At 29.9% G+C, this 144,179-nt stretch overlaps 11 protein-coding genes and 1 long non-coding RNA gene across 16 annotated transcripts in view; 6 read left to right on the top strand and 6 right to left on the bottom strand.

Moving 5' to 3' along the window:
- LOC123305888 (proliferating cell nuclear antigen) overlaps positions 1 to 3,357 on the bottom strand; it is a 4,432-nt gene extending 1,075 nt beyond the window's left edge. The window contains exons 1-3 of the mRNA XM_044887728.1: positions 3,010 to 3,357; positions 2,642 to 2,807; positions 906 to 1,190 (exon numbers count right to left, since the gene is read on the bottom strand). Of these exons, the coding sequence (XP_044743663.1) occupies positions 906 to 1,190; positions 2,642 to 2,807; positions 3,010 to 3,230 (672 nt within the window). The 5' untranslated portion in view covers positions 3,231 to 3,357. The remainder of the gene's footprint in view (positions 1 to 905; positions 1,191 to 2,641; positions 2,808 to 3,009) is intronic.
- A 6,609-nt stretch (positions 3,358 to 9,966) lies between these two features.
- Positions 9,967 to 22,867, bottom strand: LOC123305883 (spermine synthase). 2 transcript variants are annotated; one of them, XM_044887724.1, is made up of 7 exons: positions 22,393 to 22,867; positions 20,758 to 20,869; positions 13,648 to 13,770; positions 13,500 to 13,586; positions 12,185 to 12,342; positions 11,004 to 11,195; positions 9,967 to 10,183 (listed from the first exon to the last, which is right to left on the bottom strand). In XM_044887724.1, exons 1-7 carry the CDS (start codon positions 22,672 to 22,674, stop codon positions 10,028 to 10,030), a joined length of 1,110 nt encoding a protein of 369 aa, XP_044743659.1. In that variant the 5' UTR covers positions 22,675 to 22,867; the 3' UTR covers positions 9,967 to 10,027. The 2 variants fall into 2 exon arrangements, with proteins under 2 accessions (XP_044743659.1, XP_044743658.1); XM_044887723.1 differs by lacking the exon at positions 20,758 to 20,869 and adding an exon at positions 19,132 to 19,243.
- Positions 22,868 to 26,061: 3,194 nt separating this feature from the next.
- LOC123290789 lies at positions 26,062 to 27,954 on the bottom strand. Its single transcript, XM_044871117.1, has 3 exons — positions 27,584 to 27,954; positions 27,304 to 27,328; positions 26,062 to 26,132 (listed from the first exon to the last, which is right to left on the bottom strand). Exons 1-3 carry the CDS (start codon positions 27,899 to 27,901, stop codon positions 26,062 to 26,064), a joined length of 414 nt encoding a protein of 137 aa, XP_044727052.1. The 5' UTR covers positions 27,902 to 27,954.
- Positions 27,955 to 29,734: 1,780 nt separating this feature from the next.
- On the top strand, positions 29,735 to 42,714 carry LOC123305871 (ribosome biogenesis protein BMS1 homolog). Its single transcript, XM_044887706.1, has 10 exons — positions 29,735 to 29,904; positions 29,960 to 30,620; positions 32,380 to 32,570; positions 34,160 to 35,367; positions 36,830 to 37,270; positions 38,345 to 38,460; positions 39,972 to 40,474; positions 41,833 to 42,008; positions 42,189 to 42,341; positions 42,408 to 42,714. Exons 1-10 carry the CDS (start codon positions 29,847 to 29,849, stop codon positions 42,633 to 42,635), a joined length of 3,735 nt encoding a protein of 1,244 aa, XP_044743641.1. The 5' UTR covers positions 29,735 to 29,846; the 3' UTR covers positions 42,636 to 42,714.
- A 601-nt stretch (positions 42,715 to 43,315) lies between these two features.
- On the top strand, positions 43,316 to 48,093 carry LOC123305897. The gene is made up of 3 exons (XR_006536871.1): positions 43,316 to 43,376; positions 46,918 to 47,449; positions 47,672 to 48,093. It is a non-coding gene; the product is annotated as an uncharacterized LOC123305897 (long non-coding RNA).
- On the top strand, positions 43,387 to 45,935 carry LOC123305881 (putative nuclease HARBI1). The gene is made up of 2 exons (XM_044887721.1): positions 43,387 to 43,970; positions 45,132 to 45,935. The coding sequence occupies exons 1-2, from the start codon at positions 43,506 to 43,508 to the stop codon at positions 45,918 to 45,920; spliced, it is 1,254 nt and encodes a 417-aa protein (XP_044743656.1). The 5' UTR covers positions 43,387 to 43,505; the 3' UTR covers positions 45,921 to 45,935.
- LOC123305885 lies at positions 44,157 to 46,432 on the bottom strand. The gene is made up of 2 exons (XM_044887726.1): positions 46,079 to 46,432; positions 44,157 to 44,913 (listed from the first exon to the last, which is right to left on the bottom strand). Exons 1-2 carry the CDS (start codon positions 46,430 to 46,432, stop codon positions 44,278 to 44,280), a joined length of 990 nt encoding a protein of 329 aa, XP_044743661.1. The 3' UTR covers positions 44,157 to 44,277.
- Positions 48,094 to 49,701: 1,608 nt separating the features above from the next.
- Positions 49,702 to 54,308, bottom strand: LOC123305887 (40S ribosomal protein S4). The gene is made up of 5 exons (XM_044887727.1): positions 54,167 to 54,308; positions 53,673 to 53,931; positions 53,492 to 53,589; positions 51,359 to 51,660; positions 49,702 to 49,897 (listed from the first exon to the last, which is right to left on the bottom strand). Exons 1-5 carry the CDS (start codon positions 54,167 to 54,169, stop codon positions 49,774 to 49,776), a joined length of 786 nt encoding a protein of 261 aa, XP_044743662.1. The 5' UTR covers positions 54,170 to 54,308; the 3' UTR covers positions 49,702 to 49,773.
- Positions 54,309 to 55,525: 1,217 nt separating this feature from the next.
- Positions 55,526 to 64,146, top strand: LOC123290786. Its single transcript, XM_044871114.1, has 8 exons — positions 55,526 to 55,782; positions 56,064 to 56,275; positions 58,213 to 58,304; positions 58,921 to 59,111; positions 59,943 to 60,254; positions 61,104 to 61,708; positions 62,354 to 62,704; positions 63,845 to 64,146. Exons 1-8 carry the CDS (start codon positions 55,526 to 55,528, stop codon positions 64,144 to 64,146), a joined length of 2,322 nt encoding a protein of 773 aa, XP_044727049.1.
- Positions 64,147 to 75,294: 11,148 nt separating this feature from the next.
- On the bottom strand, positions 75,295 to 83,220 carry LOC123305878 (histone-lysine N-methyltransferase PRDM9-like). 3 transcript variants are annotated; one of them, XR_006536868.1, is made up of 4 exons: positions 78,666 to 79,917; positions 76,961 to 77,132; positions 75,378 to 75,676; positions 75,295 to 75,312 (listed from the first exon to the last, which is right to left on the bottom strand). XR_006536868.1 is itself a non-coding variant. In XM_044887717.1 (4 exons), the coding sequence occupies exons 2-4, from the start codon at positions 79,893 to 79,895 to the stop codon at positions 75,453 to 75,455; spliced, it is 1,626 nt and encodes a 541-aa protein (XP_044743652.1). In that variant the 5' UTR covers positions 79,896 to 79,909; positions 83,188 to 83,220; the 3' UTR covers positions 75,338 to 75,452. The 3 variants fall into 3 exon arrangements, 2 of the variants coding, with proteins under 2 accessions (XP_044743652.1, XP_044743651.1); XM_044887717.1 differs by lacking the exon at positions 75,295 to 75,312 and adding an exon at positions 83,188 to 83,220 and having other exon boundaries at positions 75,338 to 75,676; positions 78,666 to 79,909; XM_044887716.1 differs by lacking the exon at positions 75,295 to 75,312 and having other exon boundaries at positions 75,338 to 75,676.
- Positions 83,221 to 84,132: 912 nt separating this feature from the next.
- Positions 84,133 to 90,046, top strand: LOC123290784 (rap1 GTPase-GDP dissociation stimulator 1; the record flags this gene model as incomplete). Its single annotated transcript, XM_044871108.1, has 6 exons — positions 84,133 to 84,142; positions 84,258 to 85,034; positions 86,346 to 86,492; positions 87,228 to 87,410; positions 88,638 to 88,850; positions 89,637 to 90,046. Coding segments are annotated over exons 1-6 (1,740 nt in total), but the record flags the coding sequence as incomplete, so codon positions are not given.
- An 8,468-nt stretch (positions 90,047 to 98,514) lies between these two features.
- Positions 98,515 to 123,630, top strand: LOC123305870 (protein transport protein Sec24A). 2 transcript variants are annotated; one of them, XM_044887704.1, is made up of 16 exons: positions 98,515 to 98,666; positions 104,743 to 105,712; positions 108,548 to 110,072; positions 111,472 to 111,574; positions 111,640 to 111,766; positions 113,721 to 113,830; positions 114,449 to 114,680; positions 114,827 to 115,210; positions 115,887 to 116,040; positions 116,591 to 116,766; positions 117,643 to 117,753; positions 117,830 to 118,011; positions 119,315 to 119,520; positions 119,873 to 120,109; positions 120,792 to 120,915; positions 123,431 to 123,630. In XM_044887704.1, the coding sequence occupies exons 2-15, from the start codon at positions 104,773 to 104,775 to the stop codon at positions 120,901 to 120,903; spliced, it is 4,599 nt and encodes a 1,532-aa protein (XP_044743639.1). In that variant the 5' UTR covers positions 98,515 to 98,666; positions 104,743 to 104,772; the 3' UTR covers positions 120,904 to 120,915; positions 123,431 to 123,630. The 2 variants fall into 2 exon arrangements, with proteins under 2 accessions (XP_044743639.1, XP_044743640.1); XM_044887705.1 differs by lacking the exon at positions 123,431 to 123,630 and adding an exon at positions 121,527 to 121,564.
- The last annotated feature ends 20,549 nt before the right edge of the window (positions 123,631 to 144,179 follow it).

The following is a 144,179-nucleotide window of genomic DNA, read 5'->3' as shown; positions in this document are numbered from 1 at the left end:
ATTTTAAAATATAATTTTTTTGCTCATTCAATCAAATAATAAAGTATCCATCTTGAAAATCGTTAGAGATAGAACAAAAATTTAAATTTGAAAATTATTCCTTATAAACAAAATTAACAAATTTTATTTGAATCATTCTTTCGTAAACATCACTGTTTACTCGTGAGCGCGCAACTTAAGAAAAAACTTTGGTGTCCATTTTCTCAAAAACTATTAAAAAAAAGTGGGTTGAGTTAACTTCAACCATTGGTTTTGTGAAACAATCTAGAAAAGCAAAAAAAAAAAAAAAAAAAAACATTCCAGAAAACTTCCTTTACAAAATTTTCGAAAGTGTTTTCTAAAATTTTTTGCTCATTTAATCAAGAGAGAAAAAAACCATTTTGTAAACCGTTAGAGATAGAACAAAAGTTTAAACGTAAAAGTTAATAAAAATAATAAAAAACTTTTGTTTGAAATATTATTAACTAAACATCCTTTTTTGCCCGTTAGAACGTCTCCAAAATACTTTCAAAAATTTCGAAATTTTTGCTAGTATTTTCTGATTTTTTTTTATTTTTGCTTTTCTAGAATGTTTCACAAAACTACTAGTTGAAGTTAACCTGAAAAAAATCAACACACTTTTTTAGTTTTGGAGAAAATGGACACCAAAGTTTTTTCCAAAATTGCGCCCTCACGGATAAACAGCGATGTTTGCGAAAGAATGATCGAAATAAAGGTCTTTTAAAGCAAGTGTCCCTTCCATTTAAGTTACAACATCTATTTGGGACTAAATGTCTCTCTCTTACGTAGTAACATGTTTTGTTATTAAAAAAAATTAACCAATTCACAATTTTTACTCAAATGTTCTAAATTAAGTACAAATAAAATCATTTAGTTAAAATTAAATTATATATAGTTTTTCTTACCTGCGGAGAAAGGGAAGTTGCCTTAGTGAAGTAATTTAAGTATTTACAAGCAAATGTTAAAGTGACAGGTTCTTGCATTTCGATAATTACTGCTTCTTCTTCTTTGTCAACTGATACAGTTTGTGCTAATTTAATATTTGCATTACCAATGTCACCAGTTGCACTGAATTTTACTCCTTCTTTTGTGCATCCAATAACAACACTTTCACCAAATTGTGATAAATCACGGCATATTCTTGCAAATTCAGCACTAGGTAATCGAATTACGCAAGCATAATCAATATCCTAATAATAATCCAACAATTAAAAACATACATTTAACAAGGAGACGAATAAACCAAAAACAGATCGTAAATTTTGAAGCCTGTGAAGTAACAGTAAACGGATTCCATACGGATGATCAATGGTTCAGTTGGTAAATGTTAACTTAACTCACTTTTGGTAAAATTAATTATATTACATGGGGTGTAAGCCATCGCAAGATAAACAAAAGGGCAAAAAACTCGTGCTTATTCGACCCCTTTAAAGGTATGGCCAACCCGTAGATCACAGGGTGAACGTAAGAACCAAGCAGCCATTTTTACCAAAACTTGATTTAAGTAAACATTTACCGTTCAATTACATAAAATAACGGAAATGGTATTCAAAATTTGTGAGAGGATAAAATTTTATCGGTTAAACTTTTTTATTATAGGGTTTACGAAAAATAGTTATTCTTTATAAAAATCTCGGCTTTCGAAAATATTAACATTCAGCTATTCACTTTTGACATCGAATATGCAGAGTTCAGCGTAAAAATTTGGGGGGGGGGGTTGGCTACCAAAAACTCCACATTTTACACCCACGGATTGACAAAACAGTGTCATCACATCAAATTTTATCAAAATTACACATTCTAAAGTTATGGAAGAAAAACGATTTCAAAATAGCAAATTCAAGAGCGTATATCTCCAAAACGGAGCAACTTTTACTAGGGCAAGTTAAGCTAAATAACTTATTTTAAGCTAAGCTATATGTGGTATTTTTAAAGACCTTTTAGGGGTTTGTAAAGACCTTATATAACCAGAATTGTAATTCCGTTTCAAAGAGTGCTATTTGTAGCTTGTCAAATGCGGAGGTGATATTGGAAAACGATAAAATGGATTTTTCCACCTTATCATTTAACGAGGCCCCAAGCCTCATTTTCAGTTCGAAACTTTCATAAAACAATGAGATATTTGTGTCTCTTTCTTATATTTTACAACAAACGATGAGCTATTAAATTTTCCCGATTTTTCCACGCATTACGTCTGAGGAGAAAAGGCACTATTTATGTTTTTAAAGACTTAACGTTTTATCTCTTAATTTTATACAAAAGATTCTGTTCATAAAATATAAAATTTACGGATGGAAATTTTTTATTATTTTCGTACAGACCCCGTTGTACAGTTCCATTGGATAGGTCTTTAAAACTGGAATAAATTTTCCGGTGATTTTTTTAGGCGAATATTACGTCAGATATACAGTTTTCTAGGCTTGTTGCCTATTCATTTCAAAACTTTGAACCCATTGACACTCTGGATTTTCCACCTCAAATGACTTCTTATATCTTAATCGTTATATCTTAGATAAAATAAAAAATATTTTCCCCATTTTTCGCTGGGTATACTAACTTTTAAAACTAATCACTACGTATATATATACAGGCTTCATATTTTAAGATCAGATTTAGAACAAAAAGTGATGTAAATATTTACCGGAATTCCAAGGTGTTCTTGGTCGAGATTCATTAATTTCATATCATAATCAGAAACTTTTTCTCCACTAGGTGATTCAAACATAAAACTAATTGTATCAGCGTTATCTTGTGCTTTCATCGTTACAATATCGTCATTACTAGCGCACTTTAAAATTTTACTCATGCTGGAAAAGAAAATATTATTAATAAATAATTCCAATTAATTTTCTAAGGATGGAATTAAAATAAACATAATACGATAAATTAAAATTGTATTTCTTTTTATATGTTCCTTAAAAAAATGTTGCCTGAAGAGAAAATGGAGGAAACGATTCATTCATCATCCGGACGAAAAATAATAAATTAACAAACAAAAATTCTATTTACCTTGCCAAATTCATTCCCATAGATAAATTTCGATCACATCGGTACTTATCAAATCCATCAGCACGTAAATTTAATGAAACTAAACTAACGTGGGAATTATCCATAGCCTGTAAAGATATTCCCGAATCTGTACAATCGAATGTAGCTTCTGTTAGAAGATCTCGAATAGCTTCTAATACTTTTTTAAGTACAGAGCTTTGTGTTAAACGTGCTTCAAACATTTTTAGATTATTTTAAATTATTAATATGAACAAAATAAACACAACACCAAATTTAAAAACGACTTGCACCCGCCTTGGTTCAGTAATCGAATAACTCTGTCAAAACGCGCGAAAAATAATGAATAATTATTTCAGGCGTTTTAATAAATTTACTAACCAAGTTTGGATCAATTGGTAAAACGATTAAAAACTGTGTAATTCAAACGAAGACAGCTTTATACCAACAAACTTCATGATCCAATTTTTGTAAAGTTGAAGTTTGTAATTGAGTGGGAAGTGTTCTCATTGGCTGTTTTCCAAAAACAGATGGTAGTGGTTATTTCACAATTTTTTTTATACAAGGTTTAAAATTTTTTTTGAACTCTCGTTTAAAAAAAAAAATTGCGAAAATCAACAGTAAATATTAAAAAATTTTATATAAAAATGGTTTTGATTTATTTATATATAAGAATAAAATTGTATGTTTCAAAATTTAAGCGGGAAAAAATAGCTTTGTTCCAATTTACCGATGTATTTCGAATTATGCATCAGTACACTTCGGAATAAAAATGACAAACAATTAAAACATGTTTTAAGTGCTTGACAAAAGTCAAGCAATAAAAATAAAGTGTCGCATTTTTAAAAACAATAGCTTAACTGTTGTATTATTTTTTCTGACCTTAACCGCTTAATTGATAACGGTGAGTCAGATCGAAAAACATTCATAGTTTTTTTTTTTTGGACCGATGATTTAGGACTACTTTTATATCAGGGGCTGGGCGAGCGAATATTTTTTGGTGTATTAAATTCAAAATTTAACTCACTATTGTTTATTTATTATACACAACCGAAGTATTAATTATATATAATTATTACGCTAATTATCTACTAATAAAAGCTCAACCTTGGTCAATTTGTACATTTTAAAATTTTTAACACCCGGAAAGATGATGTTCCATTTACGTATTACACCAACTATCTACCGACAAAATCCCAATCTTGGTCAATTTTTACATTAAAAAATTTTTTTTTCAATGTCTAACACCTAGGAAGACGATGTTTGCAACTTTAATTTAATGGAAGACTATGATTTTCCTTTTACTTATTATGCCAACTAGTTTATCTATTGACAAAAGCTCAACCTTGGTCAATTTGTACATTATTTGTAGAATTATTTTTGGAATGTCTACCACCTGGGAAGACGCATTTTAAAACATATTTCGAATGGAAGACTTACATTTTCTCAATTCTTTGACTTGAATTAATCGTTAAAAATAAGTTTTGCCTTCTTTCCCCGCGGCCGGACTGGTTTATTTTCCCGCAACGCGTACGGTTTGAAAAACCAATAGCTTATTCATGTATTGGGCCAGTACTATCGATAAGATGTATTGGGCCAGTGTTCTCAACCTTGCTAAAATAATGACATAAAATCTGTCACCAGCTCCCCTACCATAAAATGCGTACCAAAGTTCTAAACAAATTTGTTTTGACCACTCGCTTGTTTATTTATCTTGAAAATGAGATGTAAAAATTTGCGTACGACCTTTTTGGACCAAGATATTCGCTTTCTAAGCAAAATTGGCACTTCTGAATTTAAAATCCTGTATCTTTTGAAATAATCATCGCACTGAAATTTTTTATGTATCGTTGGAAAACTTAAACTGCTTTCGTTTAAGTCCTGGTTTATTGTTTTGTAAAAACTTTTATCACTCTCCCACTTTTCGCTTTTAAAATATGTCAAAAACAGAATTGAACCGTGAAAATTTCGGCTTTTTTTCATATTTTGGTGAGTATAAACCTAAAGGGCTCTTTTTGGATAGTACCTCTTCAGGATTTTTTCAAAACTAGATTAGATTTCCTACAATATGAGACTAGAATAGTTTCTGTAGACCTAATAGTTTTCGAGATAAAGCCTTTCAAAGTGAATAATTTTTTCAAACAATTTTTTGGAATATTCTGTCTTTCTGAATGAATTTTTACCCTGACCCTTCGTAACCGCTCGTAAATCTGAAACAAGCCGAAATTTTAATACAGAACGACAGATATTGCAAAAAGTTGTGAAGTTCGAAAAAATCATAAAGTTTGAAAGGCTTTACCTCGGAAACTAATAGGTCTACATAGACAATTCTAGTCTCATATTGTAGCAAATTTAGTGAACTTTAAAAACCTCTTGAAATAGGTACTATCAAAAACTAGTCCTTTTGGGTTGTAATCGTCAAAATATGAAAAAAAGATAAAATTTTCACGGTTTCTTCGATTTTTGACAAAGTTGCGTTCGGTGCTCGAGGTCACAAACTTGGATTATTCATTGAGCCAACATCATAAACAACCAAAAAATCAGAAATACCAGATTTGACGCAAGCTCTGATGTATAAAGTTATCATTTATAGGAAATCACTTTTAGAAGAAATAACACAAATGCCATTCATTTCATCAATTTAAATGGAAAACGAGTTCCGCTTGTTATAATTTTCTTTATAGGAAAATATTTGTGATTCTTTTAACTAATGAATATGAATATTAGTTTTCCAAATGAATCCTACGAAAGTTACCCTTGCGATGCAAACTTTAACAGCTCAAATCTATATAAATTTAACACCGTAAGGGGTATTAAAAATTTACCTGCTTATAAAGGACATAAATGAGAATTTTTCCGGTCAATTTAAACATCCGAAGGTGCAAAGAAAAAAAACTGGAAAATCGAAAAACTTCAATGTTTTTATTAAACCCCCTGTAAAATCGAAAAAAACCAACACCCCCAAAAATATTCACCAATCGACATGAAATAAATTCAAATTAACAAAAAATTTTTTTACCGACATCGCAACGCATATAAACCCTCCCCCCTCCCCGAAAATCTCAGAGTTGCAAATTCGCGTCGAATGACAAAAACCGCATCTTTCTAGCAATTCTAGCAGTCCCTTAGAATTTGTATAGATCAGTCAGTGAGTGAACTTCAATTATGGCGCTCGTCGCCCTTTATCTCAAAAACATTTGAGCGCATGAACAAATGTTTCAAATAAAATCTGTTACAAATTTTATAAATAATAAATGGTAACATCATGGGAGCAATAGAAACCGAGATAATCGCAAAAAACCGATTTTTTTAACTTTGACCTTAAATAACTTACCGACGCTGACATGAGATTGTATGATATTTTTAGAACGGCAAAATGAAACTATATACAAACATTCAGCTTATTATCTTGACCCCTAGTAAGACTGGGCTAAAATGTTTCAAATATTTAAGAAAAACAAATGTGATTTATTATTATGATAAAGTTTTTATTATCGTGTAGTAGTAATACATTATTTCAATTTAATACTTGAAAAATATGAGTTTGAATTAACTTAAAACTATTTTTATCAAAATTAACAAATAATCACAAAAATAACAAAATAACAATTAATAGCGTAACTGTAAGTGACTTACTTGCGGTTGACTAAATTCTTTAATTCTATTTAATCACAAAATTCAAAACATTCCTGGATCTGTACCTGGATACCTTTTAGAAGAGTTCGTTTACAATGGAAGATAATTACATGGTGATTTTAGGAGATTCTTTATTATAGTACAGGCAAAGATGTAACATATTAAGGAAAATGAAGTAAACCGCTCACTTTTTACTAAAACCTTGTGGTTATTACTTTTATTATCTACAACTTTAAATTGGTACATTGGTCAAATCACCTCAGCATCTCTTTGTGCGAGCCCTTCCCATACAAAGGACCCCGTACGGTTGGATAGGAAAATGGATTCCTGAGAAACTTTTTTAAACCGCCCAAAAAGTTCTTCGCAAAATTTTTTAAAGAATAGTTTTCTAGCTACAGGCGATTAAAGCTACACATATATTATATTTAGAGTATATGACTACCGTGTGTGGTACGTGTGTGTGTGTGTGTGTATAGTGTGTATAGTATAGTTGTATTAAATGTAGTGTCTTGTTAGTTGGTAGTCATATACTATAACCATAATATATGTAGATCTTTGATCACTTGTAGCTCGAAAACTACCTTCTGCTTTTGGGCGGAATCTTTTGTCTTTTCTCCCTATTTTTATAAGTCTTCGTTAACCATTTTTGCGCGCCGTTGAATGCTGCCATTCTCGTACAAATTTATCTTTTTCTCTTTTAATAATTCCCCGGCGCCCCTAGGCAATTGCTTACTCTATCTAATGGTTAATTCTGCCCTGAATCGGAGGCCAATAAAACTTTAATGTTAGGTTGGAATGAATAAAATTTTTCTTTTTAAATATTCAGATTTTAATAATATGCTAAAAATTGTATAGATTATACACATTTTTGCAAAGACACCAAAAATTTGCTGAGACTGAGCCATTTTAAAGATTAATTTAAAAAAATCTGTATCACGGTTATAGCACTTTTTTTCAAAAATTTAATATATCCAGATATTCAGTTGCGCAAAACCTAGCCCGTTTTTTCGACGCTATTATTAGACTAGGAGCGAATGTTTTTATGAAGACCTAAGAAGTTAAACTATTTTTTAACATAAAGTGTAGAATATATATTCTGATTGAAAATATTTCTATCTCTGATTGTGACGTCATACTTTCCTAGTCTATTAAATTTCACTACAAACGCATTTATACTTAATATTTCATAAATTAGGAAGCCTTTTTGCCTATACAACTAAAATTGCCTAAAAATATTTCAATGGTAAATTAAATAAAATTGTTCAATGAAAATATAATAATAATCTAGAAGTCTAATCACTTTTCAGCACAGCAGTCAGTCATAAGCAAGAAAAACACGAAAATTTGAAACAGGAATTATTCTAAGTGTTTATAACCAAAGAATTTAAATATTTTTTTTTTGGTTCCGAATAAAAAATAATTAATTTTAGAGCAAAAGTGATAAACGCACTTAAAAAAAATTAAATTTTCTCGAAATTTCAAACAAAATGATTGGATCTGAATGAAATATACAGCTTGTCTACTCAAGTTGGCTCTATATGGAAACCTTTTTTTTTATAAGGTTTACGAAAAGTTTTTCTTTATAAAAATCTCTGCTTTTGAAAATATTAACATTCAGCTATTCACTTGTGACATCGAATGTACAGGGTGGCCACAAATCGAAAAAGATCGATAGGAATGTTAATGGCTATTTAGAAATGTAAACCATTTAGAACAGATAATAAAGTTAACGGTTCAAGAAGTCACTCTCAAGATATGTAGGAGTATATTTAAAGAATTTTGTAACAATACAATTACATGTATGGAACAAGAAGGTGGATAAACTGAGACAAAAACGAACTGAACAAGAAATTATTAATACGAACTTTTAAGACCGAGTTATTTAGCGACAAAGCAGAGTAGACACTTTTCACATTAAATTACTGTGTCGCCTAAAATAATGACCTTATAGAAATAAATCTGAACTCCCATAATTTTTTGTATTTTTTATCATTGTTAGTAAATGTTTTGTTGAAAAAGTGATTTTTTAGATTTATTGTTGTTTTTTTTGTAGCAATTTTTATTTGACAGTGAATAAATTAGTCACGAAAGCTCGTACGAGGTTGAATAGTAACGAGTTTTAAAAAGAAATTAACAAGCTATCGAGTATTTTTAGTCCCCGAACTAAAAAAGGGATGTTATAAGTTTGATCGCTATGCGTAGCGCTTAAATGGATGAACCAATTTTTATTTTTTGGTTTTGTTTGAAAGGTAATTTAATGGAGTGAGTGTTTTTATCTATGTTTCAAGTGCGAATTTAGGGTTCCGTACCCGAAAAAATTAAAAATTGGCGATGATTTTCCAATTTGGCACAGTTTGGAAAAGGATTTAAGGAAAAAGGCAATTTAATGGAGAATGTTCTTAAATATGTTTCAAATGCGAGTTTAGGGTGCCGTAGCCGTAAAATTTGTCGGGTTTTTTTTTTAAATTTTGTAAATTTCACTGTTATAAGATTTTTTATAAGAAAAACTTTAAGAACCCCGTACACCCCTTCAAAGTTCATAAACAACTAGAAAATTTTTTCCCACAATTTGAACCGTCGGCCCTTTTGAATGGTTCAGGTTTATTTCTGTAAGGTCATTATTTGAGGAGTTACGACAGTTTTAAGTGAAAAGTGTCCATTTTGCTTTGTCGGTGAATAACTCGTTCTTAGAAATTGGTATAAAAATCAATATAAGCGAATTTTAAAAACAGAAATAAATAAGTTTGATATTACTCAATTTTTTGTATAAATACTTATGCACCCCGTGTATGTTTTTAAAATTTATATCAAATTAATAAATAAATTTTATCAGCGTTTCAGACCCGCACATAAAATATTAAGGAATGATACAAATCTTTGACATATTGATTATATTTCATTCAGATTCAATCATTTTCGCGGAAATATACCGGTTTGAAATTTCACGAAAATTTATGATTTTTTAAATGCGGGGCAGTATATTTAATATTTTATTTAGAATTAAACTAAAATCATGTTTATGGTAATTTTTTTCGAGGTTTTTCCTGTTTTGTTTCTTTTATTTTTCTTCCGCTGATTGTGATTTCGAAGGACTGATGAAAAGTGATCGAACTCTTATATTACACTTTTATTTGTTAAATAAACGTAAATGAGATAGTAAATGTGATAGTAAGTAGTAATTTATATTAAACATTGAATACTATCTAACAATAAGTACTAAAGTACGATAAATACATGGTAATCTAGTAGGTTTGTAGGTGATTCTAAAAAGTATTTTTAAACATTGAACAATAGTAACAATTAGTGAAGGAATACATTGAAAAATACTGCACAAATATCGATTTTTAATATTGACAATTTGAGATTTTGCTATTCTTTGAAAATGTTAGGGTTTCGAATCAAAACAAATTTGATAAAATACCCAGTCTTCCATAAACGACGGAATAAATGCTGTACATTTTTCAAACTTAACTGGCGGCCTTAACTTGGCTAATTGATTTTCATACATAATTAATGATTCGGGTGAATTTACACCATTTCCCTAGAAAAAAAAACAAATTTTCTTTTATCCTGTAAAATCCATTGCTTTTAGGGTTAAACTGGTAAATATTCATCGATAAAAGGATGTTTACCACATTTTTTTTATTAATATTAGGTCTAGGGACAGGGTAAATTTTATCAATTCATTTTGTTAAGGACAGAAATTTGAGACGTTAATAGCATTTAATATTTCTGCGACCAAGTGTAGTTTTAGTAAATCATTTAAAAAAGCTGAAAATTCCATAGAAGGGGGGGGGGGGAGCTTTCGCCTCAAGATAATGTTAAAAATGCAGCGTCTGTCTCAAGTTTGAACTGATTTCAGAAAGGGTAAAACCGGTTTTAATAGACAAATATTCCAAAAAAATATAGTCGATGTGAGATCATTCGCAATGGTAGTGGGAATTGAGGGTTTAGCTAGCCCGCAATGCTAAATATGTCGGTTCAATCTAATCAGGAAACCGATTTTAGAATGAAAATTTGTTCACATGAAGAATTAATTCTGAAAATCACAAAAATCATATCGTCCGCAATATAGGTGGGAGAATTTACTCAGTCCGCAATCAGAAAAATTATGGTTTATAGTTTTTTGTGATTGAGAATTTTTACTCGGCTGCGCGATGCGCAGTCGGGTGTTCTTGTCGAGTGTTCCTATGTGGCACACTAGAGACCAAACGCACTAGAGACCAAAAAAAAAAATGAATATAGGATTCTTTTTTTGCCATTTGACAACGGAAACTAAAAATCACATTACCAATATTTTTTGAGGTTTCATTTGTTTACAACTATAAGCAAAGTATTTATTATTAATGATTAAAGCTTACATGTGTCATAAATTTTCCAGTTGGTTTAAGTACTTTGAAGGATTTATCTAATATAGTCATAATAAAATTCCATATTTCACCACTTGGAGTGTCAGATATTGGAATATCTGTTAAATCACCAAACACATAATCAAATTTTCGCCCTTCTTCGATATATTTATCAATAGACTTCATACAATCACCAATAATAATCTAAAAGATAAAATTTATTAAAACACAAAACTTCAGAAATGATTATTGAAAGCATTTTAGGGTTGCAATATCAAAAAATTTGAAAACATTAATTTAGACATGTCGTCCTGTAGGAGTATGTCGCCGTCTTAAGTAGATAAAATGACTGCAAGCATCTAGGTATGTCAAATAATGTTGGCAATCATATTATAATTTATAGTAGACATATTTTAATTTTATTAATTTTTCTATCTTAAAAATGTCCTTACTATAGTTGCTATAATCTACAATAATTTAATTTACTTGCCATAATCTACACGAATTATATGCACAGGGCTATTCACGTTAAACGACACGAAAGATTGTGACTAACCTCCTTGATTTTAAGAAAATTTTCATTCCGGGATAGATAGGCTTATTGGCTGTACTTTTTAAAATTACACGAAAAACACGAAAATTATCAAAGTTGTATTTTTTTTTTTTAAATGGAACAGTTTGTATATTATTTTATTTTCAAGTTCTACGGTGAAAATAAAAGTAAGTTTCATCAGTGTTTACCTTACTTAAAATTCATGATTTTCTGAAAATTTAGTAGCAATTTTAACGTATACGTATTAAGTATTATTTCCGTTTTCCAAACCAAATTCAACTTGAAGTCTAGTAATCAATTGAGTTTTATGTCGCAACTGTGAATAATTGAATGGCGTATACAGGTTGTGCCGAAATTATGACTAAAGTTAAATAGAACACTCTTTTTTTTTAAGTCAACAGCAGATGTAAAATGCAATTCTTTATCAAATAGCATCAACTTTCCTATACCTAACTGTTAACGTTTTCATGGAAAACGCACATTTTCTGAATGCGAATCGATTTTAACATATTTAATATTCAGTATGAAAACCTATTTCTCCTTTCCCCCTTCCTTTCATTTTCTTTATCTCTTTTTTTATGACATGTTCTGTATAATATTTTTATTGTTTAAAAAAGAATGAATAAATTGAATTGAATACCTCATAATTAGTATCTCTACGTTTTTCTAAAACATTTCCACAAATTGACTTCATATACTCATTACATGCTTTTAAAACCACTTCGTCAATTTCTAACATAGTCACCATTTTTGGTTTTTCTTTTAATAATTCATACAATAAAGCACCATCTCCACCACCTTTAAAATTTAATTTTTTTGATTTTTTAAATTTAAAATTAACTTATGAACAAATGTTATAATATCTAAAACTGCCATAAACTAATATTTTACGAGATATTTGAAAAAAAAAAACTATTAACGCGACCTTTGACCTCGAATAATTTTTTTAGCGCACATGATTTTTCAATGGACTTTTCATAGACGATTTCTTGCATCCAAATAAAGATAGTCCAGGTGAAAAAACTTCATTTGGATTTTTTTAAGCAGATCGGAAACTATATTTTCCCTAAAACTCTAGGCATTCGGTTCAGTAACAATTGAGGGAAGCGTAATGTATGCACGATTTTACGTGTATCTTATTTAATATCATTTAAACTATGAATTTCAAGTTTTTTTCTTCTAAATAGTCGCTCTTTAACTTCTAAAAATAGAATTTGAATAGCTATTCAAATTCTACATGTAAAGATATAAGTAAAATCGAGCATACATTACGCCCTCCTTAATTGTCACTGAACCTAATACCTTGAGTTTAGGGAAATATATTTAGAAAATAATAGTATGTGGTTACTAACGACCAATATTAATATTTCTATTCGCTCCGTGCGTGAGTTTCGTTTCCATGACAACGATACACTACTTTAATTATAGAATTGTATGGATGCATATATAATTGTATGGATTGCATTGAAAACTTACATTTAAAATTTAATATTCTTGTTTCACAAATTTAAATAAATAATTATGATAATTTACATTTGAAAAATAATATTTGTACAATTTGATTTCTTACTTTCACAATTTTTAATGCATTAAGTTTAATTAATTAGTGTTTTTCAATCATTTTAATTTGACAGTTTCTATATCATTAACATGTAAAGAATTGCAAATTAGTCATAACAGCCCCCTTTATCTCCAAAATTTTTCACTTAAAGCGCTGGCATCGATTTTATTATCCCTACCATGACTACGCACACAACGAATATGTAATATTCTTCAAGTCTATGGTACTGCATCTATATGATACATTATTTTACAAGTCTAAGGTAATTTAAGAATATTCACTTATTTTGAGTTTAAAATTACTTGTATAAACTGACAGTTTATTTAAAATCTTCCTTCGAACCAATAACGTATTGATAATACGTTAAATATATAAATTTAGTTATTTTGCTTACCCAATATTATAATTTCTTTATTTTCATAGTTTTCTATTCCTCTTCGCATTAGGGTTTCAGTATATATGAGATCTCTTTCAGAAATATCTAGAAGCATAATAGATTTTATAAGATATATTTGATGTAAATATATTTTTAAATGTATTACTTTGTAATTCATCAAGAACCAACATGTTTCCAAGACTTTTGGAATGTACAATTTGAACTCGTTGAAATGGTGATCGTTCTTCAAATAACAACTTGTCGATATCATATTCTAATAAACGTTCATCTAAAAAATAAAAAATTATTTTTACCTTAATTCACACAATAAATATACAGAGCGTTCATTTCAAATGAATCAAGCATTTATTTTACCAGGGGTACATTATTGAAAAAGACATTTTTTACAAAAATTGTTGTCTATGTGGAAAGAAGTACACTCGCCTTTAAAAAGGTGACACATTTTAGAAAAATTAAAATTTTTCTGAAACTTCAAACGGTTTATATCTGAGAAAAAAAGTCGAATTCAGGCTACTACAAAAACCTAAAAATGACGTGAGAGCTTTTTTCAGCGTTAAATTAAAATTATAAATAATGGAGATAGACTTCCGAGAGTGATCAGAATTTTTCATTGGAAATTTCCTCCTCTTTAAGAATGTATTTTTTAAATTTCATAAATTTTAATATTTTATGAAATATTGACGAAAAACTACATACTTTTTTTTTTCCATTTTTAATTGTTTATAACTTTTGCAATTTTTTATGTGCTAAAAAACGCCTGCGGCACATTTTTCTAGACATCCTTCCGAAATCAACGAGCTATCGCACATATTTTTAAGAGCAGAATCTCTATTTTTCATCATTTTCAACTTATCGACTAGACTATATTACCGATATCAGTTTTTTCATTAGCGACCCTGATGCAAAAATATTTTTCCGAATAAGAAGAAAGAATAAGTCTTATAAACTCTAAAAAAAGTCTTAGGAACTCTGAATAACTCTTTCAGACTTAATAAGTTTGGATAACTCTGAATTAGACAGTCCAAAAACGTTGAGAAATTCGGAGTTATTCAGAGTTTCTAAAACTTATTAAGACTTAACTTTTAAGACTCTTTAAATATTTTTTCCAGCAGGGCAGGTTTCAAGGTAAAATGAAGAACAACAAAATTTTTAATTATATAATTTCATATTTCAAGCAGATTCGTTTTGTTTGGAAAAAATAAGAAACTTTTGTTTAAGATATTAGTTCTATCTAAGAATGCGTCACTAAATTTTTTTTTTGAAAAATATTTATTTTTAAAAGTTATAACTGTAATATACAATATACAATATGTCCTAAAAGTCCTCAACCACCATTTAATAAGTTAATGTTTAAGGGGAAGCCATGACAGCCGCCAACCAACTTCGAAGCTGCAGACAGTGGCACTGTAAGACGAAGAAAGATCTTGCGATTATAATGATCAGGTTGGAGACTGTGATTCCACTTGTAGAAATGGTACAGAATTCCACTGTTCCGATTTACCGTTTTAATCGCAAGGAATGGGATAGAAATGTACCTAAGTTTTCACCCCCTTCCGGACCATATCTTTACACGGATGGGTCAAGGGCCGGAGATCTATTTGGGAGTTAATGGACCTAGAATAAAGAAATCGGTTCGTCTTGATCAATATGCGACGGTTGATAGGTGTCCAGATCTGTAACACGAAAGTTTGCATTGGGGTACATATCATAATGACAAAATGTCCTCCAAGTTCAATTTAAAATCAACTCGTTTTCGTTACTGATAAGAGATAGAGGACCATTTTAAAATAGAAATTTTTTTATTTTGGATAAGATTAAGAAAAATTTCACTTTGACATTAAAAAAAAAAACATTCAAACTCTCGTATCTGATGATCAAACTTAATTTCAAAATTATTATGGGTCTGTAGCCAAGCGTAGTTTTAATGAGTCGTTCCAGAAAGGCTGAAAATTTCATAGTTGTTAGCCAACATTGCCTTCTATACCGTAAGCTTTTTCCCCGTTTTCAACAGATATTCCTATCTCTTTGAATTAAATTTTTTCTGATTGCGGACTGATTAAACTTTCCCATCTACAATGCTTCCCCATCTTCAAAAGAAAGTTTCAAGTGGATAGATTTGCATTTGCAGCCATTCTGAAATCAGTTTCCGGATTGAAACGACATATATAGCGTTGCGGATAAGCTAAATCGCCTCCCCGTCCAAAGCCATTGCGGACAATCTGGGCCAAAGCCCCCCAGAACGCGAAATACGCTTACGATTGAGGACGTGGTATTGGCTCACTAAAACTACGCTTGGCCGCAGACCTTTTAGTTTTCTTATAAAGAATAACTTTCATATTTTAATTGCTCTTCTATTTTTTACAGGTAATAAGAACGAGTTGACCTTTAACTGACCTTTAATTTCAAGATCCAATTCAAGGTGCCTATGAGATGCTTCCCTTTGATATGAACAACTTCTGCTTGGAACCTTTTCCTGTATCTGAGTTCCCTTACCACTTAATGATTTTTATTTTTCATTGATCTTATTCAAGATAAATTAGATCCATGAATACCATATAATGATATTACTTTGGATAATTTAACTATTACCCTCAGAATGTGGACAAGACAAGATATTTAGGTTGTTTTATTTTTATCTTCATAATTCATCTTTATATGTAAGGACAAGCCTTTACATAATTGCTTCCAATACCGAGAATCAAACCAGAGTTCCCGCCTTCTGGATGAGAGCCAGGTATCGGAACCAATAATTGTGAAAGGAAGGCTTTACAATCCGATAAAAGGTGGCTAAAGACTTCAATCACATATTGAACATATATACGGAGTGTTTTTTTTTAACTAGACATGTGATTAAAAGTCGAAAATTCAAGAAAAATACTTCAAGAAAACTATGGGGTTCATTGGCCCGCAATTTCACGCAATCATCATTCTGCTTTATAACCGATAAGAGATACAAGAAAACTTTAAATTAGAAAGTTAATCCTAATTTAAAAGGTAACAATTTTTATTTGAATCATTTTTTCGAAAACTGCATTTTTTAATACTGAAACTGACTGCAAAGTCGTACCCAAAATTATATCTTACTTTTTTACAAAAATTGCAAAAACAAATTTATAATAGCGTAGATTTCTTTAGACAGAAATTGAAACTATCTAAGCTATTCAGTTTGAAAAAAAAAAAAAAATGCTTCAAACAAAAGCTTTGAACTTTTTTGTGTGAAGCATTTTTTTTTCTCAATAAAACATATTTTCTAGTTTCAACCATATATCAAATTAAAAAAACACCACGTATAAGCTAAAACTTTACATTTTATTACTCATAGAACAAGATAATTTCAAAATGACTAAATTTTGGTTTTTTTTTTTTATTGAGATTAGGAAGGTATGAAATACGTCTGGCAGAGCAATTTTAAAAACTATTATAAGACAATTTTGTTAAAATCAATTTTCATATCTTTTAGCAAGATAAAGTATAATTTGCAGGCAGTTTTGCCGGCCCTAATACCGCGCCAGTTACTATTCTAATAGTTTAAAAAAAATTTCAAATTATTTAAGGTATTTCCAGCATGAAAGCACTTGTCGACCGATTTGGTCTATTTTTTTAACAGACTCAGAATAATGTTTTCTGTGAGATCTCGGAGTTGCATAATTTTTGGTCGTTTAGATCGCGAGATAATCAGTTGCAAAGTTCGCGGTTTCGAGGGTCAAAGAATATAAAAATCACTGTTTTCCCAGTTATTATTTACGATATTAAAAAATTATCTCGATAGAATTCTAACAAAAAAATAGGAGAATTAAAAGGAAAATGTTTTTAGAATACATAAAAAAAATAGCATCACGTTGTTTTGTTTGAGTATTACTTGAGAAAATTTCTGAAGCTTTGGGATTTAATAGTAAGCCCTATCCTTAGTCTGTGAACAAAAATTCATTAAAATCTGTCGAAAAGTGGGTTTTACCATAGAAACTGCAAATATAATGCTGGAAATACCTTATGTAAGGCTATAATTTTAATATGATTTTGTTTTGAAAATCAAAGAATGTAATTTTAATTTCCAGATACTAATTCGTTTGCCTTCTAGGGGGTAGAGATAAGGAGGATAATCTATGTTTATAAAAAGTGTCCATCAAAAAGCAGCAAATGAATGACGCCACGTTAGCAAGTGATATAATAGCTGCAGTAGCAAAGCGTAAATTTTAAAATAAGTGCTGAAAGTAGTAAGAGTAAAATAAAGGTTTAAACAAGTTGTTAGAGTAGGGTAGAGAAGTTCACATTAAACACCCTTTTGCTACGCTAGCGTTATTTTAGCGGGTTTTTGAGTTATAATTTGTTGCTTACGGCTGGATACTTTTTTAATTTGTCTTTCATACAAGATAGTTCTCTTTATTTCTACATTCTCATCCGATCTCAGACGCAATATGTACTTCATCCCTAATTTCAATAAGAAATGTCCGAAATTCACCCTTCTTAAAATTAATTTACGAAAATAAGTTGTCAGTTCTTGTACCAATAAAACTAATATCTTAATACTAAAATAATGATCATAAAAATTATAACTATAAAAATTAAACTAACTCTACTCTGCTAAAGTGTGCAAAATTACTAGGTGATCAATCTACAATATAAAATTTATATAAATTTTACTTATTTACCAGTGTTTTCAACTCATTGTCTTCAATATTTAGTTTTATTATTTAATTTTGGAGAAGCTACAGTATTAAATGCATACACAATTCGAAAAAATTTATATTTTAATATTAGTTTATATACTGACTAACTGATCTCTAAAACTTCGTGATTTAATAAGTTTTTAAGTTTGAGGCAGAAAGTTTTTTTTCAATTCCGCTACCATTAACCCCCTGCTCTAGCATTCTATGTAGAGGTTTTAACCTTTATCTTTGTCAAATGGACATATTATTACTAAATTTGTAGAGCTGATTGAAATTGGTAAAAGTTCAGTTAAGCGACTTTTCTTAAAAACGATTCTAGGACGTCAGGGAAAAAACCAAATGACGTAAATTTTTACGTAAATTATGAATTCGGTTGCGGAGATAGTGAACGCTTAAAATATTTCTTTAATTAAGGAAAATAGTTTCAATTATCACACGGTGAACGCAAGGGACAAAGTACCCGCAGACCCGTGCTAACTCGACCCAATTAAAGGCGTAGGCAACCCGTAGATCACAGGGTGTATTGACTTGCGGTTTTTTGCATTGGCTTCAGGAAATTATCCTAAAAAAGTCTATATGGTTTAAAATGAAACTTTTTAGTTTTAACCTCCGTGCCATTGGATTGAAGAAATTTTTAATAAGGTCAAAATGCTAAACTAATCTGAAATTTAAGATATTTTTATTAATAAACTCCTTTATGCACCTCCCCCTCCCTTTCGCAGTCTGAAATACTCTCAAAATCAAAAGAATCATTTTTTTTTTTAAATTAATACATTTAATGACGTTTAAGGGAGTTTTTGGGGCGGCTGATTTTAAATTTTACGTAAAAATGTTAAATTTGTTAACCCACCCTCTCTTTAAGTCCACATAAATAGATTAACTAATATTAAAATATAACTTTTCGTAATACTTGTACATATCTAAGACGCGAGTTCTCCAACTAAAATTAATAATAAACTTACCTGCTGTTGGATAATATCTCATAAACGTTCCCCGTTTAATTGGGATGAATGATTCACTTCGTTTCAAATCTTCAATGTCCTCTAATATCTGACGTTCAAGTTCTCGTACTCGCTATAAACACAAAATTCATGCAAACAAAAAAGGAAGAAGCCACATATTACAAAAAAAAAGAAAGGATTATTGAATTGTTTCAGTTTTCAAACATTTAAAATAAATTATAACGGTTTTCAGATCTTGTATACCGATAATAAATTTCATAAATATTTTATTATCGAAAATATTTCTCATTCAAATGTTATTTTAGACAACTTTGGTGGCAATTAGTCAAATCATATTTTTATTTACAATATTTCATAACAATCCACCTGTTTCTTAATGTCACTTTAATCAGTCATTTAGTAAGAAAAAATTGGAAATTATCCAAGTCCAAAAAATTAAAGCCTATTATACAATTGAAGTCGTTTGTAAGATGTATAATTGTAGACGCATGTGCAATATGGGACATTTTAACCCCCCGACCGAAAAAAGGGGTGTTATAAGTTTGACCGCTATGTGTGTGTCTGTCTGTGGCATCGTAGCGCCTAAACGGATAATCCGATTTGGATTTTTTTTGTTTCGTTTGAAAGGTAATATAATTTTTTTTAATTTCGTGGGGGGTTTGAAATTTTGTAAATTTCACTTGTTGACATATATTTTTAACCCCCGAACCAAAAAAGAGTTGTTATAAGTTTGACCGCTATGTGTGTTGGTTTTTCTTTCTATGTGTCTGTGTATTTGTCTATGGCATCGTAGCACCTAAACGGATGAACCGAATTGGATTTTTTTTCGTTTGAAAGATAATTTAATGAGGATTGTTCTTAGCCATGTTTCAAGTGCGAGTTTAGGGTTCCATAACCGAAAAAACTCAAAAATAGGCCTTGATCGTCAAAATCGGTTCTGTTTGGAGAAGGCTCTAAGGAAGAAGGTAATTTAATGAAGAGTGTTCTTAGATACGTTTCAAGTTCAAGTTTAGGGTTCCGTACCCGATACCGGGCGTTTAAAATTTTTTTAAATTGCACTTTTATGTTTTTACAATAGTTTCTACAATGAAAGCTGATGGAAAAAGTTTGTCTGAGTGTCTTCAACAAAATCATATTCATGCGAACTTGGCTGCCTTCCCCCATGGGGTACTATAACGCCCTTTGAAATTTAAACATATGTTTGACGACACTAACCGCCCTAACTGTAACCAAAAAAGTCGGACTTCCCTCCAAGAATGCGATTTAAAAATATAGGATGATTGTACTATATATTTAATCGATGTCGAGAATTGGTGGCCTAAAATAATAAATTTAAACATAAAAAAAATATTTATCTTCTATACACATTAAAAATAGCTTATAGATAAAAATTGGAAAATCTTTCGATTACAATTTACAACATTACATCATGCTTTGTTGTATTATGTAAATATAAATATAAATATAATAAACTAAACATTCCATGGAAGAGTAAACCAAAACGGCATTTAAAAAAACGAACAATGTGAAAATGTTGATGCATTCAAACAAAAGGTGATTTTTATAAACATTTGATCTAAATAAAACATTTAAAATAGAATTAAATTCTTCATGAAAGCTGCTAACCTGAACTCGACAAATACACATCGAATTTGGCACCACGTTTTATTGGTGGAAATAATTTATGGCGATAACTGTCTAAAGATACTCGTAATTTTTGTTCTAAAGACTTGGAACACTGTAAAAATTATATAAATACTACTATATTCTATACCAAAATCAGACTAAAATTACATAAATCATATTATTTCATTTACGAATATTTCGATATTTTCTTTTTTTTAAATTATGCCAGAAACAAATTTGTTTAAGTTTCCTCACATAATCCAATGACTAAAGATTTTAATTCCCAAAATCACTTCCTTATCATCTGTATAGTACAGTATACGAGGGTTAAACCTCTAAATAATTTCCTATAACTCCGATTGAATTGAAAATTTGACGGTAAGTATATAAGACCCCAAGAAACTAAAGTTCTATGATGCTGAGTGGTGCTTTTGTCCAGGTTGTGGTAACCATCGATAGAGGGATGAATTCTAAGCAAAAAGTCATTTAAGCATATTTCGAAATGTCAATATCTTCCAAATTATTGAAATTCGGAGTACTTAACGTCAAATAACTGAAAAATTTGATAATTTACTGTCCTATAAGTATGAAGTTAATATACATATACAGGGTAGACCATTTCAATCTACTATGAGTAATGAGTATGGCTAGTTTTAGTAGTTAATCAATCAACAAATACCTTAATAATAATCAATTTAGATCCTAAAAGGTAAAGGATAGAATAACGCTAAAAATTATAAAGTTAATTTTCATAAAAAAACTATCATTTTTTGTTTGAAATTTTTTTTTGATCATCGTTAGCTTTCAGAGAAAATGCACTTAATAATATGTCATTATTGCATTTAGTCGAAAAAAAACATGCTAACTACGGAAAAATATATCTTTTCAAGGGCATTTGAAAAGGGATGACCTTGAAGATGATCTTGAAAAATTTACTTGGTCTTAAAACTTATTAACGCAGGCGAATGATCTTTATTATCCTTGATAACTTTCCTAAAATAATTTATCAAAAACTAGCGTATTTTCTTTCGATTAAATGCAATAACGACATATTTTTAAGTACCATTTATTTCGAAAGTTAACGATTTTCGAAAAAAGTTTTTAAATAAAAAAGGTTAGTTTTTTATGAGGATCAACTTTCTAATTTAAAGTGTTATTCTATTTCTTAACTTTTAGAATCTAAATTGACTATTAATGCAACCCGGAGAATTAGGTCTAATCTGATGTCAGAGAACATGATGTCCCCTATCAAACTCTGCAACTTTTGTTTAGTTATTTTTTGATTGGCTAACTACAAAGTTATTTTTTGTAGATTAATTTTAAAACGAGCTATTTGCCATAATAGATTGATTAAAATGATTCACTCTGTATATTTTGATAAAAATTAGAGTAGTTTGAGTAACATGTTTTTTATTATTTATATTAGATTATCCAACTAAAATTCAAACTTCGGTGTAAATATTATAAGGCTTTTCTCAGTTTCATGTCTTATAAAGCCCAGCACCTCATAAATCATTATAAAATAAAATAAAATTTGAACTTCATAACTAGTGCCATAGCAAAGGAAGGCTCTTAGTTAATCAAGAAAATTAAATCCAACCTTAATCAAAAAAGCTAAAATATTACAATTGATACCTCTAAATTCAGAAGTGGTTCTTGATTATCAGCTTTATAATATTCCCAAGTAATTGTTAACAAACCATGATCATAAGTTCGTAGAGTAACCATACATCCTTTTTCACTGGTGAAAATTTTTACGAAGCCACCATCCAAATGCATACTATGAATAATTTTCAAAGTATGTAAATAATCCTTTAATATGTTTTCCACTTTAGTTAACATATTTGAGACTTGATTATCTGTTTTCCCTAACGCAGGATCAAATGAAAAATCAAGTAATACCGTATGCACTGCCATTTTTACCAAAAGCCGGTATTAATTTACACTTTTTTATTAACAAATAAATTAAAATGAATTCAGTTGTAGTTTTAAAACTATTAGCAGATAGTATTGATAATCACATAAAATGTATTCAGTTTCAATTAATACTCATTAATAATGATAGTATTTAAATTTAATTAATAAAGTATGGTTATATCAAATTATATCTCAAGAAAAGTGAAAATTCACATAATCTATTGCAATATGGTGTATGCGCATGCGTTTACCAAAATTATAGTTTCTTTCAAAGAGTATAGAACAGAGGATTTGCAGAAATATAATTGTATGTTACCAAAGCATTGCTCTCTATTATCTAAGGCAATAATATTTATTAGAGACGTCATGTCCTCAAGTGCTCGGACTAGAAGTTCTATGGTGATCAACTACTAAGTTTGTCGGCCTTTGCCTATTAAATTTAAAAGCCTTACTCGGTAGTGCTGCTGAAACTCGTATACTACGATTTAACATTAGCTTCAACCTTCAAAATACCTAAATCTTCTATCAATGATTAGCTTCTGCTCTATCCTATACTCTTTGCTTTTTTTTTACATCCATTTGATTTATTATATCTTATATATATAGGAGACTTTCTATAGATATAGATAGATAGTCACTCATCACGATATCTCTGAAACTATAAGACCTAGAGAATTGAAATTTGGCAGGAATATTCCTTTTGCCAAGTAGAGGTCAGCTAAGAACGGATTTTACGAAATTCCACCCACAAGGGGGGTTGCGGGGGTGTTCATGAATAAAAAATTCATATTTTTCAATTATGGCTTTTAATAGTTCAAAACTTGCTCAGAATGTTTTAAATTACATTTAGAAATTTTTTTAACCTTCGGAGGGTAGAAAGGTGTAGCGAGAAAGTGGGAAGGAAATATCGAATATTTACAAATATACCTAAGTGGGGTATCAAATAAAAGAGCATGACGTGTACATTACAAAACTGTTATCCAACGCAAGGAAATGTGGAGGGAGGGGTGCAAGTGGGGATGTTGCCCAGCAAAGCGGGTAGTTCCCAGCTAGTACTCCAATATTTGGCGTTTTTACAACTGTTATTTACTTTAATTAATTTCGTAGGTATATAATAAATTGGGCTATGGGTGTAAATGTAAATAAGATTATGTCATGAATAACATTTTTATTTAAATGTCTTTATTTATCACGTTATAGCGATTAAATATTACATAGCGTAAACGAAACTAAAATTATAATAAAAGAAAATTTCGGTTTTATGTCCATGCATAGTTTAATATCTAATTTAGGTACTGCATTCGTGGTTAAAGCTTAACCAGTGGCGTAGCTATCATACAACTAGGTGGAGTAATGCATTAGGTCCCCGAAGCTCAGAGTGTCCTCTTAACATTAAAAAGAAAGGAGCAGTTAACTCCCGAAGCTAGCAACCCTTGTGCGTGCCACAAGAACTTTATTTAATTTTGTTAAATGAGCATTAATAGGTTAAATGAGCATTGACAGGTAATTTTTAATTTAAGACTTTTAACACATCCGCCAAGTTTCTTTGATAAACATGTACTATTTTTATCAACAAAATTAATTAAATTAATTTTATGAACACCTGTACGTTCATAAAATCTCCGTTTTCGACTGTCTGTCAGTGTCAACACAATGACTCAAAAACGAAAAGAGATATCAAGTTGAAATTTTTATAGCGTGCTTAGGACGTAAAAAGTAACGTTGAGTTCGTAAATGAGAAACATAGGCCAATTGGGTTTTGGGTCCGTAGGACCTATCTTGTAAACCGTTAGAGATATAATAAAAAAGTTTAAATATATGTTCCTTATAAAAAAATAAACAACTTTTGTTTGAAACATTTTTTCGTAAACATAACTGTTTATCCGTAAGGGCGCAAATTAGGACAAAACTTGTTTTCACTTGTTTTTTTTTTTAGATCAGGACAAATACAATGTTCAGTTAGTTTTTTGAAAATATCTTAAATCTAGTATTTTTCTAGAATTAAAAAACTTGTACTATGCCCATTGTTCATAGCGAGACACAGCCTTCGGAAACGATTACATTTGAAAAAAAATTTGTTATTATTATAGAAAATAATAGATTTAATGATTTAAAGTAGATTATGGGAAAGATGGATCGATTACAAGGAAGAAGCAAATAATAAACATAAACATACAATGGTGGTAAAAAGAAAATAACTAAATTTTTATTCTTATTGTTCATTTAACACAAATTATTTAATAAAAATACAATTCTGTAATATTGGCTCCAAAGCTATATGGTCAATATTTTGATAAGATTATCCCGACGGTATTTTGGAGAGTGTCTTTTCCAGTTTTCGTAGCATCAAATCTATCGAAATTGTCGAATGCAGCCCCAGCTCAGAGATTCGCGGTTTTATTAAGTCTGTGATGCTTTCGTGATTGTAAAATTGTCTTAGATATAGCCTTTGTTTCTTCTGAAAATAAACTAACTTTCTCAGTTTTTCTACTGACACAAAAGACACTTTTATTCAGTAATAATGATAATTATTTTCTAATAATAATGAAATTGTATTTTATATTACACACTCACAAAAACAAGGCTTCTACTGTTAAGTTTCAGAATTAAACTGAAATAATTTAAATTGACTATTGAAAGCAATCCGGAGAATTAGGTCCAATTTGATGTCAGAACATGATGTCTTCCATCAAATTCTATAACTTTTGTTTTAGCTATTTTTTTATTAGTTAACTACAAAACGAGCTTTTAGCTATAATAGATTAAAATGGTCCATCTTGTATACATAATAATAGCTGGTGAATATGATTATCAATTGTGGGTTTATTAATGCCAAAAAACAATTCTGTACATAAATATATGCATTATTTTAAATGCTTATATAAATTCGATAATGAATATAAATTTAATTAGCCCCAGTACTGTCAAAATCAATCCTGAGAATAAAAAGCTAAATTATGTTTAGTTTTTTGCAATATGACACTGCTAAGCTTTTAATCAGATGACTGCAATACGTCCTAAACTAATCATGTAATTCAATTTGAGGCTCAAACTCTGCGTCAAGCTTCCGCATGAAATATTTAGATTATGAATTTTTGATGTGAAACATCTATAGCCGCACGTAAAACCGATTTCTGGCGAGGCGACGCGTCGCCACGCTATATGATGATATATATATACAGTCTATATGCAGTAGTGTGTAGTCAGTAGTAGTAGCTATATGATGATATATATATATACAGTCTATATGCAGTAGTGTGTAGACAGTAGTAGTAGCTATATGATGGTATATATATACAGTCTATATGCAGTAGTGTGTACAATAAATGCTGTATTTATTCGATATCTTGATAATGTTATGTCCAATACTTTTGTAACATACTTCAGTTACCATCGACCAATTGTCACAGTAATACTGTCCTCAGAGGCAACATTGAAAATAACTATTACCAAAGTCACTGATTAAACGAATTAAGTAGTCACGATTTGAAATAAATTCGTAAATTTTTGTAAATAATGAAAATAAATGTTTATTCAATAATAAATAGTCATCGTTATCTGGAAAAAAAATCGTAATATTTTATTTTATCATTATGACATATTTAGTTCCTATCACAATCTGTTCTTTTCTGCATATTACTTTTACAAAATAATGTCCATGTTTCACATCTGCCAGGCGTCCCGTGACGGCTCACATTTTTATACCATGTATATATGAAATATACATAGTATATTAAGTTTAGTCCCAAGTTTGTAACGCTTAAAAATAATGATGCTAGGAAAAAAATTTTCTCATGGGTGTTTATAAAATCACCTAATTAGTCCATTTCCGGTTGTCCGTCCGTCCGTCTGTGGACACGATAACTCAAAAACGAAAAAAGATATCGAGCTGAAATTTTTACAGCGTACTCAGGGCGTAAAAAGTGAGGTCAAGTTCGTAAATGAGCATCATAGGTCAATTGGGTCTTGGGTCCGTAGGACCCATCTTGTAAACCGTTAGAGATAGAACAAAAGTTTAAATGTAAAAAATGTTCCTTATCAAAAACTAAACCACTTTTGTTTGAAACATTTTTTCGTAAACATCACTGTTTACCCGCGAGAGCGCCAATTAGGCGGAAATTTTATAATATGTACTATACTTGATTATCAGTTATGTGTCACATGTTTGTATGTGTAATGTGATAAAGAAATCAACACTGACTATACATGGTATTTCAACAATTAACTCAGTCAATTGTTTGTTTTCACTTGTTTTTTTATGTTTGTTTCTATTTGTTTATCAATTGTGAATACGTTTATGTTGAACTAAATAACGTTGCTGAGTAAACGTTTTATTACAAATATCACATAAAAATGATTTCTCTCCACTATGAATTCGTTTATGTTGAACTAAATAACCTTGCTGAGTAAATGTTTTCTTACAAATATCACATGAAAATGGTTTTTCTCCACTATGTATCCGTTTATGCCTAACTAAATCATGTTGAAAAGTAAATCTTTTATTACAAATATCACATGAAAATGGTCTATCTCCACTGTGAATACGTTTATGTTTAACTAAAGTATGATGATAAGTAAATGTTTTATTACATATATCACATGAAAATGGTTTATTTCCACTGTGAATACGTTTATGTATAGCTAAATTAGATTCCTGATTGAATGTTTTATTACAAATATCACATGAAAATTGTTTTTCTCCACTATGTACCCGTTTATGTTGAAGTAAATGACTTTGCTGAGTAAATGTTTTATTACAAATATCACATGAAAATGGTTTCTCTCCACTATGAATACGTTTATGCACAACTAAATTATGTTGATAAGTAAATGTTTTATTACAAATATCACATGAAAATGATTTTTCTCCTAAAACAGTTTCATCTAATATTTCACTTTTAATATACACTGTATGTAATTCTTTTTTAACTTTAATATTTTCATCATTAATTGTGTACAATTGTTTATCATTGTCGTGAACGGGTTCATGTTTAACACTTATAACATTATCACTATTATTGGTGTCTTCTTCTGGTATTTCATTTTTAATTCGTACAACTTCTATCGCAAGATTGTCATCTAGTATTTCATTTTTAACAATTAATTCTGTATGTAATTCTTTTTCAAGTTTAATATTTTTAACAGGTTCACGTTTTACATTTGGAACATTATCAATGTCATTGCTGACTTCTTCTGATATTTCACTTTTAATTTGACCAATTTCCATTACAACATTGTCATCAAATTCTGTTTGTAATTCTTTTTCAAGTTTAATATTTTCTTTACTGATAAACAAATGATTATTTGTGTCAACAAATGAATTATTTGCCATTTTGTTTTAATATTTAATATTATCTTTAAACTTATTTATCCAAGGTTCAATCATCAATTCCACTGATCAATTCGCAAATCGCAACTCAACAAGACATAGACAGAGATCAACAGAGATTTACTGATATAGTCTCTGACATAGTTAAATTATAGTCATAGACAACTAATTATAATAATAAATATTTATTATCTATGATTATAGTTGACCAAGAAACTGTACTATAGAAGGCGCCACTGCACAAAGCCTGTCAATAGAGCTAACCTTTTTATAAAAGATTTTAAGCAGGATTCATGGAGGCTAGAGAGAAGGAGAACGATCGTTACGTGCTTAAGCATTAGCGCACCTGTCCCTGAAAATTTTTTAGAATTTATAGTTCATTTTTCAGCCATCAGCCGCGCTGTCGTCGGTAAGTAGTATCTGCGAAGTTAGCTGTTTATGAGTACAAGTAGATGAAGTTAGTACCATTCAAATTTATAAAGTAGTATAGATAAATTTATAAAGTAGAATAGATAATTTATAATTTATTCATTAGTAAATAATAATAATAATTAATAATAATTTCATTATTTGCTTTTTTTTCCTTTTGATGATATTATATACACGTATATTAAACGTTGAAAGATCATTTGAAATTAGCGCACAACAGCCCGCTTTTAATGAGACAACTTAGCGATCCCAGCGCCTTACTTATTTTGTCCATATTTTGGGGACAATATTTTCTATAGCGATCGTTCTCCTTCTTTATAACCTCCATGGGATTAAAAGAATAATTATTGATAAATAGTAATTAACCTGGTGATCTAAATTGGAACTACTGAAAAAGCGTTCCGCCTCCTGTTTTAATTAGTACGAATTTTTATCGCCTGTTGGCGGGATTTATTTTATTTGAGTTTGAATATTTTAGCTGGTCTTTAAAAATGATAGGTAAAAGTATTGCTATCTGGTAGTCTAAATTTGAACTACTGAAATCGGGCCCACTTCTTTTAATTAGTACGTATTATTATCGCCAATTGGTGGGTTGCAACTACTAGTTTTCATGAATGGAATGGAGCCTTTGAAAATATGTAGTAAAGATGATCTATGAATGAAGCTTGCCATGTTTAATCAAATGAACGATGTATCTTAGATATATTCGACGTTTTATTTGGTTATTACGAATTTACGAGGCAATCTAGAGTACACGATGGATACAGAAGATAACCAAATTATTCTGGTGTTGTAGTAATAGCAACTGAAGAGAATATAAACCATGTCTCTAGTCCGAGGGATAGGATCCCTTTTGTTAAATGTACATACTTTTCGAACATACCGTAATTAAGTGGTCATATTATCCCAACAACTTCGCTGCTACGTTTTCTAAGACCGATAGCTTATACAGCAGGCTAAGAATCAAAGAATTTTTGAGAATATATCTGATATCTTCTAGCCAAGTTCACGACACAGGCTTCATAAATTGATTCACTCTCATTATTTTTTCATAACACGTCTAAAAATGTATATCTTCAAAAAAATATTTGTGAAACTTTGATATTAATAAATTATTAATTTAAAAAATTTACCTTTACTTAAAAATAGTATTTGAAAATATTTTGTCTATTTGACACTAGCATCAAAATGGCGAGCGATCTCACCCACATAATCACATATAATAAATAGAGCTCTATTCCAATGTCATAACTAAAGGTGCTTGGTGATTGGTGGTTGGATTGGTAATGTTTATATGTCAATAAGTAACATCGAACAACGTGTGATTTAAAAATTAACCTCAATTTAATTTTGAGAACATGTGAAAAATCAAAATAATTTTCTTAAACATAATTTTTATTAAAAACATTAAACAATGGGTATCGAAACAGAAATTTTGGGAAAAAAGAAATCACACAGAGATAGGCAGTCAGGTATTTTTTTAAAAATCATTAAAATTTAATCATACTGAATCAAGTTTGATTTCAGGTCGTAAAGCTGATAAAAAAAAGCAAAAAAATGCGGACAATCATATACAAGAGCTTTCAGACAAGCAAAAGAATCCAAAAGCTTTTGCTATCAATTCAGCGGTGCGAGCTGAACGACGATTTCGTCGTAAACAAGATATTGATACTAAAAAGCAACATATACCAGTAGTGGATCGAACTCCTTTGGAGCCACCTCCAATATTAATTGCTGTAGTTGGCCCTCCCAAAGTAGGAAAAAGTACACTGATTTATAATCTTATTAAATCATACACAAAGTCTCCTTTAACCAACATTCAAGGTCCTGTAACAATAGTTACTGGAAAGAAGAGGCGGATAACATTTATTGAGTGCAATAATGATATCAATTGTATGATCGATATAGCAAAGGTTGCTGATTTAGTTTTATTATTGTGTGATGCAAGCTTTGGTTTTGAAATGGAAATTTTTGAATTTTTAAATATATGCCAAGTTCATGGCATGCCTCGTATTATGGGCGTTCTCACACACTTGGATATGTTAAAAAATGCTAAAGCTTTGAAACGAACTAAGAAAACTTTGAAACATCGTTTTTGGACGGAAGTTTATGCTGGTGCAAAGTTATTTTATCTATCTGGAATAATTCATGGTGATTATTTAAAAAATGAAATTACAAATTTAGGCAGGTTAGTAGTTTTTATACCATGTATATATGAAATATACATAGTATATTAAGTTTAGTCCCAAGTTTGTAACGCTTAAAAATAATGATGCTAGGAAAAAAATTTTGTCATAGGTGTTCATAAAATCACCTAATTTCTCCATTTCCGGTTGTCCGTCCGTCTGTGGACACGATAACTCAAAAACGAAAAAAGATATCGAGCTGAAATTTTTACAGCGTACTCAGGACGTGTGTGTAATGTGACAAAGAAATCAACACTGACTATGCATGGTATTTCAACAATTAACTAAGTCAATTGTTTGTTTTCACTTTTATTAAAACCTTCATCATCTTGTTTCCTAATGCTCGAAATAAATTATTATTAATTATCGAAATAATTATATGCATTGTATAAGACGTTAGATAAAAGAACCTTTGAGGATTTTCTCAGGTTTGATTGTTAAGCTTCGATTGTTCAGAAAATAAGTATTATATTGTCGTTTGAAAGTATGGAGTAGTTTGCATCAAATCCGGTAGTTCTGATTTTTAGCAAACTTGTTTACGATGTTGTCCCAATGAATAATCCAATTTTGTGACCTCGAGCGCAACTTTGTCAAAAATCGAAAAAATCCGTTTAATTTCGCTTTTTTTTTTTTCTTATTTTGGCAATTATAACCCTAAACGGGTAGTTTTTGAAGTACCTTTTCAAGATGTTTATAAAGTAGACTAAATTTGCTACAATATGCGACGAAAATAGACTCTGTAGATCCAATACTTTTGAAACGTTCTGAAAAGGTTTTATCAAAAAAATAGTCCTTTAGGGTTATAATCACCAAATTCCGAAATTTTCACGGATTTTTCGATTTTTGGCAAAGCTTCGTTCGGCGCTCGGGGTCACAAACTTGGATTATTCATTGGAATAACATCATAAACAAATCTGCAAAAAATCAGAACTACCGGATTTGATGCATTCTATAATGTATAAAGTTACTGTAATATTAGTCCCATCAAGTTAGATGAAATTTCATATGATTTACTGAGTTTTGGGTACAACAATCTACCTATGCTAATTTTTAGATTTTTACCTGTAGAATTTTCCCAGATTTGATTCATTTTGCAGATTTAAAATAAAGCTTCGATTGTTCAGAAAAAAGTATTAGTCCCATCAATTTAGATGAAATGTCATATGATTTACTGAAGTTTGTGTTTGTTTACTTGTAGAATAACAATTTTGGAAAAATCAACGATTTTCCACGTGTTTCCACAATTTTAACGCAATTTACTAAAAAAAAGTAGCTCAGACCTAAGTTATCGAGCTTAAAATTTCCGATCGATTTGTGTTTATTAACTTTCATATTTTCTTAAAAATCTACATGAGTGTACAACTTTCCATGTTTTTGATGACTTTAATTTTCTTTAATACTGTGCTATTAAGGGAAAAAAATTGAATAAAAGTTGTTAAGCAGAAAATTTGAAACCGATCTTTATATTTTGATTGTACCTAATCTTTCTTTTCGGAAAAATCGCTATTTAAATAATTATATACGAGGCATGCATACTTTAAAGCTATCGAGATATGATCATATTTATTTTCCAATGAAAGCGGATTAAATTTGGAATATGTCCCTTACCCTCAAAGATACTTGAATCTGTGTACAAACTTTCAAGGCACAAAAATTGGATAGATCGGACTCTTATAACAATACCTTCTATCCTTTTTTTTTCAAAAACGGATGAGAAAAGTTAAAATTCCTTTAAATATTTTTGTAATTTCTTTTGTTTAGATTTATTTCAATTATGAAATTTCGACCGTTAACATGGAGGAGTACACATAGCTACATTTTAGCGGATCGCTATGAAGATTTGACTAATCCAGAAGAACTGCGACAAAATAAAAAAGTTGATCGAAGGATATCATTGTATGGATACGTCAGAGGTGTTCCGTTAAATAAAGATTCGAGCATTCATCTTGCTGGTAAGATTTTAAGGTTTAATCAGTCAAGTTTTAATACAGTTATTTTAATTAGTTGTATTGTATACAGATATAATTAAGTTGGCCAAATAAAATATCAACAAGTTAAAACAAACAATTGACTGAGTTAATTGTTTAATACCCTGTATAGAAAGTATTGAATATCAGTGCTTGCATTATTTTTTAATTAATTTAACTGTTTTTCGTTAATTTCAAAAGTATTTTCTAGAATTTTTTTCGTTTTTCGAAAATCTTTGATAAGACCACTAGTTGAAGCTACCTGCAAATTTTCAACTCTCTACCTTTTATAGTTTTGGAGAAAATGGACACCAAAATGTTGTCCTAATCTGCGCCCTCATAGATAAACAGTGACGTTAACGAAAAAATGTTTCAAACAAAAGTTTTTTTTTTTTTTTTTTTTATAAGGAATATTTTTTACATTTAAACTTTTTCTCTATCTCAACGGTTTACAAGATGTGTCCTACAGACCCAAGACCCAATTGACCTATGGTGCTCATTTATGAACTTATCCGCACTTTTTACGTTCTGAGCACGCTATAATTTCAGCTTGATATTTCTTCGTTTTTGAGTTATCGTGTCCACAAACGGACAGTCGGAAATGAACTAATAGAAATCAAATTCGGTTCATAGTCGCATCAATGTATGTTTTTACTCGGGAGTCCTCAATAACAGCTCCGATTTTGATAATATTAAAAAAAAAATTACTCTTTTTGTATATTATTTAAAATCAAACATTTCAAAGGGGGGAAATGATTTGGATAAGGAATAGGCAATGTCGCGGCTGATATATTGATTTTATACTGTAGGTGTCACATAAGAATGGATTTTTCGAAATTCATGGCCTAAAATGATGAATAGGGGATGAAAGTTTGTATGAAAATATACACAAACCGTCATTTTTGAGTTCACTACTACACCGATTTTAAAAATTCTTTCACCTATAAAATGCTACATTATCAGCAAGTAAAATGGGCTATATTTTATTTTCAAAAAAATTAATGTTCCACACCAAAAGTAAAAATCTATTAAATAGTGAAACCGACATTTTTGAATTCACTACGTAACCGATTTAAAAAAATTTTTCATCTATAGAATGCTACATTATCACCAAGTGACATGGCCGTATTTTCTTTTCAAAATTAGTAGGGATTCGCACTAAAAGTTACAATCCATTAAAGTGAACAAAAAGGAAGCTAAGAGAATTGAAGTCTATAACGTGGATAAGTGCTAGTTATTTATATCGTTTAAACAATATAAATAACTAGCACTTATGTCTGTTCATTAAATTGTATTTTTGCATTTAATTTCTTTAAATTATAAAGCGGATTTTTTAAAACACCAACAAATTTGATTGGAAATAATTTCTCGCCTATGATTATTTCATTTTTTAGCAAAGCGCTCTATTTTCGCAATGAATTTTTGGCGAATCTATTTTATTTACAAAAAAAATATCTCCGCCAAAAGATGTTAGATTTTTTAATTGAAAAAATGAACTTTTTACAAAATTTATTGTCTAACTATACCTTTTACTTTCTGTCAAAGCACTTTATTTAAATTAAATTTGTTTTTAGGTGTTGGTGATTTCAAAATACACGATGTTTCATTCTTACCAGACCCTTGTCCATTACCAGATCAATTAAAGAAACGATCATTACTTGAAAAAGAGCGTCTAATATATGCGCCATTCTCTGGTGTTGGTGGAATTGTTTACGATAAGGATGCAGTGTATGTTGACTTAGGTGGTTCCCATTCACACAACGTTCAACAATCCGATCGTGAAAATAACGTCAAATCATTAGTTGAAAATATGACAGAAACAAAGCAAACATTGGATGCTAAAATTGAAGAATCCGAACTACAAATATTTACAGATAGTTCAAAAATTAAATCAAAGGATGTTGATAACATTGTTGAATCTACTGCAGATGCAGAAAATAAATCTGTTTTAGAAAAAGTTACTTTTTCTAAAAATATCACCAATATCGATGATTTAGAAGATGATTTAAATCAAGAATTAAATGAATTACGAAAAAAAGATTTTTCAAATTTAAGTGAAGAACGAGTTACAGATAGTGAAGGACGCGTCCGACGTAAAGTCATTTTTAAAGACGAATTAAATAACGATGATGATTCTTCAGATGATGAAAATGATGAAGATGATAAAAAGATCGAAGATGTTCATCCTAACTATAAAAAACTCAATAAAAATAAGGATGAAAATGTATTAAATAAAATAAAAGACACTTTAAGGATGTTTGATAATACTACACCTATTTCAAAAACTACGTCAAAATTGAACGAAAGTGATTCGGCAGATAGTGAATCAGATGAAAACGACTTATCAATTCCTAAAAATTTAAATAAAAAGGAAAATAAACGATCATTAATGAATTCAGAAAATGATGAATCTGATTCTGAAGATAATGAAAGTTCTGGAGATAATGATGATTTTGATGAGACAGACGATGAAAATGCAGGAGAATTAAAATGGAAAGAGGATTTACCAAAAAAAGCGCGTGATGCATTTTTAAATAGACAAAATCGAACACAAAATTTAATGAAATTAGTTTATGGCATTTTTGATGAACGTAAAAAATCAATTCATGAAAATATGGTTGAAGAAAATGAAGATCGAGAAGATGACGATATTGGTGGTTTGTTTAAAGTGGTCACACAAGATCAACGACAGAAAAATTTAGAAAAGGATACTATGAACTTACAAGAAATATCTTTATATAGTACGCCAACAACGGTTACAAGAAATTGGACAACTGATGAGGTATTAATTTTTTTTTATCACCTTTATTTCTATTTAAGGATGTAGGAGCAGAAAGGCAATTTTAAATGAAAGGCTTGATTTTTCTTATATGAAGTTGGACTAAGTCTAAATCAATTCTGAAAACATTGGTTTTATGATAAAACGGTAAATGGATGATATGTTTTCATAGATTTCTCCAAATCTAATAGGAGAAATTTAAAAAAAACATATTGTTTTAGTTATTTTTGATTGGCTAACTACAAAACGAGCTTATCGCCATAATATATTAAAATGGTCCATCCTATATGGCTACGGTTTTTTAAAATTTCCCGATAACTAGACCTAGAATCTTTTTTAAATGTAGCTTATATGATTGGACCTTTTTAAATACCTACATTTTGATGTACAGATTGCACCATTTTAACCTCCTCAGCTCAATAATTATTCAACAAAGCGTTTGGTCCGAGTAAAATTTGTGTACTTGAAGTGGGACGTTTTTACAAAAACATCGAAATTAATCCATATTTTCTGAAGCGTTATAAATTCAACTCAAGTTTGTAAATTATAAGAGATGTTTAAAAAGTTAATCTTTATAAATAACAGACAACTATTTTTGATAACATTTTTTTTTTATAAGCCTATTAAATTCGGCAGAATTGTAATGCAAAAAACTTTAACTTCTCAAGTTGATCCCTATATAAAAACGAAAAACTTTTACTTTAAACATTTTTTTAAACGCCATTTAAATTTCGTAAAATTTAACGCCTAAAAATGTTTGGAGAGATTTTTGCATTTGATTTCCGTCGAATTTATTGATTTAAAAAAAAATTGTTTATTATTTTTGTAAAGAATAACTTCCTAATTTTTAGACATTTCCTTTATCTTTTATTATTTACGAATATGAGTAGAAATTGAAATATACGAATATTCATTTTGTATTCATTTTTTCAAAACGCTTTGTTGAAGAAAAATTTAGTTAGGGGATATTAAAATGGGGCACCGTGTAAATTAACCCTGAAAAAAATATCTTACATTAATTTTGTTTATAATTTTTTCTCAAAAATTATTCTTATAATTTTTTTCCTGGCAATCAATTCGGTTGTATTGTATTTTCAAGATGTACTTCAAAAAATATAATCAACCCTCAACTTTTCTTCCTTTAAGGGATGAAAAATGATAATCCTTCTAACGTTTGTCAAACGACCGACACCCTTTTTTTGAAAATTGACGGACCAAATCATTTTTCTATTTATTTAACTATGTATTTATTAGAATAACAAAAACTCAAGTTTTTGATCAAATTTTAAGAGTTTACAAACCCAAAACAACCTCTTCAAATACGTTGAAATGAAACGCACATTTAGAATTAACAAATTTTTTCAGTATTCCGACTTTCGCCGTAAAGTTACTTTTTTAAAATATTTATAATTTTGTTTTCGAATCCAATTTTTTTTTAAATATTTTATAATTTTTAAATTTATAGAACAAGTCTCTAATTATGGATTGCTTTGTAACTGGTAAATGGAAAGATTCTGAAGATGCAAACGAATTACTTCGATTAGATGATATGGAAGATGATGATTCAGAAATATTTGGCGATTTTGAAGATTTAGAAACAGGTGAAAAATTTGAAGCAAAATCATCAGATAAAAAACGAAAACTTAGTGAAACAGAAAATAACAATGATAATGATAATGAAGACACTTCAAAAGAAACATTAGCAGAAAAGAAACGCCGATTAAAAGAAAAATTTGATGCTGAGTATGATAACGGTGGTGAAAAAAGTAATTACTATGATGATTTAAAAATATTAGCTGAAAAACAATCGCAGCTGAACAAATCAGTGTTTGAAGATATGGCAGATGATGTTCGAGTGCAATTGGAAGGTTACAGAGCTGGAATGTATGTTAGAATTGAATTTGAGGTAATGAAACAATAATTAATTAATTCATAAAATCTCAGCGTTGTTGGATTAAAACTCCATCCAATTGTAAGATAGCTTAAAATTTAGTAATTATTTGGTACTACACTAAACGAAGCTTAAAATGGCCATCAATTTGGAAAATTTTTACGAATATGAAATTTTTTTCTTATCATAGAAAAATAGTTAAGAAAAAAGTTAAAACTTCCCGCAATATGTTCAAAATTGTATATAAAAAAAAAAAAAAAAATACAAATTACTCATAAAATAAGCATTTTTTTAAGAAAAAAAAACACAAGATCAAAAGAGCTTAAAATTGTATTTTACATGGAACTGAGCTATTATCTTTTCGGAAAAAAGCACCATATAATCGAGGTATTAAAACCGAAAAATGACCAAAAGTTCGGACAAATATAAAATCAGTTCAGCACTAAAAGACCAAATATCTTGAAAGTATAATACAAAAATCTTGTCTTATTATCAATTATCAACCCACCAAAAACCAAACAAAAAAGAATCTCAATGTGTAAATTTTAAACCAATAAAAATACTAAGGATTTAAAAACAAGACTTTAATGTCAAAGATCAAGACCAAGATCTCGTCAAACATCAAAACCAAGCTTTTATTGCATTGAAAAATTTAAAAATTAATTTTCAGTATTTTCGATGATGAAAGCAAGACCACAATCAAGAACTCGAAGTTTGTGTCTTGGATGTTTAATATTAAAAAATCTAATTTTTTGCTAATAATTATCCTATCTTTTAAGTTGGCCCAAATTGTAGGTAGTTACGAAATTTGATCAAAATCGGTTCAGTAATTTCGGAGTTTCTCCCGAACAAACATGAGATACGAGATTTTTATATGTATAAGATATTTTATAGTTATTGAATGTAAAACAGTGAATTTTTTAATTAAAATAACAATCGTTGTTGCATTACGTGCAAAAGAAAAAACTCGATCTTCAAGTTAGGCCAAAAAATCGTATCTTTTAAATCACGTGAAAAATAAAATCAAATCAATATCTATATCTATCTCTTGTTTTTAATAATTTAATATTAATTTTATTATTATTGCAGAAATTACCTTGTGAGTTTGTGGAAAATTTTGATCCCACTTATCCGTTACTTATTGGAGGATTAAATATGGGCGAAGAAAATATTGGTTATGTTAATGTCAAAATTAAAAAACATAGGTAAATTTAACTTAATTTTACTGTTTAAACCCGAAAATAAATAACCAGATCATCTTTATTTATTTTTTCTTGAATTTCTCTCTGTTGTTTTATTCAAAGACTCAATACAATCTTTATGGTAAATAGTCCTCACTCGAAGCAAAAGTTTCTTTATTTCGATTAGCTTAATATCACTTGAAATATTGTATTGCAATTCTAGCTTATTTTGTAGCATTTCTGGATTTTTCATGTTTTTTATGGAATAAACATTTCGTTGATCTTTTTAAAACTTTATAAAAACTTAAAAAGTATTCCGAGCCGGTACTTGGGCATTTGAGAACCTTCGGAAAAGTTAAATCTAGAATATATCCTAATTTTTGACAACTTGATTGAGAATGACTTACTATATCTTTCTAATGATGTATTGAAGGCCAGTGGGTAGGGGTGTGTGTTCTAGTTCCGTTTCATTACTTTTAGAACACGATTTATGAGGAAGCAGAAATCTGCAAAAAGTGCTTAACTCTTGCTCAATCTAAAAACAAATTTCAACCCTCCTTTTTGGGTTTTTGGAGGATATAAAATTTATATACAGGGTAGCCACACCATTTTAATCTTAGCCAATCAAAAAATAACCTAAACAAAAGTTGCAGAGTTTGATAGGGAGGGAGCATATGTTCTGACATCAGATTGTTCCTAGCTCTCCGGGTTGCTTCAATAGTCAATTGAGATTATAAAAGGTAAGAGATAAAATAACACTTTAAATTAGAAAGTTGATTTTCATAAAAAACTAACTTTTTTTCGAAAATCATGGAAATGCGAGTTTAAAATATGCCATTATTGTTTTTAATTGAAAAAAAACACGCAAATGACTTTAAAACTAGAATTTCAGATCGAAATCATGAACACGGGCGAATGTCGTCTATTGCTTTCGACAACTTTTGGCTGAAGCATTTTTCTGTACCCAGCATGTTTTCTTTCGATTAAATGCATTTCGTCCATTTCCTCCGAAAAAATGTCTTGAATAAAAAATGTTAGTTTTTTATGATGATCAACTTTTTAATTTAAATTGTTATTCTACTTTTTACCTTTTAAGATCTAAATTGATTATTAAAGCAACTCGAAGAACTATAACCAATCTGATGTCAGAACATGATATCCCCTATCAATCGATGCAACTTTTGTTTAGTTATTTTTTGATTTGTTAACTACAAAACAAGCTATTAGTTATAATAAATTAAAATGGCTCACCTGTACATGACTTCTGAATTGAGCTAGATTGTTGAAATTCTTTTCTAGATTGAGTTAGTGCCAAGAAAGTTCTTTTTAAAGATGTCAGTTCTCCAGCCCTCTTTCCGCTTCATGTTTCAGAAACATAAAATACCTATAAAGATCATATTTTAATGAAAAGTTATTAATTTATAATAAAAGGCATTCAAGGAGGGGGGAATATGACATTAGTGATGGAGCCCTGCTGCTCGTGGTTTTTTTAAAAGTATTTTAAGCAAAAATTAAAACATGTTTTTTATTTTTAGATGGTATAAAAAGATATTAAAAACCAAAGACCCAGTAATATTATCTTTAGGATGGAGACGATTTCAAACAATTCCATTATACTCAAAATTAGAAGATGACTTAAAATATCGTTATTTAAAATATACACCTGAGCATGTGACATGCAACGCTCATTTTTGGGGACCAATCACACCACAAGGAACAGGATTCTTAGCGATACAAGATTGTTCAAATAATGCAGAAACGTTAAAACAGGGATTTCGAATAGCGGCTACTGGAAGTGTACAAGAGCTAGACAAATCAACACAAATAATGAAAAAATTAAAATTAGTTGGAACACCTTTGAAAATTTATAAGAAAACAGCTTTTATTCAAGGAATGTTTAATACAGCATTAGAAGTTGCCAAATTTGAAGGTGCTAAAATTAAAACGGTTTCTGGTATTCGTGGAATGATAAAAAAAGCTGCTAATAAACCAGAAGGGTGCTTCCGTGCTACATTCGAGGATAAAATACTTCTTAGCGGTAAGTTTAACTACAAATGAAGATAGAATTTTATAACTTTTTACCTCAGAAATTCGAAGATGAGTTTTCAAGGGATCTTTACATTTTAAGGTCTCATGAATAAAAAAAGAAAGAAAATATTTTTAGTCTATTTATCTGTTTCGATGTATGTACCTGCGAAATTGCTCCCCCACGAAATGATCATTCATATTGTACGTGAATACCACTCTGTTAATTAGTTTAATTATTATTTTATTTTAAAAACTTATTGTCATAAAATACTATTATTTATTATAGTTCAAAGTTACAAAAAAAAAAAAATAAATAAAAAATTGCGTAATATTATATAAGTAAGTAAATTATAATTTGTATTAATGAATACAAATTGAACGCCCCTGTTCATTTTTAACACATTTTCTTATTGTAATTACAGATTGTAAATAGTAGTCAAATTTAAAAAAAAATAAAAATATTTTACGTATAATGCAGATTTGTAAAAATCAGCACTTTTAGTCAGGGCCGGATTTAAATTTCTGCCGCCCTGGGGCACTGAAGAAAATGCCGCCCTATTTTGATATCTTATTTAAAAAAAATTAGAATAACTAATTAATTGCAGAAAATTTATTATGTATTACATATTATTTATTACTGTTCTTTTAAATTTAAATTAATTAGTGTTATTGGATAATTCTCCAATTTTAGGAAAATTCATTGATCAATTAAAGTTTCTGTTATCAAAAAGACATAGATAATTTGAAAATATTTTTATTCTTCAAAAAAACTATATTTCTGGAATTTATCAATTCCAGAAAATAAAAATATCAAATTTTATTTTTGCAAACCTTTATGGAAATAAATTAATTAAACTATCTTAATAGTTTTCACTTAAATTTCCTATATTATAATATACAAAATTTTGATTTGATACATAATGCATAAATTATATTTCTTGAAAAATAAAATGGTTATTTAAAAGAATTAGTTAATTGTATATTATATTGAAAATATTTTTTCACTTTCCAAATTTTGCCGCCCTAGAAAATTTGCCGCCCTGGGCACTAGCCCCGACTGCCCCTAGTGTAAATCCACCACTGCTTTTAGTTCCATTCGGAAGTGGGGCTTAAGCTGAAATTTTTTCGTGAAATGAAACGTTTCTCGAAAAATGCATCTACAATTTTTTTAAATATCACTCATTTGATTCATTTTATCCTTTCCTGAATGACGATTTCATCAGAGTACAGTAATGAGAATGCATTTATACGATTTAGAGAATTTCCTAAGAAAACGAGATTGTTTAGGTCCTTTACGAGGAACGTTCTCAAGTAGTCCTCCTTGATCGCAAATTTTCTGTTTAAATATGATTTATAAATTTGTTTTAGATATTGTATTTTGTCGAACATGGTTTAACGTTGATGTTCCACAATTTTATAACCCTGTTACGAATTTACTTCTGAAACCTGAAGAGAAAAGTAAATGGTGCGGAATGAAAACAACAGGTCAATTGAAACGCGAACAAGGAATTCAAGTACAACCAAATCCAGATCATTTATACACAGTTAGTAAATTTTTCTTAATTACTGAACATACTGAATACATTTAGAATTCAAAATTAGATGAAAATGAAAAGAGCACGTAATACAAAATTTTAATGCTGATAAGAAGTGTATATCAAATAATATATGAAACCAAAACTGTTATGTATGCTATTAAATATTTCGTTAATATTGTGTTTTAGGAAATCGTACGACAACCAAAAGTATTTAAACCATTAGTTATACCTAAATCTCTGCAGAAAGCACTACCGTACAGAGATAAACCAAAATTAGTACCGAAACTTAAGAAGAAATATGAACCAATTGCTGTGATTCGAGAACCTTACGAACAAAAGGTAAAAAAAAAGTTATATTGGCATTATTACTATTCAATTTATAACATTCCTAAATATTTATTTCAGGTTTCAACATTAATGAAACGTTTGAAAACAACGTACGTGGCGAAACAAGAAAAACTTAAACAGCAAATGTCAACACGCATTGAGGCTCATGCTGCTGAAATGAAATTAGCTGAAGAGCAAATTAATAAAAAGCAAAAATTATCTAAAAAACAGATATGTAGAGAGAAAAGTAAAGCTGCGATAGTGAAAAGTCGAAAAGAAAATCGAAGATCTAAAAAATTAGATTAATATTAATGGAGTTATATTATTAATTATTAATTGTACTTCATAACTATTTCGTAATAAAAGTGCTATTTTAATTTTTAAATGTTTCTATCTTCCCTTCAATTTTATAATTTTTATCGATTAACAAAAACATCATAATCATTAACCAGCGAATTATAAAGTATCCGCATTTGCACCGTGCATAATAGATGAAAGGGATGTACAATAAATGTTAATTTTGTATAAAATACGAAAAGAACTAATGTAGAATAAATCTACCGGATTTTGATTATCAATTCGGAAAATTAATGACAATAATTTTTTTAATAGGTTTTTTTCGTTGTAAAAAACCGAAAAAGAGTTTCGGAACGAACCGCACGACCCTCTGCACGAGGTTTTGAGACAACTTATCTCTACATTGTTTTCTTTGGTGACGCTTTCTTGTATATCTCTGTTTCTATTGATCGGATTAAGATGAATAAAAAAAGAATTGTTTGTTATGAATTTTTGCATCGACCTTGCTTGCTCGTACTCTGAACAAAATAACCTCAAAATCTCAAAAAACCTCAGTAACAGTAACTTCATATTTGCAACTTTCTCTGATAAGTTTTCGAAAAATGAAGGAATTAAGTTGAAATTCTGGAAAAAAAATGATCATAAAAAAATTTGAAAATATTAGGTTAAATCATTTTATCGACTCTATGGATTCAAATACAACGATGCTGAAATCACAACGAAGAGCGTTCATACTTTTTTAAGACTAAAGTAGGGTTTACATTATATCACTTTTGAGGTACATCCAAAGTGAATCACTCAGAGTGAAATCATCCAGGGTGATCATCCTCGTTTACATATTTTCTACAGTTTGCTGGTTTCACTGGTCTGTGAAAAGTGATGTCTCGTTCAAGAAGAAATCAAAAAATTATACGCAGTGGCATTGCCTTAATTTCACGTGGACTGCTGCATGAATTGAATGCTATTATATCACGAAAACGTGTTCAAAGACGTTGGTGGGTGAAGCCATGGGTTTCAAGGAGGACAAATCTGGGAGCTTCGTCAACCCTGTTAAGAGAATGGGCAGAGGAAAATCCTGAGGTGTATAGAAATCATTTAAGAATGAACGAGGAGCAATTCGCATATCTTCTAGACAAAGTAACTCCGTTGATAAGAAAAAAAGATACTTGGTTCCGAGAAGCTTTAAGCCCTAAAATAAAACTGCAAATGACGCTACGATATCTAGCGACTGGAGATAATATAGGTACCTTAAGTGCACTGTACAGAATTCCAAGAAGCACATTTTCACGGTTTTTGCCTGAGGTATGCAGGGCTATATACAACTGTTTGGCAGATTTTATAATGGTAAGTAGAAATTTAATATCTTGTAGTTTAATTAATTCATAGGTTAACAGAATAAAAAGTTGAATGAATGAATGAAACACATACTTTATTTACATAAGAAATAGATGGGGTACAAAAAAAGAAAAAGAAGAACATTACTTAAAAAAAAAAAAACAATAATTGAACTTTAAAACAGTAGGAGAAAAAGTATTTAATACCAGCAATAGCAAAAGCTGTCTGCCGGTAGAATAAAAAGTTTATAGTATACAAAGTTTCAAGTAATTTTGAAAATATTTTTTATTTCTATAAAATAACGTAAGATAATTTGTTATAAATCCATTAAATCATCAACTATTATTCCCGCTGAAGAAATGGCATCGGACAAAACATCACTGTTTTCATAATCGTCATCTTTTTCGGTAGATTGGTAGTAATCGTTTTGTGACTGCCGTGAATGTGTGCTGCTTTGCGTTGATGACATCGCAGAGTACCGGCCTGAAGTTGCTATCGACTGTTGATAATCAGCAGGTGACCTGGACGACATGGATGAGTGAGACTGAGGATGTGATGTGAGTTGGAAGAGTCGTTCTTGTGTCATCACTTTCTGTAGCTGTCCTTGACAGATAAGAGCCCTATCTAAGGGCATTTTTTTCAACTGTATAGCAAGGCTTTCACAAAACACGTCGAATTCGTTCAGATCCTGCTTATTTTCTTCCGATAGTGTCTTCAATTGTTTTATTGCGTCCTGAACCCCTGAAACGGTAGTACTGAGGGAACGTTTACTCCCCTTTGTGTTTTTTGGAGTATTCCTAATTTCCGCCGAAGACGTTGTAATCATATTTGGAGATGTTGCCTCAGTGTCCTGAATGTGTGCTGTTTGCTCAGTTTCCTGTTCATGTTGTCCCAAATGTTGGCTATCATCGGTTGCTTTTCCAGAAATGCCCTTTATCGTCGATTCTAACTCCTGAAACAAAGAACATGAAATTACATGAAATCAATCGTTCCCGAAAGCAATTGAAAGTTGACACAAATACAAAGCTCTAAAAATAGAATAATGTACACTGTCTAATAATTATTGCTTGTTACAGGTAAAATAGAATAATGTACACTGTCTAATAATTATTGCTTGTTACAGGTAAAATAGAATAATGTACACTGTCTAATAATTATTGCTTGTTACAGGTGCCTAACACAGTTGAAAGCTGGGAAAATGTGATGCGAGACTACGAAACTTTGTGGAATTTCCCAAATGTGTGTGGGGCTATGGACGGTAAGCACGTCACCATCAGGTGCCCTCCAAAAACTGGTTCACAGTATTTTAATTACAAGAAAGATTTCAGTACGATACTATTCGCAATTGTTGATGCCAATTACAATTTCATATACATCGATGTGGGAACCAATGGAAGAGTAAATGACGCTGCAGTATTTGCGAAATCAACTTTTAATGAGGCCTTGCAAAAGAATTCACTAAATATACCGGAACAAGGAATTTTCGTCGCTGACGATGCCTTCCCATTGAGAACCAATATTTTAAAACCATATTCCAGATGTGGTCCGCTAACCGAAAAACAAAAAATATTCAATTACAGACTTTCAAGGGCCCGTCGCGTTGTGGAAAACACATTCGGCATACTTGTGTCGAAATTTAGAATCTTTGAGAAACCTATTCCACTCTCCATACAAACAACGGAACAAGTGGTGAAAACTACATGCGCTCTTCACAACTGGTTGCGAAAGACTTCAACTCCCATACACCCATACATCAAGAGAGATATGCTGGATATTGAAAACTGGGAAGAAGGAAGGGTTCAACCAGGTACCGCTACCCAACATCCACACAGTGGTCTTGAGGAAATATCCCATGGTGCTTCAAATAACTACAGCAGGGCAGCAGGAGAAGTACGAAATTATTATGCTGAATGTTTTGTCACAACACACATTGTACCATGGCAATTGAAAATGATTTAGTAATCAACAAATTTAAAAAAAAATAAATAAACATCTTATTTTTGGCTTTGAAATTGATTTGTCATTTGGTTTGTGAATTTTTATTAGCAAAAATTAATCATACATCATTTTGAGAAAAAGAAATAATTACGTAAGTATATGTATTTGAGAGTACTCACCTTCAAGTTTGAAGAACTGGCTTTTGGAGTGCATATGTTGCGTAGAAACACGTCTGCAAGTTTAAACCAGAATAGTCGGGGCTCATAAACGTCATCAGCACTAGCTCCACTTCTTTCTGAATTTTTTATCTTGCAAAGTTCTGCCCCATAACGTGTTCTAATAGTTTTTATTTTTGCCTTGATGTCGAGTACAGTTAATCCAGGCAAATTTAAATCGGCCAGCATTGAGGAGTACGCTTTTTCCCGTAGGTTAGTTTTGCTGTAATCACTGCATTTATTATTCCACAAGCACTCATACCGCTGGTAAGTTTCTAGAAATAGTTCCATGTGTTTATCTTGCCACTTGAATGACATTACCACGATGATAGGTATGCACAATATTTAAATCAAATAAAACTACCAAAACCCAAAACAATCGACTGGCGTGAAAAAAAAATTAAATTTAATAATTATAATAATATATTCTATAGATTTATTTTTTTTATCTATAGATATTATTTAATAATTATATAATATAAATATATATAAATAAATAAATAATATTTTTTATAAATATTAATATTGAATATAAAAGTATTTAAAAAATATTTCTTATTTAATTAGTGAACAAACGTAATAAACAAAGTGTTTACATTTGTCATTGGGCCCTCACTCTCGATGAATCATCGCTTTGAGGAACGACTCTTTCATCAAAAGTTGGTCGGGGGTCGAAATATTTCATCCTTCATCTTTAGTGTACACTTTGGATGAAATCACAATGAAAGGCAATTTACACTTGTCACTTTCGATGATTCCTCCAAGATGATCATCAAAAGTGACAAATGTAAATTAGCCTTAAGAACGCTTTTTCAAAAGGGAATTATATTAAACAACATGGCTCTAAAAGAAATGCTTGCAGTACAGATGCAATCAGCACGAATCTCTGGAAATTTCGTATATCTTAACAAGAAGGTTGAATCAAGACATAATCGAACAACTATTTGCAACTTTTCGAGCCATGGGAAGATGTGACGATCACCTCTCAGCCTTAGCCATGAAATGCCAAAATTATTTACTCGGGAAACATGCCATATTCGCAGCCAACGCAAAGGACGTCGATGGCGATGAAATTGAGGACGTTGCATTGATTAGCAACTTCGCATCATCTTTAAGACATACAGCGCCAAGAATTAACTAAAAATTCTGCTATATATATATATATATATGTCTAATTAAAAAAATTAATAATATTTTGACGAGGACGTCAATACTAGCATCAACGAGTTGAACATAAGTGACACCGATGCGGATGGCAACAAATTTTCCAATATTTGCGTTTTTCCAAACGTGGTGGAGAGTGACATCGAAAATTCCAAGTGGACATTGAACAATGTAACGGCAATTTACTATTCAGTATTTTTATTTCGCAGTCAACATTCCCGAATAATAAGAAAACAGCCATGACTATTTGAAAAAAGTAAAGATCAATACGTGAAACTGAAATTTATAATCCAACACGGAGTTTCCAATAGTCCAATACATTTACAATTTTTTAATTTCCAGGTTAATTGCTTATTCTACGTTTAACTTACTGTAATTTTTTTTCTGTCTTAGGTTGCTGGCAGAACAAGTTTAAATATTTTCAAATCCAATGAAGAAGAAAACTTACCTGGATGAGGCATTCAAATTTGTTCGTGGCTATGTGGCTTACAGATTTCGAGAGAAATATCTTTTTTTGGCATCATCGAACGTTACTCGCTCTGAATGTGATAATCTACCTGATGACAGTTGCAATCATTGGATTTCTCTTATATCCATTGGAAATTCACGCAACCTTCAATGGAACTTATCACGGTCGGAAAAGTAATGGTAAAAAAGTTAAAAGAAATGCGTGGTGATGATTTTGATAGGTGGTCAAAATTTTCCATCGATTGAAGTCACATACTATTGAGGCAATGGAAAAGAGCGTGAACATGTCAGAAGAAGCAATTTTATACATGGCACGATGTATGACGTGGTTCAGAGTTCTGCGGTTCAATGCGAAATTTAAAGAAGAAATATATTTACGAAAATCGAACAAAAAAAGTTGTAGATTATTTGTTGTGTATACATTTTTACTATGTTCAATGTAAACGTGTAAAAAAGCTTCTAAACATAAATTGACTACATTTCAAATTTTCTTGAGTTGTTCCATCAAATCATCTCAATACTACAAAAAAAGAAATTTGTCAACAAAAAAAGTGAAAAAAAAAACAATTGACTGAATTAATTGTTGAAATACTTTGTATAGAAAGTGTTGAAAATCAATGCTTACAATAATTTTTTATAAATTAGAAGAGTTTTAAAAACCAACAGCCTCTCGGTCGCCATTTATTTGGCTTTACGAAAGTATTTTCTAGAATTTTGTTTCGTTTTGAGAGAATGTTTCACAATAATACTAGTTACCTGCAAATTTTCAACTCTCGAATCATTTATAATTTTGGTGAAAATGGACATAAAAGTTTTGTCCTAATTTGCGCCGTCACGGATAAATAATGACGTTTACGAAAAAATATTTCAAACAAAAGTTGTTTAATTTTTTTAAAAGGAACATTTTTAAATTAGAAGTTTTGTTCTATTTTCAACGGTGTACAAGAAGACGGGACCTACGGACCCAATTGACCTGTTGCTCATTTACAAACTAGTCTTCACTGTTAATTTTACGTCCTGAACACGATGTAAAAATTTCAGTTTGATATTTTTTTGAGTTATCGTATTGTCAGATCAGACAACCGGGAATGGACTAATTAGTTAGGTGCTTTTATGAACACCTTACTAAAATTTTGTGCATATCATCAATATTTTTAGGCGTTACAAACTTGGTACTAAACTTATTATACCTTGATATATATTACATATGTACAAGGTATAAAAATCCATGGTAAGGAACGATTTTTTCATTACTAAAACCAATGATAAAATTCAAACAAACGTTTTCACGTTTCTCACAACATTTAACGGTCTAACCTATTGGGTTTAAAGTATATAAGGCACTTTCGGCTTAAAATTATCCAAAGAATACAATCGCAGGATAATCTGTAATTTTTATATGTAATAACTAAACATAATTTGCTAGGTGTTGAATCAGGTCTTGAATTCTTTTTATAAATTAAAACTTACAACTTCACGTTGACTGATCGTTTCAAAATTTTAAAAAATACACAATTTGCTTGGACTAAAAGCAACGGATACGAAAACGGGTCCAGATGAAATATAATTACGGAGTTAAGTTGAGTAGACTAAAAAAATTTTTTCGATCAAATTTCACTTTTTCAGATGTTACAAGAAAGTTTTTAGGATTTTGTACAGTGCAGCTTTCTGATTTTTCAAGAAAAACAAATAAGAAAACATCTTGAATCACTTCCAAGCAATGCAGTAGACCCAAATGTGTTTAACGGTTTCACCGCAGTGGTAAGACTGTATAAACAATATTGCCTATACAAACAATGATTAGTCGCAATTCTTGAAGGCCATCATTTGTAAAATTAACATTTAATTACGACATTCGAAAGAAAATTAAGAAAATTTCAAACGAATAAATAAAATGTATCTTTAATTTATAAAATTAAAAAAAAAATTACAGAATATAAATAAACAAAACATGAGTGATTGTTTTTTCGATTTTTTTATTTTTTATACATAACGTACATAAGAAAAAAATACGTTAAGACTCATTTTTAATGTGCCTTAGCCGCTAATCTCTTATCTCTTTCTTCAGCAATTGATAATTTAACACCTTTACCACGTGGAAGTGATACGAATGCTTTGCTTCCTTTACCAATGATGAATACATTATTTAACCTGTAATCATAAAAAATTTATTTTTATTATCATACATTCTAACGTTTTTCAAAGTCAATTATACTTCTACTACTAATATCGGAAAAGTGTTTTCCCTTGAGTTTGTCGTGCAGATAAATATTTTTTATCTACGCCCATGAACTACTTAATCCACTTCTTTTGCATGAGATAAATAAGTTAATTACCGCACAGATTTTCAACCAATAAAATTAACCAAATTACTGGCGAAATAGAATTAATAACACAGTTACTGTAGTAACTTTTTTGATGTTCTAATTTTTTCGCCTCGTGTCAAATTTTTTTTTATTACCGTTTAATTCCACATTTTAGATGCGTAGATAAAATTTTGTACAATATGTGTGATAAAGCTTTATTAACGTACTTCTGTGATTTTCCCAACTCGTGCTACACACTCTTGCAAATTTCGCATATATACGTTAATGAAGCACTTACCCTCACTTGAATCGTAAATAACTATCATAATTGCTTTGTTTTTTTATCAAAAATTTGTGAAAATTCAAAAAATATATCATTTTGGTGCATTTTAGAGGTCAGTCCAGACAAATTAGACCCTTGATTACTTAAATTCTGAAACGTGCAGTTTCAAAATGTTAAGTTGTAGATTTTTAATTGTATAATTTGCCAGGTCCTACGAGAGTATGGGTCTCGAAAATCCTATTTAAATATTAAAAATTTATAAGTTTATTGCTTAAACTGCTTATTTCAGAATGTAACTTTGACTATAATATCAAAGTTAATCCACCGCAGTTGTGCAGAAAAGGCGCAATTTCTCAAATAACCCAAAGATTAAGAATAACGGTTTTTTTTATTTATTGTATGCTAATTGAAGATATTGAAAAACTAATACTTTATGGAAAATTTTCCATAAAAACTATTTTTCGAGATTTTTGGTTTTCAAACTGGAATTAAATTAAAAGTACCAATAAAGGGCTATTTTTGACACCATCTTTAAAAGAAAAAACTGTTACTTTATAATGAACATGTTGATTGGATACACTATACAAAATGGCGTTTCAATTTTTATTAAATTTCCTGATTTTTCCATAATTATAGCTAAAATCCCCGTGTTGTTTCTGAAGTCAGATAGTTTAAAATTTTTCTATTCGGAAAATATATAAATTTATATTTGTTATATTCTCAAAAGTAAATCAAACTAAAGTATACATAATATAAAGTATACACTATTTCAAATTTCGTTGAACTTGCGATTAGATATATGATAGTACTAGTAAATTATTTTCACAAATTTTTGTTACTGTTTTTTATGTTCAAACTCTGGGTATTACTGTGAGAGTTATACAAACTAACTTAACCAGTGACCTTAAGAGTTAAAATATCTTGATATGGGCCTCATTTTGACTCAATTTGTTATTAAATAAACAAGATTAAGCTTCGATAGGGCCCAAGAATATAAAATTAATATACGAAAATTCAATATACCTGGTAGCAAAAGTATGTCCTTGGGAATCTTTAACATGTACAATGTCAAATGATCCAGGATGACGTTCCCTATTTACAACAGAACCAACACGCCCCAAGTTACGACCTCCAGTTATCATACATAAATTACCAGAATCAAATTTGATTGAGTCCATTATTTTACCAGTGGCAATGTCTAATTGAATTGTATCATTTACTTTAATTACTGGATCTGGGTAACGAATTGTTCGTCCATCATGTGTTACCAAGAATGGAATACCTTTTGGTCCAGTTTGCACACGTTTTACTTTGCATAATTTGTACTGTAAATAAATTAAAAAAAATACGTTAGAAAACTCGTAAAATAAATTTAATATGTTAACTAAATAAAATTGACCTTGAATGCTTTAGGAAAAGGACTACTTTCTAAACTAATTAAGTAAATATTTATTTATTTTAAAAACCTATGGCGTTATTTTTAAACGTCAATACTAGTTAAGGGTAGTATTGACTTTGCATTCATAATTTTAACATAAAATCGCTCGAATCGACTCCGTTTTTAACAAAAATATTTTTACATATGTCTATTTAGAAATTTCTTCCTAGGATTGAGTATTCCTAGGAATACTCAAGAGCCAATCCGAGCGTTTTCGTGTTGAGATTTTACATTCCAAATTCTATTATATTTGGGTAATTATTTTCGTGGTGGCCACTGTTTTTCCAAAATAAATTACCCTGACTTTTCCAGTTGAATAATTCATAAATTCCCTGTCTAAAACTTTTAAATTGCTTTGAAAGAAAATGGAACAAAAATTTTACAAATAACGAACAGGGAAAATCGTTATATTAGTTATGATATTGCAATCGCATACGCCAATTTTTAAAATAATTCGTATAGAAAAAAAAATTCTAAACATTGTTTTTAGAACTTTGTCGCTCTATTAGCTCAGTTGGTTAAGGCGTAACCAATTCCGTCCGCGGTATTCTTAGGGTAGCGGGTTCGATTCCCGCCGTCGCAACAAAATTAATTTAATTAATAGTTGTGATGGGCTGGTGTAGTGCATGGTATATGCATGAAGGAGGTGCACTCAGCCTCTGAAATTGAGGAGCTGGTAAATGAAATTATTGGCGGAAAGGTGATAAAACATATATGGTATCACAATGGGCTCTATAGCCTATATAACCTAACCTAATCTAACCTTTTAGAACTTTGGGACGAAACTAATAAAACTCCCTGACTTTAATGAATTACAGTAAAATTTAATTCAATGTGGTCACCATAATTTTTTACTCCCGAACCAAAAACATGTGTTACAAGAATGACCGATATGTCTGTCTGTGGCATCGTAGCGCCTAAGCGGATAAATAAATTTGGATTTTTTTTTTGTTTCGTTTGAATGATAATATAATGGGAAGTGTTCTTAGCAATGTTTCAAGTGCGAGTTTAGGGTACCGTACCCGGAAAAACTAAATAAATAGGCATTGATCCTCAAAATCGATTCAGTTTGAAAAAATTTGCAAGGAAAAAGGTAATTAAATGAAGATTGTTCTTAGATTCGTTTCAAGTGCGAGTTTAGGATTCCGTACCCAAAAACTTTCTCGGGAGTATTTAAATTTTGTTAATTTCACTTGTATGATTAATATCGTAAAAATTGTAAAAGTTTGTAACAAAAATATTTGTCCCAGGCAAATTGATTGAGTGTTAGGTTTGTTTTTGATTTTTTTTAAACTAAAATAATCTTCGAACATTCGCAAATGCCAATTTTGAACACTCCTCAGACAGACTGCGTTAATGCAACAAATTTGCTGAAGAAATACACCATTATTTTCAAATATTATGTAAAATTTGGAAAATTTTTACGAAAAATTCACTTTTTTGATATTATAATCTACGAAAATCATGCTTTCTATAAAAAATATACGAAAACTAAGATGAAAAAATATTTATGCTTTGCTAAAGCATACAACTTACATACAAGTATACAATAAATGTGCGTAGGGTTATAAATGATTAACTATTGATACATTAATCACCTTTTAGACCTATATATTGCTCTCCTCTTTATTGCAGTCCTGTGCAAGAATGATACTGTACACAAGAGGATGAAAAAGAGGTGATTTTTAAAATAAATTTTAAAAAAACATGTCACTAACCTTAGCTTCTTCAGCTGTGATTCTGTGAATGGTGAAACGTCCTTTAACATCATAAATAAGACGGAAAAATTCTCCAGTTTTATCAATGGTTACCACATCTAAAAACCAACATAATTTCAATCTTTTTAACACATTAAATCTTCCTACTTGTTCAAAGTTTTTGTTTGTATATAAAACTTACCCATAAATCCAGCTGGATAATTTGGATCTGTGCGTACTTTTCCATCGACTTTAATTAATCGTTGCATGACAATTTTTTTAACTTCACAGTTTGTAAGAGCATATTTAAGTCTATTACGAAGGAATATAACGAGAGGTAAGGATTCACGTAATTTGTGAGGTCCTGTTGATGGTCGTGGAGCAAAAACACCACCCAATTTATCCAACATCCATGCTTTTGGTGCGTTTAAACGCTTCAAATGCTTCTTTGGGCCACGAGCCTAAAAACAAAAAACATTTTATCGTATACAAGCATTAACACAAACTAGGTTATGACCACAAATATTTTTAACAAAATAAATATTAAAATACATAGTTAATAATAAATAAACGTATACACAAATAAAATGGTATAAAGTAAAATATATTTTGATTTAAATAATTTATTTTATTACCATATTTGTTTAGATCAATTAAGATTAAAATTTTAACTATGAAGTATCAGTCATCACTTACCATGTTGAAAGTTTATACCGGAAAAGACATGGATCGGATGCACGACTAACAATCTTCAAACATTTCAATAGAGTGAGCTACCATACCAATGCAATCTTATTTTGAATTTGAACCTAATAGTCCAAGCTTCTATATCAGTAATTGATACGTCATAAAACATCTAAAATGTATAAAACAACTATTAAGTGAAAATCATAATTTGAAAAAATCGACAAATTTTGATTGATATTTTCATTCATATCTCTATGATTTTAAAAGTTTGAGTTATGTAATCTTAGCTCAAAAACTATTCATCTAATTTTTATAAGTATCATTTCGATTCATTCGTTTTTTATATTTAAATAGACCGGCAAAGACTAATTAAAAAAAATGCCACAAAAAATTAAAGGAGAAGGATAAACGTACGTGCTCAGTACCGAGAATAAAAAGTAGATACTTTCTACATATCTCTGAGAATTTTTTGGTACCAAGGAAACGGTTCTTGCTTTTTTTTTTTTGAAATTACAATTTCTTAATACTGTACACTATTGCCACAAATAGTGCACGAATATAAGAGCAAGTTTTATGGACTTGACTATTAAACGAATCAACTACCTTAACAATCATTTCACCTGTTTATTCTTAGATGTTTTGTGATATAATAATTACTGTTATGGCAGCTTGGGCTATTATTTCTCATCAATTCTAACAAGTACACTTTGCGCATGACTAATAATTTTACACTAAATTCAAATTTAATAATTGAATGGTAAATAACCGATTATATTTTTTAACAAAGTAAATTATTATTCTATTTTGTTTATTTTATTTTATTAAATTCTAAATTTTTATTATTGTATTAAAATATATATATTCTTTTTAATTAGTTGTCAAAAACCAAACTGAATAAAAATTTCTATCAAATTAAAAAAAAATAAACAGAACAAAATTTTTAAATAAATAGAATATAAATTTTTAGATAAGTTATTTTGTTGATAAATTTATTTAAAATTTGAATTAAATAATTTGAGAAATAAGTAAGCTAAGCTGCTAAGTGGCAAACTTTTTGAAACTGATACTTTTTACTTAATTGTTGAATATTTTTACAAACAATTAAAATTTTTAATCATCATTGTTATCTAAAAAAGAACTATGAAGAAGATTCTTAATTTTTTTACAATAAAAAATAAATAAATAAATAATGTATGTTATATTAAAAGTTGTAGGTTTGAAAGTATTTGGTGAATATGTAAAGAATTTTTAAAAATAACTTTTAAATGAAATACAATATTATGATGATACACATAATATACACTCAGATAGTTTAAGTAAAGCCGACTTAAGTAATTGAACAAATGTATATAAATAGTCAATGAAAATATGGCGACATGGGCCAATTCAAGTGGCAAAATTGATAATACTGATAAAAATGACCATAATTTTAATAATATTATTGTAACACACGATTTACAGGATTGTATTGATGATTCTTTGGATATTTTACCATTTGGACAATATGAACCATTAACCACATATAATTTTCAAACGAAAAATCATGACAGCGATATCGAAAATTCCGATAGTCAAATTATAAATGATGGAAAATTTCATAAAAATTTTGATATTCCTAATCCAGAGTATGTATATTATTTCAATTTCAAAATTGTGAAATTTTAATACTTTCATTTTGACAGGTTATTTGTTTACATTTAAGTTGAAAGATTTTTATGTATTTTCTCAATTATAAGTTAGATAGATATACACACGTAGGGAAAATAAAAAAGAATTAAACTAAAACATAATTGATTAATTTAGATTGACAAGATGTACATTTTACTTCAATTACAAAATCATATTGATTTATAATCAATATCGATTTTCGATTTCATAAAATCATTAACACTCGAAACATTTTTAGATCTGCTAGGGAGGATGAAGGAAGATCATCCGACATCGATCATGAATCAACAAATGTTGACTTTTCTAAGTCTGTTTCAAATAATAATATCGTTAATAAAGATTCGGAAAATTCACAAATAACACAAAATCGATTTCCTTGTGAATATGAAGGTTGTACAAGAAATTATAGTACTGTCGGCAATTTACGTACTCATATGAAAACGCATAAAGGTAAGATCATTCTTTTTTTATATAGTATTTAAAATATAATAAACAGCATATACTCCAGTAAACGAGGCTAAAACCTCTAAATTTTTTCTTATAGCTCCGATTGACCTGAAAAATTTGGGATTAAGCTTTGTTCATCCTCCAGATCAAAAGTTATATGGTGCCTAGTGGTGCTTTTTCCCAGGGGGTGATAACCACCTCTTCTAGAGGGTGGAATAAAATATGTTGAAAATGGGAACGGGAATCGATAGAGCGATGAAATCTAAGCATAAAGTGTCATTTAAGTATATTTTGAAAAGTCAATACTTGCCGAGGTAATGGCAATTGAAATTCGGAGTATTTAACGTTAAATAAATAAAAATTGGACGTTTTTAGACAAAAAGTATATCATACACTTTTTAAAGTACTAAAAAAAAAAAAAAACCTTGAAAATGAAAAAAGCTTCAAGTCATTAACGGAAACACGAAAACTAACGGAGTTATAATGAAAATTTACTTTATTTAGAAAATTGTCTTTTAGTAAAATAACTCGAAAAATAATAAAGTTACAAAAAAAGTTTAGAAGGAAAAAATTTAGCTCTTTTTCCGCAGAATATTTTACCTTCCAAACTTTTTTTTGTAACTTTATTATTTTTCGAGTTATTCAGCGATAAAAGCATTTTTTTTATTTTTTATTTTTGATAATTTTTTTATTAAATTCGAATATTTCAAAAAATGTATATCCGAAACAGTTTGAACTTTTTGAGCATGTTGTCAGTACCTGAATAAAGTAAATTGGAAAGCTTCAAGCATTAATTAAAGTTCCCATGGTAAATTCATCAGTTTTTGTGCTGAATAAAACATGAAAAAAATGTACGAGAAACTTTCTTTTCATTATAACTCCGTTAATTTTCATGCAAATGACTTGAAACTTTTTTAGTTTTAAAGTTTTTTACAGTAGGTTCGTTAAAAAGTGTATGGTATACTTTTTTCAAAAAACTATTGACTTTCTGAAATATACTTGAATGACATTCTTTGCTTAGATTTCTTCGCTTTATCTATTGCCGTTGCCATTTTCAACATATATTTTTCCACTCCCTAGAAGACGTGGTTACCACCCCTGGGTAAATGCACCACTCGGTACCATATACCTTTGGTCTAGAAGCTGAACAAAGCTTAATCTCAAATTTTCATCAAAATCGATGCTATAGATCAAAATTTAGAGATCTCGTCTTGTTTTCTCCATTATTGGATTAATAATCATAAGTTTAACAAGTGAAAACAAGCAATTGACTGAGTTGATTGTTGAAATACCCTGTATAGAAAGTGTTGAATATCAGTCCTTTAATTACAGACTTACTTACTGTCGTAGCACAACTGTGGAATACATCCGCGCTTCTATATCTTTTATAGAAAGAACTAACTAACACTTTCTATACATGGTATTTCAAATATTAACTCAGTCAATTGTTTGTTTTCACTTATTTTTCTTGTTTTTGTTTTTTAAATAGAAATTTAATTCCAATTGTCAAACTCCTCATCATTTAGTGTTGAAAGATCTTAAGTGCCATCATTAATATGATTTTTCTCTTGTGACTTATTATTATCCGCTTATTAATAAATTAGCGATGAGAAACATATCTTTCTGGAGACAATAAAAGAGTATTTGAAAGATTTCAAACTAATGTTTACACGTTGTTTCGCTTGATAAATTATAAAGAGAAATGAAGAACTATAGCAATTTAAAAAGACCATAGCAATTTAGAAAGATTTAATCTCTATTATTTAAAATTTTGTGTACTTTTTCAATGGAATGCAATTTTTGGGATAAAAAATATCCCCGGATAAATCTTCAGCAATCTTTATGGACAACAGTCACGCCTTGAAGCTCCTCATTAAGAAATATCTTAATAGATACCTAGAGTTTTTAGATTATTTAATAATTGATTGATTGTGTTTAAGGCGAATATAAGTTTAAATGTGCAGAACCAAATTGCAACAAAGCTTTTTTAACATCATACAGTTTAAAAATACATATTCGAGTTCATACGAAGGTGAGTGTTTTTATTTGTTGAACTTAATAAAAAATTTAAAAAATTATTGCTCGTTATGATTCATCCAGTAGCAACTATTATATGTTGGAGCCTTGAAATAAAATGGTGAATTTTTAAAATGTGATCGTCGATTCAGTAATTCACAAATTATATTAAACTAAAGGGTTTATTTGATTCTTCTTTAACTCATTTTGTAAGTGTTGCGGATTTAAGCAAATGAAGCTATAGGATTCTATCGAGACTAGACGCAGTGCAGTAAGCCCACAGCTTCTCCGCCGGAATTGATCCTCTGAATTGCTTCCTGAATTGATGGATCCAAGGTTTTGGACCCAAACATACTAAACCTGTCATGTTTGTACAGGTGCAAATAAATAACACCGCATAATTTGTCAAAATAAAAATTTAGAATTCAGCGTAAAAGAGTACATCAGAAAATTCTGTATTTCATATTCAAATTTTGCACTCTTAATTGGAATACTTTTTATACGTGTAGAACTAGGCCTCAAAAGCTTATTTACCAGCCGACAGACGGTATGATTCATGAATTGAATGATACTTGATCTGCTAAACTATAATATATTTTTAAATATTTATCTAATATAAATGATAATTTTAGGTAAAACCATTTGAGTGTGAATACAACTATTGTGATAAAGCCTTTAATACACTATACCGTTTACGAGCTCATCAAAGATTACATAATGGAGATACTTTTAATTGTGATCAAAAAGGCTGTCAAAAATATTTTACCACTTTGAGTGATTTGAAAAAACATGTTCGTACGCACACACAAGAACGTCCTTACAGGTAAACTAACACATTTCATTAGATCATGCTGTTTCCCGGTGTTCACTACCTTTTACCTTTGATCCTTTACCTTTGCTCTAGTAACTTGTGTGGAGGTTTCAGTCCCTTATTTTTGGTCTGTGGTCATATTGCCATTAAAAACAACTCAAAATAATAATTGATTTAAATGGATGTAAAACATAAACTAATTGAGATGCAAAACTATGCAATAAATCTGCTTATTCCCGTGATCTTGTTTTGATTCAGATTGTTTATCTATGAACTCAATCATCAGAATGATCTCGACCTCTTTGTAAATTCTTGAAGAAACATAATTTCGGTGTTGGCAGTTGGCACTCTAGAAAATCTGAAAATATATTACTTTTACTGTAGTATAGTAAAATAATACATCGAGGTTTGCGATAAATCGTAGTCCAGAGGAATTTTAATGTTTGAATGGATTATGAAAAATTTGCTGGGCAAGATATTTTAAACAATATTTGCTTGGAACTCTTTTCCAAATTATGAATATTTAATAAGCTGTGGAGTTTTAAAATTGACATTTTGAGAGTGGAAACGGTTTTTGGTTTCTTGACTATAATTTTGTTCGCACCTTTTTTACCTAATACCTTTTAAAATACTTTTTTTAAAACTATGTACTTTTTAAATAGTCATAATAGTTATCCGAAAAAGTTTCAAACAAAAATTATTAGAAATATGCGAATCCCTTAATTAATATTAATATTTCGGCGGACTTCGATTTAACGATAATTTGGTTTCTTTTTTCCCGACGACTTAAATATATTACTGGGTATTTTTTATTTTATTTGATTTTATGATAACATTTTTTAGATGCGTCGAAGAAGGTTGTGGAAAAGCGTTTACTGCTAGTCATCATTTAAAAACACATAAACGTACCCACAGCGGAGAACGTCCCTATTCATGCACAATCGATACAAATCAATGTAATCGAGCATTTACAACGCCACACAGTCTGAAATCCCATATGCGTACACATCGACAAAAAATGGATCCGAATCAAACAACTGTTGATGAACAAAATCAAGATAATATACCATTTGAATTTTTAACATTGAATAAAGATGATCATGAAGTTGCTACCAACTCAGTTGCTGAACTTCAAAATTCTGCTTGGGCAATAAGGTATCTTTATTTTTTTTAACTTTCTCAAAATTCTTAAAAATATGATAAATATTTCTAAATGAAAAAAATTTTTTTTCGCTTCCAAAAAATTGCAATATTTAAGTTCTCGCTAAAAGGGTGTGGTTTATATTGACGATATCACTCTGCTAAGCTGTAAAAAAATTATTATCACTACCTTTTTTATATTACATAATTTACATAATCTATTTAGTAACTGAAGCGTCGTCGTGACCTATTGAATTTTGTAACTTAAATGATTTTAAGAAAAAACAAGTGAAAATAAACAATTGACTGCGTTAATTGTTAAAATACCACGTATAGACTGTGTTGATTACACTGTCACATTATTACACATACATACAAAACTGATATTCCCATAGAATACATACTATATAAGTTGCGCCTAATTTGCGCTCTCACGGGTAAACAGTGATGTTTACGAAAAAATGTTTCAAACAAAAGTTTTATAAGGAACATTTTTTACATTTAAACTTTTGATCTATTTCTAACGGTTTACAAAATGGGTCTCACGGGTCAATGGGTTATACTCGACCTCACTTTTTATGTCCTGAACACGCTGTAAAAATTTCAGCTTGATATCATTTTTTGTTTTTGAGTTATCGAGTTGACAGATGGACGGACAACCGGAAATGGACTAATTAGATGATTTTATGGACACTTATACCAAATTTTTTTCGTAGCATCAATATTTTTAAGCGTAACAAACTTAGGACTAAACTTAATATACCTTGGAATATTTCATATATACATGGTATAAAAAATGCATTAGATAAAGTGGCTAGAATAGCGCTTGTTTATTAATAAGATTTTGTAATTTATTTTTCATAGTGGCAAATATCCTATTTCATCAAACGAACAACAAAATGAGAAAAATTTTCAAATTGAGGATTTATTCATGAATAATGAAACAAATAATGCAACGAATGTTGATCTTTTTGATAATTTTACTACAGACACAGCAAGTACACAAGATAATAATTCTAAAATAAAATCGAAAAATTTGGATCAAATTTTAAATAATATTGGTTCTACAAATAATGATACTCAAAATGTTTTACACGATATGATGAATTTATTACATAATACAAACCAAACAGCAGTTGAAATGTCAATAGCACACGAAGAAGAGCTTCCAAGTCCATGGATTGATGTAAGTGCCTTAGCCACAACGATACCTGCCAATCCTGTAAGCATTTATGAGCAACAAATGATTGATGATACTTTGAATTCATTGAGTGCTGTTCCTACTGCCATTCAATCTTATATTGATTTACAACCGAATTATGTATCACCAAAATTATTAAACACACAAGAGTTCGTCGACACAGCACAACCGAAACCTTTAACCACAGCTCAAATGAATGAAATTAATTTTGAAGAGCAAGTTATTAACACTGAATTTGTAAATTTTGAAGAAAATTTAATAACTCAAGGTAATTGTCTAGAAATGGGACTCCAAACTGATTGTCTAGAAGTGAGGCTCCAGTCCAAAATGGTACCTAGATTTTTTTTACCGGTTGGAGTAGTTTTAGGCGACTTCCTTTATTAAATATTAGGCGAGGGGTACCGTTTTCTATTCGTATGTTTTAAAATACCACCGTAGCTTTATATCTTGCACATTCAAGGTGTATTATTATTATTATTATTATAAATAAATCGAGCACGGTGAAGAGTTTCCCAGTTTAACAGTTGTTATGAAAGTGGAAGGTGGGGACCTCATTGCCCTTCTCACTCTGTCCCTTGCAAAATGCATAGTTCAAAGTATCTGCTGCCAACACGAAAATCAAGGACAGGAATGACTTCATATTTTGGTTAAATTTTATTTATTATATTAAGTAATAATTGACTGACAATTTTTGTACCTTAAATGGTCAGGACAAACTTTAAAATTTTTCCCTTCTACAAATGGTTAAAGTTCCAATTGCCTTAAGACGACACTTTCGATCCAAAACTAATGGTAGATATGTTCTATTGCCTAAAATTTTATTAGGTAAAAAAATTTTTGGCCCTTTTTTGGAGTGCAGCCCCACCTTTGGACAATAATTTAACTCTTATATATAATCCAGATTTAAATTTAGATAATAATATGGAATATTTATTAAACACAACATATGAGAAACATTCACCACCGTCAAACTTATTGAAAGATATTACTGCCGATGCACAAATTTGTAGTTGTTCTGATTGTAAATGTGATTCATATTCGAATTGTCAAAATTGTGAAGAAAATCCATTTAGTTCAGAATTACTTGTTGCTCAACAAATACCTATACAATATAATCCACCTGCACCGTTCGAAGAAAAACCATCGAATAAAGTAAAAGAAGATGATGATAATGACTTGTCATCAACAAAATGGCCATCAGAATGGTCCATAGATGAATATCAACAGCCTTCATCAACAGATACTACAGTCACAAGTCTGGAGGGTAAGCGAAAATACTTTGAATTTTGGGCTCAAATAATGAAAGGATCCACATGGAAAGTAGCTTATGTTCAAAATTTCTTGAAACTATGGATTTTCTTCTGGTACAAAAACTTTAAAACAATCAAATATAGATTTAACATCTTAATGAAAAATAAAAAACTGAAAACTTGGATATTTTGATTTTTCTTTAGACATTCTAAACATTACCAAAAAGTAAAATATAAGCACATATGTGTATATATCGCAGTAACTAGGTTGGTTAATTAGCCTGTCAGCTAACAGCCTAGCTTTTTTACTAAACGGCGCTATTTAATTATCGACCTGAATGATGTACAGGTTTGCCGGACGGACTTACACACACGATCAGGTCTACTAGCCTGCGTAGGTAGTAAGATTAGAATTTCGATCGCTACACCTTTACAGGTATGCCTCCAGTGGCTGGCACACACGGCCCGGTTTACCTGTACAGAACCTCTCCGGTATACCGTAACGTGTATGCTCGGCCTAATACAACATTTAATGAAATTGGCTGGTTGATTCTTTGGCCATTCATACAATAGGGTGGGCATTTGAAAAAAATTACATGAAATATCTGACATTAGAAATAGTTTATTTACGTAACCAACAATGAAATTAGTTTGTTAATGCAAGTTAAACTTCCATGGCATTTGGATTCACAAAGAACTTTGTTTTTAAAACAAGCACATCTATTATTGCGATATTGATTCACAGAAAACTTACAACTATATTTTTGGAATCCTTGGCCACCAAAATGTCACTAACTTGCACCAGCCTCTCTCAAAGAAATTAGACTTTCTGAAATTTCGTCGCCAAAGTTTGAATCTGAGCACTGCAACTCTTGCAGTGATAATAAGATTTTAATAGTGTCGTACTTAGTTCCGACTTTTTGTCGTTACACTCTTCCATTGTACTTTTTTGCGTAAATACAATCAAGCTATAATAAACACCGACAGTATTGTTCCTTGTCGATGCCATGTTGACAAATTAAAATGGCCCGCCATGTATATCGTATGAGTGTAAGGGTAATAGAAAGCTCTCATAAGAATTAGATTTCACTTTATTATGTCTCTTTTCTCTAATTGATTGACTTCAAAATGTAATGTATGTAATATATTTTTAGGTTATCACCCGAACTCTACAATCAGTAACAACGATAATAATAATGGAATCCATGTTTGTAATTGTACAACACAAACTGATAAATCAATCGATAAAATGATTGAAAAAGCAAATTCAAATGGATGTGAATGCGATAAACAAAGAACAAATATATTGAGTAATTGTTCTGAGAAGGATCTTTTAAAAGGAAAATGTTGTATTACGGTTTGTTTAAAAACACTCAATCAATTACGCCAAATGTTTAATTTGGCAAATAAATGTTGTACACTAAATGCTTTATCAGTTTTATCTGGAAAACAATAATTATCATATACTACTACTAGTCACTCACATGCCAAAGATAATAATATATTATTAATAATTATGAATTTTATATTTATATCATCTAAAAATTATTTTTTATCCAAGTATTCCATTAAGGTAGTATGGCAATATCGATGGCTACAATTAACTAACTACTATTTTTATTTTTTAAATGTATTTAAATGATCATAGTTCTCTACGTAAAAGAAAAAAAATAGATTTTTTTCTCCGTACCATTTAAGAGATATAATAAATTAGTTTTTATTCAATTTTACCGGAAATGGTTTGTGTATGCAAAATTGGCACAGTTCATTTATAGTAAAAAAACATCTAGATGTATTAAATAGCATTAAGAACAAATTTTTGCTGAATTTCAACATTATTTACCGTACAGTTAATTAATTTTTTTAACGTTTGTCTTTGTTTTTTTATGCCAACAGCTAAATTTATGGAGATATATACAGGCTGGACCATTTTAATCTACTATGGCTAATAGCTCGTTTTGTAGTTAATCAATAAAAAATAACCTAAACAAAGGTTGCAGAGTTTTATGGGGTCTATCATGTTCTGTTATCAGATTGGACCCATTTCTCCGGGTTGCTTTAATATTCAATTTAAATCCTAAAAGATAAAAGATATAACAACATTTTCAATTAGAAAGTTGATCCTCATAAAAAAACTAACATTTTTTATTTAAAACATTTTTTCAAAAATATTTAGCTTTCGGAGGAAAAGCGACTTAAAAATATGTCATTATTACATTTAATCGAACGAAAAAACGCTAGCTTTACAAAATTTTTTTAGACAGAATTTATCAAGGGCAATAAAGGCCATTCGCCTTTGTTAGAAACTTTTAAGTCCAGGCAAATTTTCAAGATTATTTGAAGATAAAGATCAAAAGACCTTAAAACTAAAATTTCAGGCCAAAGTCATGGACACGAATGTCCTCTATTTAAAGCATTTTTCTGTAGCTAGCGAGTTTTCTTTCGATTAGTTTTTGTATGAGGATCAAATTTTAAATTAGTGTTATTCTCTTACCTTTTAGGACCTAAATTGATTATTAAAGCAACCCGGAAATTAGATTCAATCAAATGTCAGAACTTGATATCCACCATCAAACTCTGTAACTTTTGTTTAAATTGTTTTTTGATTCGGTATCTATAACACAAGCTATTAGCCATAATATATTAAAATGGTCCACCCTGTATATATAGCGTGTGTATATTAAGTGCGTTGAATTCAAATTTTCGAAATTAAATTGCTTTGTAATAATATTTATCATTAAAACATATATTTAAAATGTGTGCTTGTTTACTCAAAATAATTTGAAATATAGCGGCATCACACATTTGACATTTTAGATTATATTTACCAGTAATATATTAATATGAACTTAACATTGCGAACATTTTGCGAAAGTTGTTAGTGCTTAGTACAAGTCAAATTAATTCATATAAATTAATTTTTTTAATTTCTTAAAAGTAGCTATTAGATTTAATTTATAAATTATAAACACATCTTATGACAAAAGTTATACAGGGTGTTCCGTAAGTACCGCACGCTTTTGTTGCATCAGGTAGAAAATAAAATTCTAAGACGAAAAGTCCTTTTCCATTTTTTGATCTGGTGCACGGATAGTTATTAGCTTTTAATTAAAATAGGCAGCCAATAAGAAGAGTGTAACTAAAAATTAAAACCACTAGACTATTAATAATTATTTAATAATTTATTTTTAATCTATCAAAATCATTAATTAGTCAGTCTCAGTCAGAGTCGAGTGGTTTTAATTTTTAGTTATAATGCTTATGATTGGATGCCTATTTTTATGAATGGCTAACTACCCGTGCATCGACTTGACTAGAGTGCTATGACTTTGATACTGCCATACTACCTGAAGCATTATGCATAGATTTTCAGGATATTTACTAGGCATCGGATGTTGTATAGGATATAGTTCCTTCCAATAGTAAATATTTAAGATTTAACACTTTTCCCTGGTGGAAATACGACTTGCAATATTTAATGCGCTAATTATCTATGCTATTAATTAACAAACAAATAAACAAAAAGTTGAACAGGTTTTTACATGATTGCAATAAGTTTTTAATAATCAACAATCTTTTAAAAATTAACTTGAATATTTTTAGTTTTTAATGTTAAGATGGAATACTTTTTCGCGATAGCATAAATGTTTCTTAAAAATATGGAAGATGTGCAATAGTTTTACATTGTATATAGTGATCGTAAAAATTGTTTTTGGCAATTGGTGATTAAATATTGAATTAAAATGAAGGTTATGGAATAGTTAGTTTTGATTCGAATATCGAAAACTAATCAAATTTTAATTGATCAAATTCTTTAGTCAGATTAAAGGGGAATAATATTACAAGCATAATATTTTAGATAATTTGCTATTGTATAAAAATAATTTAATTGAAATATACAGAATACAGAGTAATGAACAACAGGAAAATATTGAATAGGAGATGGAATTAGTGCTTCGTTAATTACCGTTTTTAATTTTAAGAATTGTTCTACTGATATTAGAAAAACTGAAATTTTTATAACAAGTAAAGCCGTTGTAGGAAATAAAATTTTCTACAATTTACCATCAGATCATTTTTTCGCCAAGTTTAATATTTGCAGTGAAATTAACGGTCAATTCAAAATAATGTTCATCTTAGAATTCCATTATATATCCATCATTTTCTGCAGTTCACTACTTTTGGGACACCGTGTATTTTAGGCCACAGTACATATTAGTGAAAGTTTTTATTGCTTATCAAGTTATCACACATTTGAAACTTCATATGTAGTTTAGTAATTGCTTTGATGGCGATCAATTACGTAAATGTGTGTACAGTTTCCATCCAAAAAACCATTTAAAACATTTCAAAACCATTAAAATTTTAATAATATTAAATGGTTTTAAATCGTTCGTCTATTTTCGAGATGTTTTGAAAAGAAATCATTTTTAATCGTATATATAGTTCAGTGAAAAACTATATATTTCCGTTTAAAACGATTCAAAGATTCATATCTAATTCATTCAAAACTATACCATTGTAGCAGACAATTTAAAACTAATAAAAATGATTGAACGATTTGAAATGGGTTTTCTTAACCAAGGTACAAGATGGCACGTCTTTTCTAAAATTTGATGATTTAGGTAGAATGTGATTTAAAATACAATAACACTTAAAGGTAAAAACAAAATTTTTATTTTTCTTACTTCAAAACGAAAGCGCATGGACAATCATTTTCTCGGTTGCTTGGCTTCGGACAAAGTTGGGGCTGTCATATAAATTTTTCCCTCATAGATATCAGTATGTTTCAAGAAATTGAATGTGATCCAAGGTACATTATACCCAAGCCAAAACACATTACCCTATATGTATACTACTGTGGGTTATTAATTTTAACAAATTGTGCAATTGAAATAAAAAATTATCCCTAAATAGAGCGTAAATGATAATGTTAATCTTCTAGTCAAACAGAAATTTTTCTGCTTTCAAATAACTTTGATCAAATACAAACGACAATATTTATAATTGGAGGCGAAAATTATAATGAAGGAGCTGGTAAAATTTTGTGAGAAATAATAGTGAATAGAAATTTTGTTGATTTATCAGGTACTTGACAGAAATTTCGCAAGTTTAGAATCTGATACGTATCAGGTTTTAAATTTGTGAAAAAAACTACGTATGTGCAATTTGATACCCCAGGAAAATGCAAGTAACTTCTGTAACTTATATAATAGTTCCATACCAAAAAAGTAAAAAATAAAATAAAATAAACAAAAATTTATACCGCCTATCATAAACATTTTAAGATTTAACCCGTTTTGCAAAAAATTTTTATTTTTCAACATGCAATTTATTTTTTTTTTTTGCATGAAATTATGTCGAGATCTTAAAGTTTTCGAGCGAGCTTTTATACAAGTTACAAAGCTTACTAACATTTTTCCTTGTATCAAATCATGCAGGTTTATGTGTTCCTTGACAAATTAAGAGCCTGATACAAGACGCCTCTCAATTGTAAGGGTAAAACTGATTTAATTTCAGGATGAGCTTCTACCTGTTGAATCAAAGTAAACAGTTTCAACCTGTCAACTTTCCGTATATGCACAATTAGACTAACCAGCTCTTTTTTATTATTGTTAGTATGAACTGGGGCTACTTAAGAAACATAATATTTGTCTTTTACCAGTAAAACGTTAAATTTTTATTTTTTTAAATATGGATACCTTTTTTATTGTTAATATTTTAATTAAACTGCTTCCTTATATTGTGTGGATTTACGTAGTAAGCTTGAAAACTAAGAGCCAAGCCTGTTAAATTATGATCGTAAGCTAGACTTCTAAAATAATTAATGGTATACTGGAAAATGCATTCCAAAATTCAGTTTTTACGCGCAATCAGTTTTATTCGAGCGCAAATTATTTTTTAAGCACAAATGCTGGAAAATGCATATAAAACCAAACTGTAGGCGAAAAATTGTATGTTTTGTACTTAGATCAAATTTTTTGTTATCATTTTGGATATTAAAAATTCCAAAACACTCTGGAAACTTCTGGGGTATCTTAAACGCTGTTAAAATTATGTTAACCAATGGTTTCTGGAGTAGCCAGATTTGCGAATTTTCAATTAAGCATAGAGTAAGTGTTTACTGACAAAATATGTTGGTATGGTATACTAATGCCAGAAGTCCAGTTTACGTTCAAAACTTAGCACACTTGTCTCTTAGTATATTAGTAGTTATAATGCTTACAAATTAATATGTGTTCGATAGGTTATTCAACGATCATTGCAAATATATTTAAGAAGAGAAAACCGAGACATTATACCCTCTACTAAATATATACCTTTTACCCTTTTACAAAAAAAAAACTATTTTAAACGAACAGGTATTTATCTTGTCAGAAATACACTTGCGAACTTGCGTCGTTTGAAAAGCGAGGTCTGGATTATGTTTTTTGCTTTGCATAAAAAACATAATAAATGATAGAAGTTAAAGAATAGAAGTTGACTTTTTTTTATAGTAGATTCGTTTTCTTTGTAGATCGGGACCCCCCCTGTCGTTGTTGTATGAACTGGGGTCCTTAATAAGCAACAGAAAATGAACCTCATGGAAGCATTTATCTACTCGCTCGACTTTTCCGCGCTCTCATAACTTCAAATTGGTGTCATTCGATAGCTTTTGCAATTATCATGAATTCTTTTGCACTCCCTGGTTTTTACGGAATTTGAATTTTAACCAAATTTGAAGCTATTGTTCGATGAGGAATCGATTATGTTTTTTGAGTGAGTGGAAAAATCGAGCGCCGGGCAACCGCTTCGAATTCAGGTGACGCATGGGTCAGATATCATTCGGATTGAGATCCTCTACAATATTAACTAACTTTTGTGCCATTTTTTTATGAAGGACCAAGGCCTGTAAAATATCGAGAAACGTTCATCTATTGTATAACAACCATCCCGAATCAGATTTTCTCAATGGCGGTGCTTTGTTGCAGAATACCAGACAAATGTTTCCAAGTCAATTTATCAATTTCTCGATTTAGAAGAATTTACAATTTCTCAATTAGAGACCAAAAACGACAGTGAGCTCCCGGATATTGAGCTATTGATTTGAAAAGAACTATGAATTGAAAAGTATACTTGGTATGAATAACTAAAATCTACAGAATAGGAGAAGGTGTAGAGCACTGTTCTCTATTTATAGCACTGTTATTCTACAACACTTCTTCCGCCGATTGTACCTGAAGATATTCTCTACAACATTTAATCATTACAGTTTACGCTCGGGAACTGCATCATAGAATGTATGTAATCGAAACATTGAAAACCTTACACGTTTCTCTAACAGGCATGCATTAATCTTAGTGTGTCTAAGCGTCCAGCAACAGCTTCTACTGGTAATTTAAAAGACTTAGGGTAAATGAGACCTCTTTTCCCACTTATGCATTTTACCATGTGTCAATGGTGTCTGCATTATGTTATTAGATTCAAGGTACATCAATTTGCATATTTGAGTTTAAAACTGGAATATGGTATATAGACTTACCAATATTCAATGATTTACGTTGAGTATGATTGGCAATCAGAAGAACAAAATTTCTTTGACAATCAGTCTTTAGCCTACCTGCATTCTGGTAAAATACCCCTATCTTAATATAAATACTGCCCAGTAAATATCAATATCTCCCGAGAACAATTGAATGATTCAAGGTACATTTGACTGTAGGTACTACATCTCCACCTATATTTGATATTTATATAATTTACCCCTCGAAAAGTTCATCAGAACACGTCGCGTTGAGCTATACGTCTGTGATTACGTCATCAAATTCTGCATTTGTATCAAATTTCAACTTTGTGACAGGCGGACAGACAAACATACTGATACAAGAGTGTTCATTTAGTATAAGGATTTCTTTTTTCATGGGATGGAATGTGCCCTTTTAAACATAAATGCCTAGTTCGTTGAAAACGGAACATCTTAATTATAGTCAATTTTGCAAAAACTATTGATTGATTAATATTTACCGAATGTTGATACGGTATACCTTGATTTACAAACATTAAAAGGCGGGCGCTAGATGGAGTTGAGGTGCAAAATATACGGATACAAAAATAATAGGGTTTCAATTGACAAGAATTTTGTCAAGAATCAATTGACAAAATGCGGTCCTGATATTTTTCATACTCATCTCCATGCAGCGCCTGCACTATTAACCTGCCAGAAATAATATAGATTTAAAAAAAAATTGAAAAATATGGGTTATTTTGAAAATAAGCCGTTAGTCTATTGTTCTATTTTCCATAAAAATTGACGTTAAAAATTATTTGTGCAATAATATTTTTAGAAATATGCTTTTAATTAAATAAATTATTAAGAATGTAAGAGCAATTGTACCGTAAGTTTTTGAATTATCCTGGTGGAAATATTTTCTGCCAATAGTTTATTTTAGTTTTGCAGTGTTTTGAAAAACAATTTTATAAGAATGAGTAAGTATACAGGGTTCTGATTGGCTGCGTAATTTAATTAATAGCTACCTGATGCAATAAGGGCATTCGTTACTCCTGAGACTCCCTGTATACCAAATTATAATTATTCTAGTGTACACTATCATATCCTTGATTCTTAACCATTAATTCAAATATATCCTGTAAAATATATTTAGATATTATCTATTTCCACACTAACAGTCCGGTAATGTGCTCATACATTCTTAATATATTGAATACTAATTTTTAAAATAATCGAAGTTATGCATAAAGTGTAGATTTCAAACTTTAATCTGCGATTGTTTATATCTATACAAAAAGATTGTATTTAAAAAAATTGTTACTGAACGTTTATAAATATATTTATATGGAATTAAAAGTATCTTTTCCATTTACTCCATGAGTCCAATCTAAAGATGTAACCTAATGATGACCCTTGAGGCTGGATTTCAGCGTCAAATTAGGATTCCACTTAGCTGAAAAAAATAGTTATGCCCAGCGTCAAATTTAAAAAATGAGCGTCAAAAAAGTATATAATATAAGTAAACCCCCAACCTCATTTTTAATAAAACATATTAGCCACTAAATCAATTCTGAGAATAAAAAGCTAAACTGTGGAAATACGGCCTTAATTGACCACGTGACCTAATTTGACGCTTAAACGCGTCTACAGCGATTCCATTCAGGCAACTTAAATTTGGTATATCATGTCATTACAAACTTATTGTACCCTGTATATATCTGAAATATATATCAAGATATACTAAGTTTAGTCCCAAGTTTGTAAAGCTTAAAAATATTGATGCTACGAACAAAATTTTGTTCTAGGTGTTTATAAAATAACTTCATTAGTCCATTTCCGGTTGTACGTCTGTCTGTCAGCCGTCTGTCATCACGACTACTCAAAAACGAAAAGAGGTATCAAGCTGAAATTTTTATAGCGTGCTTAGGACGTAAAAAGTAAGGTCCAGTTCGTAAATGAGCAAGATAGGTCAATTGGGTCTCTAGGTCAGTAGGACCCATCTTGTAAACCGTTAAAGATAGAACAAAAGTTTAAATGTAAAAAATTTTTGTTTGAACCATTTTTTTCTAAACATCATTGTTTACCCGCGAGAACTCGAATTATCTTAGAACATAATTATAAATTAATACCTATGTTATGTATTTTTCATTGGTGCATGTTTAACTATATATCAGCCTAAGATGCTGGATATGGTGCCTTTATACCGTATCATGTCTATTAGATATATGGAATATCTTTCATGTAGTACCGTATAGGTATATGGATGGATGTAATTATTAAAATGTTGTTGATGGGGAGAGTAGGTACTATTTAAGCAAGCTCAGTGGCCGAAAGCTAATTGTTCAAGGATATAATTGATTAAACACCAACTAAAGTACCACCAGTTGTTGGTAGGCCAAACGAAGCAAGTGGGTTGATGGATAGTAAATGAATCAATGATTCGCTGAATGAAAACTTCAACTTTTTCATTGTCGGCACCTCCACCCTCCCAAAATGAGAAAACGTGGTAAACGATGGGAGGGAATGTAAGAAGGTGAGTAATTTTCAGGGGGGTGAAATTTTTTTGGAACAACATTTTGATGGAGTAGATTTGGGAGTTATGAATTTTGAAGGGGGTTTTCGTGGGGGGGGGGGGGGTATTTGGAAAATTGATTGAGATTGGAAAATTAAGTATGATGGTCCCAAATCGAATGTATTCTTCAGGCGAAAAAGTGTCCTACAGGCGAAAAGGCGCGGGAGGGAAGGTATTGATTGCCAAACCCCCTAGCCTGGTTGGTATATTAATTAAATAATGAAAAAAAAATTGTAAATAATTTATAAAAAGTAGTTATTATTCAGAGTAAAATAATAATAATTATATTGAATTTATTACAAAATTAGACTTATATTAAGATAAATAATTAAATGAATATTATTATGTATTTGATTTTATAAAGGACGACATAATTTTAGGTAATACAGGCTGGCGCAAAAGTCACGCACACATTTAAAATTGAAATATCTTTTTATAAATTTATTCATTTTGATATTTTAACTTCAGATCATATACTATGTATTCTATGCCTTAGATTCTTATACATCATAAATTTTTCTTTCCACATTTTGTTGCATTATTTTCCAGTTCTCAACGTGACTCCTTTGTACGAGCCAACAATGATCATTCTGAATGAGACTTATGAATCATTGAGTGAGCAGATATAGGTTACAGATATAAACGGTCCTTAAGCGACCAATCGAATGTACGTTCTAGTAAAATCATTTTTCGGTCATTAAATGACCATATTCATGCGTTATATCTTGTACGGTTTTGTCGTCACCATTAATTCCATCAATTATTGCCCCATCAAATATGCAATTTTGTAGATTGAAAAATAAAAATACAAAATATGCCATGTAAATGAAAGTTTATTAAGAATAGTAGAGTCTAGATCTATATTACTAGATAGGCCCAACGGGTACCAAGGGTGTGTTCCGTAATATTCACCAGTATACTGGCCAGTGCTCATGGCGTCAGAAACTGTTATATGTACTGGTAAAACGGGTATGATAGTGTACATGTGTTCACCGAGTGTATGTACAAGAAACTTTATTTATTGTTCATTAAGAAGGAATAATGGCGCCTGAAAAAGACTTATACTTAGACTTTTATACATATTATATAAAATGTATATTTTTCAAAGAGGTTATATATACTAGAGACGTAAAAGCATAGGAAACGCAATAAGTGAATTATTGACTGCTAAAAAAAGACCGTCGAAGGAAAAAAAGCTCGTCTTCCCTTTTTGTCTCGCAGCCTGACAACGGGCGAATATTAATATTTTAAATTATTTTATAAACACGCGCATGTCTGAGTACTTTTTTTAGATCTCTCTCTATAACGATCAACCGTTTGGATGGCCACATTACGGTTCTATGTTATAGACCATTACAGCTTAGACCATTAAGTTACATAGACTGAGCGTCAAACCCTCAAACTATTTTAAGCGTGCTGTCATATTTGTCATTGTAGATTCGTCATCGATAAGTTTACAATAGCGAAAAAGTTCAGTTTTATGAAAAACATTTAGAGATATGAAAATTTGACATTCGATGTATGTTTTTTTGATAAATGTCCCTATATTCAATGTATATTTTTTTGCTAAATGACCCTATATTCTTTTAACAAGTGAAATTTACAAAATTTAAAAAACCTCCGACAAATTTTTCGGGTACGGAACCCTAAGCTCGCACTTCAAACATATTTAAGAACACTCTCTACTAAATTACTTTTTCATCGCCAATTATTAAGAACGAATTAAAAAAATCAAAATAGGTTCATACGTTTTGGCGCTACGATGTCACAGACAGACAGACAGACACACACACACATAGCGGTCAAACTTACCCCATTTGTTTGGTTCAGGGATTAATTAATGTATTTTTTTAGATAAATGTCCCTAGCTGACCCAAGCAATTGTCTCTCACTGTGCCGAAAGATAGGCGATGCTCAGTTTATGCACTATAATGTCAATGACCTACAGTGTATCTTACAGTGTATACAACTTCGAATGTAGCGCCAAATTTGAAATGAAAACGAATAGTGAAATAGTAAATAGTAAAATTTCAGCTCACCTTTGTTCACACGGAGCAAATTGCATACTATGCTCGATAATGTTAAATGGAATGAAAAAGATGAAAATAAACACTTTTATATGAGTGCCCGATAATGGCTCCTTACTAGGTCAATCTTGTAGCCTATGCGAACGACCAGTCAGTGAGCAGTGCTATGTTTCAATAAAGGAGCTACCAGTGTAAGTTCAAATGGAGCAGAAATTGATCATTCAATGTCCTCTAGTGGACAAACATGTATGGCGAATAAAATATATACAAACGAATGCTTATGCATCCACAATTATATATCCATTCATAATGACTCATTCAGAATGGGCAAATAACGAACCCCACGTTTTGCGGAGTTTGTTGTTTATTTATTTTTGGTGACACATATTCTAAGGTAGTTGGTCTGTCAGCACTTCAGCAAATGTCTGTAAGCAACACACCTCAATCAATTTTAATCCAGCCTTATAGTCTGATTAAAACAGAAATAAACTTATTCAGCGCGAAAAAAAACACTCAGGCTTACACTTTAAGAATCTGAAGTTAAAATATAAAAATTAAATAATTGTAGTAAGTTATTCCGATTTTATATATGCACGTACCTTTTGCACCATCCTGCACATTGGAAAAAATTTCAATTGCACCGTTTATTCTTAGGTATCATTTAATGAACTCCTTTATTCTGAGCACGTTGCTTCAGGTTTATCACCAACATCAGCCGAATTAATGATCTTGTCATGCAATGTTCTCAAATGTCTTAATAAATTACTTTTTACGTTGAATCCTTTATTGCAGAGTGTACACAAAAATGGTCGTTCGCCCGTATGAGTTCTAGCATGAATTACCATACTTGCGTGCGATGGGAATCGTTTGCTGCATATGCTACAAACTTTTAAGTTACCTGAAAACAACACATATACACAATTAATCAATATATACCGTATGTAAGTTTAGATCAACAAATGACTGAGATAATTGTTGAAAAACCCTGTATAGATAGTGCTAAATATCACCGCTTTTATTATTTTTATAAATGAGATAAGTTTCAAAAATATTTATGTAGGATAGTATAGCGGCAATTTTCCCCCAAAACTTTTTAAAAAGTGTTTGAAGCAAGAATATATGTACTAAGGACGTAAAACTAGAGTGGAGAGGGTAGCAGGAAAAAAGGTGCCTGCCTGGGCGAGGTCTAATCCTCTAGGTTGTTAAGTATACTTCGTACTGCGCATCAGGCTGTATTTTGTTTTCAATTGTTTGCCTTTTTCAATCAATTGAAAGTGATTGAAAACATATTTTCAATCACTTGGACAGTCTGATGCGCAATCCAAAGTACGCCACGATCGATGACTAGACCCATCCAGATAGGCAACTTAAATTAAACCACGGGTACTTTAGCTCGGCATAGGAGGTTTCATGTCCTTATTATATATGTTTATATATGTTATTGGTTTGAAGAGTATGATAATACTAAGGGTGCGTTCTAATATACACTACATACACTTTTCAGTGCTCTTACTGAAGAGAAATTCGTTCCGTTATAGACTAATAGTCTTCTAACATTACTCTAAGGGAATTAATTACATCATAAAACTTCATGAATCACCGCCATTTTCGTACCTTGAGTACTGGCGTTTTAGAGGTAAATTATTATTATAAATAAACTATTCACCATAATCATAATATGTTGAGTAAAATTTTTTTATTAAAAAAAATTTTAAGCATTACTTTCATGTAACATAAAAACCAGTCGCCAAAGACCTGGGTTGTCAGAGCGACTTTAAATAAACTCGATAAAAATAAAAAAATAACATTTTAAATAAGATTCAAAAACCAATTCAAATTTATTTCGAAAACAATATAGAGTGTCATGGCGTCTTGAATGACAATGTAATCAAGTAAGCTGCTCCGTTCTATTAAAATGTAATATTGTTTACATAGCGTTTGTCATGACGTGATGTATTACTTTCAATACTTTCTCATTGGTGTTTGCTCTCACGTGAGTGAATATCTAATTTTACTAAACTTATTTTATAAAAATAATAATAATTCTTATTTTTTATAAAAATGTATAATGATTAATCATTAGAAACTTTTATATAACCGATTTATTCTTAGTGGACAAAAGCCTGATAAATGGACAAATTTCATTGATTTGTTATTTTGTTAATAGGCTTTTCGAATTTACCTGCTATGGCTTGTATATTTTTTGGTTTGGGATTTCCATTACTATTGTTACTTGCAGCTAATTCTTTTTCGGTATGCGTTTGTTGTATATGACGCACCCATTCAGCTGGTGTTGGAAGAATTTTTTGGCATAAATCACACACTAATGGTGGCAATTTCGTATTGTCATCGTCCTGAAAAAGAGTAGCTTTATTAGTAATAATTTTGGCCTATAATCTGATGTCAGAACATGATGTCCCCCATCAAATTCTACAATTTTTTTTCAAGTTATTTTTTGTCTGTATATTTGGGTAAAATATGACAAATAGAGTACCTATATCCAATAATACATCCCTATCTCTATCTATCTATCTATTATAAATGCGAAAGTAAGCATGTTTGTTTGTTAAGCTTTCACGCTAAAACTAGCGAATGGTTTTTAATGAAACTGTACAGCAATGTAGCTCATATTTCAGAATACCACATGGGATATAATATATAAAGATATATTAATAAAAAAACAAGTGAAAACAAACAATTGACTGAGTAAATTGTTGAAATACCATGTATAGGCAGTGTTGATAACTCTGTCACATTTATCATACATACATATCTGACATATTTAACTGATATTCTCATATAATGCGCAAGTGTTGATGCGCAATCGTTTGTTTTTTTGACGTCACGTAAATAACAAAAGATATTCACTTTGATATTCCTATATTAATACATACTATAAAATTTGCACCTAATTAACGCCCTCGTGGGTAAACAGTGATGTTTACAAAAAAATGTTTCAAACAAAAGTTTTATATTTTTTTATAAGCAACATTTTTTACATTTAAACTTTTGTTCTATCTCTAAAGGTTTACAAGATGGGTCCTACGGACCCAAGACCCAATTGACCTATGATGCTCATTTACGAACTTGACCTCACTTTTTACGTCCTGAGTACGCTGTAAAAATTTCAGATCGATATCTTTTTTCGTTTTTGAGTTATCGTGACCACAGACGGACGGACGGACGGACGGACAACCGGAAATGGATTAATTAGGTGATTCTATGAACACCTATACCAAAATTTTGTTCGTAGCATCAATATTTTTAAGCGTTACAAACTTGGGACGAAACTTAATATACTATGTATATTTCATATATACATGGTATAATAATAATAAATTAAAATTAATTTAATTTGACATTACCGTAAATTACAGATTTCTGTAAAAATAGTCAATATAAAATATTTCACGGCCATCTTCTCTGATATACTCAATGAATAATTACGACTATTATGCATTTAAAAAAAATAGAAAACCACACATATATTTTACCTGTGTAAAACAATCTTTACCATTATTTCGAGTGTTATAGAAACGGGATAAGCGAGAGCAATCTTTATCAATCTTTGCTTTTAAACCCAGCGAAGCGGGTGATTATCACTCAGGTATATTATAAATGTGAAAGTAAGCATGTTTGTTTGTTTGTTACAGCTGTACAGTTTCATTAAAAACCATTCGCTAGTTTTAGCGTGAAAGCGTAACAAACAAACAAACCATAGGCAACTTTTTGATATACTCAATGAATTATGACTATGTTACATTTAACAAAATTGAAAACTGTGCATATCAAGAGAGGGTGGAGGCTATAAAGCGGTGGTTTTAACTTTTAAGCCAAGTGAAGCGGGCGGGTATCAAGCTAGTATAATATATAATACAATACTTTACCGGATTTGATCGTCCTCTTCGTTGTCGTTTTGCTGGTTGATATAGATCCGAATGTCCTTCAATATGTCGCACCCAATCAGCAGGTATTGTAAATGTTTCCGAACACAATTCGCATGTTAATGGTGAATAATAATTATCGTCTTTCTCTTCTTCAATATGCATTTGATATTCTTCTTCTTCGTCATTTGGAAAAATGATTTCAGGTTTGATTGTCATTTCTGATTGAAACAATTCATTTTCTGACAAATCTACATCATCCAGTTGATCCCACTCGATTGGCTCCTCTTTGATCACTAAATATTTATCAGTATCATCTAAATGTTCGTCAGGCTCATGATGCTTATCTTCTGGAATGTCACTCGATGATGATGCTGAAGATGACTGTTGTTTTTGTGGTGGATTTTTTAACAATACTTTTATCAATTTTTTTTCTCCGTGTTTTTCTTCTTGTGAATTATATGAATCACCATCTTTGGCTTTATCATCCGCTTTCTTTTGATCAATTTTTGGATTAATTTTTTGAAACTTATCCATCTTTTTATATTCTAATTTAATATTGCTGTATGTTCGTAATGGTACATCCGTTTCCATTTGGGATCGAACATTTTCAATTTTGATACCATCAGAAGTAACAGCATTTGAAATTGGTTCCAATGGGGGTACATTCAAAATATTTGGAACACGATTACGATCTTTTGAAAGTACAATTTTTCGTATCATCGGCATTGGTTTTGTGGATGTAGTAGGTATCGGAGATTGTTGTGGTATTTTTTGAGTTTTTTTTGGAAGAAGTTCTGTATTTGCTTGTTGAGTTGCTTCTGCTGGTGAACCTAAGTTTGAGTCAGCATCTTTTGGACGCCATAAACCACGTATTTTTAATAAGTCGCCAGCTTTTAAAACGTTTTCCAATATTTCATTTGATACGGTGGTCTCACCACAATATATGTATTGGATCAATGTTTTCAATGTTTTTATGTCAATATCTGGTGGCATTATGACAATTAATGGTAATGTGGAATTGGCTTTAGCATACGATTTAAATATGTTTTGAAAGTATGCACTACACAATGATAAAAGAAATCGGTGAGCATTTACTTGGTGACCATCTGATGTACATAATATTGTGTCCGTGTAATATTCTGATTGGAAAAGAGTGGCTACGGATGTATGTAAGTGGGATCCAAACGAATGCCATTTTAATTGATAGTTATCACTGCTTAGTGTTGCCATCGCACTTGTGTATCCTGAAATTAAAAAAAAACAAGTGAATACAAACAATTGACTGAGTTAATTGTTGAAATACCATGTATAGACAGTGTTGATGCGCAATCGTTTGTTTTTTTGACGTCACGTAAATAACAAAAGATATTCATCTTTTAAATAGACACACACACAACTGATATTCCTATATTAATACATACTATGAAATTTGCACCTAATTAACGCCCTCGTGGGTAAACAGTGATGTTTACAAAAAAATGTTTCAAACAAAAGTTGTTTAATTTTTGATAAGGAACATTTTTTACATTTAAACTTTTGTTCTATCTCTAACGGTTTACAAGATGGGTCCTACGGACCCAAGACCCAATTGACCTATGATGCTCATTAACGAACTTGACCTCACTTTTTACGTCCTGAGTACGCTGTAAAAATTTCAGCTCGATATCTTTTTTCGTTTTTGAGTTATCGTGTCCACAGACGGACGGACGGACGGACAGCCGGAAATGGACTAATTAGGTGATTTTATGAACAGCTATGACAAGATTATTTTCCTAGCATCATTATTTTTAAGCGTTACAAACTTGGGACTAAACTTAATATACTATGTATATTTCATATATACATGGTATAAAGATGAGTCTATATTTTAATGTTATACACATAAAAATACATTCTATGCTATGTCAACGAAGCTAGCATGACTGTAAGTATTAGGTTTATCATTTTTCATTGTTTATCGCGAAAAATTGAGTTAGCATGGGTTGGCCTTTTTTTATAATTCGCATAAAGTGTCGCATAAACTTAATGGCACCACAAATCAATGTTTTTTATGACATTTGCAGGAAGGGTGCAGTACAATAATTTCTGGGCTAGCTAATCCTTACTTATATTATAGACAAGGATTCTGTCTGTCTGTCTGTCTCTTACGCCACCACGCCTAAACCACTGAACCAATTTAAATGAAATTTGGTACAGAAATAGTCTAGAGCCTGAGAAAGGGCATAGGCTACTTTTTAATGCGAAAAAGGTCTGTAAAGGGTTGAAGAGTGTGCTTCAAAAACTTAAAAAGTTCTGCATCAATTAAGCTCAAATTTTTACATATTATACAACCAGCTTCAAGGAGTTTCTTTGTTTTAACTATTTTTAACTTTCGGGGGGTGGAAAGGTGGAGCATGAAAATGAGGATGAACAATTACATATTTTCAAATATACCCAAGTGGGGTATCAAATAAAAGAGCATGAGGTGTACATTACAAAACTGTAACTCCGACGCAAGGGGATATGAGTGAGGGGTGAGAGTAGTGATGAACGATTGAATATTTGAAATATAGGTACCCAAGTCTAATACGAAATAAAAGGACATGATGTGTACATAAAAACTGTAAGTTACATGAAAGTTAGTTCAGCCGTTTGAAAGTTGTGAACTATTTTATCGGGGTTTATCAAATTTCATAAAATTTACTAGATACTTCTCATCTATTTCTATGCAACCATAATGTCCCACAGCGAGTGGTAGGGTACAGCTAGTACTTGCTCTAAAATTACTAAATTAGTGTTCCGTATCAAAATAATAAAATCGACGAAATTGTGAATAAAGGAGGATAAGTGACGGCATATGAAGTGAAGGTTATAACCCAATAATCTTTGTATTGAAAATTGAAGTAGCCCCGTTTTGCTGCGGAACCTTAAAAATAAAATAATGAAGTATACAGGGTTAATCTGTATAACTGGTACATCACGTGTTTTAAGGAGGCGGAGTTTACATACATAAGGGCTTACCCTTATACAAATATTTTTTAAATAGTAGGAGATTTTTGAATCATTCAAAATTGTAATTGACCATTTAGATAAATTTTAACCTTTATTGATTCGTTTTAACATGAAATATTTATTGCTTTATTGCTTTATTGCTTTACAATGAGACAAATAATATATTTGAAAAATATAGTTTTATGTTCCCGGGGCCAGGCATATGATAAATGAAATTACATCAAACAGGTAGTGTTGTAAATGTGTTTTTTTGTTGGGCATAAGCAAATGTTATTTTCTTTTAATCGCTTTTCATTAAATATTAATTTTTGAGGAAAAAGAACACTTTTCCGGGAAAATATTTTACTTGTTGGGATTCTTCAAATACAAAAAAGTTATTATTACAGACAATTTAGTCCTTCACGGTTGAATTTTTTTGTATCGTTTAATAAAAATATATAAATTAAAATAGTAAGTTGAAAAAATTTTTTGTGACTGTTAGACGTCGGATATCTAAGAGCTTGTATATCCCTATATTTTCTTAATCATTTCCGATATAAATGCAAGCGTGTAATATGCCTGATTGCCTGTTTGGATAAAAGTAGTGAGCTTTTTTAAAACGCATACATTATTACAATGTTCCATGAAATCAATAGACCTGAAAGTATTATTATTTTTGTTACTCGTAAAATTATACTTAAAATAAAAATGAAATACGTTTATTTACAAAAAAGTACGAGTCTAGTTTTTTTCTTCCACTTTTAATGTTTTGATTCAAAAACTTTTGAAACAAGTATTATTATTTTGATATTTTTGCAAAAATTTATTGTGACTAGGTAAACTTTCAAACGTAATAACTTTTCCAGGCAAGAACCAAAAATTTTTTCATATCAGAATTAGTCGACTAGACATAAAGTGCATACATGCAGTCTCAAAGATTAGGTGATCCCGAATATTTATAAGCCATGGCTCCAGGACTAATTGTTATTATTTTTTATTATTTACAAAAATCTCCTACTATTGGATATATGTATATCCAATGAAAATACTAAATTAAATTAAATTGACCGCCTTAAAATACTTAATGTACCATATATGTGGATTTACCCTGTATAGTAGAAAAATTCACCGCCACTTCTTTTTGATAATATTACAAATTATAAATTACCTCTAATTTTTTTTTTCAATAAAAGTTGTATAAAAATGATATTTAATTTTAGTAGCTTTTTTTAACAGAAAAATAAATTCTAATTATTCCACAGAATTTTGAATTTGTTAATTGTTCCATATTTAAAGCCATGCGCAATACCAGTTAAACATGTTATTATTTTGACGACGGAAAATTTGATTGTACATAAAGTTTGATAAATGAATGCTTTTCTTAAAAATTTAATCAATTATTCACTTTATTAATAATAAAAACATAAATAAAATTAGTTGCAACAAAATAGCACGATTTTCATGTTAAAAGATTTTTAAATATCATACTATATTTATTTAAATATATTAAAATTATTAATTCGAACAAAACGATAACAATTAATGTACTTACTTTAAAGAAAAAACTATTGGTGAAACACTTTTTAGATTTACAAAAAAATTTGAAAATAAAAATATATAAATTAAATCACAAAATTTACTGTTTATAATTTATGAGCTTGTTTTAAATTATACTTATAATCAATAAAATAACGATTGAATAAATGAAAATTATACAATATCAGTTAAAATTTAAGTAATTTAACACTATTTTCATGATATAGAAAACAATAATTAAATCGTTAATATATTTATCGGTATAAAATAGCAAAACGCCAGGATATACAGATTATAATTGACTGTGGGCTATTACAAATGTATTGACTACTTTATGTATATTTAGGAGCTACATAGATGTTTATACATTTAAAAATCGATAAAGTACTTGGCGACTATTGATTTTATTCAACCAATCATAACATTCCGTTTATCTGTATCGATCCAAAATATTCAGTTACGATAGATTCATGCGCCGCGACGTCTATATTACTGTATCTGTATCTCTATCCCTATATATTATATTCTATCAATTACCTATACCGTTTACACCGATTGATTTCATATCATTTAATTGTTTTTTTATTTTAAATAGTTTTTATTCATTTTAATGTGCGACTCACCCCCTAAACTTTAAAACGCTTATATTTATACAAATATATACAGAGAGTACTCTACCTACATCTATTATACAATGTTTTTTATTGAAAAATTTATATATATATATAATTGAATTTTTTTTTAAATTAAAACATATTTTTATTGATTTAAATGCATGCAATGAAAGAGGAATATACTTAATTTTATTATACTGTAGGGAATTACTTATTTAAACATTATGGAACGGATTTTGAATATTTTATAATAAAAATGTACATAAAAGCGCAGAATCGATTTACATCAATTGTAAACGATTGAATATTGTGATGATATTATTTTAATGTCGTGTTTTTTTTTTGTAATGTTCTCAAGTAAATGTCGATTTTTTAATTTATTTAAAAATTAAAATGGCATGTAAGTAAATATTTTTCGAATCATTTATTTATATACAAGTTAACATAACATTTTTTTGTTTTTGTTTTACAGCAATATCCGATCAAATATTAAATATAAATTCGCTACAACAAGCGATTAAAAATAAAAATTGTAAAGAAATATTAAATGAAATTGATTCAATAATCACAAATAAAGGTGCTTTAATTCAAGATTTATCTGTTTTTCATCAGTTACTACAATCTGATAATATTGAAATCTTAACCAATGTATCAAAGTTAATCGCCGAGTTAGCAAAAACATTACCAAATCGTAATAAATTATCCGATAATGCAATCATATTAAAAATATTGCAATTATTATCAATTGATCATTTAAATTTACAAATACAATCGTGTCGGGCATTAGGTAATTTATGTTATGAAAGTGATAGCGTTCGTAATGTGTTATTTGAAAATGAAGCACTCAATAAAATTGTTACACTTTTAAATAATAACTTAAAAGTTTATTACAATTCATCAAATACAAATGATGAAAGTTTAAAAGAAAATTGTGGTATTTTACGTAAAGTTGCATGTGGTTTATTATTTAATTTTTTGGTGTCAAATGAAGATATACAAAAGAAAGCGTTAGAATTAAATACAATAAATACTGTTGAACAAATATTACAAATTGAAGTGAAAGATATTGAACATTCGGAGGATTGTATCACACATTTATTACTTGTTTTAACATTGATTTTGGATAATGGTGGTGAAGTATGGATTACAGAAAATATTTCATGCAGTTTAATTGATATTTTACAAGTTTCTACTAATCCTGATGTTTCTGAGTTATGCTTGGAAATTTTATGTGGTCAAGCTGAAAATGGTAAAAGTTTAATTTTAAGCGATTTTAGTAGTTTTTGTTATATGTTTTAATAGGGCTTTTCATTTACAAAATGATTTTTTTTTTGTTTCGGACTGTTTTCAATCAAGTAAAGACATATACTGTAGGAAATGACGCATTTGACCCAAGAATTCTCTCCTCGTCAGTAGATTTTTATGGGAGCCAGTGGAAAATGTTTGTCTGAGTGTACTGAAAAATGTCATATAGGTGAGTGCTTTTGCTTTTTTGATTTACGCCCATGCGGCGGGGCAAAAGTTCCCTACTCCCGGGCACCATGTTGTCTTTATTATACATTTAAAAAAACTATTGGACTTTATATTTTGGACAATTTTAAACATTTTTTGATACTATACATTTTTTACTTAACCTTACCGTTTTCGAGAGATGTATTATCATTTGAAAAAAAAAATTGCGGATTTTTTCCGAAAATTCGTTGTTGACGAAAATCAAATTAAATTTTTGACTAGAACCACGAAATAATCTTTATTTTCGTCAACAACGAATTTTCGGAAAAAATCCGCAATTTTTTTGTCAAATGATTATATCTCGAAAACGGTGAGGTTAAGTAAAAAATGTAAAGTATCAAAAAATGTTTAAAATTGTCCAAAATATAATAGTTTTCCAATAGTTTTTTTAAATGTATAATAAAGACAACATGGTGCTCGGTAGTAGGGAAATAGAAAAAAAAACGGTTCTGCACCGCCGCATGGGCGTAAATCAAAGAAGCAAAAACACTCACCTATATGACTTTTTTCAGTACACTCAGACAAACATTTTCCACCGGCTCCCATAAAAATCTGCTGACGATGAGAGAATTCCTCAGTTAGACGGTTTTTTTGGTTTCATTTCCTCGATTAATATCTTATATCTTCTATCATTGTCAAAAAGCGCTGCTTGAAAAAGATAAAATATATTTAACTTTCTTAGGTTGAATAATTTTTTGACAACTGTCCAAAACAAAATCAAATCGATGAAAAGATCTATTCAAGTACACAGCAGTTTGTCACAGTGTCGCCTTGTAACAATATGCCCTGGGCTCTAAGATCAGTTAAAATTTAGTCTAGCGACTTTGGGACTTTTTGCTAAAAATGATCTAACAACATTCGGACAAAAACCATATTTAAAACCAAAGGCCAGATCTGCCACATTTTCTTGATGCCCTTACAATGTGCGCTATCAATTTGTTTTAAGAAATTTTCTCTATATTTCAATAAATTTGAACTTGATTACTAGGCTAATAACATGGATTATCGTCAAGTGTTGACCCAATTAATACTATATTTTTAATTTCAGATGAAATAAAAACATATTTGGCCAAACATGGTTTGTGTGAATTAATGTACAATCTACTTGAAAAACATAAAGAACTTGTAAATGATGAAGATAGTCGCGCTCTTATGAAAATGGTTTGTGACCTTATTATTTTAGTTTTGACAGGAGGTAATCATTCATACTTTATAATGAGAAGGCTTGGTTCCACCAACTGCGATTCAATACACCTTTTTTACATTTTCACTTTTAACAAACAACTTGCGCTTGTAAGTAGCGGAATATATAATCCGTTTTTAATCTAGATAGCCGAAAATGCTGTCAAAATATCATTTGTTTTCGGCCCTATGATAATTATACCAAATTAGCCATGTGATATGTTATAATTAGGTATCACATATGTAATACTTTTATTCTTTCTCCTTATTCTGCGTTAGTGACGACTGGTAAGTAAATACTCTGGTGGCAATTTCGGAACTAATGCATGAAAAATTTCTCAGGCAAAATACGTTTGGGATGGTAGTGGCCCGTTTTTTTCTACATGGTAGCGTAGATATCTACCATATGCTAGTTTGGCTATATTCTAAGTTTATACTCCATTTTATTTTACATATATTAAAATAGTTTCTGTCCTTAAATGAGTTGGCGGAACAAAAGAATGTAAACCTGGAATGGGTACCGGGATACCAGGACATTCCAGGAAATTGTAAAGCCGATGAACTTGATAGAAATGGCACAAGACTGTGCCATAGAACTAAAGAAATAGCGAACAAAGCTCGGTCATCCTGGTACTGATTTGTATTAACTGACATGGAAACACAACAAAATTTTAATCAAAGATGGTGGAATCAGGCTTAAATATGTTAAATTTAAAAAATAATTGTATTTAATTTGAATATTACGTAGATGAGTCAATGACCTATTTATACGATAATGGAAAAGGCAAAGTATATTTCAATATGATATCTTGGTTAAGATCTGATGATGAAGATTTGAAGACCACTGGAGTATTAGCTATTGGAAATTTTGCACGAAAAGATGAAAATTGTATTCAAATGGTGCAAGATGGTGTTGCTAAAAAGCTGTTGGGTAATTTCAAACATATTAAGGTCTAAGGATATTACATAGGTGGAGTTAATTTTAATGGGGGCGGTTGGGACGGCGTATTCCAACTCGACAATCCTGTTAAGGAAGATTCTATCTACCGATTTTAATTGGAACCTTTTTTAACACTAAAATCAAAAAATTACAAATATCAACAACATAAAACGTCAGGATGTTGCTTTATGATGAAACTTGTATTTTTCGTATCTTTTGCGGTAAAACAATTAAAATCAATTTGTAGAGTAAATCTTTAAGTACTCAAGCGTGTTTAGTAAATATTTGAAATCCCGGCAAAAGGCTTTTTCGACACTGTGAAAAAGTGTATTTTTTCAAAAGCAGCGTTTTGCAAAAATTCAACGGTACAAAAAATATCAGCTTTTGAAATAACTGGAGCTGTTACGTTTTTGCAAAAAAGTAAAAATTCCGCGTTTTTTTTCAATTTGGTTCAATTGAATTAAGTTGACGTTCATTTTCTTCATATTTTTAAAGTATAGATTTAGTTTGCTGATAACAACTTTAAAAACGCAAAGACCTGATTTTCGCAATTATGTTTGAATGGCGTCAGTGAAAAATTATCACTGTTCATAATTATATTTGATTAGTCTGCAGTTTGCTGAATGATAAAATCTAATTCTCTTTCTATAAATAATAACAAATTATTTCATTTTTATCAAATTCATTAGTCCCAATGCATATTTCATTTTATCTATTCAAGAATTATTATTGACTCCACATTTATGGAATCCTTCTCATAGACCAGCTTATTATTAAAATGTGGACATTACGGGCAAAAGCAATAAATTTTTTTCACATGTTGGTTCGGTACTACTAATTTTTGATACGTCGTTCATTTTAGATTTTTTAGGAATCATTTTGACGAAATCACCGCCACTTGGCCCATTTTTTATCGGTATTTTATGGGTAATTTCTTAATAAAAGGCTATAGGCTCAAGTCTAGTCCTAATGCCTAGGAAAGATGGTTCTTATCTAAAAGTGAAAATACCGAACTACTTGAAAAAAATTTAATGTCTTTGTACGGTGTGTACGTATTGACACAATATTCGATTTTAAAGCATGTAAAAATGTGTTAGTTTGGTTTCATAATAAAAGTAACACAAAATTCGATCATAAGCTACTTCATTACTTATTCAATTAAATTTAAAACTTCTTAATTAATATAGATTATAATTGAATTGTTTTTTTTTTTTAAAGATATTTTATCTCAGCATAATACATCGAAAGGTGATTTAAAATTGCAACATGCTGTATTAAGTGCTCTTCGTAACTTGGCAATTCCTAATCAAAACAAGGAAATTATTCTTAATGAAGGTCTTGTCGATGTCATATATCCACTGTTAGAAATTGATCAAATGCCAGTTATTTTCAAACTATTAGGAACTATACGTATGGTTATCGATGGCCAAGGTAAGTTTAGACATAGACAAGATTTATTTAGAGCTAGAGATGATCAATCCGCAGGCCCACACCCAAACAACTTACTTATTACATCACCTTTTAAAATTGATATGCCAGCGAGTTACATATAGAATTATCGGTACCAGGCTTTAAATTGAAAGATCATCGTTTTGCTGTTATTCTAATCGAAAGATAATCAAATAATAAATGAAAAATTATTTTGTCCGACTTTCAATAAAAGGGGTGTAAGTTGATCGACACCTTAAAATTTTCTGTGTTAAAAATATATTTTGACAATAAACTGTTGTTGATAGATTCGATAAAAATGACTTACTTTGGCTATAGACGCATAAAATTTGGTCAACATACAAATCAATTTTTTTTTCGTGAAAAGAATAAATGGTCATTAACCAAAGCAGTGCAGTAGTAGGATTAGCCGAAATAGGAATTCTTCTACAAGGAACATGAACGCACTCCTTCGGATATGTAGGCGTCAGACACTTGGCACAACTTTTCGGATTTATGCGAATTTGTTTTGTTTGGAAAAATTCTGCCATTCATATGTTGTTGGATATGAAAGTTTTGAATTGTCTCCAACAAACTGTTAATAAAAATGTTTCTCATTATACCACCAACTTTTATTTGGGACATTTTTCGAAAATTTAACGGATTCGGTACAGATCTAGTTTTGGCATACCATACCATCCTCTGATTATTGATTATTTGTTTATATACGAAATATAGATTTTTTTATATAATTAGGTCTTGGCTGTAAATAAATTTTTTGTTTTTTAGGTGAGACAGCTGTAAAGTTTACATCAGAACGACATTTTATCGAGCGTATCATATATTGGTGTTACAATACGGATCATTTAGGTGTGAAAGGTGAATCATCACGATTGTTAGCTTGGCTAATCAAGAATTCACATTCAAAAGATGCATACACGAATGTATTAAATGTACCAGATTCAATAAAATGTCTCGTTGATATGATACCGTCACAACATCCTGTTATGCAAAATGAAGCTTTATTAGCCTTAAATTTACTTGTATTGCATTGTTTACGAACCGATCAAGATAGTATTGCTAATTTAGATTCAAAACAACTGTTGGAAAATGCATTAATTGAAGCTAATTTGGGACCAAATATTTCCACATTGCTAACAAAATGTTTAAACAATTCACTTGAAAAAGAAGTTGTAGAAAATTTATTAACTTTAATTGATCAAATCTTGAATTTTGAAAGTTTACGAAATCATTTAAGTGAAAATCAAATGGGAATAGAATTAAAAAAATTATTAGAAGAAGAAAAATTATCACATTTATGTGATAAAATTGATAATTTATCGTTACGAATTGATTCTGGTTAAAAATCATTTTGTATTCATTCCATGAACAAAAATTATATATTTGTTTTCGAATTGAAATAAATTGTTATATTTACGATTTAATTTAACAATGCTTTTGTTAATTCACGAACACGGAGGAATTTCATTGCCAAATTCGTAGGGTCCAAACACATTTTTGTCCTTCATCAATTTTTTGTAGTATTTTTTTCGAACATTGTTATAAATAAAATATACTCATCAAAATTTAAACAGGTTAAAGACTGTTCCATAATTTAACAAGTAATATTTCTGTATTTAGTTGAAAGTTTTTTGGTTTAGAATAAATAAAATGTTAGGAATTTTGTTATTCCTTAAATGATAGCAATAGTTGATGGAAGAAGGATCACAATCTTATACGGGAGTACATATGAAAATGTGGGTATCATATAGACTGTGGTATCATCAAGCATTAAATAGCTGTTCAATAAATGTCCAGATGAGCGATAACGATTAAAACTAGTTATACATAATATAAACACATTTTTTTGCCCAAAAAAATTGAGCATCTAACAATGCCTTTAAACCATTGGATTTGGAGCGCTTACTGAAAGCTTTTTTCAAAATTTTAATAAGGTTTAGAATTTTAAGTATATCTGGTTATTTTTTTTGATTAATGTATTTTTGAAATTTTTATCAAATCATTTTTCATTTAAATAACACTGGTCAATACAAATTTTGTGAATCTGAGAGGAAAATTGATTCAGCAGGTCACGTTTTTGAGAAATTCGCTCCTTAATATGGGTGAAATTGGTTTTCCTCCTTAATTCGAAGTCATATTGTTTTACCGGTGAAAAACTGTTTCTCTAAAAATACTATTTTTTTCAAAAGCCATTTTGAATTTTTCCAAAATCTCTTTCCAGGAATATATAAGTAGAATTAATTAATTATACCTAAATATTTATATAAGTAGTAATACAATGTGTATTTTAAATACAGTGTGTTCACGGATATAGGTAACTATACTTGTAAATTTTTTTTTTTTTTTTGCATTCTAATAGAAAAGTCATTCTTTATAAAAAATTTTTGCTTGCTCTGAAAAGTATGTAAGCATATTTAAAACTTCTTAATAATGTACAGGGTAGTCAAAAATTTGGAATCATTATTTTTCTTTTTGTAAACTTCCCTTTCTTTTTATAAGTTGACAAAATGTTACTAAGAATTGTTGCTCGCAATTAACAATTATGAATCTATACAAAAATCAAGAAGATTCGTGTACTTTATATAAAACATCATTTTTCATTTGAACAAAAGTTGTAATTACTAAAAAACGTAACAAAGAAAATAACATTGAATCAATTAACATGTTCCGCTCCCACCATAACACATTTTTAAAAAAAAACACTAAATTTTTTAAAAACTTTATGCAATGTACGTACATTTATCTTATTAATAACTGCTTCTGTGATTTTTTGTTTTAAAAGATTTTCATCGTCATTTAGATCACAATATAAACTTTTTGTTTGAGATAACCTCACAAAAAAATCTAGGGGTGTTATTGCGAACAACTTTTATTCGTAACATTTTGTCAACTTATAAAAAGGAAGGGTAGTTTATCAAAATGAAAAATAGTGATTCCAAATTTTTGGCTACCCTGTACATTATTTAGAAATTTAAATATGCCTACACACTTTCCAGAATAAGCATAATTTTTTATAAAGAATGACTTTTTTTCTTAACAGTTGCCTCTATCTGTGGACACGCTGTATAATAAATATCATATGATTTCTCAAAGAGCAAAAAGGATATCTGAAGGATTCAAAAAGTATTTTAAAGGAAGAGGGAAAGAAAAAGAAGGCTTCCAATTTCCATATAAGAAAATAATTAATGACTGTAGAAATGTTCAAAGCCATAAACACGTCGAAAAAATCAGTTTTTCTCCCGGGAGTCATTTTTAAATTGCTGAAATGAGCCCTCGCTTTTATAATATCGACCAATATTATATATTCTAATTTGATTACTGGGACTTTGCGCAGGGCATGCGACAAGCCAAACTGTATAACCACAGCTAGGCCATTAGACTGCGCTCGTCTGAAACTTAGTAGAGCACAGTTGAGATTGGTGGTGGGACTCTTGACAGGACACTGTCGATTGAACTATCACCTTCATAACATGGGGATCTCTGATGATCCCACTTGTAGGGCCTGTATGTAGGATCACGAAACCTCCATACATATTATTTGCACCTTGCAGTTTAGATTCAGAATGTTCTGGACCGAAACGTTGGATCCATTTATCCTGGGAGAGATCCCGACGGAGAAGCTGTGGGCTTTCTGTATGGCGTCTGGCTTCCACAAAATCCTTTAGCTTTATCCGATTTTAATAGCGCCTCCTACCCTGACAGATCGTTCTCAAGGAGGGCACAGAAGACTCTTTGCATAGGTGCTAGGGACCCACTTGAGATACCCTCTTTTGTTTTATTATTATTATATATTCTAATCGTAAAATTAGAAATGATCTATTTGCTCTTCAAAATACGGTATACACTACACTGGCCCATTCCAAGTTCAATTATTTCGAATTGAAGCGGTGTACAGAATTTTGTACGCTTTTCACTAAACAATTGTACCTTGGGATGGTATAGTTTTAATTACTCTGGCCATTCAAGTGATTTCTGTGTATTTGGTATAATAAATATCATTTGGTTTGTATTTTATATCTCAGTAGTCCGGAATCCAAGGAAAAATTGAACACTTTTATTGAGATTTTCCCTTATAGCTCTGCTTCTAGAAATTATAAAGTACTCAAATAAACTTAATTGTTAATAACAATTAAAAGGTAAAAAAGCGCAAAAGAAATTTTTTTTTGCTCAAACAAAGTACTATAAAATAAAATGAACTTTCACAATCATATAGAAACTGTAGGAAATGATAGTCCTTTGGATGTCTAATAAAATGAATCTAAAAAGAAGAAAGATTGCAAGTAAAAACGGATACAACGCTAAAATCATAGACAAAAAAGGATGTGTTACGAACTCCTATTTTGAGTCTAAATTTCAAATAATTTTCTTTAAATTTTCATTTCAGTTTCCAAGGTAATCATACTAACGTCAAATTTGTAGTCATACACTAATAATAAAATTATTTTTTATTATTTTATTTATTTATTATAATATATGTTGTATACTATGTTGAAATATAGTATGTACTACCAAAAACCTAATATAAATTCAATTAAAATGAATCTGTTTCCGTTGCCACTTTATTGAATTTATTGTAAAAGTTTTTTCAAAGAGTGCCAAGATTTCGCAAAAAAAAAAAAAAATTTTACGAAATAACAATTTTGATACGAAAAAACAATTTTGGGTAAAACTTTTCAGTACGTTTTTATCTATAATGTACGGTTTGCGGAAAAATGTTTCGAACAAAAAATGTTACTTTTTTAATCAATTACAATTTTCTAATTTAAAGTATTCATCTATCGATTAACAGTTATGGAGTTGCTTGCCAACGCCAAATTGACAGTGTGAGGGGCTCAACACCAAGTGATAGAAAATGGAACTAGATTTAAACGACTAGGCTAGCCAAGCAGTTAAACGTTATTGATTCATGTAATTTGCCTTGTTCTTTCATTGAATGGCTGAATATATTTAGACCGTTGTTGAACGTCGCCGTTCAGTAAAAAGGCTAGACTCTTAATTGAACGGCTAATTAAGCTAGTTGGCTGCGATATATATACAGCTTCATTATTACTAAATGACTACAAGAATATTTCGACAAAGCGATTTTCTGTTTATTTCTATATTCAAAGTCTAGGTAGATTAAATACAGGAATTTATTGTTTAGTTAAATTATGGGACATATATAACAACACATTCGCATGTTGAAAGCTTCAAAGATTATGAAAGGCATATTTGTGAATATTTGAGAAATATGTGTTTGGTAAAACCGAGAGTTTACGATTTTCACGGAGCTGCTATTTTCCATCGGTCCACAATTTAATTTCTAAATGCTTGTAACTTGCTACATTTTCATTAAATAAATGCGATTAATTATTAGAGGGTACTATAATTATCAAATTTTCTCTTTCAAGTTTCATGATCTCAAAAACCACATGAAATATTATAAAAACGAATTATTCATTTTTACGTTATTACAAAATCCCATCATCAAATTGCAGTGCTATGGAAGTCGTAATCGAATCGGTAAAATATAAAAAAGATTTGGAATCCTCTTAAATAAAAATAAATCGATCGAAAAAAGCAACGTATAAAAAATTTCATTAAAAAAAAATCTTAACTAAATGCGTATATTTAATAAGTTCGAAACATGACAACGATTTCTTTTAGATTAAAGAAGCACTTTTTATACAAGTTTTACAAACAGTTATTAATCATTATTAATCAATCGAAATATATTTAGCAGCAGGTACAATTATTTTACAAGCTGTGCTTTATATGCACGCTTTTAATATGCTTTTAGTAAATAAATCGAATACTAAAATAAACCACATATGGTAGCACAAGACATTCAAAATGATCAAGCAAAATTAATATTATTAAAAAAAGTGTGCTTTTATTTATTCTTTAAAAATTAGAAGGCAAGGTAAATGTTACGAAAACTACATTTTGTGTGATACAAAAGTTAAAATACAGCTCAGCTATATATAGATATATATTGATACAGTGGAATCATGACTCAAATATTTCTTGAAGCCCAGTGGAAATAAACAAATTTACTAATGTACAATTTGTAACAATTTTCATAACGTAATTATCCGATCAAATTAAACATCCGAAGATACAAAAATTCGCATCCAGCTCAAAGTTTGTGGGATTGTTTAAAACACCATCATAAATGAAATCTAAAAAGTCCTCTGAAAATCGCGAAAAAACCGTTTTTGTGAGCTTTGACCTCGAGTAAATTTTTTTCCAGGTATCAGATAAATTTCGATGAGTATTTTTTAGATTTAATTTATGATTGAACTTTGAGCTGGGTACGAATTTTTGTACCTTCACTTTTATTTTTTGGTTTAATTTGACCGGATAATAAAAACATTCCCTTGATTTTTATAGGTTTTAATTTTTAGGGAATTAGGGGGGAAATTGGAGTTATCTTACTAATACCTCACGATTGAGCTTATGACAAAAAAGTTCAGGAACAATTTTTGTGTAAAATTTTATAAGCTTTTAGATTTAGAAGAAGATTAATCTAATTTATTGGATAAATTATTTGTTTCATAGTTACTTGTTAAGGCTCAAAAACTCGCCTTATCACTTAGAAAACGTTAATTTTTCAATTTTTATAAAATTATTTTTTACAGGCTAATTGTTTTACCAAAATTTACTAAAGTCATTATGCTATACTTTTTGAACGTTTCTAAATACCCAAATTAAGAAAAACGATATAAAATAATTCAAAACCATTAACAAAAAAAAACTAGAAAATACTTTCAAAATTTTTGAAAGTATTTCTATAACACTTTAAAAGATGGGTGGTTTTTCATTTGATTGAATGGGCAAAAAAATGCATCATTTTAAAATTGGAATATCTCGGTCAATTTTGAAGCTAGAAAGTCGAAAAAACAAAAAGGTGCACAATTTTTTATAGTTTTTTTGTAATATGTAAAAAACTAATTAAAACCTCAAACTACCCCCCTAAAAAGGGGTTTAGGGATGCCCCGGAGAGGTCGACTTTTTGGTACGAAGTTATTACAACCTAATAAACAACTGTGGAAAATTTCAAAGATGCCAAATTTTTTTTCTTTTAGATATTAAAAGTTTCATTGTACTATAATTTATATCTAACTAATTATTTTTCAAATGCACCCAAACCCACCATTTTCCCAAGTGGCAGTATAGAACTTATGTAGATAGGACTTTAATTGAAGGCGAAACAAAAAACTTAGATCGCTGCTATGCTTGTACCAAGGAGCATTCATCTTAGTTTTTGGTTTCGCATTAAATTATACATATATAATAGGTAAGTTCTATACTGCCACTTTCGAAAATGATTAGTTTGAGTGCACCCGAAATTTGTAGCCAAATTATCACTGGAGATTTAGCTACAAATGAAGGTGCAATACGTGTAAAAAGAAAAATTTACCTACACTACCTAATAAAAATTATTTTCTATTGACTCACATTCAAAAGTTTGAATCGGAAACTCGAAGGTCGGCCTGAATAGTAATATAGTGTATAGTTACTTTTCAATTTAAGACAACGGTTGAATTATTTTAGTTGCGACTCTGCTGTATTTATATTTAAAAAAATTTATTATGTTTTAACTAAATGTATAACGGCAGATTCAGATTGAGTTCCTTAATATAATGCCATAAATTGCATTTAATTTGTGATAAAACAACTTATATTTTACATTTTTATAGAAAGGTATTCAATAACATGATTATTAATTCAATAACATGGTTATTAATTCAATAAAATAAAATAACTATCATATTTGCATGTTAATATAATAAATTTCATTAAAAAATTGAATTCGTTGCCTTTTAAAAGTTCACAGTTTAATATGAAAATTAAATAAAAATTCTGTTAATATAGTTCATTATTTATTATGAACTTTAAATTAATATTAGACTTGTTATTATGTAAACGTTTATAAATATAGTATTTTCAAGTAAAATGTATTTTTTTTAAAACATCAATAAATCCATGCTTCTAATATAAATGATATTTGCAATTTAAAATTTTCTCATTGTTTTCAAGTTTTCATCTTAAGAGTGGTAAATATTAAAGAGTTTTTTTCATGTAGATTGAACATCTCAAAATATAGGGCATCAGAAAATTAGCTTACGAATCATTTTAATGACCACCTATAAAAGCCACAACCTTGTAAGTACGGTACATGGTTCAATTCTGCACTTTCCAAGTGTGCGTACAAAATTGATAAAATATTAAATTAGTCACTAAAATGTACAAAAAAAAAAAAAAATAAAATAATGATAATGAAAAAACACAAAACAATAAATTATAAACAATGCGATGAATAAACTAAATTTTGACTCTGTATGAAGATTTTTGTGTCACTGTGGGCGTCGTTTTTACGATTTTCTAAATTATTAAGGATAGTATAATACAATTACCAGAAAAATTTGAAGTCGATAGACCGTCTCTAACTCTAAATAAACTTAAATAAAGTTCTGGTAATTAACAAGGATAGTATTAGAGAGGTTGTGTTTTTAACAAGTTTTTTAATTCTAGAAAAAAATCTGAGATTAAAAAAGAAAAACAAAAATTATTAACCGTTTCATTGTTGAGATATAAAAACCCAAACTTAATCAATTTTATTATTGAATAGAAACAACTATATTAGAGTACTATTGTTGTGAGAGTAATAAATATATTATAAGTTTGTAATCAAATGCTCACTCGTTGTGTTTTGTATGTATACACAGTTCTCTGGTACAGTCGTACAGTATAGATAAAATTTATAACTTATTTCACTACAAAACGAAGATAAGATAAGGTCGACGTTAAAAACATTAAGGCTAAAAAGACACAAGTGACACAGTCTTTGATATTACAGTCTTGCTTGTGAAAAAATTATTCCTAAATTAATAAATTCATAAATTCTCAGCCTATAATTTTTAGATTTTGTGTTCTTAGCCTAGCCTTGCCTGTGAAAAAATACTCAATTTTTTTCTTAAAATAAGACTTTAATTTCGAAAAGTTCATATTACAACCTATATTTACTAAGAAATGAGTCATATTTATACACCTTTTAAAATCTCCTGGGGTATGCGTCCTTTAGAGTTAGATACCATTTTTACCACAGGGTAACCTGAGTAACACGAAAACTACATGTTGAAGTTAGTTACAATTATTTAACATCATGAAGTTGACGATAAACGAAATATCACTCACATTAGATAGATAGATAACAGATTAAGTATCATCTATGACCACAATAGATAAGCTATATAATCATCATCCTTGAGGTCAACTGGAGTATGTATTATTTGTTTACATTATCTATAAATTATTATATTTATTATAACCGAAGAAGTATAACTTCCCACTTGCGTACATAAGTACATACACCTTTTTTTAGATATTGCTGGCCTAGTATCGAAAGATTTGCATGCGATTTTACAAAAAATCTACTCAATTTCTTGTAGCTATTACAATGCTAGGCAACATTCTCCCAATTCAACATTTATTTAAAATGAATGTTTTGGGCTATAAATGTAAATATTTATTTATTTTTAAATGGAACTATTTTTAGTAAAAATGTTCAGATTTTATGAAATAGACTATATAACTATCTATTTATTTATTATCCTCCCATAACATACAGATTCACATATTGAACACCGTTGGCGCTGTAGTAAGTTCGCAGCCACGTAAGTCAAAAAGTGTCATTAGGTATTAAATTTTAAAGAGTTTTCAAAGGAAAGCTCACAATAATGTGTATTTGGTATAAAAAGAATGTTTCATGATACATTTAGTGTGAATTATATATACGAAGGATTTATAAATTGTGTAAGTTTCATGTATTTTCTAACTGATTAACCTAAATTCATACATTTGATAATTTTTAGGGTTAAGAATTATCAAACTACTCCCAAATGACTATGTCAATTTTCTAAATAATAATATGTTTTAATTATTAAACTTCAAGTTTTATAAATCAAAGTTCAATAATTTTTTTTTATTGTTATAAGTATTGTAAATTAAAAAAAAAAAAAAGTATTAAGTCAATATTTCAAGTACGTTTATAAATTAATCATAATTTTATTCTACGAAGTGTTGAAATTTATTTTAAAACGAATCGAATTTTTTTTAATAGAAATGTCAATTTTGACGTGTCAACGTAAAAATTATAATGTCATTTTTTTACACGATGAAAGTTGCGCATGGACTAACATGTGTTTTGAAAAATTCCATATGTAATTTTGCTTTGTATGAAATGTCTAGAATTTGTTCTATAACAATGAACTTTTAATATTGACTCAATTGGGGTGTCCATTGTTTTGGATTACACAAAGTAATATTTTTAACTCGTGTTCGATAATTTCACAATTGCCTGTATGTTGAATTAGAACATTGAAGGGACTAAAAATTATGGTCGTAATAACCAAGTCGTTAAAAGTGATTTGTACATTTTTGTATTAAAGTGAAATAATGTGTATATGTATGTTGGTCGTTATTGCTGATTAATTTCAATAAAAATTAATCGCTATAACCGATATATGCGTTAATAAAGTCAAAAATAAAGTTAAAAAATATTATTATAATAATATATGCTCAAAATATTATTACCCTTATTATAATAATATATGTCAGACTGACACATATTTACATTTTTAAGAAAGGTTGCTATGGCTTAAGCGCAACTTTACTGTTAGTCTTTATAGACGATATTGCCCAATGAATATTGGTCGCTATATATTTCGTTATAACCAATGTTGTTATTGCCGATACATACTTATATGTGTTTTTATTGGGAGTCTGAACCTATCAATTTCATCGTTTTTTACTGTAAATTTGTTACTGGCTACAATCCAAGTTTATCCCTGTTATATTTTCAAGGAATAAAAAAAAATTATGTAAATTTAATAGGAAATTGCAGAATGAAGCAAATAATAGTACAAAATAGTGCGGTTCCAAGCCGAATTACAAAGAATCAATTAAAAAACATTTAGTATTATGGAAATGATTTAAAGATTTAGTGTAAATGGCGATAAACCGGAGTATAAAATGGCTTTTTGGCATTTATTGATCGATATTATATTTATAGTTGAGGATGTAAGACTTTTGAGGTCGGAATATAAAAGTACACTTCCGATTTTTACGGGATTGTGCGTAAATTGTTCGTTAGAGGGAGTAGAAAAAAGTCTGTTTGGCCAGAAATTGTGGTCTTTAAAATTACGCGCTTGCAAATTCGTAATAGTCAATCGTGCTTAAAAATTATGAAAAAAAAAAAAAAAATATTGGGTCTCATATTTTGAACTGTTCTTAGCATTTTTTGTTTTGTGACATTTTTTCCTAAACCTCGAAGTTTCCAAAAACCAACTGATTTTATATTTTTGACTATTTTAAACACAAACATTTTTGTATATTGACATTTTTTTACATACTCTCACCGTTTTCGAGATGCAGGTACTAGAAGTGTTAAAAATAATCAAAAATATAAAATCTATTGGTTTTCTAATCAAATACCTGATCAAAATCACTTGATAATCGTCATTCTTGATAACAAAATTTTGGACAAAAAAAAGTTTAAAACGTTGATATCTCGAAAACGGCGAGGTTAGGTAAAAAAAGTCATTTAATAAAAAATTATTTAGAAATGTCTAAAATATATGATCCAATTAATCTTGAATCAAATATTCGATCAAAACCACACTATAATCGTTAATTTTTTCAGTATCAAATTTTCGTCAAAATAATTTTTTGGAAAAGCCGAGATTTAAGAAAAAATGTCAAAGGACAAAATATGCCAAGACTACTTCAAAATATGTGACCCAATAGTTTTTTTATTCTATTTTCATGATTTTCAGTACAGTACAGTAAACTTATTTTTTTCTAAACCCTCATACGAAAAGTTGTAAGCAAAAAATATTAACTTCTCTACTTTGAGGATGTCTTCATTTAAGATGAAAACACCCTCATACCTTTTTGCATAGTCATGCAAGATGATGGGTCCAATTTTTTAAGAAACTTAACCGAAATCAGAACTTTAAACTCAGCCTACTACAAATTGAAAAAGAAGGCCGATTCTTAATATTTTTCCTAGCGCCAGAGATGGTTAGAGATATCAATAAAACAAACTATTAGAAAATTTGCTTAAAATATTTTTTTATACCCACATACCGATTTTTATGACAAAATTCGTATTTTTAATTTTTTCATTATTTTGGTCTTTACTGAAAATTATTACAGATTTATTGAAATATTTGAATATAACACTATTAAATTATCAATTTGTCCACTTTTTACATTCCATAACATACTAGTTATAAAAGTTTATTTTTTAATTTTATAGCTAGTGTGCTATGGAATGTAAAAACTGGACAAATTGACATTTTAATAGTGTTAGACTATAAGCCCATGCTAAAATCTTTCGGGTGAAATGACCCACCAGGAAGCATGTTGAAAAAGATGCTGCTATATGTAAAAGTAAGTACCATAGCGTCAGTTTGCTCGGTACAGATGAGAATATGAATGTCACACCCTTTGGTGTCCCACCCCTGCACCAGCAAATTTGTACGGCGTTGCTGAATACTAACTCTGCATAAAGGAATAAATCAGGCAACTTCGGTATCGTGATTTCTTTCTTTACGGAATTCAAGTAAATCGCTTCGAATACTTACACAGAGTTAGTATCGAGCATCGCCGTACATATTTGTGTTGCAGGGTTGTGGCATTCATATTCTCACTTGTACCGCGCAAAACTAACGCCATGGTGCTTAAAGTTACTGTTACACATAGGAGCTTCTTTTTCAACATGATTCCTGATGGGTCACTTCATCCGAAAAATTTTAGCATGGGCTTGTAGAATATGTTATGTATTCAAATATTTCAATAAACTTGTAAGAAATTTGAGTAAAGACAAAAATTATGAAAAAATTAAAAAACCTAATTTTGACATGAAAAACGGTATAAAGAAATATGGGTATAAAAAAATATTCTAAGCAACTTTTTCTAATAATTTGTTTCGATAACTCCATCTCTAACGCTAGGCAAAATATTAGGGATCGCCTAGTTGATTGAGTTTAAAGTTCTGATTTCGTTTAAGTATCTTAAAAAATGTGACCCGCCACCCTGTATGACTGTGCAAAATTTCAAATCGAAGGGTTATTTTTTTAGTATCACCACTGTGTCATAATTATAATTAGTTTGATAAAACTAGACAATAGATAATTTTATTTTGATTACATTATTAAGGTAGTATAGCAGTATCGACGTCAGAGTTAAATACCATTAAAAAAAATATTTATTCAAATATAAATAAATTTTTATAGGACTCAGGACGTTAGAAGTGAGATTGAGTTCGTAAATGAGCACCATAGTCAATTGGGTCTTGGGTCCGTAGGACTCATTTTGTAAACCGTTAAAGATAGAGCAAAAGTTTAAATGTGTTCCTTATAAAAAACGAACAACTTTTATTTTGAAACATATTTTCGTAAATATCACTGTTTACCCGTGAGAGCGCAAATTATTCGCAAATTATATAGTTTGTATTATATGGGAATGTATCAGTTAAGTGTGTATGTATGAAAGTTGGGCTATCTTTCTTTACTTATATGACGTAAAAAACCAAACGATTGCGTGATCAACTGTCTATACATGGTATTTCAACAATTAACTCAGCCAAATGTTGGTTTTCACTTGTTTTTCTTGAAATTGAGCTATAAAAATCACCGTACGACCTTTTTCGACCAAAAAATTCACTTTCCAAGCAAATTTAAAGTTTTTATGAAAATGTTTAATATAGTGTTTATCGTGTTTAATGTTTGTGCTTAAAATATGGAAAAATTCTGGTTTTTGTAATGGTTTAAAAACGAAAAGTAGGAGGGTGATAAAAGTTTTTACAAAACAATATACCAGAGATTAAAAGAAGGTAGTTTAAAAAATATTCAGGTTTTTAAATGCAGAAGTGCCAATTTTGCTTAGAAAGAAAATATCTTGGTCCAACAATTTCGTACGGGAATTTGTTTATAGCTCATTTTCAAGAAAAATAAACAAGCTTTCGAGTGGTCTTAACTTTGTTGTAAAATAATTTTTAAATCTTTGATAAGCTTCTAAACTCTATATAAAATTTAGGAATAACGTTTCTCATCCTTTCAACCCTCCGTGCAAAGCGGCAAAGGATGATACCAATTTTTGAGCAAAAGACTCTAAAATTAGAAAGTACAAATGTTTGAAATTTAGGTAAAATTTCGTGTAAAAATTTTGTTCCTTTAATACTTTGGAAGAGTGTATTATGAGAAAAATTATATAATAGATTGAAGAAAAAAAATTATTGGTGATTTGAATTGAGTGGTATGTCTTTAATACTGCTATACTACCTTAAGTAAGTGTACTGTGTACATAACATTATTCAGTGATTATTGAATCAGTCAGCAATAAGTAGTAATTTCTTGGATTTGTTTTACCAGTACTTATAAATTCTTTAGAAATGTATGATGTTTTCTCGAAATCAATTTAAACAATGAATTTTTCAACTTTGATACGATATACAATTAATATACACTTAATAAAGTTCTTATCTATAATTTGCTAATTATATTGAAATGTTTATATTATAATCTTTAAATTCGTCATTTATCTGTTATAACATATTAATTGTTGATGTACAGTCAATTATTATGTAATTCTAAATCTCGATTAATGACCTGTAACGTACAGCTGGCACATATGCAACTTTATTAATTTAAAGCTAAAGACTCGATCCTTAAAAAAATTTAGGGCAATAAATAAATAATCTGGGAATCAGTAACAGGTTTCGGATTTTAATATTAACCAACATTAGTAATATTTTTACATTTTCCTGTAAAAGGACATGTTATGAGAATAATTTAATTCGACAACAACAGATGATTTATACAAATGACATTTTCTTGACGTAAGAGGCACCTTTTAAAATGATATATTTTTACTACAATAACAATGTCTACTTGTTATTGTTAAACAATACTGGATAAATTTTTGACATTATAGTCGATTAAATAAGCCGGAAAATACTATAAAATGTTAAACCTGTCGGATAACACAAATTTCAAAAATTCTTCTTTCTACGTGTTCCTTAGAATTTCTGCCTTCATTTGAAAATTGTGAGAGTTGACTGGTTTGAGGCAGTTCTTGTCATATTACACGTTATTACTGAACATTGAATGTCTAAGTAACTTGAAGCTGAATGGCTTAAGATAGGCCCTGAGGCGCACCTCCAAAAAGTGCTTCCTATATGAGTAACCTTCCAATCGCACAAAACCAATTCCGAATGATAACATATGTTGTAAAACACCTGTATACAAAATTGACACGATTTTGAACATTCGTAACCCTCTGGAAAATCAGAAATACCCTCTCCCTCATGCGTTGCGCAGTAAGACTTAATTGGGGGTCCGATTGTCCGGAAAGCTGCAATGCAAAAATTGAATTCTGCATTGAATACAAAAACTGCATCTTTCTAGCATGTATAGAACTGAAAAACGTAATTTGTCAAGTTGCCAAGATTTCGAAGGTTGGGGGGTGAAATTAGAAGTGCGTCGCAGGCCTAACCGTATTCAACTCATTTTGATTTTTGATCAAAATGACAATATCGCCTTGTATCTAAAGTTACAATAAATTTTAACCAAAAGCCAAATCCAATGTTAAATGTGCAAGGTAAGGGTCCTTTACTTTGTTTGAAACATTTTCATTTATTTGAGATTTTTTTATGGGTAACTCAGGGAGGATTCGGTATCTGTTATTTAAAATTGTGCCGATTTGAGATTTGTACCAGACCTAGCCTCTTTTAACGACGATATTTCTATATTCTTTTGTTGAAACACTCCCTATTTATTATTTTTATTGTTATGCAGTATTAAAAATGATCTTTGTTTATGTTTAGGTAAAATTGTTGAAACAAATCATATGAAAAATGTCTGAAACACCGGTTTATCCACAACATTACAATTTAGTGAATGGATTACCATCCACGGGCATGGCGTCCAGCGATCACAATAAACCTTATGATTATTCACAACAATTACAAAAATCAAAACTACCACCATCAAATGGTATTTCTACACCATCCTCATTATCGTCCCGTGATTCATCACCGTTATTAAGAAACCCAACAGATTTTGGTAATATATCAACACAAATACCAGCATCACAGTTGCCACCATCAATGCAAAATCGAACAACACTTACAAATAATACTCCGCCGCCATCCATAAACACCACTGGTGCTAACAAAGGAATGAAAAATATTTTATTGGCACAACCAACGGAACCAAGTTCTCAGAATATTCTTTTAGCATCAACACTAAATGCAAATACACCGTCGTTAATCAATTCACCACAATTCGTGAATCCTCAAGTGCAACTTTTTAATTCAAAATCATCAAGTGCTTCGTTTAATCCGACACCGAACACAACAGCTACATCCAATGTTCAAAGTTTAGATCAACAAAATTCTATACTTACCAGTGGAGCAAGTGAAATTAAATTTCCACCAAGAAACACAATTCAAAATCCACCTGGACTTCATTCAGTGCAAAATATACGAAATCGAGAATCCGGTGAATCACAAACATTTTCTCCAATAAATCTCGAAGAATATAAATCTCAACCACTGTTAGCTGGTAGTGAATCGCCCAAAAACGTTAATGATAGTCAAAATAAAACTGAAAGACTTAATCCTATTACTAGTCATAACAGTTCTCTAATATCAAGTTCAAATGAAGGGAGTGCAAATTACATTACAACTCAATCGGTTACATCGCGTGCAAGCGATCAACCAAAAACTATGGATTCGAATCAACTATTCAATATGGCTCCGTTAAATAGCCAGAGCAAAGATTTTGATGTAAAAGGTATGTAAAAATAATTCAAGCAAGCTAATTTACTAATTGATAAAATGTTAAACAAGGCGTAGTATTAAAGTTCGTAAAACAATTGGAACCGCAAAATTGTATTTGTTTATCAATATTATCAACCAAAAAACTATATGCAAAGCGTAAAAATTAATAACGCTTAAAATTTCCCACAAATTTTTTTTTTTCTTTGAGATTAAAACATAATAATTAAAAAAATCGTGAAGTATTCAAAAATTTTAAAGTACTTATTGACAACGTCCACGCAGACCCGAACCTTGGAATCATCCAGGGGGGTAGGATTCAAACCAAGGTTCAAACTTTTGTTCATGTTAGGTCATAAAGTCAATAAAAATAAGAAACTCTTTTTCGAGTAAGAGAACATTTTATTATGTGATATTATTCAATCATTATTTTTCAATAAGTTAATTCTGCAAGATACAGAAATAAACTTGGCCAAAACTTTGTGCGCGTCGACCTCTATATCGCAATGTATATTGAGCGAGACTAAACCGTTTAGCCGATCTTGCAAATATCGAGTGCTTTGAGTGAATATGTCCTGTCCGGTAATGTGTTTTCGCCAAAGTTTAACTTCGAGTACTGAAACGTTATTCACGAATTTATGTCGTTACTCGCATTTATCGTTATTCAAATTTTTTATTTAGAATATAAAATCTTAGCAATTGAAATTTTAATATGTATCAAAAGTAACGAGTAACGTAACAATACGATTATAACGGTTCCTTATTATTATTTTATAAATTAATACATACGGGTATTATTTTAGTAACTAATAAAGCATTTAATTAGCACTTTATTTTGATTGTTTGTGTGATAGTTCACTTGCATTTTAAGACTTTATTGTATATTGTTTATTTTTTCCCTTAAATCAGGTATCTCGAATTTTTATTCCGCTTATTTATTATCGTTTTCGTCTTAATTTCTTGCAAGCATCTAATTAGCACTTAATTACCACGCTTAGATAATACCTTTTTAAACAATCGTTCTAGTTTTAGAGAAATCTGATTTTTAGATCTGTATTTTGCGAAATTCGAGGCTTTGGTTTTTTAACTAGGAAAAATTACGATCCTGACCGTTTAGCACTTAATAAGCACCTAATTGTGTTTTCTTAACATTCATTATTTCATTATCATTTTCATTCATTTTCATTGCGTTGCTACATAATGTTACCAATGCAACTTTGGATATTTAATTGCGATGTAAGTTACAGAGCACCTAATTTCTGATTTTCGTACCTAATTTTGGCATTTTTTAAATGCGATTTTCGTATTTGTGTTGCTGGCGTAATAGAGCTGGCCAAATGACCTTAAAACTAATATCTCAGATCAAAATCATGGACACAGGTGAATGTGCTCTATCTATTGTCCTTGATAACTTTTGACTAAAGCATTTTTCTGTAGCTACAGTTTTTCTCTTTCGATTAAGGATGCTCGCAAAAAATCATGTTTTCTTAGAATCATATTTAAATCGTGAATGCACATTATCATTACTGTCCTGTATAAACAGGTAAATTATTTAATACACCTTATGGTGTTAAATTTATAGATTTGAGCTGTTAAAGTTTACGTTTTTAACATGTTAATCCTATATTGAAGTGTTTTAAAGGTATGCTTTATTATGTTAAGGCTAATTTTCTTAAGATTAATTTGGAAAAGTAATATTCATTAGTTAAAAGCATGACAAATATTTTCCTATAAAGAAAATTATAACATGCGGCACTCGTTTTTCCAAAAAAGACATTTAAAGTAGTGAAATAAATGGCATTTGTGTGTTTATTTCTTCTATAAGTGATTTTCTCTAAATCTTTAGGCATCAATATTTCAAAAAGTATGGTATTTATATATATGGAAAAATTTTATTCTTAATTTTCGTCTAATTTCCCAAGTTCTAACTCAATCCACCCTCAAAATTTGAAATATAAGTCTCAAATATTTTCACCCACTCATTTTTTGGGAACGTCCTTATATACATTAATGACATATTTTTAAGTCGTATTTCTTACGAAAGCTAACGATTCGCGAAAAAAGTTAGTTTTTTTATGAAGATCAAGTTTCTAATTTAAAGTGTTATTTGTTATTCTACTTTTTACCTTTTAGGATCTAAATTGACTATTAAAGCAACCCGGAGAACTAGGTCCAATGTGATGTGTGAGCTATTAGCCATAATAGATTAAATAAATGTCAGGGTATAATAAATTTCATATACTTATATATATTTCAATATCTGGATGACCGAGCTTTGCTCGGTATTCTTAAAAAGACACAAATTTTATCACTAATAGAAGACCGTTTTAAATGTCTCCACACAAATACCAATTTGAATGTCCCGGTAATGTATTTTATTTCATTAACTACGATATACACCAATAGATGTCAGGAAGAGTTATAATTTGCATTGTATTTCATTAACTACGATATACACCAATAGATGTCAGGAAGAGTCTGTTATAATTTGCATTGCCGGTTTCAGTTTTTCATGAAAAGACGGATAAAACGACGTTTTTTAAAAATGAAACCTTGCTAGATCGACTTTTCGCCCCAAAAAACCCCTGCATACTCATTTTCATAAAAATCGTTGGAGCCATTTCCAAGATCGTTGATATATATATATATATATACAAGAATTGCTCGTTTAAATATATAAGATATTATATGCTATTTTAGAAGATGCTGTAAAAATATATAAATTTTTTTTAAGACATAGAAACAGAATTTGGACACTCTCATTTTCATTTTCAAATACGAACGAATTATAACTACGCATTGTTTAATATTTTTTAATAATATTAATTTAAGTTTATATTTTTTACTACAGAAATAGTGCCAACTTCGCTACAACAAAAACCAAATGCAAATCAAGTTATTAACAAAGGAAAAATTGAAGTTAATAAAACTTTACCTTCAAATCAATTTGATAATATTTTATTGAGTACGTCATCACCAATTGGATCGAAAAATAATTCTGGTCCAATTCCTACAACTAGTAATGAAACACTACGAGGAGGGTTTCAAGGGTTTAATACATTTTCTATGCCGCCAACTTCTGAAAATAAAATGAATCCATTATTCTCACCACCTGTCAGTTCTCAATCTCAAACACTAGAAATTAATCAGAAAAATATAAAAATGAATATATCACCACAAACAGTACCCCAAAAGTTTCAATTAAATCCAGCTCCAATTGGACCTGTTAATTATGGTTCTTCAAGCCAACAGCCGAGTTTAATTCAAGAAAATAAAATCTTAAATCCAACTCTTCAACAACGCAATTCACAAAATGCATCGCCTACTCCAATGACGAATCCAGTGTCTATGAATCAGCCGCAATCAAATTTGATACAATCAACTCTGACAAATCAACAGCCTCAAATTAATAAAATTATAAATACATCTTCAAAATTAGGACCACAACAATTTCAATTAAATCCAATTTCCACAAATCGAAATTCTCCAAAATTGATCGAATCATCTCAACCACAAAAACCTTCAGTTAATATTCCACCAAATCAAATTCCTTCATCGAATTCACAACCATCGTCTATTCAAAATTTTTTCCCCAGTCAACCTATTTATTCTACAAATCAAATTCCTCCGAAATTAGCAGATCAAAATGCAAATCCACAATTTGGAGGACCTGGACCAATTAATAATTCCAATGTTACACAACCTCAAAATTTATTAAATAATCAAAATGTGCCTCCATCAAACTATAATATGTCACATCCATTAAATCGTCCGAATCCCACTCAAAATATACCCCAAATGCCCCAAGACAGACCTATAAACCCAATGTATCCTCCTCAAACTACAAATTTGCAGAATAAACAACAGATTAGCAATCAGAATTCACCTTTAGCAAGGCGTTATCCGAGTCAGCCAGCATATCAACAATTTCCAACTCAACAACAACAAACAATTAGTAATCAACCGCAAATGCAATCCCAATCGAATATTTTACCACCCATGCAACAGAGGCCAATTGGAGGTCCACAATCTCCAATGTTACAACCACCTTCTCAACCGCCCATGGTTTCTCAACAACCGCCAATGCCGCCAAATCAAAATTATCCACAATCACATCAGCAAGGTTTTCAAAATATTGACTACAGACAACAAAGTGGTGTTCAATCACCTATCAACCAATATCAGCAGAATAACTATCAAAATTTAAATCAACAATTTGGAAATTTAAATGTTACACAAACTGGTTTCAATCGATTATGGGGTGGTGAAAATTATGATTTGTTGCAAGTTAGAAATGTTCTTCCAGCAGAAAAAATTGAAGCCCCGCCAGTTCGATTAAAACCTGAAACATTAGATGCTGCTAATTGCCATCCTGAGTAAGTAAAATTTATATCAGAACTCTTATTTTACCAGAATTGCTACTATATAGAGTGTACTGTTGAGTGTGCTCATCAAAATTTCAGTATTTCTAAATGTAAATTTTAAGACAATTAAAACATTTTTCTAGGTAATTAAATTAATTTATGTAAAATTAAAGTACAATTTTGATTTTAAAACATTGAAAAAATCATTTATTTGTTTAATAGTCAGGGCTGGGGTTTCTTTTAATATTCGTAAGTCTCCTGAAAACTCAATGAGAGACTTTAAATATCGTAGTATATCTTCCTCTTGTAGCCTGGTAAAGATCGCGGGTCCAAGTTGCTTCGTGGTCTCCAAATATTGGCATCAGGAGTGTGCATGATTAGTCCTTTTGGTAGATATAATAGTCATTGAAAGATATATACCTTCAAAAATTATAGATCAATTAGTGGTTAAATTTTGAAAGTTATTGCCGAAAAAGTGACGACGATTTTGGGACATTTACATAATATAATGAATCTCACGGAAGTTATCAAGAAGGGAAATCAATTAATCAAAACAAATTACCCTCCTCGATACTAAGATACCACGACGGAACCTGGATCCGGGATATTCAATAGGTTATTTGAGAACATATATTTTGATTTTCCAGGTTCTTCATTAAATTTTCAGGAGGCTCGCGAAAATCTGACTAGCCTCTTTGATTATAATATAGCCTTGTAAAATTCATTTACTTTGTTACTAAATATTGGGCTAATAAACCATATTTAGAAGCGGGATAAAAGAGTCCCGTCAGTACACTAATGGTTAATAAAAGAGCTGCCTTACACGTTAGACTTACCATATACTTACTTCAGATAATATAAAAGGAGGTATTCCAATCCTGCAATGCATGATGGGATTGGTGGGAAATGTGTCCAGCGGTTGACATTAATTGTCAACTAAAATACTTTCATGTTAACTGCCATAACAATAATAAAAATTTTTATTACATTTTATAGATATCTCAAGTATTCTTAATACTGAGAACAAGTAAATTAGTAATATCATTTAAAATACAAGTTGTTAAAATATTTTATATTATTGCAAAATCTAAACAATTTATTTGCGAAAGGTCGCATATATGCACTTCGAGAACTAAAAGCAACAAGATTTTGGTTCTCTGGTTGCACCGTTATATCTTTTATATCAAGAATGTGAAGCCGTAAGGAAACGAATTTCCCCAAAACATCATCGTGTATTTTGTGGCATTCAGGAAAAATAAGTGGGTGTTTAACAGCTTCCTGAATACTTCTTGTTAAAAGCTCATGAACATTCTGCAGATGCAATACTGATTTTAAGCGAAGATTAATATATTATTTCATTTCTACCTTGCACCACATAAACATAAAGAAAATAATAATTTTTTGTTTACAGCATATTTCGATGTACAATGACAAAAATTCCTGAAAATAATTCATTACTAAACAAGTCTAGATTGCCTTTAGGAGTTTTAATTCACCCTTTCAGAGATTTAAATGTAAGTATTACTAAACGCCTATTTTGTTGATAGAAGATTTTCAATAAAATTTCTTGATTTTTTAGCATTTACCAGTAATACAATGTAGCACAATTGTTCGATGCAGAGCCTGTAGAACATACATAAATCCATTTGTGTATTTTGTTGATTCAAAAAGATGGAAATGTAATTTATGTTATCGTGTTAATGAACGTAAGTTTTTATTTATCTTAAAAGCAATTATTTTCTATATTTACTCTTTGAAATCTTACATTTGCAAATCTCTTATCGGATATTTCGGATATTTAGGTTAGGATATTTAACACCTTTTAACAATTTAGGAAGTCGTTTCTATCACGCAGAAGGTGTTAGAAATGGGGGTGGAATTAGGTCTTTGATACAAACCAAATGCTTTTTTGGCTCTGTGATAGGTTAGGTTAGAGTAGCACTCCTGGAGTGGGACCCACTTAGACCAAAGAGCCCGTTGTGATACCGAAATGGGGTTGGCCCATCCCGGCCATTTCTCCGTGAACCATTTGGAGGCTTTTAAGAACAGCAGGAGTGCCTTGACGTCAACGGACTTAAGCTCGGGGAGGTCTTCAAAGAGAGGCTGTCTCAAATTATTCCATCTTCTCATGACAAGAGCTGGACAGTGACAGAGAATATTAGACACTGTTTCTTCCTCATCTCCACTGTGATAGCTCCTGCAATAATCGTAATATACACTGTCAGGTTTAGTGTCCTGTAATAGCCGCAACAACATGTACCCAGACAATATCTGTCTTGTAGTATTACAAGTATGTTCTTGCCCCATCTAAGGTTGGCCTTTTTTACCCTCGCTAAAGAGTAACTTTCAGTTCGAAAACGAAACTCCCGGATACCTGTTGATGCTTGTGTCCGGCAGCATTGTGTCATTTCTAGCAAACTCGCCACTTCACAATTTCTTGAAATGGCTCTGTGTCCCGGTACTCATACCAGGTTTATATTCTTATACATTTACACACCTCGTAAATAGCCACCTCTTCAGCTTGATATATGCTACAGTGATCCGACAGCCGGAATGGTATCCGTAAATAAATTTTTAGTGAAAATCCCTCAACCTACCTTCCCCTCTTACTTAGATCTGTCGGTATAAAATACCACGTCCTTTGTCCCAACCAAGTTCTCATCCCAGTCCTGTTGGGTCTGTGATAGAAAGGGGTTTTGCAATTTCCTTCATCTTTTTACAGTTTTAAGACAATACAGTTCGGCTGTAGTAGTACTCGTTTTCCAAGTCCTTGTAAAGTGTCCTAGTATGTCCTGCGTAAAACTATACAGTAGTTGGTTTTAATTAAGAACTAAAGCGCATTTTGTCTGTTAATCGGTTAATACTAAAATCACATTGCGAAAAAATTTTTTTATAATTTTTCAAAAGTTTACTAAAATTTACTAAGAAAACTTAAAAAAAAATTTTTGTTAATTGATTTTTCATGTAATTTTACAATTGAAAATAGTGTTTCTAAACTATAAATTCAAACGGCAGTGACGTCAACACATCGTTTTACAACGCCACCGCACGGAGAAATAATAAAATAACATGCAGAAAGATGAATACTTTGTCTAATTAAACGTAATTTTCCATAGTAACAAACTGAAAAATATGAATTTAGGGTAATTAGGGATTGTCTCACAGCCTCCAAGGGTGTTAATACGTCACTACCGTTTTTTTTTATTCAAAAATATAACTCGTTTTTTATTAGTAATTAATAACAAAATGGAATTATCAATGTAAAAAAAAATTACTTAAATATACTTTAGAATGAATTACTCTTTCATTTATATATGAATTTGTGGCAAAAAAAAAATTAATGCAAGTTGTCTATTGATATTAAAATTCATTTATACCATAAGAACATCCATATTTTATGCACAAAGTTTATTAGTTCAAACAACAAATCAAATCTTGTTCAAAATTTAATTTGATTTAATCTGTACACGATTTTGACCGTGAGCAAAAAATAATGGGAAATTTCTATAATTATTTTTGAAGTTATCCCAATAACCCTGAGATCATTAGCCAGAATAAGCCAATAAACGTCATTGCTTAAATCTAAAAGATCAGGATAATCTATTTTTTCTACAGACATAAAATTTGATTCTGCATGCGAAGTAATTAATTTTATTTCAGTTCCAGAAGAATTTCAATATGATCCTGTTAGTAAATCTTATGGAGATCCATCAAGAAGACCAGAAATTAAAGCTAGTACAATAGAATACATTGCACCATCGGAATACATGGTAAGTTATTTCGGAAAAAAAATTTTGTACCTAAAAATAAAGTTTATAAAAGATAAAAAGTTTGGTATATAATTCGTTTCTGTAAAGGTAATAATAATAATTCATAAGAGGGGTACTGCAAATGGGTCCATAACAGATAGACCCTCGGTGCCCTCCTTGAAAACAATCTATCAATCGAAGGAGATACGTCTCCGGGTAAAAGGTGCTATTTTCAACAAATAAAGCTATAGGATCCTATCGGGATTTCTTCCAGGATTGATGGATCCAAAATTTCATACTCAAACATTCTAAACTTGACGCCCTCGTAGGTTTCTGCTGGTACAAATATCATGTATGGAGGTTTCATCGTACTCACAGGCCTTAAAAGTGGGATCTTCAGAGAGTGTCCTGCCAAGAGTCCCACTAAACTGTGCTCTAGTGGGTTTCAAGCGAGCGCAGTCGAATGGCCTAGCTGTGGTTATACACAGTTTTTAAAATATTAGTTGTCACCATTTAGAAGTACATGTTTACCATGACTTGTCAATTTACACTAATGCAACAAAAAATTTCGTTTTCTATCAAAATACGCACTTGTATAATTTTAAAATGTTTTTAATTATTATGTACTTTTGTTTTCAGTTGAGGCCTCCACAACCAGCAATTTATTTATTTTTACTGGATATATCTAGTTTAGCAATTGAATCAGGGTATTTGAAATTATTATGCGATATTTTAATTGATGAATTAGATAATTTACCTGGTGATTCTCGTGCACAAATTGGTTTTTTGTGTTACAATTCAGCAATACATTTTTATTCGTTAGGAGAAGGTTTAAGTCAACCACATGAAATGACAATTGTTGATATTGATGGTAAGAATTTTATTTCATTGGATATATGTTTTAAACCAAAATTTTTGGATTTTTAAAGTTAAATTTTTTTTTCTCTTCGCCTTTTAAAGTTAAATATGCTATTAAATTTGTATTTCCAGTATTAAAGTAAAATTTTTATTTTACAGATGTATTTTTACCGAGCCCAGATAATTTGTTAGTTAATTTAAAAGAACGCAAAGAATTAGTTAAAGATTTATTAAATCAATTACCGAATCGATTTGTGGGAACACATGATAATAATTCTGCATTGGGTGCTGCGTTACAAGTTGCATTAAAAATGATGTCACCAACTGGTGGACGTGTGTCTGTTTTTCAATGTACATTGCCAACTGTGGGGCCAGGAAGTTTAACTGCACGTGAAGTACCATCCAACAGAGCTAGTGCTGATGTACAGCATTTAAATCCAGCTACAGATTTCTATAAACGTTTAGCACTTGATTGTAGTGCGCATCAAGTGGCTGTTGATTTGTTTATTTTAAATTCACAATATATTGATTTAAGTACAATCTGTAAGTGAAATTTTCTATCCTTACTATGTGTTTCGTATGAAAATTGTTAGAATGGATTCGAACGGATCCCACAATGCACAAATTTTGATGAAATGAAAAACTTTCTACGTTGTTGTAGATGGATAAGATAGACGGAATATGTTTACATGACGCCTATAGTTTAGTCAACGGAATTTTATTTTCAACTACGTGGAAACTTCTCCGATTTCTACAGTTTAAAAATTGATAATATAGTCATACGTGGAAGTTCGTTAATTGCAAATGTTGTCTCGACTAAATTTCATGAAATTATGTGCTGGTTTAAATCGAAAAGAAAAAATTGAAAGTAGAAAAAATTTTAAAAACTTATTTCACAGCTTTTCGGTTATTTTTTTTGACATACTTAAAAAAATTTTAACCTTGTTGATTGAATATTCAAGAATTTGAAAACATGTTTTTATCGGTTTGATATTGAAAATAATCTCAAAAAATTGATCTGGAAAATAAAGGTTTTTTACTTTCAATGGTAAATAGCAACTCGTTACCTAATTCAAGACTGAAATATTCCCAGATCAAAACTCGTTTCGAAGCTCCCATTTCGGGGGAATTCGATAAAACCATAAAACAAATTTTGTATGAAACAAATAGTGCTATAGCTCCTTTTAAAGATGTTATTTTTATATAATTTTATTTTCAGCTGGAATTAGTCGTTTCAGTGCTGGTTGTATACATCATTGGCCATTATTTAAAGCTAGTCGAATTTTACAAGCTCAACAGTTTGAAAATTGCCTTCGGCGTTATTTAACTAGAAAAATTGGTTATGAAGCTGTCATGCGAATACGGTGTACAAGGTAAAATTAATTCATAAGATTTTTATGTCATTGACGCATATTTTATCGCTAATTGAACTTCCTGCGAGAATTTCGTTTTTGGTTTCAAAGCATGAATGAATTTCGTGGTTTCGCTCGTTTGAATAGCCTAATAATTTTAAAGTCTGGGTGATCGTCAGCAAATAACGGCATTGATAAATAAGTACACCTCTAGAAATTGGTACGTGGTTTAATTATGCTAAACTGTACTTCCTATTTATACTAATAAGAACATAGTTGATTAACAAATATAAACATTTTGTCCGACATTCACTTAAAGAGGATGTCAGTTGCCCGATAACTTAAAAATTAGAATGTGAGACAATACAATTTTAGCATTTTTACTCACCTTCCTTCCTATTAAAATAACGAAATAACAAAAAAAAACGTATATCAGTCAAAAATTGCAAAAAAGCATACCAACTAGCAGAGGTGTATTTTATTCTAGTGGGCCTTTCGATTATCATATTTGCCAAATATATTAATCAAAAAGAAATAATTGTTTGTCTCTTATGTAATAAATTTTTTTTAGGGGCCTTTCAATTCATACATTCCACGGAAACTTTTTTGTGCGTTCAACAGACTTATTATCTCTACCAAATTGCAATCCAGATGCTGGATTTGGTATGCAAGTAGCGATTGAAGAAAGTTTATCTGATTTACAACAAGTTTGTTTCCAAGCAGCATTATTATACACATCTAGTAAAGGTATAGATACTTTAATGATCAATACAAGCAAATTTTTTTTCCATAAGAAATTGTTATTACACTATTTAAAAAGGTGCTTTTACAAGTAACTAAAAAATGGTCTAATAACGGTCAACCTTGTCTAGGCAAGTTAGTGTGTTGACTTAACGAGTAGTCTCAATATACCTTTTGGAGTGTTCAGAAAATGTACAACTGAGCTCTCCGAAATATATATGAAGCAAGGTGAATAACCTCTAGCGGAAGAATGGAGACACTATTTAGTCATGGCTAACGACTAAGCGAGAGTGAGTAGACAAAATACCGCTCACTCTGACAGCAACGCGCTATGGTGTAAACAGTTAGATATAGGTTATATGTAACTTACTATTATGGAGGTTAAAGATAAGGAGAACCATCTTAAAAAGAGGTTAAAGTAAAAAAGTGTCTGGCTGAAACAGAAAATAATAGTTCTAAAATTGACCAGAATGGCGCTTGTGTAGCAAAAGGTGTTTTATTTGAATTTCTCTGTTCTTCTCTAACAATTTGTTTAGTTGTTTATCTTACTCTTATTACTTTTATTTAAAACTTACACTTTTGCAACAGTAGCGACACCAATTTCCCGTTTTTTGCTGGACACTTTTTATATACAGGGATGATTCTCCTTATCTCTACTCTCCATACTTACTATATTAAAATTACTACATACATAATCAAAATTGAGTTTTTGTATACTGTGAATAGTTAAATTACATTTTATGTAAAAATTAATCTTTAAGGTATTTAGGATGCTAATTTTTTCAAACTTAACATCCCACTTTTTTATATCAATAGAAGAAGAAAATAATTTTACACAGAATGTTTTATTTACAAATCTTAATGGACGTTTTAAATGTTTAGGTGAAAGGCGAATTCGTGTGCATACCTTGTGTCTACCAATTGCAAATACTTTATCGGATGTTCTAAATTCAGCGGATCAACAATGTATTGTAGGATTAGTTGCTAAAATGGGTATGTATTTTAATCACTTTCATAATTGGAAAATAGATGTTAATGATATTAACAACAAATTAATTATTGTTTACAGCCGTGGATCGTTCATTCCAATCTAGCTTATCTGATGCTCGTGATGCTTTTATCAACGTTGTGGTTGACGTTTTATCAGCATATAAATTATCATTAAATCAAGGAGCTGGTTCAAATACAGGATTACTTGCTCCAGAAAGTTTGAAATTATTACCACTGTATATTGTAGCGTTATTGAAATATGTAAGTTTTATTCAAATTCTATTTAAGATAATTCAGCTCTTTAATGATCTGTAAAAAGAATTGTATATTGGCTTACTAAGAAGGGGTTTATTTTTCTAAATTGAAGGGTATATTTTTTGAAAGGGTATATTTCAAAAAAATTGACGTAATTTCAGATATTTGTATCTCCCCGATCTTAACAGCATACTGTTCATGCAAAAGGATACACTTTCAATTTTTTGAAAATATAGCTTAAAAGTTATTGTATCGATGTATCGATTTGCATCGAGGGCGGAAAAGGTGGGAATTTTTTTAATTCCGAGTGTAAAAATATTAATATTAGCAAGCCTTGTACTTTTTTATAGAAAAATTCAACGTTGCCGTACGAGCCTTTTTGAGCAAGTTATTAATCGAAATTGATGTTTTTTACTTATAAGATAAGAACTTGATTGCCTTGAATTGCCTTTATAATTGCGTTAAAAATTTTTTATGAAATTTATGAAAAATAAATTGTGGGGCATATTATGAGCTATTATTTCACCATTTTTGAGTTATAAACACTAAATCCAATAGATACGATAGTTTTGGGATAGTTTATTTTTTTTACCGCTTCAGCAGTTGGTTGGAACGCCTTGATCGTTGATGAACGGCCTGTTAAGGAACTGCCACTGTCCCGTGCTCACAAAATTTGACACCAAACGACGCCGCACAGTGTTGTCAGGCGGTGCCAGATGGCCACGATATTTTTGACGATATGCACGTTGAGTTAATACATCTGAAAGACTATTTTGAATGTACAGCGTCACTATTCCAACGACTTGTTTCGGTGTGAAGCGATTCTTGGTTTAAATTGTACTAAATTGAAGTTTCAAAATCATGTTAAATCAACTCAATCGGTTGAAATTTGTAAAATGTTTACATACCGACATAAAAGATGGCCCATCCTGCATATGATATTCTTGGGAATTTTTCTTTTAAGTTCTAAAATGTTTGCATAAAGACATAAAAGATGGCGCTGTATAAGATATCCTTGGAAAAAATAAACTCCCAAAATCAGAATTTGTGGGTTTATTACGCTATACGATCGTGATTTTGTTACAAAAAATAGAAAACTGCATATTTCAACTTTTTTTCTACAATAACTTCGTCGGATATGACAAACAGACAGACAGGCATACACAAGAGTGGCTCTATAAGGGTTCCATTTATCAGCGTATGAAATAACACTTAAAATTGATTTAATTACAAAAGTAAAATGAGCACCTTTCGGTTTAATTTAATTGTTTAACATAAAATTAAAATCGTTTTGTTCTAAATATTATAGGTTGCATTCCGGACAGGAACGAGTACACGACTAGACGATCGAGTATTTGCAATGTGTGAAATGAAATCATTGCCACTTTATCAATTAATTCAAGAAATATATCCAGATTTTTATCCAATCCATTGTTTAACGGATGAAGGAGGTGTTCAAACAGAAGAGGGAAATATTATACCTCAACCACCGCGATTACAACTTAGTGCTGAGAAGTATGTACAAACAAAATATAAAAAAAGTAATAAAAAGTGAAACTGCATGCGATTTTAGTCATAATATAACTGATGTCTAATTTCAGTTGCTTTGATTAATCAATTAGTAGTGAGGGTTAAATACTACAGCTATTAATTGACTCCGTGTTAGTAGTCATTAAATGGAAATTATTTGAAAATTCGTGCAGTTTTCAAAGTATTTGTGATAATTGATGTCATGGCAACAAGATCCGTATAAGTAGTTACAAAATACCGACACTGTATACTAATAACTTATACGCAATTTCACTCAAAAAATGTATTCTAGAATTATTTTATGTCTTATACATTTTTTTGTATATTTTTTTTACAGATTGGATGCTCGTGGTGCATTCTTAATTGATTGCGGAAAACATCAAATGATATACGTGGGGCATTCTGTATCAAATGAATTTTTAAATAATACTCTAGGTTTTCCACATTTTGCAGCTATACCAGATGATATATACGAATTACCAAAAATAGGAACACCAGACAATGATCGATTACATATGTTTATTAGTAGTTTAAATGATGAGAAACCTTATCCAGCTACAATACAAATAATTAGGTAAGATATTTAATTTTTCTTATTCTTCAAAATTTTTTTCGAATTTATAAGTTTTTTTAAACCAATTTTGTGACCGAATTCATTATCACTGAGAATTGTAATCTAGAAAATATTATCTGCAAAATATCATATTGATTAAGACACATATGATCCATCTGCATACTAATAAAAAAAAAATGCGTAAATTTAAATTTTTGTTGAAATTTCAAACAATCAAACATCCACTGGAAATAATCGGATTTGCATTACCTCTACCTTATTCAAAAGCTTGTGCGCTCTAGTTTTTAAAAATTATTGGAATTGAATTATTTCTCACATTTGTTCACTTAAAATTAGTGAACTTAGCCCAATAATTAATACAAATCTGAAATTATTTGAAGAATTTACAAATTATTTTGTAATAATTATTGAGTTAAATCGAGCGTAAGAAGGTACACTTAGAAAAAATGGTGTCTTACATTTCAAAATATAGTTTTTTTTTTTTTTCATTTTCAAAAGTTTTCGCCTAACTTTGAATAAAAAAAAAGGTATATGATGAGGGTGATCGTAGAAAATTTCTAAACACAATGCGTACACATGAAGTCGAAGACCTTTCAAAACTAAAATAAAAACCAAAGAAATGAATAATTTTCCGATTATAATTAAAGTAACTAAATTAATTATTATTTTTTTTTTTTTACAGAGACAATAGTCCTGTTAAGAATATATTTTTGGAAAAATTAATTGAAGATAGAATTGAATCTGCACTTTCATATTATGAATTTCTTCAGCATCTGAAGTCACATGTTAAATAGTTTTTTAATAAGGTTTGTATTTGTATTTATCTATTTTATTTCTTTTTGAGAAAAGATTTTGAATTTTGATGGACAGACTATAATTGTATTAGAAGGATATCCACGATGCCTAAATTATCCACCGTTGTTTCTTTGTCCGTAGTGCTCGAGTTTCAAGCTTAATCTCCCTAAATGTAATTGCAGAAAATATTCAAATAGTGTTTCATATTTAATAACTGAAAAAAAAATTAAAACTAAATATTAAATTTAATAATTGGTAAAGATATCAAATTTAAAAGGTCTTTCGGTTGAATTGTCGTAAAATATTGAAAAACGGAAGTAAATATTATTAAAAGGGAAGTTTGTTCCATATTTGGATTCAAAGTTGAAACATAAGCAATAATACTCGTCTACCGGGCGGTATATCTGGCGTAATATTCACCTAAGGATAAAAGACATTGCAAGCTTTTTATCATCTTTTTAAAGACCTATCAAAGAATACCTTATACAATGTCCGATCAGCATTATCGGAAACAAGGATCTTTAATCAAATTTTTAGATAATTTGACTTAAAGGCCTTTTGTATCTAATTTGTGTAGGGACGTTTGTTTATAAATTAACAAGATAAAATTTCTTTTTTACAGCTGCAAATGTATTTAAACAGTTTCAACATACACACGCGTTAATTAATTGTTTTTAGTTATTATAATTAATCTGAAACAATGATAAAACTTGTTAGTAAACAAGTTTCAGTGTGCCAATGTGATTTTGTTTTTATTTTTTTTATTTATTTTTAATAATTATTTATTTCAAATTGTTTGTTTAATCCATGTTTTTTGTTACATAAATCGGAAAAATATATTTGCACACATCATTTTCTAAAGGCTAAAATTGAATTATGTTTCTACAAAACTAAACAAAACAAATCGAGACTGCTATTACACTTGCCTCATCAAAGAACTGTTCTGATACGCACGATATAGACTCTAGTTTTAATATCTTAAATGGTTCCGCCTGTGTATCATTTTATTATAAAATCGATGTATTATAATATTAAACGGTTTAAATTTATTGATTTTTTGTTGAAAATAAATCAAAACTGTGATTTTTACAAGGACTATTTTGCTCCCGAAATCATTTTATGATTTTTTATACTATTCGAATTTCAAAAGTATAGAAGCAATTATAAAACAAGCTAAAAGTTACAGAAATATAGAAAAAAATTTAAGGAATTTTTATATTATTTTATTAGGTCTGTTATTTGTAAAGGATTTTAAGGTAGTGATTATTTAGACGATTTATAGTCTTTGGACTTACGATTAAAATTTTGTGATTACTTCATCATTGAGACTTTGTATATGTGTTCTTTATGGCAAGCCGGAAACATTTTTCTTGCTAAAAATTTTCGGTTGCGCTGCGTTATCTTTCACGAGCTTAGAAAGTTTTTGCAAGCTTTAAATACGTTACGGGACTTGAATCATGTCATGATCCAAAATCAATTTCATGAATGATGAGATATAATATTATTCCTTCAAGAACAAATTATTTCCTCTTTTTTTATCAATACTTATTTAAATTTAGAATCACATCCGGCAATTTAAATATTTGCGCCTTGGGCTACTTAAATATAGTTTGTCATTGAATTGGCTATAAAAAATTAAGGTGAAAGATTTTTACACAGATTGTAAGTAATTTATTAAAAGATTTTCTATTTTAGAGTAATTTATTCTCTATCAAGAACCTTGGTTTATTACTGATGCAATTATGTCCAAGATATTCATAGTACCCCTGCATCTAATATTATAATTCTTATTTTAAGTATGATACAGATTGTGATTAGAATCGAAAATACGTAAGAGATAGAATAAAACTTTAAATTAAAAAGTTGATCCTCATTAAAAAACAAGATAGAATAACATTTTAAATTAGAAAGTTGATCCTCATTAAAAAACTAACATTTTTCCGAAAATAGTAGCTTTCAGAGGAAATACGACGTAAAAATATGTCATTATTATATTTAATCGAAAGAAAGTACGTTAGCTTTAGAAAAGTTTTTTGGAAAAAGTTATCAAGAACAATAAAGGTCAATAATTACATATTTTTCCGAAAGCTAACGATATTCGAAAAAATGTTTTAAAAAAGAAACGTTATTTGTTTTATTAAGATCAATTTTCTAATTTAAAGTGTTATTCTATCTCTTACCTCTCAGGATCTAAATTGACTCTTAAAGCAACCCAATCTGATGTCAGAACTTGACGCCCCCATCAAACTCTACAATACGAGCTATTAGTCATAATAGATTAAAATGGTACACCCTGTATATTTATTGACTCTGTAACGACATTGCAACTTCGTTTCTATCGATTGTATGTACATTCGATGAGATATAGTTCTTTGGTTTTTATTCCGTGTTTAGCTTTAAGCCTTCATATGTAGGAACAAGCTGCTACAACACCTTAAAATCCTCCTTTGAAACAATTATAACTAACTGTTTGAAATGAAATGAATTAAATTTTAGAATCTATTTGATCACTACCTTTTGTTTCAGATATACTTGTATATGACTCTGCATGTGCGAATGTCCGGCGTTTTTTCATACTTAGTAAAATATGGTTAGCAATTTGGTAAAGTTATCCAGATCTTACGTTCATCGGATCATTCAACTGTTGTATAATATGTTTTTAAGCAGTTGATAAAAAATTATTGTTTGTTTATCCTTTAAAAAAAACTTTTTAGAATGTTTTTCTTTAAATGCGCATGTAAATAAAACTATTATTGTAAATGAATTTAAACAATATTTATTATTATTTGAATATAAAGTTTGGTAACCATCTCGTTAGCCATTTAAAATATATTTAAAGTAAGAAGAGATGGATGTTCTTATATATAAAACAAAGTGGAAATATACTGCGTGTGATTCGTGATGTATCGTATGTGTAAAACTTCAAGTGGTGTACAAATTAAGAGACTGACTAGCTGTGTTCATGTATATACATATACAACTACAGATCAAATGATATGATTACGCGTGAATCACAAACAATACATTGTTTTAAGACTTTTTTTGTCTTATACATAAGAACGTGAATAAACATTCTTCTTCATATATTTTGAATGGCTAACGAGATGGTTGCCAAACTGTATATTATTGAAAATGTGTATTAAATAGTCAACAATTTTAGGTTTTATGATTTCAAAAATTTTTAATGTTTGTGTAATTTATGTACTTTAAAATAAGAATTAATTTTATATAAAAATCAATTTTAATTTACGTTTCTGGAAATTGCAATAATATTAATATCATAATTTTGTTTTTAGTTTTTCCTTTTTCCCAATTTCGTGCATACACACTCAGTATTTTAATATGAAATAAAAAAATAAGGTAATAAATAAATAGTGCGCAATGCAGAATCAGAATTTGATAGTTTGGATTGTACTTTGGTTGTTATTATATTTGCTTTTTGGATTGTGTTTATTTATTAAAATTTTTAATGAGTAATTTTGTGTGATTGCAATTTCTATGATTGTGAATTTATTAGTTAGCTTCTAAATATATATGATATATATTTTGTTTTTAAGAATTATTAGTTTGTATTTATACATAAAAAATATATTTGAAAATTATTATTATTATTTTTTTTGATTTGTTTATTTTTAATCCAAATATATATTTTGTAGTACCTAAAGGGAAAGGAGGGAGAATCTGTTTTTACTTTTTGAAACATGAAATAAAAACTGGTGCCATAATAATTTCCGTACAGCACTGCTAAGAGTAATTACATTAGTTTATTAAATTAAGGTAGGTAAAATGTGGCAAGAATTTGAATTAACTCGAGCGCGTCAGATTAAGAAATGGTGGGTTAGTTACATGCTAAAAAATGTACATTCCAATAATCTGACGATTTAACCATATATTAATTTGACGCTCTCGAGTTAATTCACCTATCGCAATTTTGTTTTTACTAATCTGACCGCCTGTCCTACGCGGGTCCCGCCATAATTAGGTTTAATATTTGGTGGAGGTACTAAAGAAGGTCCAAGGAACCTCCCCATATCTTAATCTGACGCGCTCGAATTACTACACAAATCCCCTCTTGGACTCCCCTACTTTTTAATGTAGATAAGCTTCATCGCTTTGAAATAGCTCTTAATGATAAGGAATTGCCTCTTTGCAGCGTCGTCTTCCTAATACCCGTTTATATCCTTTTTTTTTTAAATTCACAATTTGTTTGCCTATAATTCATCTTTTATCAAAACTTTAGTTCTTGAAATATCCATATTTTAAATGTTATTGCTGATTTTCAACCAGTATTAGGTAAAAAATCTGAAAAGACGATTGAGGTAAGTTAAAACATTATCATAAAGGGTTTTCCATTAAGAATAATAAAATTTAAAAAACTTGTGTATGAGATGATCATATAATTTTTTATTCGAAAGAGTATTTTATGACAATATGTGTGATATACGATATCATTCAAATGATATCTGGGAGGCGCGTATCGATGGTATTGTTTATGCTTCTTTTAAAAGAATTCGCCCTCTTGGGGAAATCTCTTGAGCCGAGAACGTTCGCGTGTTGTTTGCTTTTTTACCGAACCAGTTGATTTACAATTTTTTACCAAACGATGAAAAGTAGACTCTTATTGACGAAATGGTCCAATGAAAATCATGTAGTATACGGTATAAGTATCTCAAATTGGACACTTATTTTTACAATATTAATTAAATCTCACTGGCTAGTGAAGTCGCGATTTATTGTCATTTGGCGGTTATCATATATTCTAAAAAAATGGCAAAAAATCTTTTTTCTCCCCTCTGGGTGGAAAGTGTCAACTTTCGTCCCGCTGCGCTAAACGAAGTTTCCGCTTTCTGCCTCCGTCGAGTAGAAAAATAGTATAGACACCACGGGAGCAAGTACAGAATGTCTCAGATCTTATATTTGTCACCCTTGACTTCGAATCGGGCGACAATGAACATGAGATCTGAGACATTCTATCTAAGTTATGCCATTCTAAAGCTAGAATGTTCGTAAACACACTTTTTTACAGAATGAAATAAAATTTTGAGTAGATGTTAAGAATAATCGCCTCCTTGAGAATTCAGAATTTTTTGCTCGTCAATTAAAAAAAGATATAGAAAAGATATTCGCTATCAATCTTGGAACTTTTGGCATGGGTTAAATCAGAACCGGCTCTAGTCCTTATTCAAGCTATTGAAGCTAGAGCGATTGTCTTTCGGCGCTCTTTGGTCTACGCTTTCACAACATAAATTATATTTCAGTTCATATCAAATAATTATAATCAACTTTTTCAAAAATTAACTTTTGTTTCAATAACCAAAACTTATTGAATTTAAATTAAATTCTTAATATATAAAAAAAAAAAAGTTACCGCTTAGCAAGTAAATTACTATTTTGTGTTAGCTGGTGCTACTCTTAGAAGAGAAGAAAACGATCTCTCTGAGGTAGCTACGCTGATCGAGAGATTTGCCAGTACGCGAAAGAAAATTTTTATGCTAATGAGATAAGCTACCGACTCTGGTATGATGGAATTGTTTTCACATTCTCTTTTCCATTTAGCGATCTAGAGTCGGTATTCATTTATAATAGTGAAGTGAACTGAAACTGTGAAGTCACAAGTCTATTATGGTTGTGGACATGCACATCGTGCCCAGAACGGTAGACCCTTTCCTGATTAAACTTGTAATTACGAGTATGTAGCTCATAAGTATCATATTATACGTGGGACACTTTCAAATAGTAGAAAAATATTTAATAAGTGGTATATTTTTTGTACCATCATGTAATGAATGAAAAAGCTATGGTACATAACGATAGCTGATACGTACACTGAACTTCCAAGAGTTAAAAAGTTTTTAACCAATCATTTTAAAAATAAACTTTGTATAATACAAAAAATTAAACAAAATGCCAAAAAATTATGCTTTTTATTTAAAGAGCTCTAAAAATGCAATTACAATTTTTTTGAGAAGTTAGGTTTATATAGAATAAAGAGATATTCTAAAAGTAAATTAAAAACCTATTGATTTCAGATGAAAATTATGGCCTTCAGAATGTACACAAACAGCTGTGGTGATGACCCCCTATGCGTGATAGCTAATATTTTCCGTATTTTGCGAAGAAATACTTCAAATAAATTACAATATTTACTTAAATATAAATAAACAAATTGTATACATTACTTACAATTAAAAAAATTCATGAAAATCACTAAAAAAATTCAGTCTTGACCTATTTCCCCCTTTAATTAACTGACCAATTATTAAAACTCTTTAGGTATATATATTCCAAATTTTCAACGTTTGTAACGCTTACAAATATTGAAAATTTTGGTATAGGTGTCCATAAAATTACCTAATTTGTTTCCGGTTTTCTGTCCGTCCGTCATCACGATAACTAAAAAACGTAAGGAGATATCAAGCTGAAAACTTTATAGCGAGCTGAGGACGTAAAAAGTGAGGTCAAGTTCGTAAATGAGCAACATAAGTTAATTGGGTCCGTAGGATCCATCTTGTAAAACGTTAGAGATGGAACAAAAGTTTAAATGTAAAAATGTTCCTTATAAGAAACTAAACAACTTTTTTTTGAAATATTTCTTTCGTAAACAGCCCTGTTTACCCGTGAGGTCGCAAATTGGGTTAGATCATTATACAATATGTATACATGTATTGTATCAAGTATGCATGTATTGTACGTATATATCTATTTTAAATTTAAACTTTATAAACCAAATTATTATACCATGCATATATGTAATATGCAAGGTATACTAAGTTTAGTTACAAGCTTGTAACGCTTAAAAATATTGATGCTATGAACAAAATTTTAATTGGTGTTCATAGAATCACTTAATTAGTCCATTTTCATTGTGGACACGATATGCATATATCTTACTTGTAGTTGTTACCATACAGTCTAGCAAATTCTAGAACTGTCACGTATGCTCTATTGCATATATTTTACTATAAAACGATATTGTTCGTTTCTTTTTAGAATTGTCTAGATTACATTTTTTTTTAAGATAGTACTGTAAGTGTGTGTCGGGTTGATTGTTAACACCATAAGGCAATTACGTATGACTTTACGAGTATGGATGCGGAAAATGCACTGAACTCGCATGACGCTAAACTTTCTAAATTAAACACTGAAAATCTAGTTATTGAAATAAAAACTTCCCTCTGCTAGACAAAGAGGGGAGATGGTTCCTTTTTCGGTCTCTTTTTTAGCGGTAAATAATTCACTTATTGCGTTTCTTATGCTTTTAAGCCTCTATGTTCTATATAACATCTTTCTTAATATTTTTACATATATATGATATAAAATGTAGTGCATACTTAAAATCATATGATTTCTTAGTACATCTTTGTATTTCTTTGTGGCAAGCGCCAGATGTCGTTAATTTACCACACAATAAACATTGTGTGATAACACAATTAACAAGGGTTTTGTATATAAACTCATAATACTTAACATATTTGAATGTTAGTCATTTTTGAGATATAATTAAGTTTTATTTATCTACATCAACACTTTTAAAAATTACATTTTTGCCACAGATATTATTCCGCCTTATAGAATTATGATTTGGGTATATAAGTGACCGTGTTATTTTGTCCCCATCTGTTAGGAATATGATTAAAAGGATGGGGAAAAATAAACCCACTATTCCTAACCCGTACAACCCACAACCTTTCTAGCGTTGGTATTATGATCGCTTAGTGAGTTACGTACGGGAACGTTCAAGTATTACGTAACATATTAACCCGGGGGGTGGGTTTCAATCAAACGTTACTCTGTGTTATGTTTACTGGGGAGGGCCCAAAATATATTGTTACGTATCTTTATAACTAATTATTTTTTCTAATTAAGTAATTTTTGGTTTGTATTAATTTTTTTTTTCGATAAAACTATAATTTATTGCATTACTTCATTGCACAATGATAAAATAAAATATTTATTTTTTTCCATTAAACACGTTAATGTAAGTTACGATGGGGCAGGGAGGGGAATAAAATTTGCCAAAAAAACGTTACGTAATAATTGAACGCTCCCTACCGGAAATATAAGTAAAACCTAGGAAATCATATCAATTGAGATAAATTTACATTGTAACATCATAAGACTTCACTTATCCCAGAAACATGAGATCTAGATTCGCGAATCCAAAATATTGAGCTGACCTTTACTAGTTTATATATGAAATGGAGAAGAGGGTATAAACATTATCTTAGAACATATAATTAAATCACATAAAAAGGGAATATCTACTAATCTAATTGATTTACGAATTAGAGTTATGAATGATATAAAATAGATTATATTATATGTTCTATGGGTTTTGTTTCTTTATACCATAGAGATAGATGTTTATATCCTCTTCAATCATCATTAAAGTGCTACCCATGGAGGTTATAAAGAAGGAGAACAATCGCTAAGCATTAGCTCAGCTGTCCCTGGAAATTTGTAGAATTTATAGTTCGTATTTCAACCACCAGTCGGTAAGTAGTATCTGCGAAGTTAGCTGTTTATGAGTACAAGTAGATGGTATAAAATATTTATTCTGATAGCAAAAAACAATGCACGAGTAAAACTGAACTGCACTCTAAAAATTTTATAAACATACTGAAAAACAATGTAAACAACTACTGAAATGTTGAATCGTATACAACAATGAATAAATATGCGCTCTCACTCTAACTCATAGGTTTCCATATACTCTCACTCGCACGGATACGTTTTTCGCACTGGCAGACTGTTGGTGATGGAATTTCGTTCTGGCATTAAATATTATGAATTATTAATATATTTTCTTTATTCTGTTAAAATTTCAAGACTGATGAAATGACAACATTGGATTTTTTTAAAATAAATATTTATAGCGTTCTGGCAACAATTAGGAGAGGTGTAAATGTTCTGGCAAAAATTGTATGAAGTAAAAATATTGTCGAAAGTAATTTCCTAAAATTTTATGACTTATACTTTAACAAAAATGAGTCTTCAACCCGGCCACACTGAGCTGCCAGAATTGACTTTTCAGTATCTGTAGGTATTGAGGTTTTTTTATGAAAAGTTTCGTGACTTTTGAAATGACAACCTTAAATTGGTCACTGGCTCTCCGTATATAACTGTCCATATATATATATATATATTCATTTGTTTAAATTATGTAGTTTAGTTGACTTTGATTGCAGCAATAGCAACAAATTTCTAATAATACGATTATAGTTTTTTTTTTCTTTTTGCAAATAACAATTTTATTATATAATTAAACTAATAATAAAAGTAATTTATAAACAAATTATAATGTTTATGTTAATAATATGAAATAAAATCCCGTGTTTTGTTATCATAATGCAGTAATGAAAATGTAAATTTAATAATATTTGCTTATTTGTGTGTACCTATGTAGCATGCGCAATTCAATGATGTTTTTAGAAATGATTTAATGATATATACAATGAAACAAGTTGGTTCGAATAAACTTGTCTAGTAATTTTCCAACAGTAAATCATTGTAGCCGAGTATAAAAATTGTTATTGTTGAATTTAAATTAAGGATGTACGCAGCTTCGACTCAAGCCCCAAATCAAGGTGGGGCGAGATCGTCCTTCGGCGTGTTTTTTTTTCCCAAAAATTAACTTTTATTTCAATATTCAACACTTAGAATGCGAAATTATTTGTCGCATTGGATATTTCGGCGTCAGCCCCACCTGCTCTATGCTTGGTCCGGCACTGGATGTACGAGCACCAAGGCAATTTTAAATAAAAAGTTTAATTTTTTTTATATGAAGTCGGACTAACTCCAAATCAATTCAGAAAATTTTAAGGAGGGAGGGGGGTTGCCCGATTATTTAAATAAATAAATGACTTCAATAGTAGGCATATTTAACATTGGTTTTATGGTAAAACGGTAGCAGAATGGTATGTTTTGATAGATTTCTCCAAAACCAGTCGAAAAATATGAAAAACAGACGTTATATTTTTCTTTTATTAAAAAACTTTTTAACCTAAATCCATACTATGATAGGTACGTAGATTTGCACGTGGAAAAATGTGAGTGATTTATCCAAAATCACTCAGATATAAATCGGATAGTGAATTTGAGATTTGTAGTAGTTGAAAGTAATGCTCAATTTTGCTGCAAGTTTCATTTTTAGAATGTTGAAATAGTTTACTTAAATAAATCTGAAGACGAAGAAAGAAGCATCTACATTAAGTATATACCGGGTCAATAACGGGTCAATAATCTAGGGGAGATAAAGTTCACCAAACACCATTTTTGAGCAAGGGACATATGGACTATTTTATTTGAATTTCTTATTATTTTCTTTACATTTGAATTTATCTGGCAAGTGAATAAAATGTAAATATAATTTCTATTAAATATAATAAATATTAAAGTAAATATAATATCGAAATTTGCTGAAGAGCTTTTTCGTTCGTCATGATCAGCTTATTACGAGAGTGAGGCGTTCTGCAGTCAATAACAGAAAACCCTGTGTATAGATGTATTTTTTTAATATCTATAACGTCTAGCCTAAGCTTTATTAAAAAAATACATAAAAATGCTTTTGAAATGCTTTTTCTATTTTACTGCAGAAAAATAATAGTAGATTTTAATCCATTTTCCCTTTTATAAAATAATGAAACATTGTTTAATAATACTCCAAGTTATTTTATTCAATTTTCGATTTTTAGGATGATACGTCCCCAAATAGACTAATTTTCCGTTGAAAAATTGACCCCTATTTATATAATTTTTTTTTAAATGAAAAATTAATTGCGCGGGCATTTCGCTTCCCCGGCCCCGTATAGAGAAGTTACCCGTTGTAGCCAGCCCGAAAAATAAAAAGTCGAAATGTTCATAATATCTTTTCGTTTCAAGGCCAGGACAATATATTAACGCCACTTTTAGATGGAAGTCTGTGTGTGTTTGTGGCCCAGGGCATTTTTTCGTTTATGATTTCTAGCAGCGGAATGTAATAGCGATCTCGGATTTGCAAGTCAAGATGTGCTAAATAGACTACCAAAAGTGGAATATTTGCGACTCCAAGAAGTAGGTAGCAATTCCATGGAAGTTATTTCAAAAAAACATAGAACATATAACCTATTTTATATCATTCACAAGTCCAGTTCGTAAGACAATTAGTAGAAATTCTCTTTTTAATATATTCTATTATAATTTTTATGACGACCACCAGGTGCCATATTGTGAAAAATAATGTATGGTTGTTCCTATATGGCACACTAGAGACCAAATCTGTGGGCCGATTTCGATGATTCTTACGTCAATAGATTAACTTTAACATTGCAAATTCTAATGAACATTTGGCAATTTTGAAAATTCAATATAGTTATGTAGGGTATCATTGAATAGCTGTTAAATAAACAAATCGATTAACGTAATAATCATTAAAATCGGTTCACGCGTTTGGTCTCTAGAGCGACTCAAAGGACTAAACATACATACATAGGTGGAAAATCAAAGTCGATAAACTATGGTAAGTGGGGTAGCGTTGAATAGGTATTTTAAAATCCTAACTAAGGGTAAAATAATTATTTAAAAAAATTCAAAAAATCCTAACTAAGTTAAATATAAACTGAAAAGAAAAAAAACAAGTCCAGCAGTTTACATAGCGACTTTGACAGTCGGGACCCATTATTGGGAAGATTCTAGCCGGTGTAGATTTTAATGTGTTTTAGTTTATATTTAACTAAGTCGGGTTTGTTTTATCTTTCTAATTAATTTTTTTTTAATTAAATGATAAAATATCTATATATATAAATATCTATATATATATATATATATATATATATATATAGTTTGTCCTGAATGACTGCTGACGGATCATTGCACAGATTTTTGAACACTCCTGTTATTATTATTTTTTTTTATAACGAAAAGTGTTCAGGACTATCTTTAATGAAATTAATTTTAACCAATGTCCATGAAGGGTTTTTTTACAGGCCAGCCTATACCATTATTTTCGTAATTAAATTATCTTTTTTTTATATCAATTTGGATTGGTTAACAGATCGATGTGGTTACCTATATTGGCTTACACCTGTTCATTTGGTATCAACAGATCTACACCGATATGTTAACCAATAGAATGAATATGGTATCAGGAGAAAGATAATTAATTTAAGAAAATGATGGTATTGGTTTGGGTTCATGGAAAAAACTGATTAAAATTAATTTAAAATAGCCACAAAAAAAAAAATTTAAAGTTAACTAAAAAGTTTATTGTCTCATGTGATTAATTTTCAGATGGGTGAAGATAAACCATACACCGTCTCTTTTATTGAATGTATTTTTTTTAAATTTATTCTGTTAGAGGTTCAAAATCGGGTTTAAAGTTAGGGTTTAAGTTAAAAGGGGATAAGTGAGATAAAGGTTGGATCTCTAAATGGATCAATGATTCTCTAAATGAATCATTGATTCACTAAATGAATCATTGATTCACTAAATGAATCATTGATTCACTAAGTGAATCATTATCAGAAGCAATTGAGAGAAAAGTATACTGTATCAATTTTTTATTTCATTCTTTAAAGGAGCACAGCGCACTCCATGGACGAATGCCACGTTGTTTTCAAAGGTGATGTAAGCAAAGTTGGTTCTCCAAGTCTTTAAAATTGGTTATCTAAATGAATCAACGATCCATTAAATGAATCATTTATGGAATACATTAATATGAATCATAATCACGAGCGAAGCCGTGGGCAAAAGCTAGTCTATATAATATAAATTATTACATAAAATATATTAATATTATTACATATTTTATCCTTTAAAAAAATCTAAATGTTATGAATTTTTGCACTAAAGTTCTTATTCATGTAATCATATTGCCTATATTTTTCAATAAATTGGAATTATTTACTGAAGTGTGAAGTTCATAAATTTGTTACTCATGCTCTATAACAAACGACTATATTTTATCATTAAAAAAATTATAAATATTATGAATTTATACTCTTAAGTTCTTATTCAAGTAATAATAAATATTATCATATTGTATTAAATAATATGGTCTTTATTTTTTTTTTAAATATATCGTTTTCCAATAAGTAGTTAATTTCATATACCTATAGATTCAACATTGCATTGCACATGCATTAACTATTGACCGTATGAAAAAGTGTTTCAAACAAAAGTTGTCTGTCTTTATAAAATAATTATTTTTTGTATTTAAACTTGTAGCTAGCTCAAGTTGTTGGTTTACTGATCCCAACATACAATCATCCGAATCCGAGCTCCATCACGCTGGAAGTGGACTTGAAATAAATCAGGTTTTTTTGATTATATTAAACTACAAACGATGCAATGGATTGCAGTGAAAATTTCTTTGTAGTAACAATATTTATCAAGGAAAATCCATAATTTTGAGCCAGAATGATGAATAATTATGATACGGTAATAAAAAGTATTCAGATCGGCTCTAAATCGTTTGTAGTTTATTGTAGTGATCAGAAAAATAATTTTCAAGTTACAATATTTTTGAAAAAATTGATAAAGTAATAAAAAAATGGAGTTTTTACTACAAAATGAGACAAAAATCGAAACTACAAACAATTTCAGTTTTCAGATCTATTCTAAATTAGATTACTTAAATTGTTTGAAGTTTCGATGTTCGTATCATTTGGTAGTAAAACTTCATTATTTTATTATTTTATATATATTTTTTCGAAATACTAAAACTTGGAAATTATTTTTCTCATCAATACGTTAATTACAATTTTATTATCATTCAGAGCATTTCTGAATTCTGGCTGTAAATTATGGATTTTCATTGGCAAATAACGTTTCTATTAACAAATAAATTTCACTACAATCCATTGCATCGTTTGTACTTTAATATGATTAAAAAAAAAACTGACTTTTTTCAAGTCCGGTTCCAGCGTGACGGAGCTCCGATTTCGATAATATTAAACAATGAGAAATCAGAGGTTCACTACAATCCATTGCATCGTTTGTAGTTTAATATGATCAAAAAAAGGTAAAAGTTTGCTGAGTACTTACTATTGAATTTAGGTAAGAAAACTTTTTTAAGTCTATGTGTAATAAAATATAAGTTAATTAAAATGAATAAAATAAACAAAAGAATTCACAGATTACAAACGTTATTTAGGTACAGTGTGCTATGTTCGTGATGTACTAAATGTTAAAATATAAAAGTCTATGTCTAAATATATGTATATTGTACATTGTATATATATGTAAGCGACAAACCCCAGAAAAAGTGCGTAGAAATTAAAATGACTAACCAATCAATGAAAATTGTTATAAACAAATTAATTTCTTAACTAATAAACAGTTGTTTATTATATTCGAAAAGCTAAGGGCAAATAAAGCACAAGCCCAGCAGTTTACATAGCTACTTTAACAGTCAAGATCCATTATTGAAAATATTTTAGTCGGTGTAGATTTTTACGGGTCCCGACTGTTAAAGTCGCTATGTAAACTGCTGGACTTGTATTTATATATATTTAACTCAGTCGGGTTTTCTGATTTTTTAAATAATTTTTTTTATTTTACTCTTTTTAGTTAGGATTTTCAACGATACCCCACTTACCATAATTTGACGATTTTCATTTTCAGCCTACGTAGGTGGGATACATGTTTGGTCCTTTGAGACCAAACGCGTGAACCGATTTATTGACATAGTTGACATAATTCTATATGGCGTCTGATGGTCGCCATATTGAATTATCATTGTTGCCATATCATCAGTAGCACTCGCAAGATTAAAACAAATCGATTGGCGTAAGAATAATCAAAATGGGTCCATTTGGTCTATATTGTGCCACATATGAACGCATATACATTCTTTTCACAAGTTGGCGCCTGGTGGTTGCCATATTGGCCGACGTGTTTGGTATCTAGTGTGCCACATAGGAGCACGCATACATTCTTTTTCATTCTTTTTGGAATTTTCATTACTGCCATAGCTTCAGTAGCACTTGCAAGGTTAAGACAAATCGATTGACGTCAGAATCATCGAAATCGGCCCACGCGTTTGGTCTCTAGTGTGCCATATAGGATAAATACATTACCACTCCGTTCCGTTGCGTTTCTCAGTCGGGTAAAAATGGCAAATTTCAAATTTTTTTCTTTCGGTGAGTTTTGTCCGAATTCAACAAAAACCCAAGAAAAAGATCCTCAGATCTTAAGTCTTAATTGACTATTTTTAAAATAAGAAAATATTCACTTTTTTTTCATCGGGAAATCTATGTATACATGTAACGTTTTTTTCCGAGTTAAGGTATACATTATTATACGCATGTAAAATCTCGTCAACTCGTATAAGGCGCGCGCTCAAAATGGTTTCCTATATGTTTTTTGGGTCAGCTTTCTACAATGATAACGTGGAAAGCCAGAAAATTCGCTGTTTTTTAAATTTAAAACTTGAAAATTTTCGGAAAAATGTGATTGCTCGATCAGGTTTTTTTGGTCACTGATGGCAAATTTGATAAGACAAACAAACATTATTATTTTGTAACAAAATTATTTTTTTCCGGAAAATCTGTGGCAAATTCTAAATTTTTCAAAATTGATTGAAACAAAGCGTAGTTTTTACTAATGACATTCACGCTATCTTCATACAATCCAGTAAAGTATACAATAATTGGACGTTTAATTTGATATATCAAGAACAATAAGAAACAAGTGAAAACAAACAATTGACTGAGTTAATTGTTGAAATACCATGCATAGACAGTGTTGATTTCTTTATCACCTTACACATACAAACATGTGACACATACATAACTGATAATCAAGTATAGTACATATTATAAAATTTCCGCCTAATTGGCGCCCTCACGGGTAAACAGTGATGTTTACGAAAAAACGTTTCAAACAAAAGTTGTTTAATTTTTGATAAAGAATATTTTTTACATTTAAACTTTTGTTCTATCTCTAACGGTTTACAAGATGGGTCCTACGGACCCAAGACCCAATTGACCTATGATGCTCATTTACGAACTTGACCTCACTTTTTACGTCCTGAGTACGCTGTAAAAATTTCAGCTCGATATATTTTTTCGTTTTTGAGTTATCGTGTCCACAGACGGACGGACGGACGGACAACCGGAAATGGGCAAATTAGGTGATTCTATGAACACCTATGACAAAATTTTTTTCCTAGCATCATTATTTTTAAGCGTTACAAACTTGGGACTAAACTTAATATACTATGTATATTTCATATATACATGATATAAAAAGGGACTATTTAAATTTATAAATTAAAACGATCAATTTTCTTAAGAATTTTTTTGTTAAACCTTTAGTGATAATGTTTCGATTCAAAGACATTTAATTTGAGCCACATTGTATTTCTGAATGGATAATATGAAATGTTGTGAACAAAGACGAGTACGGATTCTAGGTATACATGCAGGGAGTTTTTCTAACCGTTATGTGAAAATTGTAGGTCCGTTCATCGTATATAACGTTCGTCACTCCTATATATGTTATGGTTTAGGTTGTTGGAGCTTTTTCGTTTTGACAGTCTACTTTGAACGTTTGTTACATGCGGTTCATGTTAGTTCATTCAAATACTATTCAGTGAAATTTTCATCGTTATCGTGTGTTGTAAGTTGTATTTTCACGACGTTTACCAAAATTTTGTGTTTCTGGTTATCACGGTGAGTACCTATTTACTTTTTTACATTCTTAATTTCCAACCAAAAAATACATATTAACATTTTTTTTTTTGTTTATTTGAAATAATTTTCTATTTCCCACCAGAAGTAATCAATTGTTTGTAATTAAAAGATGAAATGTAATTCGCGGTTTTGCTTTTACGGAAGGATACGTTTATTTCGATTTTCTTGAAACAATGGATGTACGGATATACAATATCTTCTATCTTATACGGTTAAAATAATAAAAAAGATCTTGAACTTAAAGAATGAAGTTTGTTACAAAAGTTAAGGTTGATCGGTCAGTAACTTTTAGTAAAGGTAACAGTTTGTGAATCGTAAAATGCTTTGTTTTTGTCACATATTAGTAAATAGAAAAAAAAAATTCATTCATTAAAAATATATTTTTAATTGAAAGAGAAGAAAGTTCGTAAGAATTTTGAACTTTAAGGGGTCACTATCGTTTCAGTTTTGATGTCCAGTAACTTGAAATTTAAAAAAAAAAGAGCTTTTTCTAAACTACATAAGTGTCTATCTTTTATTTACAGCTTTTAGTTAAAAGTTTCATACATATATTATGTTATTATCCACTCGTTTTAGACTAGTACTTAGGTAGTAAACAAGTGAGTAAATTGTTTAAATATTCTGCATACGTTTCGATATAAAAGTCTGAACATTGTCAGATTCTTTTTTGAGGAAATCGGAATTCATTATAGCTTTCTGTAAAAGAATGCGGTACATAATACAAACGATAATCGAAAAAATAGACCCATGAAATAAAAGACCGAATAAATAGATCGATTTTGAAATTTTATAAATCCGGAGTATTGTTGAAATAACGAGTTTTTGGAGTTGAGTTTGTCGACTATAGAAGAGTTAATTTCGGTCTCTTTTTTCCGGTCTATTTTTTCCTAAATCCAAGACACTGACATTATAATTGCATAAGGACTAATAATAATATAGTTAATATAATTTTTTAATTTATCGATTTTGTCTGACTTTTGATTTACTATTTCATTTGTTTCATGACACTATGTTTCATGTATTCTAAATTATCTATAAAAATCGGGATTGTACCAGTCCCGCCCGAAACATTAATTGGCAACGCTGCTTTGAATTGTTTATAGTTATTAAGAATCTTAAACTATACACAAAAATCTTTAAACTTCTCTTCTATCTTTTACTGTATAAATAATGGGTCCTATGGACTTGATTCGATTGACCAATGTTTGATCGTTCACAACTCAAAGTAAATTATTGTTCTGAAACACGTTCTAAAAATTTCATTTTCTTGCTAATTTTTTCATAGGCGAAAAAGTAGAGGGAAATAAACGAATGAATTGTAAAGGTGATTCTTTGAACACCTGTGTCAATATTTAATGTCTTTCGTTAATATTTCTAAGCGTTACTAACTTTAGATTAAACATAATATACTCCTGATACATTACCTATATATATATACAGGTTATAAAAAGTCTACTAACACAAAAAAGAGCGCACGCCTCAAAATATATGTGGGTCGTGACTTCGCGAGCATAACATTTACACTGTTGCTAGAAATTGAATAGGTACTATATTTTAAAAAACATTTTCGATTTTTATACCATGCATATATGTAATATGCAAGGTATACTAAGTTTGGTCCCAAGTTTGTAACGTTTAAAAATATTGATGCCACGCACAAAATTTTGCTATAGGTGTTCATAGAATCACCTAATTAGTCCATTTCCGGTTGTCCGCCCGTCCGTCCGTCTGTGGACACGATAACTCAAAAACGAAAAAAGATATCGAGCTGAAATTTTTACAGCGGACTCAGGACGTAAAAAGTGAGGTCGAGTTCGTAAATGAGCATCATAGGTCAATTGGGTCTTGGGTCCGTAGGATCCATCTTGTAAACCGTTAGAGATAGAACAAAAGTTTAAATATAAAAAATGTTCCATATCAAAAAATAAACAACTTTTGCTTGAAACATTTTTTCGTAAACATCACTGTTTACCCGTGAGGGTGCCAATTAAGCGGAAATTTTATAGTATTTACCATACTTGAATATCAGTTATGTATGTGTCACATGTATCTATGTGTAATGTGATAAAGAAATCAACACTGACTATGCATGGTATTTCAACAATTAATTCAGTCAATTGTTTGTTTTCACTTGTTTTTTTATTACATTAGAGGTTTTCTAAGCAACTTTATTTTTAATAAAAAATGTTTTCCACCACATTTTCTAGTTTTATGAAGTTGCAAAACTAGAAAAGTGCTTTTACACTGTTATAAGACGATTTTTTCTACTACTTATTATATAGGATGAGCTATTTTAATCTATTATGGCTAATAACTTGTTTCATAGTTAACCAATCAAAAAATTACAAAATTTGCAGAGTTTGATGAGAAATATCATGTTTAGACATCAGATTGGACATAGTTCTCCGGGTTGCTTTAATAGTTAATTTAGATTCTAAAAGGTAAGAGATAGAATAACACGTACACATACACACACATGCACATGCATTGGTATTAATGCCAATAATGTAAAGAAATTTCGATTTTGAAAATCGGACCCATAAAAATAACTCCTATACGTGAAAAGTATCGACAAACATATCGACAAATGATCTTATTTTGTTTTTTTCCCCTAAGAAAAACTAAGTTCGAAAATCTGCTGGTTCCAAAACGAAAATTAAATGATTGTTTTGCTGTATCTTAACACCCCTTGACTTTTTGATACACCCGATATGTGCAACAATTTTGCTCATGAAATAAATTTTATAAATATTTTTAATGAAATAAAACGTAATATATAATTAATGTTAATAGCATTTTTCCTGGCTCCAATGAAGCGTTAAATGTGATTGGTGGTGGTGAAAACCTTACATAGCAAAGTTGTTCTAGCGGGCTGGTGTGAAACCTTACGTGGCAAAGTTGTTTTAAAGTGGCAAATTAAAATGGTGTCACGTGTGGATATAATATTAGATTAATTACATTTTAATTTTTTTAAATTACAATCAGTTTGAAAATTCAAAGTACCTACAGTTTTAAGTTTTCACTTCTGTCGGTAGTCTTTATTTTTTTACCTTAGGATTGCATATATACCTTAAATACAAATGGTATAAAATTACTGTACATTATTATTATTTAATGAGAGTTTTCCTATTCTCTGTAAAAACGCTGATCAATTTTCCTATTATATTAATGGCATATTATATAAGTAAGTAAAATGTCATTTTGAACAACTAAATTTTACCACTTACCACTTTTGAAAAAAAAAAAAACGTTTATTGGACGCTATTTTGGATATTTCACTTCGGGTCTATATAGTCCAGGCAAAATTCGTCATTGAGAATGTTTAATTTTCATGCTCCTGAACGAAAAAGTACAAGTTAAGGTGGGATATCTGGCAGGATATTGTTTAAACTAATTTTTTAACAAATAAAGTAATATTGACCGAAAATATTTTATCTTCTAATTGGAGTCAAAATTCACAAAAAATGCTCTTAGACACTTTTCTCTAAACTCCAGTTTTCGATTAAAAAATTTGTAAAATTGGAAAAAACGGGATTTTTACGCTTTTCATCCCTCAAAAACTCTATGAAAAAAACAGATTTTTAATATATATAATATTTCTATTTGTAGTTTAAACCTTATTCAAAAACATGTAAAAATTTTGATTTTTTTGATTGTTAATCGTTAAGAAAGCGTGCGAAAAACCACCCAACAATAACGATATTCTGTTCTATACATGCTAGAAAGATGGGATTTTCATCGATCGACTCGAAATTAAGTCAAATTAACAGAAATATTCGAACAATTTCTTTTTCCCGAACGCAACACCCCGGAAAATTAGAAAAACTGATTTTGCGATATTCCTTGGGGTTGTGAAAAATCGATTGGTGAAAATCTCATCGTTCTAGCATGTACAGAACAGAAAATCTTTATTGTTGGGTTATTTCTCGCGCACTCACTTAACAATTAACAATCAAGCACTTAAAATACAATTACAACAAAAATTTTTGGGATGTTTGAGTAAATTTTACACTACAAATAAAATTTTATACATATTAAAAATCTGATTTTTTCATAGAGTTTTTAAGGGATGAAAATTGTAAAAATCCCGTTATTCAAATTTTACGAATTTTTTACTCAAGAACTTGAGGGTTTAGAGAAAAATGTTAAAACTTTGCTATATATAGTTTTAATTTATAAACTAAAATAAACAATGATTTTAAATTAAATTAAACTAGGTCGCAAAAATTAAATTTGAACGTGAAAAATATGAATATTCAATATTCAATACGTACGGAGATTTTACCTGTGTTTACTCTTCTATTTAATAAAAAAAAACTTTTAACAAAAAGAAAACCGACTTCAAAAGAAAAACTTATCCAAAACCAATTAATATGCACTAAAAAGTAAAAAAATAACGATAATATAATGTAGTTAAAATTATTATTATTTTTGGAGTCGGTGTCAGCCAAGGAAACAACTCTGACAGAACAGTTTGCCACATTAGGTTGACTGACACCGACTCCAAAAATAACAATAATTTTAACTACATTATATGATCGTTATTTTTTTCCTTTTTAGTGCATATTAATTTGTTTTCGATAAGTTTTTCTTTTGAAGTCGGTTTTCTTCTTGTTAAAAGTTTTTGTTTATTTTGTGATTTTTAGTAAATCTGAAGTACACTAACTAATTTATTAAAGTTATTCGTCTTCTTGTCATGTAAACTTAATGCAAATTTAAGACTTTTATGGTTATCTCATGGATGCCGTTGTCAGAACTGGACCAAAATGAAATGGGACCACACGGGAAGCTTTCGAATAGATAAAGAATCAACAAAATCGGTTCTCCCAGTCAAAAGTTCTGAAGTAACACACATTAAAAAAAAAAAAAAAAAAAAAAAAAAAATACAGTCAAATTGATAACCTCCTCCTTTTTTGATTGAAATCGGTTAAAAATAAAAAAAAACTTAGTGTAGGTATTATTAAAAAAGATGTTCAAAGTTTATATAAATAAATGCATTAGGAAAATTATTTTCGTAATGATACACAAAAGTATTTTAAAATTTCAAAATTTTATACCGTTATTAATTTTTATTTCGAATTAAAAATTTATAATGACATAAAGTTATTTTTGGGGGGTTTTCATGGTCACTGAATTTTAATCAGCGATTGAAAAATATGAAAATTCATAAAGCAGAGATGTTGTAAAATATATATCTACATTCAAAAAGTTTTAAAGAAAATATTTCGAATTATTTTTCTTTTAATTATATCACATTTTCTAACTGACTGATCGAGTATCGAACAGCTGAAACCGTGGGTGCAAGAAATTTTGCACAAACGTTCCTTGAAAGACATTAGTGTGGATTAAGCAGGGATTTTGTAAATAAATTCCCTATGTTGTAATACCTAAATATCTCGTTTAGTTAACCAATCAAATTAAATTGTATAGTTTGATGGAGGACAACAGATCGGATCTAGTTCTTCGGGTCTATTTAATAGCCAATTAAGATCTAAAACGGTAAGAGATAAAATAACACTTTAAATTATAAAGTTGATCCTCATAAAAATTCTAACAATTTTTTCGTAAAACGTTAGCTTTCGGAAGAAATGCGACTTAAAAATATGTCATTATTGCATTTAATCGAAAGAAAACATTTCTAATGGTGATCAATTTTAACATTTCCTACGATCGCGGTGGTTGACGTCGCAGTCAGCCACTAGTTTATTTTATAATATACTCCATTTGTCTTATAATGTTCACAATATACCATGTGTGTTTGTACCATCTAGGCATATACATATCTGTAGTATGACAGAATACATCCGTTTAGTAATGCATCTAAGCGAGAGGTATGATATACATGTGTTGTAAGACTACAGATACGATACGACAGATCTTCTGTTGTATGCATGCATAGAGTGGGAGTTTTGTTGCATACTTACTAATAATCTATAACTAAAAAACTCCCACTCTCCAAGCGTCTTCCAACTAATGTTCAATACACGTATATAATACCTCTCGCTTAGATGCATTACTAACCGGATGTATTCTGTCATACTACAGATATGTATATGCCTAGATGGTACAAACACACATGGTATCTTGGAGACAAAATAATGGAACACTTCCTTGTATATCAGATATATAGCCCAATAAAACGGTAGTTTGAAGTGGAAAGTTTTGGTGTAATTGTTTTGATTGGTTTATTGTATGTTTTTTGGGGTGCTGAACACGAATCTGAAGTTGTCCAACAAAAATTTGCTCGGCAAATATGAGAAATCATAAAAAAAACCACTAAAAATAATGTTTTTTTGGGGTTTTAAATTTGTAAAGTTGCTTCTGCGGAAATTTTGTAAAAAACCTTTTTTATATAAAATTAACACAAAAACAAATTTTATAATAACTAAGTCTGTCATAAACGTAATAGTATATAGATATTGGAAAAAAACCTATTTTCGGGATCTTTGATTTTTCATAGATCATTTCTTGCATCCGAATAAAAATATTCCAGATGAAAGAACTTCTCTTGGATTTTTTAAGTAAAAAACCTTGATTTGCCTGGGCTACTATTTCTAATAGAAAAAAATTTTAAGAATTGAAGTTTTCTAAATGTTTTTTCT

Source organism: Chrysoperla carnea, chromosome 1 (genome assembly GCF_905475395.1).
Source record: "Chrysoperla carnea chromosome 1, inChrCarn1.1, whole genome shotgun sequence".
Lineage (NCBI taxonomy): Eukaryota > Metazoa > Arthropoda > Insecta > Neuroptera > Chrysopidae > Chrysoperla > Chrysoperla carnea.
Note: the sequence above shows the minus strand (reverse complement) of the source record. Positions and strands in the feature narration are given on the sequence as shown.

What these genes read in the sequence shown, in the direction of transcription:
- LOC123305883 (XM_044887724.1), bottom strand. Translation starts at nt 22,674, where the DNA reads ATGGCAGTGCATACGGTATTACTTGATTTTTCATTTGATCCTGCGTTA. An exon ending in GGTTCTTGATGAATTACAAA is followed by an intron (nt 13,587 to 13,647) that starts GTAATACATTTA and finishes TTATGCTTCTAG; the next exon opens with ATATTTCTGAAAGAGATCTC. An exon ending in CTGGAAAATTTATGACACAT is followed by an intron (nt 10,184 to 11,003) that starts GTAAGCTTTAAT and finishes TTTTTTTTCTAG; the next exon opens with GGAAATGGTGTAAATTCACC.
- LOC123290789 (XM_044871117.1), bottom strand. Translation starts at nt 27,901, where the DNA reads ATGGAAATTGGTCAAATTAAAAGTGAAATATCAGAAGAAGTCAGCAAT. An exon ending in TTAAAAAAGAATTACATACA is followed by an intron (nt 27,329 to 27,583) that starts GTGTATATTAAA and finishes ACATTCAATCAG; the next exon opens with GAATCTAATTTAGCTATACA. An exon ending in TAATTTAGCTATACATAAAC is followed by an intron (nt 26,133 to 27,303) that starts GTATTCACAGTG and finishes TCGTTTAATCAG; the next exon opens with TGACTTTGGTAATAGTTATT.
- LOC123305871 (XM_044887706.1), top strand. Translation starts at nt 29,847, where the DNA reads ATGGGTATCGAAACAGAAATTTTGGGAAAAAAGAAATCACACAGAGAT. An exon ending in TTCGAGCATTCATCTTGCTG is followed by an intron (nt 32,571 to 34,159) that starts GTAAGATTTTAA and finishes ATTTGTTTTTAG; the next exon opens with GTGTTGGTGATTTCAAAATA. An exon ending in GAGAACCTTACGAACAAAAG is followed by an intron (nt 42,342 to 42,407) that starts GTAAAAAAAAAG and finishes TATTTATTTCAG; the next exon opens with GTTTCAACATTAATGAAACG.
- LOC123305881 (XM_044887721.1), top strand. Translation starts at nt 43,506, where the DNA reads ATGTCTCGTTCAAGAAGAAATCAAAAAATTATACGCAGTGGCATTGCC. An exon ending in GTTTGGCAGATTTTATAATG is followed by an intron (nt 43,971 to 45,131) that starts GTAAGTAGAAAT and finishes TGCTTGTTACAG; the next exon opens with GTGCCTAACACAGTTGAAAG.
- LOC123305885 (XM_044887726.1), bottom strand. Translation starts at nt 46,432, where the DNA reads ATGTCATTCAAGTGGCAAGATAAACACATGGAACTATTTCTAGAAACT. An exon ending in CCAGTTCTTCAAACTTGAAG is followed by an intron (nt 44,914 to 46,078) that starts GTGAGTACTCTC and finishes TCTTTGTTTCAG; the next exon opens with GAGTTAGAATCGACGATAAA.
- LOC123305887 (XM_044887727.1), bottom strand. An exon ending in TCACAGCTGAAGAAGCTAAG is followed by an intron (nt 51,661 to 53,491) that starts GTTAGTGACATG and finishes ATTTATTTACAG; the next exon opens with TACAAATTATGCAAAGTAAA. An exon ending in GGACATACTTTTGCTACCAG is followed by an intron (nt 49,898 to 51,358) that starts GTATATTGAATT and finishes TTATGATTACAG; the next exon opens with GTTAAATAATGTATTCATCA.
- LOC123290786 (XM_044871114.1), top strand. Translation starts at nt 55,526, where the DNA reads ATGGCGACATGGGCCAATTCAAGTGGCAAAATTGATAATACTGATAAA. An exon ending in TCATATGAAAACGCATAAAG is followed by an intron (nt 56,276 to 58,212) that starts GTAAGATCATTC and finishes ATTGTGTTTAAG; the next exon opens with GCGAATATAAGTTTAAATGT. An exon ending in TACAGTCACAAGTCTGGAGG is followed by an intron (nt 62,705 to 63,844) that starts GTAAGCGAAAAT and finishes ATATATTTTTAG; the next exon opens with GTTATCACCCGAACTCTACA.
- LOC123305878 (XM_044887717.1), bottom strand. Translation starts at nt 79,895, where the DNA reads ATGGCAACACTAAGCAGTGATAACTATCAATTAAAATGGCATTCGTTT. An exon ending in GAAGAGGACGATCAAATCCG is followed by an intron (nt 77,133 to 78,665) that starts GTAAAGTATTGT and finishes ACTCTTTTTCAG; the next exon opens with GACGATGACAATACGAAATT. An exon ending in AAATATACAAGCCATAGCAG is followed by an intron (nt 75,677 to 76,960) that starts GTAAATTCGAAA and finishes TGTTGTTTTCAG; the next exon opens with GTAACTTAAAAGTTTGTAGC.
- LOC123305870 (XM_044887704.1), top strand. Translation starts at nt 104,773, where the DNA reads ATGTCTGAAACACCGGTTTATCCACAACATTACAATTTAGTGAATGGA. An exon ending in GCTGCTAATTGCCATCCTGA is followed by an intron (nt 110,073 to 111,471) that starts GTAAGTAAAATT and finishes TTTTGTTTACAG; the next exon opens with CATATTTCGATGTACAATGA. An exon ending in ATTATACACATCTAGTAAAG is followed by an intron (nt 116,767 to 117,642) that starts GTATAGATACTT and finishes TTAAATGTTTAG; the next exon opens with GTGAAAGGCGAATTCGTGTG.